Raw genomic sequence first — 123879 nt, forward strand, 5'->3', positions numbered from 1 at the left:
TTGTAATCCTTCACCCACGGTATGGGTGTTTCATACAGTTTAATAACGTCGGTCGGTTGTTTTTTAGCGCGGATGCTATTCGCGTTACCGAAGAGTACCGCTGCACTCTTGGTGGGGTTCACTTCAATCCGCCATTTTCTGAACCAGTTGCCTAGTTCATCGACGGCGGCTTGAAGCACTTTAATGTTCTTGCTCAAGGTTGAGCGGTTGGAGCCGAAGTAGAGTGCCGTGTCGTCAGCGTACTGAGCGAGCTGGACACTCGGAAACTTGGGAATGTCGCTCGTGAAGAGCGAGAAAAGAGTGGGAGAGAGGACCGAGCCCTGTGGCACGCCAGACCTGATGGGTCTGGGTGAGGATAGGGTGCCCTCTACTCGATATCGGAAGGAGCGATCGGTAAGGTAGGCTCGAATGATGCGCACGAGCCTGTCTGGCACTCCCAGTTGATACAGCTTGAATACTAAGCCGTTGTGCCATACCTTGTCGAAGGCCTTCGCGACATCGAAAAACACGGCTGCCGTGGTAGCGTGAAATTGACGCCGTATGAGAATGTACTCGGTGAGTCGGTGAGCCTGCTGGGGACACGAGTGAGCGGTTCTGAATCCGAACTGTATGTCGGGTATCAGGTTAAGCTCCGCGATGTAATGATTAAGACGCGCGAGAATTAATCTTTCGTAAAGTTTCGCGATCGAGTTAATTAAACTAATAGGCCTATAGCTACTCGGATTAGCTTTAGGTTTATTGGGTTTTGGGATACCGATAACAATGGAATCCTTCCATTGTTCGGGGAACGCGCTATTAGACAATAGAATATTAAAAATGGTAACCAATAAAGTAATAAGGGTCGAGGGTAGGATTTTAAGAACCCTATTGTTTATAGTGTCGGGCCCCGGGGCCTTCTTGGAGTGAAGCTCCTTAATGATTAGTTTCACCTCTTCGTAAGAGGTGGGTTTTATTACGTCGCCTGAAGGGCTCAGAGCGGAGCGACGTTCAACTTCTCAACTTCGTCAACGTGTGTCGGGTCGGCTGCTGCATTTGGAGAGCACTGACTCTCGAGACTGTCGGCGAGGCATTCAGCCTTCTCATCGTCATCGAGCGCCGGCTGCAGTCCCGGTCTGTCCAAAGGAGGCATGACAGTGGGCGGCTCCTGTTTGAACGCGCGAGGCAGCTTCCAGAAAGCCACATGTGATGGCTTAAGGTTGCCGAGCAAGCGGTCCCAACGTTCGCCGCGGAGTTCCGCGATACGTTCCCGTACCACCCGCTGTAGGTAGCGGAGGTGGCGCCTATTCTCGACCGACGGATACCTGTCGTAAAGTCTAGTGGCTCTGTGCTTCTGTGTGAGTAAGTTCCTGACCTCTGGAGGCAGGTTTAGGCGATGCGGTTGCATCGTCGGAACCTGCCTGGAGCAGGCCTTGATCCTACTCTGTATGTGTGACGTCACATGAGAGATAGCACTGTGAGCCGTGTCGACCGAGTCGATGACGTCCGGTATACGGTCAAGGTCGTCGGACTTGATAGACTCGAGATCCTTTTCCAGCCGTTGCCAGTCGATCACTGTTTTCGTCGGTGGTTGAAAGTTAACCGGTGGGCCTAGATTTAGGACGACGGGCCGGTGGTCTGACTCTAATTCGTGAAAAACCTCGATTGAATTTACATTGAGCGTTACGTTTTTAAGTAACGCAACGTCTAGAATGTCGAGTCGGTGCGCGACGTTATCCGGATAACGTGTTGGTTCGTCGGGTGCTATTACTGAAAAGTTCCGCGTGTCTGTGAGAGAGTCTAATAAAATTCCGTTTCTATTTGTGGCTCTACTGTTCCAGCTGGAGTGTTTGGCGTTAAGATCGCCGCCCACTATGACTGCGGCCCCGTGGCCGAGTAAAGCTTCTATATCTGTGTCTAATATTTGTTTGTTCGGCGAAAGATAAGCTGAAATAACAGTGATCGGCTGGTGATTCGCCATACTGACCCGGATGGCAGAGGCCTCGATGTTTGTGAGGACCGGAGGATCTATAGGTATACAGTGTAGAGACCTTTTAAAATAAATGAGGGTGCCGCCCATACGGGTGGTGCGATCATTCCTAACTAAGTTATAATTAGCGATACGCGGATCGCGTATACGTGGTTTTAAAAATGTCTCTTGCACTAAGAATAGGTCTAATTGATGTTCGTGAGCGAACTCCTTCACCATGTCTAGTTGAGGCTTAAGGCCTTGGGCGTTAAAATACGCTATACGGAGCGTATGTGGTTTAACCCGTCCGCTTACGTAATTAGGCATCGCGAATGTTGTTTTTATACTTTAGCCCTATATCGGTGAGGGCACGGAATATTTTGCCGTTGTCTGCCATAACTTGCAGGAGCGACGGCGGGTCTTCCCGGACAGCATCGAGCCTGCTGGCCAGGGCTGTTATTTCATCAATGTCGAACATCTCTGACAGTTCGAACATGAACGCAAAGGTGCTGCCGCCTTTGCTACCTGTTGCTATGATTTATTAAAAAGTTACACGATATATATACAAAATCCTTAAAACTAGTTACCCAATTACAATCGTTACTTAAAAAATATTTACAAGTTCAGAAAATACACACCAATACTAGAGCTTATATTTTAACCAATAGTAAAACGTTTCATTCAATAAGATTTGAAAATAATATTATGTGTTCTATCACGCTCTAAAACTAATGCTATCGCAGTTTGTGTAAACTCGCGTCGGACCTCGATCATACGATGTCAATGAGCATTCCGCACCTACGTTATTGCTCATTGATTAAAATCGCATGAATAGCGATCGACGCCCGAGTCCCGACGCGTCATTCGAGGACGCTCGGCCTTGCTGTGCGGTTGTGTAACGCGGAGCATATTACTGATCACGTGAGTATGTCTGCGATCGTCGAGAGAAAGTACGATGCTTGAAACTTCACTGCGATGACTACTGGTGATCTGTATGATTCTATGAGTTGTTGTACAGCATTATGAAATGGTTCTTATCAGAGCTAATATTACGTTATACAAAATAAAATGTTCTTGTCAGAGCTAATATTACGTTATATAAAATAAAACGTTCTTGTCAGAACGAATCTTTCGGCATACGCTTATTACAGTTATTATGCACATATTATATCTATTGTTTTGGAATAGTGTTTTGAAGTCGCCTGTTTTTTTGTTTAAAATTTGTTAAGGCCTAGTGAGCAATGATTAGCAATATTGTATTTTGTGTAATGTGAACAGCTTACAAGAACGTGAACAATTACATACTAGTGTTTTTTACACGTTATCGCGGCGGTATCGTTACCTAGTGATATTTTATACTTATTTACAAAATATGTAAAAGCTAAATATTCTTCAGCTTTCCTGTACACGAGATAAAGAAAGAGAATTGGCGCCAATTGGTAACAAGAGAGTAGCTCTTAGTGTAAGCATATACCAAAAAGATATTCAAGTCTAAAAGACAATTTTTATTTAATTCAACTTACAACAACCAGTTTAACTAATTATTATATATAAATAAAAATATTATATTTGAGTATTAGTTTCTCTCACTAAACGCTATCTTAGCTTATTAAATCCCTTTAGAACGTAAAGAAATAACAAATAAAAACACAAGCCAATAAATAAACATACAAACTTTCCCCTTTATAATATGAGTGTGATTTTAATTAAAAACGTAATAAACTCTCAACTGAACAGATCTTGATAGGAAAATAGGGACAGACTGACGAAAGTAAAACTTATAGCAACCCTCTTTTTCGTCTGGGTTTAAATAATGCATAATTCCTACTACACTGATGTCACTGTCCAAATCGGCTTTCTTAATTCAATATACGCACCTGAAACTGAAATTGTGTTTACATTGCTGCTTATTTACCAATAATATCTTAAAAACTGGAGTAAACGCAGAAATGTATAGACATAGCAGTCGAAGGTCATTACGGTGTCATTTGTGGCATGTGCCATATTTCGACTTTGATTTTGTATGAGGTGCATTGTCTATATGTATAGAACGTCATTGCTTCACACCAATATTAAACAATTTTGATTTAGGAACCTACTAACATTCGTTTTCAAGTAAAACTTTACTAGCAGAGATATAGATCTGATCCGAAATAAATGTTTTATTATTATTATTATTTGAGGTATAATTATTTAATTTACAGTCAAATCCGAAAATGAGGAATTGTGAATAGTCCCAATCTTGTTGATATCACAAATTGAATTTTTGAGATATTCTTATTCTCATTTAAATCGGGCCCGATACTTGTTTGAATAAATCTGGATATTACTTACGTCCGATTTGTATATATTTAAAGATATACATGATCTCCTCATAATTTATTTGTTACTGTGCTGCTAACCTAATTTACAGACCTTAAATAGCGAACATTAATAATTAAAGTTTTGAATATTGATACATCGACTCATGCTCACACCTATCGATAAGGCACATTACGGTGTACTATTGTTTTTTTTTGTTATGAATGACTGGATTCAACAAATGTCAGCTAGAAATAGATGACATTGACAATCGATTTCTTGCCAAGTTGCCACTTGTCCAATGCTCATTGCTCACTTGTCACAAAATATTGTAATCATTTCTTGTGTGTTTTGTAAATTAACTAGCATATAAGTTTATATTTTGTATTACGGACTGAAAGTAAAACATGATTGTGCCTACTTAATTTGTTAACTATACTGCTTAAAGAGTCGCAATAGTTAGCATATATGCTACGTGACTAAAAGAATAAGAAGGCATTATAAAGTAAATAATCTTTAATGGATAACTCACAACCCAAGGTAAAATTAATATTTTAGAAAATCTATCTATTATTTTAAGTTATAGTTTTTTTTACTATGATGTATCAAATATAAAGTAAACAATAAATTTTCAGAATGTACCAGAAGAGAAAAGAAGTCCTTTTGATGATCTAAGTAGAGAAGAACTTATATCAAAATGCAAGGGGCTCCTCATTTTAGCCCAAAAAGCCAAGCAAGCTAAGTCAGGTGTGCTATTATTACTACAGTGGACTCTCAGTAATATGACAGATGCTTTGCAAGGTGGTGTCAGACAAAAAAATTTAGCTACTAATCCCTTGTTATCTAGATGTTTTTGGAAAGGAATATCTTATTTTCTGACTAATTACATGCATACTAATAAAAATATTAAGATCTTGTATGTGTATATATGCTCTCTATGTACTATGTTTAAGATATTTCTTTTTGGAAGTGTACCTGCAATTAGGGTTACCAGATTTAAAAAAATTAAAAGCCCGGCAAAAAGGCCTGATTTCATTTGAAAAATCCTGAGATTTTTTATAATTAAAGAATATAAAAAAAAAAATATTAACATTTTTATACAATGCAACACTAACTGTGTCTTCAGTTCGAGCTATACTTTAAATTCATATATTTTGAATTTACACATGAGGAACATTATAAATCAATAATTTCATGAGATTTGCAATATCCAGCCACAATCCTGAGAAGAGACCAAAAATCATGAGTTCCCAGGAGAAATCTGGAGATATCCTGTAACCCTACCTGCAATCAGTCTTGAAATTTAATTAGATATGGTGTCAGTTCTCACATGCATATTGTTCTTCCTAACAGCTGAAGCAAAACCTGTCCTGTGTACTCTCTGGAGTCAAGTGGTCATCAAAGCACTTCAAGTGTTTATTGTAACTGATATCTAGAGGACTGACACTACAGCATTGGAGTTGCAATACAGCTCTGATGCTTGATCAAAATAACATAAGGTCTATTATGAAATTCAGTCAAAATCCTCAATGTTTTAATTTTGTTTATATAATACAGTAGAACCATTATAAGTCTAACATTAAGGGAGACTCCAAAACTTTCAGTAATAAAGTTTTCGACTTACAGAGAATTTTGACTTAGGCGGATTTTGATTCAACATAAGTTGAGACTCATTCTTATAAGTTTTTCAACAACAAATGACTTGCTTGGCTAAAGTTCAAATAAAAAGAAAAATAATAAAATGGTGTTTGATTTTACTATTTTTGATTTAACATGTGACACCACGCAAGCAAACATGTGTTAACATGAGTTGAAAATTCATGATAATTCTATTCATTGTATACTCCTTAATTGCTTTCTAAGAAACAAATTTTTTTAAAGTCTGTAACTTATTTTTCATTGAACTGAACTAAATAAGTGTCAAATAATGGAGTTGTAAAATATAACATTGCTATGTTCAAGATACAGAAGAAAAAATGGAATTTTTCCAGTTCTGGAGGGAAAATATTTACCAAAGTGGCTTGGAGAGACTCACTGTTTCTTTCAAATAATAGAGGGTTGTGATTTTGAGTAATGGAAGTTTTGGTATAAGAATGGAAAGGAACAAAACATTTTTTCGAGATTCGGAGATTTTTAAGTTCGACTTAACAAGGTTCTGCTGTACATAAGTCACAGCATGCTTAAGCACAAATTGTCCAAGATTTATATATTATTGTGAATTGGTAGGTTTGTCAGATTAAAAGGGATGACCAATTTACAAGGGCCAGATTTCCGTGGGTCTTGTATTATTTAATTGAGTTTCTTGCTACTTCTTCTCATTAGCTCAACCCTTTACGAAGTAGTGGTAGATTCAAAAAGATTTTTTTTTTTACATTCATAAGTGTCATTTCCGTGACCTACTTGTATAAACTTGATTTTGATTTGATTTGATTTAATTGGATTATGTTATAAACAATATTAAGTAATATTATTCAAACACATATGTTCTTTACTGACTCAGTGTTTCTGTGTAAATAACATGACTAACATTTCTTAATCTTATTTCCTAATATATAAAGAAAATATGGTGATAATAATGTTACATTTATTACAGATTATCAGAATGAGCTTGATAAACAGAAAAGTCAGTTAGAAATAGCTGAAAATGAAAAAGTTGCCTTTCAAAATAATATTAAAACATTGCAAGAGCTTGTGGATTCACTTACAGAACAAAAACTGACATACATAACTGAGTTGGACTCAGCTGAAAATAAAACAAAAGTGTTTAAAGAAAAAATCATTAAATTGGAAGAAGAAGTTTCAAATTTGAAAAAGGCTTCTGACAAACGGGAAGAAATATTTGTTTCCACTACACAAAAGGTCTCAGATCAGGATAATGAAATCATATCATTAAAAAGACAAAAAAACAGATTAATTGAAGAGAATGAACAACTCATAAACCAATTGACAGAGCTTGAACTGAGAGCAGCTGAGTTCAATGATATTGGACTGAAGCAACGCGAACAATTGGAATTGCTGGAACAGAAAATACCAAATGGTAATTCTTACTAAGGATTATATTAAAAAAGTGTTGGTGGCGCAAAAATTAGAAACATAGCCTGCAGATGTTTACTAAAAATTAATTTATCCTAAAGGTTTTCATTGTAATACATCTATTTATGACTTTCTTGCCATTTATTCAAACACAAAGTAAAATAAACTTGATTCAGATTAGGCTTAGACTATGCGCTTTTGAATAGTCGCTATAAATATTTCTTTTAAATTTCTGAATTTACCATATGTTTGGTAAAAGTTGAGCTCGTGAGTAGAGAGTATTTTACAATGACTGTAATATACAAAACAAATTAGTTTGTAATGTGCTGCATCCAATATATGAATTGTGTTTAAATAATATAAAATATTTCATAAAAAGTAATAAAGAATAAACTGTATAAATATAAAGTATTGAATATTGGATGCATTAACCTTAAGATATTGAATTAATTGTTTGTGTACGGATGCTACTTGAATGTGATGATCGTTATTACTGTCATAATTAGTAATTGCATCCAACAAATACGATGAATTAATAACTATAACGAGTCGATCTGGCATCCCAAGCTGCACCCATTCACAAGTTGACACATGGATTTTTAGTGTTCTGGTATTTCTTTTTAATAGAGGATAGTTCTACCAATGTTAGAATTATTATGAAATTTGAATTACTAATGTCTTTGAATGTCTAATGAATATAATAATATGTATAAATATAATTTAAACTTTTTATATAAAATTAAAGTCGAGCAGCTATTTTTACATAGTTAAAATTCCTAGTTAAATCTGGGATTATATAACTAATATGTATTATGTAGCATTAATACAGGCATGCGAATAATTAAATATTAATTATAAAGTGTTCGTAATATATATCTATTAAATTATTAAAACTTTCGTAAGTCATTATTAACTTTATTTAAAACAGCTTATATTTTGAAACTTGTCAGCACCCACAACAACAATTCTGATATCCCTTATCTTTTTAACCTTAATGTATAAACAACTGAGTTCTGTGGTAGGAAACATACAAATTGCAGCTCACTTAAACAATAACATCCTCTTTTTTGAAGTTAGTTTAAATTTAAGTTGACTTGATTTTTACATTATATTTTGAATTATGAATTGATTATTAATTTTATAAAGTTACTTGTTTTTTTTTTATTCAGGCTTCTAACTTCTTACATACTGGATTTTTTTTGGACTCTTTCAGAAAATATTTGCAAAGACAATATTGATAAGGCGTATAGTAAAGTCAAAGAACTTGAAAATAATTTAGAAGAAGCAACAAAAAAAATCATCAATTATGAGCAGAATTATAATGATAATATTACAAAAATTGATGAACTTAAACACCTTTATGAAAATGAAAAATCTAAAAAAGAGAAAACGAATGCAAAATTGCGAATTTATAAAGAAAAAATATTGAAATGTGCTGCATGTATAAACCAACTAAAAAATTCAAGGCTTATACTAACTAATACAATTAAGGATTATTCTGAAATTATACCTAAATGGCAGACTGAGATTATTAAAGCTTCTAAAATATTTGATAATCAAATGAAAGAATTAAATGAGGAAAATGTATCATTAAAAAGTAAAATTTCTACACTCGAGAATGAATTGCATCAAATTCAGTTAGAAAGCAAAGATATTCAAAGCAGTCGGTGTAACATATTGGAAAGAGATATTGCAAATTTACAAACAAAGCTTGCAGATTCAGAATCCCATGTATCAAAGTTGACAAGTGACATTTCTGAACTTAATGGTGCTTATGCAAATCTAAGAGATGTAACATTGATTGGAAAAACCCAAGAAATACATGCTTTGGAACAGGATTTAAATATTAAAATTGTAGAGATCAACCATTTATCAAAAGAAATTCTTGACTTAAAGACATCTATACAACAATTAAAAAATGAAAATGATAGATTAAACCAAGAAAAGGCAAATGATGCGAAATTGAAGTTACAAATTAACTGTTTAGAAAATGAAAAAGACATGTTATTGAAAGAAAAATTACTTTGTAAAGAAAATATTCTTGAATTAGAAAATAAAAATAGAATCATATCCGAGCAGAGTGAAGCCAAGATAGAGTCTTTAAAACTTGAGTTAGATAATTTAATCCAGGAAAATTCAGAACTTAAAAAGGAATCGAAAGAAAAAGATGATGTAAAAGAGCTTCAAAATGAAATTTCTTTATTACAAAAAGAAAATGAAAAGTTACTAATTGTAAATGGAATATTGAAGGAGGAAGTTGAAACACTTAAAATGTCTTTAGAACAACCAAAAGATGAATCTGAAAATACTTATTGCTTAAATGAATCTTTACAAGCTGATATTATACAATTAGAGACAAAGCTAACAGCATATAAACAAGAGAATGCTTCTCTGTTGGCTGAGTTAAAAGAATCACATACTAAATTAATGGAATATGATAACATAGTATCTGAATATGAAGACGCTAAGTCAAAATTGCAAGGTTACAGAACAGAAAACAATGAGCTTTTGAGTGAGATGAAAGAAATAAATCAAGTCATAAAAGAAAGGGGTGAAGCTATATCTAAGTTAGAAAAAGCGGTAAGTGAGATGGAAAATCTCATTGAAACTTTAGAGAAAGATAGAAGTATAGTGAAAGACGAAAATGAAAAATTATTGAAGAAGGTGACATTACTAGAAACAAATATCAAAACTGCTGAAATGAATCAAAATAAAAACAATGATGACAATGAAAAAGTTGTAAAAGAGAGAGACAATTTAGTGAAAACATTAAGAGAGAAAGAATTACTAATAGCCAGTCTCAGAGAAGATTTGGAAAAGTTAAGGCAAAGCACTTCTAATGGTAATTTTTTAAATTTTCCTTTATACAATTAATAACATACTTTTTATTTGATATTTATTTTTGTATTTACTTATTCATTTATTGATATTGGTTTACCAACACAGGCTTTACATGTTAATACTTAAAATTATATTTAAAATAATGTGTAATAAATCGTATTCCTGTAATTACATGCAAACACATCGCGCATAATAATACAAATACCTGCATAACAATAGGGAATTGAAGTCTTGAAAGAAAAACTACAATAATTGCCAATTCGTTTAATTAAAATAATATTACAAGTATATTTTACAGATCAGTGTCAGGTTTTTGTTAAATTCTGCTACTGTATCTACAAAAATATAGCTAGTTTGTTCGAAATAATTTGAGTTTTGTATTGTGACAACAGCCTATTTCAGTGGGGAATTATGTTCGATGTTTAAAATAGAATGTAGACTGTTATGTTTGACTAACATACCTGTATTTTTATAGTCGGATATTATATTTTGTTTTATTTCTTAATAACTTTCATCATTGTAGCCGGAACACATCCACTGCTGGACAAAAGTCTCCCCTAAAGATCGCCATGGCGATCAGTCCTGCGCAGCCCTTATCCAACCTTTATCGGCGATCTTAACCAGATCGTCGGTCCATCTTGTGGGGGGCCTACCAACACTACGTCTTCCGGTACGTGGTCGCCAGTCGCGCACTTTACTGCCCCAATGGCCATCTCTCCGTCGAGCTATGCGCCCTGCCCACTGCCACTTAAGTTTCGCAACCATTTGGGCTTTGTCGGTGACTTTGGTTCTCCGAAGGATCTGCTAATTTCTGATTCGATGTCGGAGGGAAACTCCGAGCATAGCCCTCTCTCCATTGCCCTATGAGCAACAATGAGCTTCTTCATAACGCCCATAGTTACCGACCAAATCTGCGTTCAGTATGTCAAATAAATAACTTTTATGTGTATTCAATTTTTACCATCTTAATGAGACAACTGCTGTTGCTGCTATTTTTGGTAATATCTATTAATACATATATTTTTTGTGTTTTGGTTGAAATATCTAATATATTTATGAGAAATGTTAACGAACACTGACAGGTCATTTCTGTTAACTCCATACACTATATTTTTAACCAGAGCCTTTAAGTTGAATTATAATAAACTAGTACATATTGCAAGTATTCTAGTTTCCTTGTCCATCAACACAATCAAATATAACTTTATTAATATTTGTTCGAACTCTTCCTTCACATCGAAATCATATCATCTTAACCTTTTACCACGGTAATAGTATTATCGTAAGTAAGAACTTCTCGGAAATCGTCTGTTTTAAAATATTTGTCTTTGATATGCATAATATTATATTGTGTCTCATTTTTTACCTTAATAAATTAATGATTTCTTGTTATGAATCTATTTTTAAATATAGTTACTTATTTTTTAACCAACATTAATATAAATTAGTAACTAAGAAGATTATATAAAATGTGCTATACTGTCATTTCATATTGTTTTTAACGATATCTTCCCATTTTAGTAATGGAACTCCCAAATGATGATATGTCTACGTCAACAATTTCTAGAGCGGAGGAACATTCTCGAATGAGAGATTTGGATGAAACGTTTGAGGACAAGTACATATTAAAATTTTATAGGTTTTTATTTGACAATAGTAACTATGTAACATTTATTTTATTTATTTGATGCAGGTACTCAAAACTACGATTATTTGCTGTGAAGTTAAAGAAAAAATTAACTGAAGCAACTACTCAGTTGCAAAATGTAGAGCAAGAAAATAATAAACTTAAAAAACTTCTTGATGACAGCTTAACAGAAAAATCAGCTAAAGATGAGGTGGACAGCTTTAATAAGAAAGAAAAAGAAAAAGATATAGATATAAAAAAACTTGAAAATGAACTTAGAAATGTAACGGATAATCTTGAAAAGCTTCAGGGTAATCAAATACATCATTTAAACATTATGCATTGAAATATTTTTCTTAAGCATGCTGTAGGTTATAATATAAATTTGGTAATTAATTAAGGCAATAATATTTTTTTATTTATAGCTGAACTTGCTGCCAAAAATCAGGAGCTGGCGACAGAAATAAATTCAAATAAATCTACAAAAGAGCAGCTGGAGAAAGCTTTGCGTGATGTTAAGAAGAAGAACGTGCTTAGCTTGGAAATGGAAGATTATGAAAGATCAATGAAGGAATTGACATCTAAAATGGAAGAAAATAAAAAGAAAATTATACAGGTTTTTAATTCGTTATTTTTTAATTGAGTAATTTATTTAAAAATTTTTACTTCACATAACATTAGAAGCCAAAAACTATTTTTCTTACTCTTGTGGAAAATGGGCTTAATTTAGGTTACAAGAACAGCATACTTAATTAAGTATATAAGTTTTATTTTGAAAAAAACCTTACTTAATCCTGCGGCGCAGCGACACAAAGTGGAGCTTGGCTTCCGACACAGGATCTCGTATCCTCCACTTAATTCGGTCCTGTGGGATATCGTGCCAATTTATGACTCATCTCGCACAGGTCAGCGTTCACCCGGCCTTTTCACCTGTACTTAGGGCGACCTACAGCTGGGCGTCGGGCTTCTATAAATCCCGAGCACGCTTTCTCATTCCAAAATCCTCACCCATTCGTTCTACGCGGCCTTGGGGTTGGAAAAAACCTTAACATATTAACTTAAAGTATTAAGATTATAATATTAGCATCATTTAGATTAATTTAAAATAATTCCCACTACAGTTGAAATATTGAATTTATATAGCAAATTGATGGTAACAATTTATTTAAATTATATATGTTTTATGATCTAGATGGAATCAACTATTGACACTCAAGAGAGCACAATTACAACAATGAAAACTCAAATCAAGCTACTAGAAGAGCAAATAAAAACAGAAGAGACACAGAATAGGTTGTTAAAGGAGGAACTGCATAATGCTATTCAAGATAGCAAAGAAAAAGACAGTGTAATTAATGCAAAAAAGGATATTATTTCAAAACTAATGTTAGATCTTGAAGATGAAAAGCGAAAGAACGAGGAAGCAGATGTAGAAATGACTACATTACTCGGTGAGAAAGAAAAGATTATTATGAAATTTGGTGAGGAAAAAATTGAATTGAATAATAAAATTAAGAAGGCAGAGTACAAATGTGCGGACCTTGAGGAAAAAATGAGGGTGATGAATATGGAATTAGCTGATTTACAGACTGAATATACAAGCTATAAGGTATTTTATTAACTTTTGTTTCATAAAACTCTTTTAGTAGCCGTAGTAGTAGTTAGTTACTTTTATTTCACTCACTTCTATAATTTTTTGCAAACATTCGCAAATTGAATTTTTTTTTAACATTTTTTGTACATTCAATGTGTGAGTTTATTATCGCCGGACCTCTCACATCTTTAGCGATTCAGCAAAGATTAGTTAGGATAACGTCAAAATAGAACTGTTAGAACTACCTCGCAATTCTTTGATGAATAAATAAATGAAAATTCTTTATTGTAGTAAAAAATTATGTAATAATTTGTAAAGTAAAGTTGTAAATATTTGGTTTATTGTACATAAGATATAGTTTATTTATGCACAATTAGGCGATACAGCATATATAAATATAAAATTTCTGCAGCACCATTTGGTGTCATATTTCCATTTTAATAAATGGCACTTAAATATAAGTAAAAAAGTAGGAAATAAAAATGTCTTGAATATTTTATAATATAAAATATGATAAAACTAATTTCCCCGGGAGACGGGAGCTAATTGAGAAGACCATGTTCCATTTGCTAACAACATATTCGTCCGTATGTATGTCACAGAACTATTCCTAAACGACTCCACGAATCTTTAAGTAATTTTGTGGGTGTGATTAAGGTAATCCGAAAAAGGGATGGCCCTGCGATCTATTTTGAATAACTTTTATTTTTATATCCTGACAAACATTCCTGAAATAGTTTAATATATTGCCAAAACCCTAATTCATCAAGAAGGCTGCGCACGAGGCACTACGGCTAAGTAGAGGAAACTTACGCATTCTAACCATGACGCTAACGGGACACTGAAGATTAAACAAAAACCTCTCAATCTTAGGTCTCAGAGATTGCAGAGCGTGTAGATTCTGTAGACGAATCCCCGTTACACATTCTCTCTGAATGTGGTCCTTTAATGCGTAAACGTGGCATCTCTTTGGGAAGTCCAATTCTTCAACCACTTGAGATACGTCAGCTCACTGCAAAAGATATAAGATTCATGAAAAAAATCAGTCTTCGCAGTGAGCTATAGTTAACAGTGGCTATAATATATATCACATTGGTCGCAATGAAACAGCTATATACTAAAGCCACATTACAAACCATAGTCATCTACAGATATTGCGTGAGGTGAATGCAGTCATAATACGTAGGTCACACTAAAAGTTTTGCGTAACTTAAAAAAACAACATATTATAACCAAAATATTATGTTTATTGCTTTTCAAAATACTCTCCTTTACATTTTAAACATTTTTTCATGCGATCGAACCTTTTTTAAAACAGGAGCACCACAGATCTGAAGGCATGTTTTCTACGTACTGATTGGAAGCAATCACTGCCTCTTCGGAATTGGTAAAAGTGAAAAATCTCATCAAATCTTTGATTTTTGAGGAAAATACAGAAATCACTGGTCGGGGCTATGTGCAGGATGGGTGACGAGTTGTACTTTTTCTTAAGCTAAAAATGACTTAGTTTTGTTGGCCGTGTGTGAAGAAGCGTTGTCATGATGTCTGCTACAACGCGGCTTTTTGGTCATCTTTCGTGAACTTTTTTTATCACCCTGGTAGAATACCACTCGGCATTAACACTCTTTTGATCATCAAGTGGAATTCTGCAGATGGGACCCGTAGCTGAGAAAAAAATTGCGATCATATTTTTACCAACGTTTCTCGCCTGTCTCACTTTTGTTGGCCTGTTCTCATTTTCAAACACCCATTCACAAGATTCCTGTTTTTTCTCAATGTCATAAACAGCATCTGTGGGCACCATTCTACGCGAGACCGCTTCTGCTTCGCTGTCAGTTCATGAAGGATCCAAAGACAACAAAGTTTCCGAACTTTCAATTCTTCGTGTAAAATTTTCTTAATTTGGCTCATACCAATCCCCAATAGTCCTCGAATTGTCTCATAGGTAATCCGCTGGTTTTCTTCAATTTGCCGCTTTCAAAAGTATTTTGAAGACGAGCGTCACATTCATCAGCACCACTCATCTCGCGCGCCTACAGTGTAGTCTTGTGTCAAAGTTGTCGATTACCGTGTCATCGCGTTAATACTAAAGTTGTGAACCCGTGTTATTTTTTTTTTTAATTTTAATAATGACTGATCCGAGTCTATCAGGTTCCGTTAAAAAAACGATTTTTTATACATCGCTAAGCACGAGAAATGACGAAAAATGTTTTAGACATGTGTGTTGAAGTAAAGTAGAACACAAGGTTGAAATGATGAAAAAATTAATACAATTTTTTTTCATCTTTAGTGTGAAATGGCAAAGTTAAAGAATTGTTTAATTAAGTTTATCGACACCATCATGATTAAAGTCATCACTTATAATTATGGTCACATCACTATCGTATTCCTGAACTCTGCATTCAACTTGCGCGTTATCTGTACTTTTTTCTTTTTTTTTCAAATAATTTAAACAGAGTTCGCGCAAGGCAGCGCAGTCGCAGCCGCTAGAACCCCTAGATTTATAATATTATGTGAAATATAATATTTCCTTAATAGGTGAGGGCCCAGGCTGTCTTGAGACAAAATCAAACATTCGACCACAGTCAAGAAGAACAATTGAAGGAAGAATCAGCTGCCCTCAAAGTGCAGATTGAAAGCCTGAGTCAAAAATTCAACTCTGTGCAGTAAGTATTTATTATGATATTATTTCTACAATATCTTTATATGTGTCATTAATCAAAGCGAAATGAAGTTACTCCAAATTTACCACTTTTTTCTTTATGTTACCTTTGTCCCTACAGAATTACATGGCAGGGGGAAGTTATTTTAAACTTGTAGTTACTTTACATCGCGTTTATCAATAATAAGACAGTAAATGTCCTACTTCCATATCAAATTTCAATAAATTACAGCTATTTGTTGTAAAGAAAATTCCTGCCGCTTAATTCCATCGTTATAATACACGTCACAAACTCTAATGTCATTTTCACCACCTTGATGTGTGGCGTTCCTCGACGGTGCGGTTTTAAGGCTGCGTTTCCACGAGGGACATGTAATATACTAGGGTATCGACAAACAAAGCTTGCGAGAAAGAACATGTAAGGACATAACAAGAACATCACCTATTACCAATCAAAAGCCCCATTTCAAATTGACAATTGCCTGTTTATGTAACGCAGACGTTAATTTGACAAGGCACCGTTCTGTTTATAATTAACTAGTCGTTCCCCCACGCTTCGCTGGGCGAATTGGACGTAATTCCAGAAAAAAAAATTCCAAACCACAATCATGTCGAAATTGAATTAAGAACACAAAACTGGTCACATGATTCATATTAACGGACTGACAAAAAATGGCAGCCTTACTGTCACTCTTTAAATGACATCATGACTTAGTAGCCCAACCCACCCAGTATGGAACACACTAATACTTATTAAACTTTAAAATTAATTCAATTTTATTCATCTTATTACAAAAACAATAAAAAAATTAAGAAGCCAAAAACCACCTAGGATAAATTTCGCATCGAATGGTGGTAGTTTCATGTCGATACGATCAGTGGTATAGGCGTGATTGAGCCTCAAACAAAGACCATTCTCATTATATATATAGATTTCACAGATTCAAAATATACATTTCGAATTTATAGAGAGAAATACACGGAGCAAACCGCAGAGTTGGAAGCGACCCGAAAACGTGCCGCCGAAGCGAGTGCCGAAGCGAGCCGAGCGCAACAACGAACGAACCGACTGCAAGCGGATCTAACTCGGCTGTCGCAACAACTGGAGTCGGAGAGAACACAGCATAAATTACAAGTACGCACACACATACATTGGCTTCTTAAACTCTGGAACCATCTTTTGCACGCCTTTATACGCCTACATGTTATGTGATACGCCTGCCTTAGCCGATCTGGGGGCCTACCATGAAGTCTTATTGCGATTCAATTGACAACCTAAAATAAACTGCTTCGCTATTTCGTACCACGACGTGATTAGAGCTATCTAATTTAGGTTGACGTCAAATCAACTGATTAAATCGCAATGATGTCAATTGAATGTCAAAAATTATGTCAATTGAATCGCAAACTGATTTAGTTCGCTCATTAATTATTCGTACCATGAGGTAATATTTCTACCCAAACTGGATAGCTTATGTGTCAAAGTGAGCGGTTCGAAAAAAGTTGCTACAACCTTAGAGGAAAGTGAATCGTATTGTTAATAACTTTTAAAAAATAGTGAAAACAAACAGAAAATGAAAATTTATTATGAAAGATAAGATGAGAATACTTTATTGGACTTTGTTGTAAAACCAAATACTGAAAATAAATACCGAAAATGAAAATAATAAAGACGAGGCAGTAAGGGCCCTTAAGGCCCCTAAGGGAACAGGCTATAGCCTGTTCGCAATAACGAATTAAAAAATAAATGTACTCTGTGCTCCTGTCAAATCAAACATCAATGGAGGTGCGTTCATAACTCGTTATTTTTACGAAAACTACTAAGCAAACATTTAATTTGTAATTAAAAGAACTATATTTATTAATATTACTACTAGCTGACCCGACAGACGTTGTTCTGTAGATAATAAAAAAGATACTGTTTTATAGGAATTTGCCAATAATATTTCAAAACATCAAGAATTATTTCGTAAAATATGCTCCCTGTTGTTATAATGAAATTGTTTCACAGCAGAACTGTCAAACTGTGCGTCACTAAATTATCTCTTAGAAAATATGTCTATACAAAACAAATATTGAAAATAAAAATAATTATGGCTCCCGAATCGAAATAAAAACCATCCTATCTCCCAAGTTGGACTAACCTGCAATCCATGAAGTAATCCCCATTAAAATCCGTTCACTAGTTAAAAGAACTATATTTATTAATATTACTACTAGCTGACCCGACAGACGTTGTTCTGTAGATAATAAAAAAGATACTGTTTTATAGGAATTTGCCAATAATATTTCAAAACATCAAGAATTATTTCGTAAAATATGCTCCCTGTTGTTATAATGAAATTGTTTCACAGCAGAACTGTCAAACTGTGCGTCACTAAATTATCTCTTAGAAAATATGTCTATACAAAACAAATATTGAAAATAAAAATAATTATGGCTCCCGAATCGAAATAAAAACCATCCTATCTCCCAAGTTGGACTAACCTGCAATCCATGAAGTAATCCCCATTAAAATCCGTTCACTAGTTTAGGAGACCATCGCAGATAAACAACGTGACACGTAGTTTATATATAATAGTGGCTGACCCTACAGACGTTGTTCTGTACATAGTAATAAACAAAATATTGTTTTCTATGAGTTTGTCAATAATTTTTCATAACATCAAGTTTATTCTTAACGTATGCTCCTTGTTGTTATAATGAAAGTGTTTCACAGCAGAACTGTCAAACCGTGCGTCAATAAATTCTCTCGCAGAAAATATGTCCATACCAAACAAATATTGGAAATAAAAATAATTATGGGTCCCAAATCGAAATAAAAAGTATCCTATCTCTCAAGTTGGACTTAACTGCACACCATGAAGTAATCCCCATTAAAATCCGTTCATTAGTTTAGGAGTCCATCGCGGACAAACAACGTGTCACATAATTTATATATATTAAGATTATTTAATAACAATGACGTTCTATACATAATATAGACAATGCACCTCATTTAAAATCAAAGTCGAAATATGGCACATGCCACAAATGAATGATTTTTTTTTTATTATATTGTTCAAAACAAAAGTATTACGTTATTCAAAAGAATTGTTAAAAAACGTTTGGTTGTTAAAGGTTACTATAACATAAATGACTTTCTTAAATCCCACAGGATGGAGCCCTCAGGCTATTAAATAATAAGTTTAACTGTGCAGTGTTACTTTGTAAATGTTACTTTAATTGTAAAACATATTTTTGATGAAAAAAAAAGCCCGCTGAGTTTGTTGCGCCCATTCTTCTCAGGCCTGAGGCTCTCATTTTGGAATGGGTGGTAATTTTTTTTGACTTTCAATAAGTGATGTCACATCCTATTTTGAATAAAAATATTTGAATTTGAATTTACAAAAAAGGGCTTAATGGTTTATAATTTGACGCAATAAAACACAATTTTAAAATGTATTTTTAATATTTTCTACGCAAAAATACCGCTAAAATCATATCATTGTAGGTTTCGAAACGCAACGCATGTGGTTCGAGTAAGAGAGACTAACTTATGCAACGACTGTAGAGCGTCATCTCTGTCCTGCACCGTGAACCACAGACAAATTTATTTCGTTCATTCTTTTTAAGCGATCCAAACGGCATTCAGTAAAAGGCACTTATGAACATGATAATATTTAATAAAATCCCTGATCGTCTCTATGTAAAGCGATACTCTACCTCACTCACCAGTGGGAGGCTCATTTGCACAGGAAGCCGGCTAGATTATGGGTACCACAACGGCGCCTATTTCTGCGATGTAGCAGTATTGTGTAAACATTACTGTGTTCCGGTCTGAAGGGCGTCTAGCTAGTGAAATTACTGGGCAAATGAGACTTAACATCTTATGTCTCAAGGTCACGAGGGCAGTTGTAGTGCGGCTCAGAATTAATGGGTTTTCAAGAATCTTGAGCGGCACTGCATTGTAATGGGCAGGGCGTATCAATTACCATTAGAACGTCCTGCTCGTCTCGTCTCTTATTGTCATAAAAAAATCCATCTTAATGAAAAGAGTTCTTCATATATGTTTTCAGGTTTCCACGCTAACACAATGCTACAAGTCACAAATTAACGATTTAGAGATGAAACTTCAGAAGGAAACAGAGGCACTTCACAAACGGATCGCTGTGTTACAAGAGAGTGCAGCGAACGTTTCCGTACAGGAGCTGATTCGAGACAAATACATGTTGCCCGTGATACCGAAAGATGACGCCAGTGACGGTGACTTGGAAATCAATGTGTCTATGATCCCGAGGGAGGATGCAGAGGTAAGGAATATTCAAATTTCATTTCGAAGTGAAATAAACTTTATTCAATTAGGCTAATCGCTTTTGAATCGTCACTATAAATATTTCTTTTAAAATACTGAATCTACCATTCGTTCGGAAAAAGGAGAGCTCGTGAGAGGAAAGAAATAAACTCAACGGCCACTCTTTTCAATCAAATAGAGTATTTTACAATGGCTGTAATAGTAAACTAGTTTGTAAGGTTCTGCATCCAATATATGAATCATGTTTAAATAGTAATAAAGAATAAACTGTATAAATATAAATTATCGTATATTGGATGCATCAACCTTTAGAGCCTGAATTCATTGTTTGTGTAAGGATGCTTCGAGAACATGATGGTCGTGATTACTGTCATAATTAGTTATTGCATCCATCAAATACAATGATTTATTAACACCACAAGCAACACCCTATCACAGGTTGACGTACTTTTCTCTTACCGTTCCGAAGACTACAGATAAGACGTCTGTACGTGAGCTGTATATCATAAACGAACTCCTTAAATTATAAAACGAGTGTACCGGTGACCGTGGAAGGCGGCAGCGAGAGAAAAAAAAAGCAGACTTATTTTCACACCACTTCAGGGTCAATCCGTTACCAGCACGTGCTACATGTATGCCTAATTTAACAAAGACCGATGTAACTGACAATGTAAATCTTACTGCTGATGACGTGGCTACAGTAGTACTTTAAATGAAAGGGGGGAAATCTCCAGGAATAGACGGCTTAAGTTAATATGCGGTTAAAAAGATTAGACAATGAACTGACATAGATACCGAGCTCAAAAACTGACGTTTGCGACATTCGTAAATATTTTTATTGGTTTCTTCGTCCATTATTAGGATAGGCAATGGGTTCAATACAGCCGTATTCGTTGTTTAATAATTAATTGTAAAAGCCATCGTTGCAAGATTTTTACAATATTGTTCTTTCTACAAACGTAGAATAGCACGATAATAAATAATTTTAAGAATTTTTGCTTTGTTAGGCCAAAGAAGTATAACTTCTTGCCTGCATACATAAATAAGTACACACACACTTTTTTTTATAATGAACAGACCAAAATCTGTCGGGTTAGCTGGTAATTGATAACAGACATAATTGAGGCAAGCGAATTGTAGTGTTTACTAATTCAATTTTGTAACTCAAGGGCTCGGAGTCAGCCCCGTCACCGCCGCTGTCTAAGTCCTTCTTATCCGGTGCCAGTCGCCGGTCGCCTGTTCCTCTGGAGAGGCTCCTGGAAGAGGGAGTACCCGAAGACGACTCGCTCGACACCTCCTCTCTCGCTCTCACTTCCGACCAGGAGATCGCGGAGTTAAAGCGGAAACTACTAGCACAGCAGCAACGGTAAGAATGACTTTTAAACGAATGAAAATAAGGGACGAGACGAGCAGGATGTTCAGCTGTTGGTAATTGATACGCCCTACCCATTACAATGCAGTGCCGCTCAGGATTCTGAAAAAAACCCAAAAATTCTGAGCGGCACTATAATTGTGCTCGTCACCTTGTGACATAAGATGTTAAGTCTCATTTGCCCAGTAATTTCACTAGCTACGGCGCCCTTCAGACCAAGACACAGTAATGTTTACACATTACTGCCTCACGGCAGAAATAGGCGCCATTGGTACCCATAATCTAGCCGGCATCCTGTGCAAAGGAGCATCCCACTGGTAAATATATGTATATTTGGCGCTTCTTTTAAGACTTACCCTGATGCTACTGTGGCGCCACCCTAAATTAATGCATTTTGACGGACACTCTTTATATCTACCCTCCATAACCTAAGTGAATAAATGATTTTTCTTTCTTTCTTTCAGTGTGAAGCACGTGACCGTCCTGCTGTCAGAGTCTGAGCGGGAGTGCGCACGGATGGCTCAGTTGAGCGAGCTACTCAAGGCAGAGTTGCGGAGGGTGCGGGGTTCATCGCAGACCGCACACAACACTGAGTACATGAAAAACGTAACTCTCAAGGTTTGTACTCTCAAACGGCCTTACAAAAAGACCTTAATATAGTCCTAAAGTATGTGTAGACTTCCTTAATTGTTTAGATTTACAAGAGCGACATCTCAAGTCAATTTCCTAATATGCAAATATTGGGGTTAAGCAGGTTATCAACTGTAAAGTAGATCCTGTAGATGAAGCTACAACCTGAGAGTTGAACGAAGCGTACAAGATTTTATGACGATACGTCACTCGAACGGTTAGCTCAGTTGGAAGAGCACTGGAACGGATCGCCAGAGGTCGTGGGTTCGAGCCCCGCATCGTCCATATAATTTTGTCTTCAAATTTTATTTGTGTATTAATCCTAGAAGTGAGTGTTATTACTTTAAAAACATAACATATTTTACAAGAGCGACATCTCAAGTAAATTTCCTAATATGCAAATATTGGGGTTGAGCAGGTTATCAACTGTAAAGTATATCCTGTAGATGAAGCTACAGCCTGAGAGTTGAACAAAGCATACAAGATTTTATGACGATACGTCACTCGAACGGTTAGCTCAGTTGGCTGAGCACTGGCACGGAACGTCAGAGGTCGTGGGTTCGAGTCCCGCATCGTTCATAAAATTTTATTTGTGTATGTAGACTTCTTCTTAATGTTTGTACCTAATGGTTGTGATGTATAATGTTATGTAGTAGGTATTATGAGTATGTAGTAACTTGTCCATGGTTTTTTGTGTAATACGTTTTCTTTTGAGACAAAATAAAATAATTGTATTTGAAATTCACCTGGTACAAAGTTATACCAGAGAATAAACCAAGAATATGAAACATTTTTACAAATAGACATTCTGCTTATGATTGGTTCGTTCAGACGTATAACGTTTCCCGCGTTTATTTCCAAGGCTGCTTGACATTCGGAAAGCTTCAGAATTGTCATTGTATTGACGTTGTTTTTAGCGATTATTTTTATGACAATAAGGAATGAGAAAAGCAGGTAGTTCAGCTGATGGTAATTGATACGCCCTGCCCATTACAATGGAGTGCCGCTCAGTATTCTTGGGAAACGCAATAAAAAAAAACTACGTTTAAAAAAACCGACTTCGAAAACTGAAAAGTATTAAATAACTAAAACTTTAATTTAATACACCTCTTATGCAAAACTTTACCTTTAATATTAATAAAATACTATTCTTTGTATGTGCTAGATACCTATTGATAGATTTTATTATGTCATCCAGATAGACAATTTTTTTCATAAAAACGCTCATAAAATGAAAACTACTGGGCCAAACTATATAAATTTATAGGGCTAATTGGCATCTATTACGAATTGAACAAAAGAAGAATTACGTAAATCGGATCATAAATCTCAGAGGAATCGGTGTACATACATAAAAAAAATACCGATCGAATTGATAACCTCCTCCTTTTTGAAGTCGGTTAAAAATTCGGAGCGACACCACAATTTCGCTCGCCACCTTGAGACAAGATGTTAAGTCTCATTTGCTCAGTAATTTCACTAGGTACGGCGCCCTTCACACCGAAACACAATAATGCTTACACATTACTGCTTCACGGCAGAAATAAGCGCCGTTGTGTTACCCATAATCTAGCCGGCATCCTGTGCAAAGGAGCCTCTCTCTTGAAATGTCGTTCTTGCAAATCTAAATTTTTTAGAGTTGACTAAGACACGATGAAATTTTGGTCGATGCGTCGTCCATGCAGGACTCGATCCCGAAGTGTGTGATATCACATACAAAAACAACAAACTATTTAAATAACTTGAACACGGTCCAATAGTTGTAGAACACGTACAGAAATGTATTATTATATTATACGGCGCCTATTTCTGCCGTGAAGCAGTAATGTGTAAGCATTACTGTGATTCGGTCTGAAGGGCGCCGTAGCTAGTGAAATTACTGGGCAAATGAGACTTAACATCTTATGTCTCAAGGTGACGAGCGCCGTTGTAGTGCCGTTCAGATTTTTTGGGGTTTCCTGAGCGGCACTGCATTGTAATGGGCAGGGCGTATCAATTACCATCAGCTGAACGTCCTGCTCGTCTCGTCCCTTATTTTCATATACAAAAAAATCGTACAGAAATGTATTATTATTCCGAACGAAATAAGGGTGATCGATATTATAATCCGTGATATAAAAAGTAATTCTTATTAAATGTTTCGCAGTTCTTGACGTTACCGCCGGGTGATGAGAGAAGTCGCCTAGTTCCAGTTTTGCAGAAAATTCTCTCTCTATCCTCTGAAGAGACGCAGAAAATTAACTCACTTGCAAAAGGTACGTACTGTTATTTAGCAGGTTACAGGTACTTATAAGTGAATAAAAATGTAGGTTAATAGCGCGATCTGAAGTACAAGTAATTGTATGGCCGCAAGAGTCCCTAATTCTCGCGATCAGGAATGATTTATGTACATTTAAGGCCGGCAACGCTCCTGTGATTCCTCTGGTGTTGCAAGAGAATGAGGGCGGCGGTGATCACTTAACACCAGGTGACCCGTACGCTCGTTTGTCCTCCTTTTTCATAGCAAAAATGTACATATCATTTCTATTTTCTACAGAGAAAAATGTAGATGGAGATATCCAACATTTATGCCTCCACCATGCATCGATTACATGACACGTTGTTTGTCCGCGATGGACTCCTAAACGAATGAACGGATTTAAATGGGGATTACTTTATGGAGTGCAGTTTGGTCCAACTTGAGAGATAGGATAGTTTTTATTTCGATTTGGGACCCATAACTATTTTTATTTTCAATATTTGTTTTGTACGGACATATTTTCTGTGAGAGAATTTATTGACGCACGGTTTGACAGTTCTGCTGTGAAACAATTTCATTACAACAACAAGGAGCATACGTTAAGAAAAAACTTGACGTTATGAAAAATTATTGACAAACTCATAGAAAACAATATTTTGTTTATTACTATGTACAGAACAACGTCTGTAGGGTCAGCTAGTTGTAATATATAGTATATCAAATAAGGACCTAACGCTATACTATGCTGCTTGGCATTCACATTACTCAACTCTTTATAGTATATGGCAAGCCCAGTTGACCGCGATCTTTGAAGAATGTGCACACAATCGACACAATACTGGATAGTCTTGAAAACTCATCGAGCGATGATGATAATGTGGAATTTGACGCTATCTTCTCATTCATGTTACAAAGCCATTCTAAAACCTATTTGGACATATGAAATTCAGCTCTGGGGATCGGCAAACACAAGTAACATTGAAATACTGGAGAGGTTCCAAAGCAAAACTATCAGAAACATGCTTAATATTCCTTGGCATGTTAACAACAAACTGATGTACGCAGACACAAAACTGGAAACCATTAAGCAAGAAATAGAAAAGAACAGTAAGAGCTACCAGTTTAGACTTAACAGTCATAGAAACAAACTTGCTTTTCAACTTCAGGGTCCTGGCAGCATTAAATTCACCAGGCTGAAGCGCCACTGTATTCAGGGACTAGCAGCAAGATTTGTGGACAAGAATTGAGAGACTTCTCACCGGAAAACCCTCTTCTAAACACAACGCCAAAATACAATCATTTTCAGACAGCTTAATGGATCATTGTTGAAAGACAGATTGCCAAGACGCAGAATACAAAAAGAAAACAAAAATGTTACGAAAGAAGAAAAAAGAACACACCATGAATTAAATGATATAAAGTTGAGAGGAGAACGTTGTGATTTGAAACTTTTTGAAGATGGAAGAAAGAGGAACAGGGCTGCGCGTGATATAGCACAGCATGAACTCAGTACACACTCAATTTTATTGCGTACTAGCCGATACCCGCGACTTCGTCAGTACTTGTGAAAATCTTTATTTCTTAACAAAACTTAAGATTTATCGTTCATAAAAATTTTGATTTCAAATTTTAATCGAGCTAAAATTAATTTTATATGTTACCTGCTGTGAAAGTTGGAAAGGTATACAAAATCTAATTAGTTATTCATTTTAAACTATTCTTACAATTTGATTTCTGAGAGACGGGGGACACATCAAATAAAAACAAGATTGTTGTTTATATTTAATTCCGAGCATCTTCATAATTCACCTTTTAAACCTTCCCTGGACTGCCACAAATAATTCAAGACCAAAATTAGCCAAATCGGTCCAGCCGTTCTCGAGTTATAGCGAGACTAACGAACAGCAATTCATTTATATATATATATATATATATATATATACTAGCTGACCCGACAGACGTTGTTCTGTAGGTATATAATAAATAAAATAATGTTTTTATATGAATTTGTCAATAATATATCATTACATCAAAAATTACTTCGTAAAAAATTCACCCTGCTGTCGTAATGAAATTGTTTCACAGCAGAACTGTCAAACCGTGCGTAAATAAATTCTCTCATAGAAATTATGTGTGGACACATCAAAGGAAAAACAAATTTATTGTTTTTATTTAATTTAGCAGCATTTTCCTATTTATTCAAATTTTCCTTTTAAACCTTCCCTGGACTGCCACAAATAATTCAAGACCAAAATTAGCGAAACCGTTCTCGAGTTATAGCGAGACTAACGAACAGCAATTCATTTATATATATATATAAATGAATTGTATATATATATACAAATATATATATATATCTATATATATATATATATATATATATAAAGATATAGATAGTAAGCCAATAATATATCGTACAGTGAGTACGTGTCCATAATAATGTATGGTGCGCGATATATTTGTGCTATATGCTGCTTTAAGATATTATTGAAAATTTTCACGCCCATCCAGAAGGAATATTTAAGAAAATTAATAGATGCAGTTTATGTAACAATTACTACAATTAGACAATGATTCTGAATATATTGGCAATGAAAATTTTCGAATTAAAAAAGCTTGATGCAGATTATTTTAAATTTTTTTTAAATAAAAATGCAATGCAGGCTGATTTTTAATAATAGCTACCTAATTATCTGTATTAATAGTCTCCATAATTATGTATATAAAAAGCAGAAATGTGTTTCGTCGCAACAGCTGACAGCATTAGAAACAAGTAACATTGAACCTTATTACGTAGGTACTGTACTTTAGATTAAAGTGCTGGCTAAAAAGTCTTAAAAAGAACTTTCTTTTTACTACAGAACTCGATAAAATACCAATACTTACGATTCAGTTATAGGGAGCTCTAAGGTACACTTACGTATTCGGAGATGGTCTGGTTACATCCTGTATACGTGGGTAACACTGAAAATGTTTAGAACTGGCCAGTTACAAACATTGCTAATGAAAACTTTTTTTTGAATTTCAATTTTAGAACTCTTTGGTAACCTAATGTAGTATATTGCATTCATTTGTTGTTGTGAATTGGCGGCAAATCTAAAACTCTTGTTACACGTGAAAATGAACCTAATGCGAGAAAATTTTCGGTCAATGATTTATTATGACTTGTGGGCTTACTCAACAACAAAGCTATGATAGGCTGCGATTAGCATCTTCTTAATGAAGCCCCATTTCGTGCCAATATTTACAATTGGTTTAACGAGTTTAAGCGTGGACGATGGCAATGGCAATCTCAATGATGATCCGCGTGAGGGACGTCCTTTAACAGCGACTACTGAAGATAACATCAGTGCTGTGCAACGCATGATAGAGGAAGATAAGAGAGTGACCTATCAGCAGATACGGGCAAGACTAGGCATTGGTATGAGTCAACTTCAAAAAATATTACACGAACATTTAGGCGTCAGGAAGCTTTGCACCAGATGGATTCCCCATACTTTAACCGACGACTAGAAACACCTTCGCATGGACTGGTGTCGCCAAATGTTAGATAAATTCAACGGCGGTGACTCAAATGCTGTATTTGACATCGTCACAGGTGAAAGCTCGATATATTGCTACGAACCCGAAACCAAAAGACAAACAGCTCAGTGGGTGTTTCCTTTGGAGGATCGGCCATTTAAGGTAAAGAAAGGAAGTAGTCAAAGAAAGAAGATGATTGCCTCATTCTTTGGACGGAAAAGTCATTTCACGACAGTTGTGCTAGAAGATGGAAGGACAGTTACTGCAGACTGGTATGTCAATCGCTGTTTGCCTGTTGTCTTGGAAAAAATTCGACAGCAGCGCCTTCGAAGAAGGATCCTCCTTCACCACGAAAATGCTTCAGCGCACTCCGCAAAACGGACTGTTGAATTTTGACTATGGCAGATGTCGAGATAATGAGTCATCCGCCATACAGTCCTTACTTGGCGCCCTGCGTCTTTTATTTATTCCCAAGAACTAGAGATAAAATTCGAGGTAATCGCTTTACGAGCCCTGAATATGAAAGCGCACGAAAATGCCATCGAAGAGACCCCTGAGGAAGAATGGGCCCACTGCTATTCTCAGTGATTCCATCGAATGCGACGATGTGTAGAGAGCAATGGAGATTACCTCGAAAAACAATAAAAGTATTGCCAACTTTCTACATTAAGCCGTTTTTCATTTTCTAAACATTTTCAGTGTTACCGAGGTATTATCTATACAGGGTGTAACCAGACAACCTCTGAGCTATTGACACTTTATCGAGAAAGTTCTGTAGTTGCAGATTTTTTTTTATCAAAGTTTATTGTAACGCAATGTACAGTAACTACGTAATAAGGGTCAATATCACTTGTACAACGTTTCTCATGCTGTCAGCTGTTGAGACGAATATAGATACCTAGACAGCTATGATTAAAAAACGGACAGCATTGCATTTTTATTGTAAATAAATTAAAAATCTGCAACATATACTTTTTTATTTTGGAAATTTTCAGTGACAATACATTCAGAATCAATTGCCCCCACTTTTATGAGTAGTTTTAGAAACACCCTGTGTATAATGTCGGAGTGTCAGTTGTGTCTCATAGTTGTAGCATCCCATGTTTTATGCCGTGTCTATTCATAAAATGTAATCGTAAATATCTTTATTATTGCGAAACTAAAGTGGCAGTGGGCAGGGAACATAGATCGAAGAACAGTTGAGACAGTAAAGTTCTGGAATGTAGACCACGTACCGAAAGATGTAGTTAGAGCAGTGGAAATCTTCCGGTTGATGATGATGAATCGTTCTTTATTTACAGGTTTGGATCCAAATCCCAGCAAAGGTTGGGGAAGCTACTTGCCGTGGCCAGGTGGAAAATAAATTTTTATTTAATAAGTTTTACTTCACAAAACCAGTTGTGGGGTCAAAGTCAACGGGCGCCTTCACAAACTTGCTTTCTTATGGTGCGTACAGATTGGTGAAATGTATTATGCAATGAACGAATTCGCCGTACACATCGCTGTAATGTATCATGAAAGTTAACATCTATCACATTGTAACAATTTCTCATAGTTTGGACGCGCACGCTACGAGCATTACAAACCGCGCGCGGAGCGACCCGTGAGTGGTCGGTTTTCCGAACGCACAATAGGGCGCGTACGCGGCTGTATGGCGGAAACATGTACGATGGACAGTGGCGGATTAACCCTTAATCAAATTAAGCAATTGCCTAGGGTATCACATCTAAGGGGGCACTGGAAGAAGCACAAAAAAAATCCGTCCTTAGGGCATCACGTCTGACTCTCACGTCACCAAAAACCACACCAAAAATAACAGAAATTCAACAGTTTCATTTATATTAATCAAATAAATTATGTTTTGGTTTTTATTGTTGTCGCACCTACTCCACTTCTAAAGTACGTTACATCTCATCTTACTTTACAAAAAGCCAATGTTTTTAGATGGTAAACGTTTAAACGATTCTAGTTGACATACGGATTGTGGGGCCCACAGGCATGGATTCCTTAGGGCATCAAGTAGTCTTAATCCGTCTCTAACGATGGAGGTTCGTAGTGATTGTGTTGTATGAGAGTGGTATGTTGTTGCAGCGAACATGCAATGAAAGATAGAATGATACATTTCATATTACGTTTCACCAGTGTGTACGCACCTTTAGTATGATTATTATGTAAACGTTTTAAATAGTAATGTATCTGTGATGTAATGCGGTTATTGGGTAGAAATTAATTATTAGCTATTGTTAAAATGTCATTCCGGCAATCTTGTAATTACTAATGATTGTTAATTGCATTTTATTCATTCATTGCATCCATTTGTTTATTGCGAAATTTTAATTATACTGAGAAACAATTTTACGATATAATTATTTTTTGATGAGTACTTAATGTCTATTGATTATGTAATAATATTTTTTTAAGAAGACAATAATAGAATAACCGGCATCGAAACTGGTTCATGTATTTTTTTTTAAATATAAATCTATACTCTCAGCCCTATTAACGAAAAAAGATATTTTGAAAAATATATGTTGTAAAATTACTTTAATTATTTTACTTTACAATTTATATTTAGATTAGGGATGCTAATGCAAGTCCCGGAAGCTTTATCCCAGCAAAAATAACAAATAAAATGGAAATTATAATATGTATATTACTGTTGTTTTTACTTAATGAATTAGGAAACACTTGGAGAGGCCAATACAACATTTAAATAAAAAATATGAAAATTGTCAAAAATTGAAGTGAAAAATTGAAATTGAAGTGAAGAAGGAGTGGTTATTTTTAATTGGGTAATTTAAAAATACAAGCCACCTCATATCAGTAGTCATATGACATACTTTTTTATGTGTAAGTAAATCATCCTTTTTGTTTATGAACTCGGTGACCCGACAGACGCTGTTCCGTCAAAAGAAAAAAAATATGATGTAAGTATTCGGAAATAATGTACTCTAGAACCATCGGAAATGTGTAATATTATTTAATTAGTAAAAAAGAAAAAATACCGTATTTCTGAATGATCATATCCTTCAACTACCGTTCCTTGTGAGTAGGCAAGACCTGTGGGGGGAGGGTCCTATCGCATCAAATAATTGTATGGTGTAAAAGAGTAAAATATCTGACTTATATAAAATGATATAGATTATTATCGTATTTGTCTAAACAGCGTTTAAATTACCGCCTTATGATTGCCAATTTTTTAAAGTATTAAGATGGATATAGTATGTTATCCTTAAGAGATAGACATATACCACAGCGGACCCATCTGTAGACCTATACATATAAGATTTTTGTTATACTTCAAAGGACTTAGACAGCGTTTTGGTTGAAAGCACCCAGACGGCTTATTTTCTTACGACACCTCCAAGAAATATCGTTAACCTTACAAAAATGAAAACAAAAACTTGACAAATTATAAACTAAAGACAGACTGACAAACGTAAAACTTAAAGCAACTCTCTTTTTCATCTGGGTTTAAAAAAATACCTAACGCTACTCCACTGATGTCACTGTCCAAATGGGGTTCTAAATTCAAAATACGCAACTTAAACTGAACAGGTGTTTACATTGCTGCCTATTGACCAATAATATTTTAAGTAACTGGAGTAAACCCAGAAATGTATAGACGGATTTAAAAGCTTATCATGGTGTCATTTATGTCATGTGCCATATTTCGGCTTTGATTTTGTATGACGTGTAACATGTTGTATGCAATAAATAAACTTTATTTCATTTCAAAATATAATGTATAATATTACACTAATGATCTGTGATGATTGAAATTCACCATTTTGCAGATCGCGCCAAGCGTTTGTCTGTGCAACTTACGGCCGTTGCCAATATACTATCTACAGATAGAGAAAAATTACTACCTTCTACTGTCAGTAATTAGCTGGTAATAATCTGAAGCTGTTCCAATATACCCGATAAGTCATTCTTATCGTCAGTTCACTGTTGCAATTTCCATACAAACTTCTATCCCTGGTAAGCTGTACGTCGTCCCATTGACAGACAGCATGTACGGATAAGGTGAGTTACCGTCGATAAGTTTATTAGGACAGAAAGTCAACGAGAGTTACGATTTTGTATCTCCAGTAGGCCACAATCGGAGATATACTGAATATTGGGAATTGCAGTTAAGGAGTCTGCCCACTACATCTCAGTATGTCAATTTTTATTTCCAAATCCATATAGCACAGAAAACGCATATCTGTCACATTCAGACAAACCTTTAGATTGCTTGATAAAAGTATTACTACAATATTCCATGCACTTGTAGAAATATTGCTTCTCGTTTAAAAGTTGTCTAGCATAAGAGCTGTATTGCCATATATGCTTTCACACGTTATTTCCTTGTTCGAAATATCAAATATTATATTTATTACATAGTTCACAGCGCAATTTATCTTTAACTATGTATAAATTGATATTGTCAATAATTAATGAAATAAGTAATTATTTAACAAATTGTGGGTAGAGTAGCTGTATGAATAAATATATCAAATTATCATAAAGTATTTCTTTTTAGTGGAATTATCTTTCCTGGCTTAAGACCTGTTACACTTTTAATCTAATACATGAAGCAGGGTCATTACCCACTTCATCAACAGGCTTCTCAAACAATATAAAACGAGTACGTCTCGGGACTCCCGACAGAAGTGATAACTTAAACTAATCTAAGTTAAACTATTTTTTTATGGAATAGGAGGACAAACGAGCGTACGGGTCACCTGGTGTTAAGTGATCACCGCCGCCCATATTCTCTTGCAACACCAGAGGAATCACAAGAGCGTTGCCGGCCTTTAAGGAAGATGTACGCGCTTTTTTTGAAGGTACACATGTCGTATCGTCCCGGAAACACCGCACAAGGAAGCTCATTCCACAGCTTTGTAGTACGTGGAAGAAAGCTCCTTGTAAACCGCACTGTGGAGGACCGCCACACATCCAGATGGTGGGGATAATATCCTAACTTGTGGCGTGTCGTGCGAAGGTAGAATAATATTTAATATTGAAATTGTTTAACTTGAGAAAAGCTTAGGTTATTACTTTAATTTTATTTATATTAATGTGATGATGTAAGGAAAAAATCTTTTATTGATTAAAAAATATATTTAATTCTCAGTTACAACTTGAATATGTACATTAAAATTTTGTGTATGTACATTATAAGTATCATTATTTCATCCAATAAAAGTAACAATTGGTTAGAGTGAGAGAGTAGGAGCCTGCCTACCGCTGCCGTATGCGTGATAGAAAGGGAAGACAGGCAGACTGGTGCCGTAACGCGTTACGTTACAAAGCGGTTACCCTCCCATAAGAAGTTGTTACATCAAAAACCCAATGTATCCCTACATCTTTATTTGATTTGATTGTTTTATAAGCTGGCGAAATAATAAATAAAAAACAATGATTTAGGGTTCAAAATTTTATATTGAATAGGAGCGATCCAAGCTGGCAGGTTGTGGACAAAAAATTAAATTTAATAAAACCTTTTTTATAATCCCACAAAAGTTAGGTTCATCTGTAATGTTTCCTTAAGTCGTTACCTCTTTCTTTACAGTGTACATCAAGTGTATTTTTATATCGTAAAGCATCTACTATATAAAATTCTCGTGTCCCGGTGTTTCTTACCAATCTCCTCCGAAACGGCTGAACTGATTTGTATAAAATTTTGTGTGTATTTCGGGTAGGTCTGAAAATCGGCCAACATCTATTTTTCATACCCCTAAAAGATAAGAATGGCCCGACCCCCAAAATATATTTTTTGTAAATTTTTTTATTTTAATTTTATTTTGATTCAGCATTGAAAAATACATACAACTTTAATTTTGCCCTTCTACGATCTACAACTATTTTTGTATCGCGATTTTTATATTATTCTGTTCCATTCACATATCCGCTATAGGGTTGAAAGATGGCAATCGAATACAATAATAATGTAGTACAATATATTTGGAAGTCTGAGAATCGGTTGCATCTATTTTTATACCCCAAAATTTTTATAATTGAATTTTTATTTAATTACTTTATATGGCAATACAACGATAATCTAAAGATTTTTTTCGTGTTTTTAAAAGGAAGACGAATCTATTGTTACTGAAACAGATTTTGGTTAATAAATCAGACAGACAGCCACAGTAGTATTTTTAATTTTAAAACGAGTAGCTAACGCACACATTTTAAATCAAAATTGATAACACGCTATCGGGCTGCCAGGTCCTATATACGCTAGTATATTCTTTGTCTATGGCTGTAACAGTGATTATAATGATTATCTCCGATCGCCTTTTAAGGATTGCGATTGAATATACGGACTGATTTTCATGAAGATGTCAACATCTCCTGAGGATGCCTGGTGTAGAGGCGAAACACGTGTCGAATTATTGTGTGAAGACAAATATTGGCGGAATTAACACTAAAGAAAACTCAAAACATTTGGATAATTATTATGGATTTCCGCAAAGTAACGCCTACTTCAATAAATTTTCTATAACGATTATATAAAAATCGGTCGTAAATTGTTTTATGTTTACGTTTTAAGAATCGATATTTCGATTTAGTGCCTAGTCCATACTAAGTACCTACTGTCTAATCCATTTGATTTAAAATAAAATAAAAATGTAATATTACACACACATATGTGGCAAATAATTATAATAAATCTTTATTTTAGGCATAAAATCCCATATCACAATATTAAGTAGGTAGTAAAAATAAATCTTAATATATATAAATCTCGTGTCACAATGTTTGTCCTCAATGGACTCCTAAACTAATGAACGGATTTCAATGGGGATTACTTCATGGAGTGCAGTTTAGTCCAACTTAAGAGATAGGATAGTTTTTATTTTGATTTGGGACCCATAATTATTTTTATTTTCAATATTTGTTTTGTTTGGACATATTTTCTGTGAGAGTATTTTTGACGCGCGGTTTGTCAGTTTTGCTGTGAAACAATTTCATTATAACAACAAGGAGCATATTATTATGTTACAATGAAAAATTATTGACAAATTCATCAAAAACGGTATTTTATTTATTATGTACAGAACAACGTCTGTCTGGTCAGCTAGTAAAATAGTATACAATAAAGTAAAATACATTCATAAGCTTATATGAGTCAAAAATCGACGTCATTAATTTGCGATTTTTGGCAAGATGCACGCGAATCCAAGGCTCGGAGATGGATAATGTATTATAAATAATAATATTTATAATAATATGTTAATATTGTATTGTAATGTATTGCAAATATAATAATATCATTTTTATTAACTCCAATAATTTATTACTAATTCATAATGTAGGTATCTGGAAAATCGCGCTATATCTTCAGAAATATATTATTATTGATGGAGGTAAAATATGTTAATATCTTTAAAATAATGTATATACTTTATGGAATTGTAGAACAGTCAAGCTACAGATTTTAGAAAAATAAACTTGACAAATTAAATTTGCAAGAAAATTTATGGGCGATGCGGGACTCGAAACCGCGACCTCTCTCTCTCGCGTTCCGTGCGAGCGCTCTTTCCACTGAGTCTGCCGAGTGACGTATCGTTGATACATCTTGTATATCATGTTCAACTCTCAAAATAAACTCCATTAATAAGAGATGTCTTAATAATTAAGGGTACACCGAGCTTCTAATGAATCTAGGTATTCCCTTCTGATAATTTAAAACATATACCTACATACAGCCTACCTCGTTACTAACCTAAATAAATATAGCACTAGTGTTAAAGTTAATTTACTACCTACGGTAGGAAGTCTACAGATTGCATATACGAAGCAAGCAGCGTTTCATTTTTTTTTTTTTTTTATGGAATAGGAGGACAGACGAGCGTACGGGTCACCTGGTGTTAAGTGATCACCGCCGCCCACACTCTCCTGCAACACCAGAGGAATCACAAGAGCGTTGCCGGCCTTTAAGGAAGGTGTACACGCTTTTCTTGAAGGTACCCATGTCGTATCGTCCCGGAAACACCGCACAAGGAAGCTCATTCCACAGCTTCGTGGTACGAGGAAGAAAGCTCCTTGAAAACCGCACTGTGGAGGACCGCCACACATCCAGATGGTGGGGATGATATCGTAACTTGTGGCGTGTCGTGCGAAGGTGAAATTCGTACAACTTAAGTCGTACTGTCGGACTAAAGCTGTAGAATGAACTTCCTTGTGCGATGTTTCCGGGACGATACGACATGGGTACCTTCAAAAAAAGCGCGTACACCTTCCTTAAAGGCCGGCAACGCTCCTGTGATTCCTCTGGTGTTGCAAGAGATTGTGGGCGGCGGTGATCACTTAACACCAGGTGACTCGTACGCTCGTTTGTCCTCCTATCCCAAAAAAAAGCGCAACTACGACTAGTTAGATCTACAGTGCCTACCTTGCTAGAAAACCAATGCATGCCCCTGCCTACATACCTACTTTTTTATGGAAGAAGAGGACAGACGAGCATACATAGGGGTCAACTGATGGTAACTGATCACCAAGGGCATACTCTTGTAACACCAGAGGAATCACAGGAGCGTTATCGACCTTATAAAGCGTCGACTAAACGTACTTATGAATTCGAAAGCCGGAAACACATTAGTAGGTACGTGGCGGGCGAGGATCGAACCGGGGGCTTTGTGGTTTTTTTTTATGACAATAAGGGACGAGACGAACAGGACGTTCAACTGATGGTAATTGATACACCCTGCCCATTACAATGCAGTGCAGTGGATTCTTGAAATACCAAGAAATTCTGAGCGGCAATACCAATGCGCTCGTCTCCTTGAGACATAAGATGTTAAGTCGCATTTGCCCAAGAAATTTCACTAGCTAAGGCGTCCTTCAGACTGAAACACAATAATGCTTACACATTACTACTTGACGGCAGAAATAGGCGTCGTTGTGGTACCCATAATCTAGCCGGCATCTGGTGCAAAGGAGCCTCCCACTAGTAAAGGAGGTGAGAGTCAACGGTTCTCTATGCTCCATCGACACTTTCAACATTTTTTAAAAGAGTAAGTGTACAGACACAACTGGACGTCTCTTTATTTTTGTTCTTTCAATAATTATATATGTATATTTAATTTACATGAGCTTAAAATTGGTATCCGCAAAGTATACTTATATGTTTGTTCGATAATAAATTAATCTATGCTTGGTTTCACAAGAAATTATTTATTGGAAAACTCGACTGAAAAAATTGTCTATTATTTTGGAAAATAAATTGGAAATTGGGCCAGAGGGCCTTAACTCCTTTGTTGCCCCGGCGCTACAAGACCTCTAAATCCGGCTTTGCTGCTGCGAGAGGCGCGGGTTTGAATACCGCACCACCCCCAGCAAATTTTGGTAAAAATTTGTATAAACAGTACCTACACGTTATCGGAAACTTGTAGTGTATTATTTGAAATTATTTGAAATCACTAAAGGTACCTAAATTTATTTTCTAGACATGACTTACAAATCAATCATCTGTCCAAATAGAATGATTTATAGAGTTGGTATCTTGTATTTACAATTACATAACAAATGTTTTAATAATAATAATTATACAGAAGGCAACTAACGAATGCATTTTATTTTATTTATTTGGATCATAAACAATACATTTATATAAACTTATGCTAAGTACAATTTTGATATATTTAACAATTAAAGATAAACACATCATTCGATGGAAATTGTGTGGTGTATAAAGTCAAAAAATCCTAAGTACTAATTTTATATATATTTATTGCCTCGTCGTGGGCATAAGGAAATACATTAACATATAGTTAAGCCAATTTTCCATATATAAACGTTCTGGGCCGTTTTTTCTTGGTTTTTACTGTAGAATATAGATAAATAACATTTTTAAATAAGATCAATATACCTGTGACTCTCTGTTTTGATTTTTTTGAAGTGAAAATTTCTTTAGCCGCGTTGGGCACTTTTTGGTAGGGGAAAATGTTATAGATTCGTGTCACCGACATGCTCATGACTCTCGCACGCGATAAATAATAAAATATAAATTTATATAGTTAGACACTTTTGGATGGGTGACATCTCGTGAGTTCACGTCACCGAAATTCTTATAGCAGTATATCTGTAGCTATACAGCTGACATATTGTGCAACATTAGTGCTGTGTATATCAAACAGCAAGTATTTAAAACGGCTTAACAGTATAGGCCGCAAACAGAAGCCGATAAATGTCCGAAAATAATACGCGGAAATTGTGAGACAGTCCAACACAGAGTACTTCCTTAGATTATTTATACGTCTAGATAGAGTCTCTTGCAGTATTAGCTTAGTGTGCGTCACAAGCTACGCTCAAGCTACAAGTTTTTCGCAGCGGCCATCTTGGATTTAAAAAAACTGCGTATACAACATTACTGCACACGACGCGACGTTATGCGACAGAATTGCCATCTAAAAATCTAATATTTAACATATAAACGAATACATCAACCAATTATCAAAAATACATATGTATTAAAACAAAAACAAAATTCACACTTGCTAAAGTATCAAATTCATTTGATTCCCGCTATTAACTTTAAGTACGTGTATGTGTTTGAGCGTTGTCAGTGTAGTGGTGCGATTCGATACCTCTCTGTTTTGAGAACGCGTCCTTAAACTAGCGATTTGTATGAAACTTTGTGTTAGTGTGCGTCAATTGCTCAATAGGTTAGTTCTAAACTCGGGTAAGGAAGTACTCCTATTAATGTTCTAAGAGTACTTCCTTAATGTTCATTACGGTTGATTAACTTTTGGAGATAGTTTTTGAATTTTTTACTCAGGATTCCTTATCACATCATCTGTGGGCCGCCAGCGTGAGAGTGATAGAAGTATTGTTTTAGAATTAAATCTGAGAAATACCTCAACTAATGCTACCTCAAAAATCCATCAGCTAGCAGTATAGACAATATATTTACAGTCCTGCTTTAAATGAGAATATGAGTGGACTTAGGTTAGATTTACCATAAGTCTAAACACTTCATCAATGCGTTCCGAGTTCCGGTTCCGAGAGAATCACCCCATACGACTCCAGCCGATTTTTTATGGAAGACGTGGACAAATGAACGTACGGGTCATCTGATGTGAAAGTGATCACCGCTGCCCACAATCCACATCCTCTTGCAACACCAGAGGCATCAGGAGCGTTGCCGGTCTGTTAGAAAAGTCCTGGAAATACCGCACAAGGAAGTTCATTCCCTAGTTTGGATATACGTGGAAGAAAGTTCCTAAAACCGCTCTGTGGAGGAACGCCACTTACCCCGAGGGTGGGGATGATATCCTAATTTGTGGCGTGTCGTGCGAAGGTGCGATTCGGTGGCAGGAATCAGCCCAAACACCTCTTCGGAACACTCTCAGTGATAAATGCGTGAATTTACCGGACGAGTCTCATAAAATTCCCACATAATACCAATTAAATTACTCATGTGACGCCTACAAAGGAGTTTTTACTTCAACAAAAACTTCATAAAAATATTAGCTATCCCTATATAGCAAAAAATCGTCTCATTACAGTTATTTAAAATTAAAAGCTCAATTATAATGTAGGTAAATAAATATTGTTTTATTAAGATTATTGTAATAAAACAAACACAGGAACTTCCCACAATACATAAGTACACTCAGAACCGCATTAATATTGGCTTAGCCGCTTCTGAAATACACACAAATAAAAAAATTAAAATGTTCTTTTTTGGCTCTTGTTACAGGTTTATATGTTGTTTATACGTATACAAAGATTAAACAAGAACCCTTTAGGTTTGGTTGGTAATATAATTATTATAAAGAAGTATTGGTGGCCATTTTCGAAATATTATGATACCTACTGTTTGTTTAGAAATTCTGGTATCTGTAAGTTAGCTTGGTAGATTAGATTATATTTTAATGAAAGTAATCTAAGTTGATCGTCGACTTTTGATAAGATGTTTAGTTTTTAAAACAGATATTAGAATGCTTGTTTTTTTATGGAATAGGAGGACAAACGAGCGTACGGGTCACCTGGTGTAAAGTGATCACCGCCGCCCACATTCTCTTGCAACACCAGAGGAATCACAATCTGTTAAACACAAATCATTTGATCATCAAACATTGTTAATAACAAATAATCTGTTAAAATTAATTTATTTCAATGAAATTATGTTGAAAGGACTGGTGCTCATGCGACATTTTTGAATATAAAAAATTATAATTTTAATTATATATTTTAGCAGTAGGTACCTACATTATTATTGAACTTCATAGAAACTGCGTAGTCTGCATTGTCTATGGTTGCATACTGAAAAAGAAAATAAAAACATTCACTTGCCTTGAATACTTTTATCGCAAAATTATATGAAATACTTAATGAAATGTGATCTGAAGACAGTAGTAAATTATAAAATTATTTATGAAACATTATCTAAACACGTATGAAAGAGTTAAGCAATTTTTTTTATAAAAAATAATCTAACTTGATACGTACTATTGATCGCAATTCCGGGAGCTTTCATGGCGCATGCTTGAAGTATCTCCCTGAAAATTTGCGATTGCGGCACTGCGTGGTCATCATTACCAGTTTGCCGGTATCATCTGCTTTAGTTTGAAAATACAGCTCATTTTTCTCTAACGGTAAGTTGTATTATATATTTTATTAATATAGTTTTGTATTTAATTGAGATAATGTGTAGTTTAAATATTATATATATTTACACCGGAACATATTCTTTTTCATTACGCAATATTTTATTTGTGTATATACTAAAATACAATACAAAGATAATGATTCTCCTGAGTTAAATACTCTCCTCATTCTGAATATAAAATGCAAAAAAAAATCATAACAAACATTTTAGTAATTATATTTAGTTTAATACTTATATATAGGCACGTGCAAAAAAATATCAATACTTTATAAAATAAAACCACACTGAAGGTTAATTAATCTCTCTTTTGAGCTTTAATGTCTTTTTGCCATAATACGAGAAACAATGTAGGTAAATAAATTTATCGAAACATGAAATAACTGAATAGATTGCATGAGCATTTGGATGGTTATACGTGATAGATTCATAAATTAAGATTTACATAGCTATTATTTTACAATATGGTAGTATAATATAAATGCCAGCAATTATTACGCGGAATTATAAATGCTCAGATGCCACGTATTTAAATGCGACATAACAGACATGCCACGACGAATGCAATAACATCTATTTATATCTATTAAGTGTATAATCTAATGCTATTCTAGATATTGCAAATACATAACAACAAACTAATACAACTGCATACATAGTTATAGATCGGAGTAAAGGTGAATTTAAAATGTATTAAGACATATTGTTTGTTTATTAAGCTATCAAGCGATCTCGTTCTGACATCTAAAGTACGTTTTATTATTAGACTACATGAAACACAATGAAAAATAATATGAAGTCGGTTAAAAATATTATAAATAAATAATTTAAAAAAACGCATCCACCAATGAAGTTTGCAATAATTTTACAAATGAATGTAAATGTTATTGTTTTAAATAAAATACAGTTAAATTACACAGGAGCTACATATATTGATATTGTCTACGTGATTGCTGGGCTGAGTCCTAGATAGGTAGTTAGGTATTATGTAATAGTAGGAGTCCCGAGTTCTATATTTGGATGAAAGGCTTGCTGTATCGACGTCCCAGGACGTCCTGCGCACGCTCTGTAGAGCTCTCCCGGAGATGCTCAGGTCAATCGAAGCCTCCACCTTCAAGTGCATTCTGGCTCGAGCCTTTGTTGCACACTGCACGGGATAACATTAATTATCATCAAACAAGAATTGAGACACACCCATAAATTGCGTATGTATTTAATGTATCCTTATTAGTGTTATTATACTTTCTATTATTTTCGGGTGAATGTAAATATCTAGTAACCTTGCATTTTACATCGAGGTCTCGCAACAATATGGTGGAGCAGGAACTTAGCGCAAGCGAAGATTAAATGAATTGTACTACTTGTATTTATTTCCTAGTTACTTAAGCGGTGATAAAATGTCAACTCCAGGAATAATTTACGATTGCCTTTTGTCAGCGGTATTCTTAATCGACCTTTCAAGAAGCTTAGTGAAAGTTCATCTTTTGCAACGGAACTTCTCGATAAATTATGATGTTTTTTTTTTATTTTTTACACAAGGTTGATATTGCGTATCAAGAATGGGTAAGGAAAAGACTCATATTAACATCGTCGTCATCGGCCACGTAGACTCTGGCAAGTCTACAACAACTGGCCACTTGATCTACAAATGCGGGGGCATCGACAAGAGAACCATCGAAAAGTTCGAGAAGGAAGCACAGGAGATGGGAAAAGGCTCATTCAAGTATGCTTGGGTGAGTTTAAGCTCTTCTCAAAGGTCCTTTTTTTTGATCATGTTTTAGAACTAGATTATTTAACTAAATTATGATTTAGCACGTACCTATCCGTTACGTTAGCTGCGCCATAAATTTCTTCCATCTTCAATTAAAAAAAAAAAATTTTTGAAGAGATTTTCTAATGATAGCCCAGAGGTAAAATTACCTAAGCAATATAGCTCTTCTTTTTCTGCGGGAAATATAGAGACATATCATTCCGCAGATTTATTTTATTTCATTTCCGGAACTAAGATCTTATTTTGTTTCAAATAGGTATTGGACAAGCTGAAGGCTGAGCGCGAGCGCGGTATCACCATCGATATTGCTCTGTGGAAGTTCGAGACGGCGAAGTACTACGTGACCATCATTGACGCGCCCGGCCACAGGGACTTCATCAAGAACATGATCACCGGCACTTCTCAGGTTTGTACTCTCTCCTTGTTTATTGAAATTTGCTGTGCCAATATTGGCGAACTCTTATAGGTACGTTATTTACATTGAAAGAAGAAATTTGTTTATTTTTCGGAGCTACAAGTGATTTATAAAATGTGAATTATGATGCTAAATAAACTTTTGATTGTGATTGGTAGTTTGTTTTTTTTTAGTTTATCTGGATCCGTTGTTCACAAAACTCGAAGTGCGGCTTCATAGCAGCTGTGAATACTTCCTTAGCTAGCTAAGTCAATAGCCTTATTTAACATAGAAAAACTTTTTACTTGTGCAGGCTGACTGTGCCGTGCTGATAGTAGCTGCAGGCACAGGGGAGTTTGAAGCTGGCATCAGCAAGAATGGCCAGACCAGGGAGCACGCTCTGCTGGCGTTCACTCTTGGCGTAAAGCAACTGATCGTGGGCGTCAACAAGATGGACTCCACCGAGCCGCCGTACCACGAGGCGCGCTATGAGGAGATCAAGAAGGAAGTATCTTCCTACATCAAGAAGATTGGTGAGTATTGCAAGGCGCTGCGATATGTCTGTCTACAAGTTTTGTATACTACTTATAATATATTCGTAATATAACATTAAATTGAATAACTGTTTAGTCAACTGATCGATGTTTTGCATACAAAATTGGACACTTTACTAGCAGGTTACAATTCAAAACTGGTTTTAGGGGACATAAATTTGAACAAAAATGAGCTCTGGGATTTTATTTAAATGTATTGATTGTTATGAATATATTTTATGATAAAATTATTAAGCGTTCCAATAAACTATTTAAAATATATGACTTAACAACTGCTAACTAAATTTTCTGTCTATCCAATTTGATGAAAAAATTTTAGCTATACAGCAAGCATATATTGTTCATTTAAAATTGATTGAGTTAATTTTGTTTCTATGCCGATGTAATGCGAACGAGGTCACGTGGCGAAAGCCATTCTATTCTTATGTTACATATATAATAATTTAAGTTTCAAAGTCCTTATCAGGTTTAGTTGTGTAACCAATTTATATTTGCAAGATTACTTTGATGTAGATAATTTGACATGCATACCTTCTAAAAGGCGTTTACCAGTGCTCTTCTTCCTTTGGTGTCGTTTCTTTCACATGCACACTTTCTGTCTTAAGATGTTAATTAGGTTGCACAATTAAAATACCTTGGTCATGTGGTCGCAGACTGTCTAACTGATGATTTGGATATTGGGAGCTTTGGTAGCCAGAATGCAATTTGCTAGCTCGCAGGTTTGATTGTTACATACACTAACTAGGTTGAATTGACTCATCTTAGAGTGTTTGGTCAATCTTTCAACACATGCAGCCTGTGGTTCAGATATGCGCAGAAGGCTTACAATGCTGTGCAATAACGCTTGGCGGAAGTCTCGTTTTTGTAATGCCTCGACAATGTGAATGTGAAAATGATGAAAATGTGACGGAAGCAAGGGTGAATGATTTCTATGCCATCTCGTTGAGTCGTAGATTATGGGACAGTCCCAATAGAATTTTAGCACCCGAACAGAAAAATATGATGGGCCAATTTTGCGACACTGGACGGGGGTGGACTTGTGCGTAGTGGTATTTATGCCCTACCATAAGAGCCTGTACTTTTAATTATTGTTTTATACCAAATACTAAGACCAAAATTCTAATGATAACGGTGGTTATTTACTTACGTGTCGTTTTACCTGATGGTAAGTAAACACCAGTGGAATCACAAGAACGTTTCCGACCTTTAATATGATGAACTGTCGTGATAGGTTACAATCCCGCGACCGTTGCCTTCGTGCCAATATCCGGGTGGCACGGAGACAATATGCTTGAGCCATCTGACAAGATGCCGTGGTTCAAGGGGTGGAGCATCGAACGCAAGGAGGGCAAGGTTGAGGGCAAATGCCTCATTGAGGTAAGATAATACTTTATAATGATTTTATTTGTTACGAATGATTTGATTATTATGTAATTTGTTAAGGCCACCAACACTGGAGGCCCCTACATCACATATACACTGACAGGAAGAAAGAAGAAAAATGCAGCTATTTAAAATATGTAGTTGAATGTTTCAGTATTTTCAGGAGGAGGGAACATAAGAAAATAATAAAATAAAACAATGTGGTTGTCTTTTATTGTTAATATTCCAATTTTTCTTCAGTTTATTTAAATTTATGTATGGTAAAATGCGAGTGCTTTGAATTAGTCTCTCGACGCTTGCTATATGTATGGAGCGCGTATTCGATTCGCGACGAAAACTTGATGCTTTTGAATTTTTTTCCTTACTATAAGATAACGCTCAGTAATTTACATATGATACGCATATTTAAAATAATAAAGTATTAATTTGATAAAAAAATATGAAGCAGCAAAGTCGTATTGTGGCATGTTAACACCAAATACGTGCAACTGATTTCGCGTACGTGACATGCCCAAATGCGAGTACCGGTACGCAAGCTAGCGAACTGGTACTACCGCAGACGTTGCGGGTAGGAGAGAGACGCCACTCTCCTTCATACTGCACTCACCCCATCGTTGCTCCTAGTGCCCGAGTTTGCTCACTATTGTATTAAAATTACTCATGACATGGATTTACTTATAGTGAATACACACAGATACATTCAGAGGATTCTGCAGATATTAGAGATATCCGTTTGCCACGGTGCAGACATAGTTCTTCTCTGAATTCTATCGCTCGTATCAGTCTTTTAATGCAACTTCTTATTCGTGGGACTCTTGACGTAACGCTGTAAATAAAAGATAGATAATACCTACACCCCCATTCCGATTATAATATGTCTTTGGTCAGGCTTTTACAAAACTTCTATCAACATTCATGAAATTTCTCTATATACTTACTTCAAATCCTACCTCTATGTACCGAGACAAAAATATTTCAAGAAGTAAATTTACTTACTCAAATAGTTTTGCTAAAATCATACGGATGTGAATGTGCTTAGACAAACAAACAGTACGCGATAGATTGATTAGATATGAAACTACCCTCATATAGGCTCTAGACGCGATCCAACCCCCGTCTCGGCCAACGGAGAAGCCTCTGCGTCTGCCGTTGCAAGACGTCTACAAGATCGGCGGTATTGGCACGGTGCCAGTCGGACGAGTTGAGACTGGTATACTCAAACCAGGTGAGGACATTAAGATAACTTTTTTATTATTAGCGTATCGGATCCCTCGGCTGGGCAAAGGATCACCAGTGGGAGACTCCTTTGCACTATTTGCCTATTTCTGCCGTAAAGCAGTAATGTGTAAGCATCGTGTTTCGGTCTGAAGGGCGCCATAACTAGTGAAATTACTGGGCAAATGAGACTTAACATCTTATGTCTCATCTTATTTACATAAAAAAGCGTCCCCTGCTTTACTCCATTAATCGCGATCATGTACCAGCTCGGATCAGGTCTTATTATAGGCATCCAGATCGTCACGCCATCGTTTTCGGGGTCTGAGGCACCCAATGCGTGACGATCTGTGCCCATCGGTCTGTGTGCATCCGACATACATGCTCAGCCCAGTTCCACTTTAGCCTAGGCGCTTTCGAAAATTCTACATTAAATTAAAACAATTGTTTTTAAATTTCAATTCTTCTACCTTTTTGTCTTTTGCTCTGATAGTGAAGTTATGATGGCCTGTTATCGGATGACTTGTAAGCTCGCCTCCGTGTTCTCTGAGTTGTAAAATTTAGAATAATATTAACAAGCATGATTTCTAGCTGGTAGGTATAAGATAAGTTTTATCCTCAGAGTTCAGACCAATCTCTTCTGTTTTCAAACTGGCTTTCTTTTAATGCCCAAGAATACGTCTACACAAATTTTCATTTTCGAATGAATGAAAATATGTTCTAATTGTAAAATTTTACATCTTTAAATTCTGATTAAACTCAACGAGTCAAACATATTTGAGTCACAAAGTAGTTTTTCTGAAATATTAGTGGAAACAAACATGGTCTTTCGTATGCATCTACTGATATCTGATACCTGGTGCAGGTATGGTGGTGGTGTTCGCGCCAGCAGCCATCACTACTGAGGTGAAGTCTGTGGAGATGCACCACGAGGCACTGCAAGAAGCCATGCCCGGGGACAACGTGGGTTTCAATGTGAAGGTACGTCTGTCATCTGTTTATTCTGTATAATTATGCTGCAGTGCCGGATTAACCACATATTAAGAGTAGCAATTGCTACGGACCCCACACGAAAGAGGGCTACTCATCTCTGTGCAGTGGGATTGTCTATGGAAAATACTGCGAGAAATGGGCCTACCCCAACATCTCATAGCTTTGGTACCAAGAAAGCGAGTCCATTGTCAGAGTTAACGACGAAGAATGAAATTTAAAATTAATGAAGAATACAATAGGCAAGGTGGAGGGTAAAAGACCACGCGGTCGATCACCCAGCCGCCGCGCTGGTCGGCCCAGATCATGACACTAACTGGCCTACCACTAACGACCGCAATATGGAAAGCCAAGGACGAAATGGAGTGAAAGGCTTTAGTGACCAACTTACAAAAACGGAAGTACGGAAACGACCTTCAGAAATGAAGAATACGACCAAGAAGAAGAAACTGCCTGAGTGTAATCTCTTGCAAATAATTCTCTACGGGCCACGCACTTGCTTCATCCGGCACTGCTATGTTGATTGTTAAATACTTTTTTATCGATTTCCGTTGAATACAAGTGGATTCAATTCAATTCACTCATTCTTTTTTTTTCAAATAGTTCAATTTATTCATAATTATGTATATTAAACTTTCTTTTCTGTTCAAGCAGATCAATTAAGTCATGTATGCTTTTTTAAATGGCTTGTCATATTTTTCATGCGGATCAACACAGACACTTGATTCTCGAATGAATCATTTTTGTTTTTATTATATTTTTTTCAAGAAGATTCAAGAAGATCACGATTCAATCATACAGTTTAAAGTACATCTTTTCAAGTAAATCAATGGTGTCATACTTTTTCTTTTTAAATGGTTCAAACCAGTCGTAGACTGATTAATGTATTTTTATATTTTTAATGTTAAGTGTATAAATGTAGTCATACAAATTGTCCGTTGCAAGTGTGTCAATTTGGTCTTACATTTTCTTCATCCAGTCATTTTTTTTTCAAGTGGATCGAGTCAGTCATACATTTTGTCTTTTTAATTAGATTGATTCAGTCGAATATTTTATCTTTTTATTTGGATCGTGTGAGTAATTGGTATTTTCAAGTGTATCAATTCAATCAGACATTTTATTTTAAATAATAGAGGAGAATAAAGAATTCAGTCTCTCATATTGCCTTTTTAATTGACTTAATCAAGTCAAATGTGTCCTATTTTTAAGTTACTTAAATCATTTTTGTCGTATATTATGTCTTATGATGTGGATCATTTCAGTCATACAGTTTGTCTTTTTAAATGCATTAGTTCATTCTTACACTTTATCATTTTAAGTAGAGCAATGTATAACATATTGCACGTAACCTATAAGTAATTCATCATCAAGTCATAAATCTTTTCGAGTGAAAAATTATGACTCATCAAGTAGATCAATTCGGTCATACAGATGATTTCTTTAAGTGGATCAGTTCATTCATATTAAGTTGATCAATGCAGTCTTGCTTATCTTTATATATATATATAATTCTTCTGTACAGGGAACTCCTCCTAAACGGCTGGACCGATTTGAATGAAATTTTCTGTGTTTGTTCAAGTGGATTCGAGGATGGTTTAGATTTACAATTGTACTACCTTCTAAATGGCTGGACTGATTTTGATGTTATTTTTAGTGTTCCAGTGAATTTGAGATTAGTTTAGATTTTCAATACAGTCGACATATATTTCTCCTACGTATGCTTATGATCTCCTCCTAACGTCTGGACCGATTTTCAAATTTAACACGTGTGTTCAGGACAACGTCTGTCGGGTTCGCTAGTATTATTATATGTAACTGTAAAACTTAATTGTTTATCATAATATTTGTTTTGTCTATCAACTTTAGCAAGAGTACTAGTCTTCATATAATAATATCATACAATAAATTTGTTAGAACGTGTCAGTGAAGGAGTTGCGTCGTGGCTACGTCGCCGGGGACTCCAAGAACAGTCCACCGAAGGGCGCTGCCGACTTCACGGCTCAGGTATGAACAACTTGTCCAATTTATAGATCAATATTAGGACTGAGCTGCAAATAATTTTAATTTTGTAATATTATATGGACTATACTTCATTGATCAATTACGGCGAGATGAGGTGAAGTGCAAATACGTCACACTTTATAGCGATCATTTATACGTTTAGGTAGACTGAGGCAGGTGTGAAAATGTCGAAAAAAAAATTGAGGTTAACAGTTAACCTCTATTTTGAACAATGCACACACACTACACTAACACAAATTGACATACAAATCCCGAGTGTAAGACGTAGCTTGTCGCGCACACTAAAGTAATAAACCTGGCCCGTTTTCATCGGTTCTCTATCAGCATCGGGCTCTAGATCTAGACTTATAAATTATCTGAGGTATAAACTAAACTATTACAATACCTATTAGGATCGTAAGGTCCCGCGAGCAAATGACAAAAATCTATTTTTTCATGATATTATTTTCACTTGTCTGTTTTATTCACAGACACTAACACAAGCGCAATATATGTGTACCTTTACCATGCCAGCTTTGTTCGACTGCCTTACAAATGTGTAAATTTCGTGAAGTACATATTTTATTCGATGGAGTGATGTTTTTTATGCAAAATAAGGGACGAGCTGGGCGTTCAGCTGATGGTAATTGATAGGCCCTGCCCATTACAATGCAGTGCCGCTCAGGATTCTTGAAAAACTCCAATAATTCTAAGCGGCTTGCGGCGGTAATGCTTACAAATTTCTGCTTCACGGCAGAAATAGGCTCCGTTGTGGTAAGTAACGTAATAAACGGGGGTGTTGAGCTATCGTCTGTTGAGTCTTCAATACGGCTGCGTTTGATATCGGTTACCTGACTGAGCGTAGGGGTCTGTATTTCAAAAGTTGTCTTAAGTAATATGTCGGTAATCATGTGAGAGCAATTTGCTCACTAGACCAAAGACTAGACACTCAGTTGTGACACTAGCCTCGTGCATATTGAGCAACTGATACAAGTGATATCATAATCGTATTAAATCTTTTAGGACAAAGAATGCTTACTATAAAAGCAGATTATACAGAAGATTCCTGCCGCCAAATTCCATCTTCGCACGACAGGCCACAAGTTAGGATATCATCCCCACCATCTGGATGTGTGGCGGTCCTTCACAGTGCGGTTTAAAAGGAGCTTTCTTCCACGTACTACAAACCTGTGGAATGAACTTCCTTGTACGTTGTTTCTGGGACGATACGACATGGGTACTTTCAAAAAAAGTGCGTACACCTTCCTTAAAGGCTGGCAACACTCCTGTGATTCCTCTGGTGTTGCAAGAGATTGTGGGCGGCGGTGATCACTTAACAACAGGACCCGTACGCTCTTTGCTCTCCTATTCCATAAAAAAAAGATGCATGGTTCTCGTCTTTTATCAGTTCTTCTCCCCATGTCAATGCCCCTTTACGAACTGATGTACCTTCATGACGTTTACCAAGTGTTGTTGCAATATGTTATTGTCACTCCCTATGTTTAATAAATACATTTCTATTCTATTCTGTCCTCAGGACATTTACAAATCGTGATATGTTTGATCACTGTTATTAAAATATACATTATTTTTATTATTTTCTGCGTCAGTAACACCAATATTAGAATGCACGGAAGTAAATGGCATACGAAGGTTGTAATATTGCGCTTTTACGATTGCCCAAAGAATAAAAATCAATAAGTTAAAAGCTGGCAGCTTGATAAATGATATTCATATATTATAAATATTGACGATAAAACTTGAGTCAAAGGTTAAGGCTAAAGCGAGTTTGACTGGGCTATAAAATAAATGTCAATCTAAGTGGTTTATATTGGTGTGAATGAATAGAATTTAATAATAGGAATTAACTTAATAAAATATATTATTTATTCAAACAATACTTTCCCGCGACTGTTGTTGCGTAGTCTTTGCGGCCTCCACGGCCCACGTCCTACTTCGCTGTGGAAGCCAGGGCTAACAGCACAGAGGTTTTAGTCGGTATGGGGTCCGGTATGGGCTCCGGTGTCCGCTTACGCGGACACTCGAGTCCGACATATTACGCCCCGTTCCGGGGCGTAAATACGTAACCGTATTTCCTCCTCTCAAAAAAAAAAAAAAACAAACAAACAATACAATTCTTATTACGGGGAAGTGTAACAAAAATTCTGGCAGATAGCTAGGCTGATCCGTTGACCGAAATAGCTGCCAGCGCTTGGGTTACCAATAGCCGCCCTATTGAGGCGCGTAGATAGTATTTTCGACATTCTCCGCGCCTTTGGGCCCCACGGACCAAGTGTCTCGACACCAATTGACACAAAAATGTAAGACCCACTAAGACCGACGTATTTGCGATGTTATTTGCCGACTTCGGCAGTCGACGTAGCAGCCTCAATACCAACTGACGTAACTTGGACATGAGAAGGAGCCAGAGTGTCGACGCAAGTCGCGTCATACACCCGTGCCCAAGCTACCATGGTCATTCCATCAGGACGATTGCCATCACGGAGGGCAATAAGAGCGGCATATGCCCTACGTATGACTTCATTATTGCTGGCGTGACGACTGATACGAATTGCTGATTTTAGGCAGGATAGCCCGTGACGCCCAAGAACATCGAACTGAACACCACATGGACATGACAGCGCTTGTAACAAACCATAATAATCTATATATATATAAAAATGAATTGCTGTTCGTTAGTCTCGCTAAAACTCGAGAACGGCTGGAACGATTTGGCTAATTTTGGTCTTGAATTCTTTGTGGAAGTCCAGAGAAGGTTTAAAAGGTGAATAAATAGGAAAATGCTGCTAAATTAAATAAAAACAACAAATTTATTTTATCATAATTTCTATGAAAGAATTTATAAACGCACGTTTTGACAGTTCTGCTGTGAAACAATTTCATTACGACAGCAGGGTGCATATTTTACGAAGTAATTTTTGATGATATGATATATTATTGACAAATTCATATAAAAACATTATTTTATTTATTATATACAGAACGTCTGTCGGGTCAGCTAGTAATTACTAAATATTTAGTTGTATATTACAAGGATGTACGTACATGATGCGAAATGTTATTTTCGACAATAATGGCTTATTTATTGGATATCGGCCAAACACTTTTTTTCATGAGCTCCACCTGGATCTGGCAGCATTTTGTGATTTTATACTCAGTAAGTGACCCTAAGCCTTACAAAAAAAAATTGAAAATTTAGTGTGAGAATAGAATTTAATTCTATTTTTACTGGACTGCTTGATTTAAACCGCTTTTGTTGAGTTTTTCTTGACCGTACTTCCTAGAACTGTCAATTAAACCATGTCCCGAGTTAGGTTGACCGGGTTATACATAATAGAAACTCCATTTAGGAGATAATAATAGTATTGGTTGTTATTTTATTAAATTAACTATAATATTTAGCAGCTTGGCGGAAGTGTAGTAACTACTAGTAATACATGCAAGACCATAACAGCTCTAGAAGTTAACCTTAACGCTTACTTCAATGCATTATTTATGAATATGTTTCACTACCGATATTTAAGCATTTTTATATCAAGCTGGAAATGCCTATACTGGAATGCATATAGCCAAACAACGGGTGCTATCCGGGTATTTGAGTCACCTACCGTAACGTCGTTTTGGTCAAGTAATTGTCATAGTCGAATTGAGTTTCAATTAACGACTTACAGTAAGGGTGCGGTCTGTGGCAGAATTTCTAACTGTCTGTAATCAAATTGCAATGCGCTTACGTTCATTACCCACGTACAAAGTTGTAGGAAGTTTTCGCACGCGCAACGTGACAAGGCAAAAGGCGAGGGAAAAATAACAATAATCGTAACTAGAATTAGATTGTATAAAAAAACGCAATCGCAAGTCGGTTGTTTTGTTAAAAAAATTTTCAAAGGAGTTTCCTTAAAGAATGTAAAGAATTGTGAAAGTATTAGTGCCGCTGTCTTCATAACTGTGTATAAAAGAGACAACAACACACAAATTGACCACTGTTTAATTATGTTCTTTACACTGATTAATTATGTTCAGATTGATTCCAGCGGCCGAATTCACCCGCATCACGTTGACGGCATTCCACAACCACGCGATTTGCAAGAAATTTCTTGCCTCGAAAATCCAGTTTGTGGAATGAATTACCAGCTGCGGTTTTCCCGAACAGATACGAATTAGGGACCTTCAAGAAAAAAGCATACTAAAGGCCGGCAACGCATTTCTTGACACCTGATGTTACAGATGTCCATGGGCGGTTGCCTCACCTCTCCCCATCCTGTGAGCCTCTTGCCCGTTTGCCCCCTCTTATATAAAAAAATGGCTCCTATGAGGGAGCTCTGAAATAGTTAGAATGATTACAATTATTTTTCTGTGTATGCTTTCTGGTTTAGTATTCGTTGTTGGTGATTAGTATATTTTAGGTGGATAATGGTTCTCTACGATCTAGGTGCGAAGTCCACGTGTCCGCGCCCTCTGCCAGTTAGACATTATGTTGGACTTGGGAGTTCTGCCCAATCACGCCAATGATATTGCTAATTTCGGCTATAATTTTAGAGAACTTGGGAATATATAAAATCAAGTTTGCGCAAATGTCATATAGTATCACCATTAAATAAGAAATGATAAAACAGGTGATCGTGCTGAACCACCCGGGGCAGATCAGCAACGGTTACACCCCGGTACTGGATTGCCACACCGCGCACATTGCCTGCAAGTTTGCTGAGATCAAGGAGAAGTGCGACCGTCGTACCGGTAAATATATTTACCCTATTTGTGTCTCTGATCAAATTATTGTGCCGTTTCCATAAATCATTACAGTCAAATGCTCAGAAGAATGCTTATATATTTTATACCTAATAATACTAATTTTTCACTTCCCATGCCATAGTTTGAAGACGGTAATTCTACAATCATAAATATTTTATTGTTCAAAAGACACATCACAATTTAACAGAAAAAAAGCGCGTGCGCGTATGTGTGTGTTAGTTTGTGTACATATATAATAATAGATAATTATTGCATATAAGTGTATAATATTATTGAAGTGAAAATTTCTTTAGCGTCGTTGTGATTTGAAAGTCGATGAAACTTAAAAGCGACAGTAAAAAGAGACAGACTCATTAATTCATAAGAACCATAAAAACGTAACATGTAAAGAGCATGGTAAAAATGAGATAGGAAGCATTATACAGTGTTTTAGTTACAGGCGATCATAGTTGAAGAAGAGATTCTTATATATGACACGAGTATACTTTGATATATTCTGACGTCATGCACATGACGTATTACTACATAGACACCAGGAGAGCATAAATATGGTTAGCGGTGATAGTAATCTCTTTCATATCGGTTGAAATCATGTGTCTTGCTAGCAATATGTACCAGGACTTCATATGCAGCTGAAGAGGTTCATGCACAATGCAGATTTCACTTCTGACATGTGTACTTTGTACGCACGCAATTTTTATTGACATAGTACTATCCGTACCGTATCCATTTTAAGATAGAGTTATGGCTATTTTTCTAAAATTTTTGAAAAATGGTTCCTTCTTATAAGTACATACAATTTATTAGGTAAGACGACTGAAGTGGAGCCGAAGTCTATAAAGTCGGGAGACGCGGCCATTGTGACGCTGATGCCGACCAAGGCGTTGTGCGTGGAATCGTTCCAGGAGTTCCCGCCGCTCGGCCGCTTCGCTGTGCGCGACATGCGCCAAACTGTGGCCGTCGGCGTCATTAAGGTACCACTAACTACGACACGAAAGAAATACTAAAAACTGCATTCGACAAAAATTATTGGAGGCCAAAATCTTATCGATATGTTCATATTTTAGAAAACAGTCATAATTAACTAACAAGGCACATTCTGTAACAATTAGTCCTAACTCATAACAGTCTAAATAATTGTTATTTCTCAAAAAGAGCATTACTGTTTGCCAACGTAATTAAATTGGTCGCAATAAGTTAGATTATAATATCGTCATGACGGGTAAGATTAATATGTATGTTTCGTAATATGCTTTACTGAATTTCAGAGTGTGACCTTCAAGGAGGTGACTACTGGTAAAATCACCAAGGCCGCCGAGAAGGCCCAGAAGAAAAAATAACTATCGGGCACCCTGAAACATGGAGAGCAGTCGCTGAATCTCTGCAAGGCTGCTCCGTCATCCATTCCTCAATGTTCCCCCTCTGTAGTCCCTTGTAGCCCCCCTCATAGCTATCCAATATCGATGTATTGTCGTCGCCCCCCCTCGCTAGTCCCGCGTGTCCCCCCACGTAATCATCCAATATCGGTGTTGTATCGTAGTAGTAATGCTCGGAGCTTCTTTTCTCATGTCTCCCTAGTACCCAACTCTTGCATTTATCATAATAAGATACTCGTTCGTTTTAGTTCCACGTATGTGCTAAGTTTATTAATTTTTAATTATTTTAGTCGTAAGTTATTTTCCAAGTTTGAATTTCCTTATTTGAAAGCTCGTTATATCCTCATTTTTCACCGGAAAGAGTTCAGGAGGAAAGGCAATGTAGGATCTATTGAATTTTTAAACCGTTTCACCTCGGACTTCGGACGCGCTCTGGCCGTACAGTGTTAACTGTACTGACAGAGCGAAGCTAAATTATTGTGTCGTGTACGGCAACTTTAATGTTGATTACAAAACGCTTCTAGCGTTTAATTTTTCTAGATTGTTCTCATTATTTTATAAGTCCGATACCATTTCGGTGATGAAATTGTACTGATCATATTTAAGGCCGTTTATGGTATTATTTTCGTACGGTGCATGAAACCTTGACTAGGTTATTGTAAGGATTTACCATCAGAACGTAGTGAAGGGCGATTGGTTCTAAACTAACTCCCTGTAGTTGAATTTAAGGGTATGATATTGAGCGTTATGAACGTTTTTCTATAATTTTTACAAAATTGTGATTCTGTTCCTAGAGCGTGAATATTTTGAATATTTTCGATATTTTATAAATGAAATACTCTCAATTTTATAACTTTGGGTTATCTATCTTAGATAGGAACGTGTAAAGGTTTAAACATTCAATTTTGGCGAAGGAAAATGAAATTACTGATATTGATGATAACAAAACCATTTGAAACTCTTTTAAACTAAATGTATCTTAATATTTTCAATAATTTTGTATAGACCTTAACCCTGACAAAGCCAATAAAGAAGCTACTGTGGTACATTTGTCTTTTATTTAAATCAACCCATTTTGTCCCTTATAGCGAGCTATAAAATCAGTGAGCTATATTATGTAAAGTAGGTAGTAATAGTCTAATAACATTCAGGTTTCCACGTTTATAATAATTATAGCAATGTTTAATTCTTAGATAATTTATAAGTACTTATATAATATAGACTTTGATAGCTGTGAACACGTCGAAAAAAAGAGGGGCGTGCTGAGTTACGCAGGCCCAACACGGCTAAACCTGCATACGTTGCCACCCCGTACCTCGACGTAGTGCTGATCGAGCACCCATTGTCTTTTACATTTCTTTAGCTTAATTATAATATTGTTTATTCAGTCTTGTTCCAATTTTTCTGTGAGTAACATTAAATATTGTTAAATAAAGTGCTTTTTAAAAACTTAATTCCCGACGCCCGATACATAACTGGCGCAGTCGAGTAGTCTCGCGGTAGCTTCTTTTCGTCGGTATAAAATCTTCCGAGTGTAAAGTAGCTGTGGTTTTCGAGCCGCTAAACCGCAAGAATTAAAGAACCTCGTCGGTCGTTGGGACATCATCATCAACGCGCACGAAAACCCGGAACATTGGGAATTCACGCGCTGGGCAAGACTCGATAGCAGATGCAGATGCTGATTTGGTGAGTACTCTCGCTATTCAAGTATCCTGCTATATCTACTGTCCTAGTATTATATATATTTTATTATAAAAGTTAAAGAACGTTGCGTAAAGCTAATATCGCTAAATAACGGGTTATACTTACTTAGTGACAAGAAAGGTGTATCTAGGTGATAATTACCGAGTATTAGAACAAGAGTGTAATCCGAAACGCAATGTTTTTCAGTGAATGTGATAAGGATTTTAAATTCCTTGCCGATTTATTACCACGGTATGATGGGAACCCAAAGTTATTAAACTTTTATATTAGAGAAGTAGAAAATATTATACAACTTTTAAGTGAACCCTCCCGGGTTCACCCAGCATTTATATGTTTGTTGAAAAGTAAGTTAGGAGGTTTCGCTATTGATGCGATAGCCTACGAAGAGTCGTTAATAACGTGGGACTCCATTAAAAACGCTCTAATTAGACGTTTAGGAGAACCGCGCAACGAAATCCAGGTGATGCAAGAGCTCACGCGGACCCGTAGGAATAAATACGAAGATGCGGAGACATTTGGCAAACGACTCCGTGAGTTGTTAGATACTCTTTACTCGGTCGGTAAACACGGAGACCGTTCGTACTATGAGGAAATGGTTATAGAGCAATATACTAATCAATTAGATATCAATGTTTCGTTAGGAGTTAGAATAAGTAAACCGTTAACATTAGAGTCAGCAATTATGGCAGCAAGGCAGGAAGAGGCTAGGCTCGTACACAGTAAACCTTTTTATAACGGGTCACCTACTTCCCATTTTAAGCAAAAGGATGCCCCTAGAGTTTCGCAACAACGGAATATTCCATCAAGGAATTTTATAGGGACGCAACCTCAGCACCACCAGCCTTCAAATATCGTAAATCGTCAAAATATGTCTACACCTAATTTCAAGAGAAACTCAGGTAATTTTAGGAATAGTAACAGCGCGAATTTTAGGCAATTTAATGTACCGCAAAGACAGGTAACACCTAAAATAAGTTCCGATGTTACTATGCGGTCCGTGAATAAACCGGATACGCCCCAGTATGCTGCTCAGAACGTTTTCTATACTCAAGGTCAACCAGTATTATATGGCAATGAATGCCATAGCAACTACAATGAAGGTGAGTACCCATATCATGTAGTACAGGAACCTGAAGAGGAGTACCAGCAGGATTTTCCTCAAACCCAGGAGATGCCAGACCAGACCTAGTGAAAATAAACTTGTTGGTCAGGGATCACCTCCCTTACATAGAAATACCCGAATTAGGAGGTAAGTTTCTTATTGACACTGGAGCAAGCCGAAGTGTGATTGCTTCAGATGCTATTTTTAATACGTATTATGAACCTTATGTGGAATATGAACCTTTTGAAATATCAACGGCTCATAGCGTTTCTCGTCATAATTATGTAATAAACCTACCCTTACCACCAATTTTTAATATTAATCTTAGTCATAAATTTCTTATATTTGATTTCGATCCAAAATATAGAGGTCTTATAGGTTGTGACTTATTGAGGTCACTAAAAAGTACAATAGATTTAAATAAAAATATATTGCGCACATCGGCGGTAGATATCCCGATGTACCTAAATAAACCAATTACGAAAATTAAAATAGGTCCTAAATGTGAAAAATTGGTTCATGTGAAAACACATCACATCGACGGCCAATATTTACAAGAAAAACTTTATTGGTCGGAAGACTTAGAGTCACCCGCAGCCTTTGTGACGGTAAAAAATGGTTCCTTCAGAACCACGGTTATAAACTATAATAACGAAAATAAATTTATCCCAGTTGTAACCAATATTAAGTTAGAAAAATTATCCGAAAATCTTGAAGTAAGTAAAATAAATACGTTAAAAGTAAATCCAGATGTGGACAAAATATTAAAAGAAAATTTAAATCAAATACGTACAAATCACATGAATGAGGAAGAAAAAAGGGAAATAACAAAAATATGTTATCAATATCGTGAAATTTTCTATTCAGAACACATACCCTTAACTTTCACTCATGCTGTGAAACACGAACTAAGATTGACAAATAACAACCCTATCTTTGTTCGTAACTACAGACAAGCCCCTAAACAACGGGACGAAACAAAGAAACAAATTGATAACTTATTACGACAAGGTATCATAAGAGAGAGCATATCACCTTGGTCGTGTCCAACTCATATAGTACCGAAGAAACCAGATGCGTCCGGTAAAGTTAAGTGGCGTCTTGTTATAGATTATAGACGTCTTAATGATAGAATAGTAGAAGATAAGTATCCCTTGCCTAATATACATGACATACTTGATAGGTTAGGAAGAGCCCAATACTTTACAACATTAGATTTAGCTAGTGGGTACCATCAAGTGGAAAAGCACCCTAATGATATAGAAAAGACAGCATTCTCTACAGAGAGAGGGCATTATGAATTTTTAAGAATGCCCATTGGCTTAAAAAACGCACCAAGTACGTTTCAGAGGCTAATGGACCATATACTTAGAGGCCTTAGCAACGTTTATACGTACCTTGATGACGTAATTATAGCTTCTACATCCCTTCAGGAACACATTGACAAACTTAGACAGGTATTTGATAGATTTAAAACTCATAATTTAAAAATACAACTTGAAAAATCTGAATTTTTACAAAAACAAGTGAACTTTTTAGGGCACGAACTAACGGACGAAGGTCTTAAACCAAATAAAGACAAAATAAAAGCCGTATTAAACTTCCCATTGCCCCAAAGTCAAAAAGAAATAAAAGCTTTTCTTGGACTTGTAGGATACTACAGGAAGTTCATAAAAGATTTTGCTAAACTTACAGAACCAATGACACTTTGTCTAAAGAAACAAAGTAAAGTTACACACAACGCTGAATTTATTGATTCTTTTAATAAATGTAAACAAATCTTAACAAATGCCCCAATCTTACAATATCCAAACTTTGATGAACCTTTTATATTGACAACAGATGCATCAGACGTAGCTCTTGGCGCGGTTTTATCCCAAGGAAAAGTGGGATCGGATAAGCCGGTAGCCTACGCATCACGTACGCTTTCCGACACAGAATCGCGTTATTCGACTATTGAAAAAGAATTGTTAGCCATTATATGGGCAACAAAATATTTTAGACCTTATTTATATGGTAACAAATTTACCATTTACACAGACCACAGACAACTCACTTGGCTTATGTCATTAAAAGACCCTAATTCTAAGTTAACTCGCTGGCGTCTAAAGCTTGCTGAGTATGATTATAACGTAATATACAAGAAAGGACGTCAAAACACTAATGCAGATGCATTATCTAGGGTTAAAATTTTCCATAATAGCATAGATTCCTTAGCTGTAAATTTTGACGATAATTACGACGATAATATAATAGATAGAATTTTTGAAAATGCACGTAGAGAAAACGAGATGGAGCAATCAGCCCAAAATAATGTGGAAGAACCTGAACCATCCACAAGTAACATTAACTTACCAGTACCTGTACTCTCTCAGGCTGAATCAGACAGCATGAGTGCAGTCACAATTAGTGAGAACCAGTTAATAAGTACAAATCATACCCAACCTGATAATGAAAATGCAGGCATACCAATACTGACAGACGCTATAGACAGACAATTGAAGCAGTTTCACATACGATCAACCCCTGGTTTCGAATATAGAGTCGATAATCGCTCTACAAACTCTAAAACAGTCATCAAAGATGTTTTTATTCCAATTAATAATACGGAACAGGAAATTATACGTTTCTTAAAAGAACACACTATAGCAGGTAGAATATTCCATTGCTATTTCTATAATGAAGAGCTATACTTGGCCTTTTCTAGAGTTTATACTACAATCTTTAACGATAGAGGCCCTAAATTAATTAGATGCACAACTCGCGTCACTTTAGTTGAAAATAAAAATGAACAACAAGAATTAATAAAGAAATACCACGAAGGAAAAACAGCCCATCGAGGTATTCAAGAGACACATAAGCAGTTACACCGAAATTACCATTGGCCTAACATGTTACTTACGATTCAAAGATATATTAACCAATGTGACATATGTCTTAAAGCAAAATATGAACGAAATCCATTTAAACCAGCTTTATCATTAACTGATACACCCAGAAAACCAATGGAACACCTTTACATGGATCTGTACTCGACAGGAGGAGTTACATTTCTAACTATAATCGATAATTTTTCTAAATTTGCTCAAGCTATTCCCATCAGTGCATGTAGCAGTGTTCACGTAGCAGACGCACTGTTACAAGTCATATCGACATTGGGACTCCCACACCAAATCACAACAGACTCAGACACAAAGTTTGATAATGATGTAATCAAAGAAATTTGTGCATTACACAATATTCATATACACTTCACAACACCATATAACCCTAATTCTAATTCACCAATAGAACGGTTACACTCAACTCTTTCAGAAATAATTAGAATTCAAAAGATGACAAATAAGGATGACACAACTGAGACAATAATGAAATACGCACTCATTGCGTATAATAACACTATACACTCAGCTACAAATTACACTCCACATGAAGTACTATTCGGACACACAGCATCACGAAACCCTTTAGAAATTTACTATCCCAAAGAGTTTTACCAGGATTATGTAATAAAACACAAAATGAACACCGAAGCCGTACAAGAATGCATAGCAGCTCATATGTCAAAGAACAAGGAGGCTGTCATCGCCAAGCGCAACCAAAACGCCGAAGAAATTGCGCTCAAGGTAGGTGAAATAGTATATAAGCAAGTAGCTAAGACAGCAAGAAATGATAAAACTAAGCCCGTATTTAAAGGTCCGTATAAAATTATTCATCTTCACCCTAATAACGTAGCGGAGATTATAGGTAACCACCCTAACTCAAAATCAATCAGAGTACACTTCAAGCTTCTACGAAGACCTCATCTTGTTTCAGGATCCTCATCTCAGGAGCAATCGTGCTCACAACAACCGCCGACGTAACGCTTGTCCCTATAAATGATGATAACGGAATCCTTTTGCTTAAACAGGGTCAAGTACTACGACAAGTCGATTATTTTAATCTTGCATGTGTCTATAATGTCACGTATCTACATTTAACATCAATTAAACTTTTATCTTTATTCGAGAGTGTTAAAGCTACCGAAAAAGATACATCAATTGGAGACATACATAGATCGTACAAAGATCAAATAGCACATAGTTTATCTCTTATAAGTAAGAAAATTAGTTTTATTATTCCGCACATTAATAGAAGGAAGAGAGGCCTTGTAAATGGTTTAGGCTCTATAGTAAAATCAATCACAGGAAATTTGGATAACGATGATGCACTTAAATTCGAAGCAGAAATTTCTAATATTCATAATAAAGTAAATAATATCGCGAGCACCCATGGCAAATCCCTGATACTTGCCGAAAATACCATTAAAGAATTTAGCCATCAAATTGAGAAAATAAATTTAAATCAAAATAAATTGCTTCTAACCATCCAAAATCAATCACGGATTAGCGATAAGATTGCCAACCATTTACATTTCTTAGAGATTTACGTAGAAATAGATTTTAGCTTACAAATTATTTTAGATAGACTAGAAATTTTAGAAGACGCAATGACGTTTGCGCAATTAGGAGTAATGCACCCCAGTATTATAAGTCCATACAACCTTTTAAATGAAATTTCATTAATTCATAAAAAACATAAGTTTTTGCCAGTAGCGGATATAAGTTTAAATAAGATTCATGAGTTGGAAAAATCTATAAAAGTAAAATCATATAGTACGGAACATTCTTTGACTTTTATCTTAGAAATCCCTTCCATTGATTCTAATATATATGACCTCATCCACATGTACTCCATTCCTAACTCGTCAAACCTAACTATTATTCCAAAATCCAAATACCTAGCACTTGGTAGCGATGAGTACGAATACCTAATGGAAGGCAAATGCAGAACAATCAACGGAAACACGCAGCTCTGCGAGATGTCCAACACAGCATCCACGAGGGCATCAGAAGATTGTATTATATCGCGAATTCAACACCGCATGTCAAACTGTACATACGCGAAAATGCAAATTAATAAAAGTATAGTGCAGAGGATCAAGGACAATACTTGGATAATTGTCCTGAGAGAAGAAACAGTCATCCACATCAAGTGTTTAGCAAAATCTACATACAAAAAGGCTTCAGGTACATTCCTACTTACCCTTACAGAGGAATGCCAAGTTGAGATACTGAATAAAACATTAAACTCAAACCGCAAAGAGATTACATTTAATGAAGTTGTTCCACTACCTAGAAATATTGAAAAGAGTGTACCAGTACAGTATCATATAAAATTGGAAAATATAGAACTGGACAACCTGCAGCACCTTCTGGAGACAGCCCAAGACATATCTGTCATAGAAGAACCACACTGGACTACCATGATGGCAACACCAAGTTGGACTACCCTTATCCTATATGGCTTGCTGATTGCTGTTGGAGTCACAAGGATCATTAGCTGGAGGAAGTCGCATGCAGCCAAGGACACCGCTGTACAACACAGTGAGGACACTGTGGGAAGCTGCCGGGTCAGCTTCCAGCTTAAGGAGGGAGGAGTTACGCAGGCCCAACACGGCTAAACCTGCATACGTTGCCACCCCGTACCTCGACGTAGTGCTGATCGAGCACCCATTGTCTTTTACATTTCTTTAGCTTAATTATAATATTGTTTATTCAGTCTTGTTCCAATTTTTCTGTGAGTAACATTAAATATTGTTAAATAAAGTGCTTTTTAAAAACTTAATTCCCGACGCCCGATACATAACTTTTCTGACGCTTTAAAATAGGGCAACTAAAACTATCCAGTAGTGGGCTGGTCTTACAAACTGTCCCTGCACGCGGATCAGTTTGGTTAGTCGAGTGAGCGCAATTGAATCCCTGTGAGACGAGATTTATAGAACAAACTAAATAAGGATTATTCAATTATAAATGCGGATGTGTGTAGGAATAAATGTGGTGTAGGAATCATGTGGATCACGGTCAATTGCGTAGTGTGGTCGTTTTACTACAAGTTTATTTCGAACCTTATTTATTTTTCACATTTTTACTTATTCACATAGCGCACGATTCATAGACGATAACCTAGATGCCTCAATCAACCAAAAAGGAGGTGGTCCATTCGCATACTTTCTCGGAAAACCCACGGTAGCTTTGGCTTACTACAGGCCAATTAATATGACCTCCCGCAGCATAATGGCATAAAAGGCATCTATTTTCTCAAAACTGATTCCTTTAGAATTCTTTTGGATGTCATTTCTAATATACTAGATACTACTACCGCTTCGATAACAAATGGCGTTCTGAGAGAAAAGAAGCGGCGCATGAAGAGTATTCCAGTTTTATCGGTAATCATATATATATGCAACATTTTTATTATTTTATTTTAAATTCTGACGTTGCACAGTTCCGCAAATGTTCAACTCATAATACGCGCTCCATATATCAGTCCGGTTCTGACAGCCATTAAATAGAAAACCTCAAAATACATAAGTGAAGTACTGTGTAGTTTGTTGTGAGTGCAAGAACGATAACCAAACTACAAACGTATCAAATGGATGGCTCGCGTGGAATGGTGCTCACAGATGCTAATGAAGTACGACCACGGACATTCTAATTTCTAATGCTCTTTATGACATTGTCACAGGATACGCAACGTGGATTTATTGTTTTGAACCCGAAAAAAAACAGCAATCTTGTGAATGGGTGTTTGAAAATGAGAACAGGCCAACAAAAGTGAGGCAGGCGAGAAACGTTGGTAAAAAATGATCGCATTTATTTTCTCAGCTACGGGTCCCATCTGCAGAATTCCACTTGAAGATCAAAAGAGTGTTAATGCCGAGTGGTATTCTACCAGGGTGTTAAAAAAAGTTCGCGAAAGACGACCAAAAAGCCGCGTTCTCATACATCATGACAACGCTTCTTCGCACACGGCCAACAAATCTAAGTAATTTTTAGCTTCCGAAAAAGTACAACTCGTCACCCATCCTACACATTATCCCGACCTAGAACCCTGTAATTACTGTATTTTCCCTAAAATCAAAGATTTGATGGGAGGTTTCACTTCTACTAATTCCGAAGAGGCAGTGATAGCGTTCAATCAGCACGTAGAAGACATGCCTTAAGATCTGTGGTCCTCCATTTTAAAAAAATGGTTCGATCGCATGAAAAAATGTTTAAAATCTAAAGGAGAGTATTTTGAAAAGCAATAAAAATAATATGTAGGTATTACATGTTGTTTTTTTAAGTTACGCAAAACTTTAAGTGTGACCTAAGAACGTATATCGTGCATAAAAGTTATCGTACTACAATAAAAATTATATTTGATCGCCATCTTGTAACTCTATAGCGAATCTGTGGATGGAACAGAATAATATAAAAATCGTGACTTGATCGTGAAGAGGTGAAAATTTGAGGCGGTATGTATTTTTTAATGCTAAATCATAATAAAATAAAATAAAATGTCAAAAAAATAAAAAAAAATAATTTATAGGTCACTTTTCACTTAGGGTTATGAAAAATAGATGTTGGCCGATTCTCAGACCTACCCATTATGCACACAAAATTTCATACAAATCTTTCGGAGAAGTTTGGCAACAAACACCGCGACATGTTGATTGTCATGAATTTTATATATTATAAGATTGTCGGATTGTCCTATTTCTTTGCTTTTTTACCATTATTTGGTGGTCTCTATAATGGTTTATAGAACGATAACAGCGAGCTAAATTATAGCGCAACTGAAGGGTGGGGGGAAGGGTGTAGCCAATGTTACGTGGCCTAGAGACTAAATGTAAGTCGTTTGAGCCCGACGCCTTAAATTACTCCGCGAGCACATAGTTGCTAGACTTAAATTCGAAATTGTTCGACGTGGACTCAAGAGGAATGGGGTTGAGTATATTCTCTTATGAAACCAGAATCACTATATGGTGAGGGCTGACGTCGGCGAGAACTGTGAAGGCAAGGGGAACGTTGCGGAAAAGTTTGCTTTGAAGAAATAACCCCTTACGGTTCAGTTATATTTTGGGCAGCGATTAATGTATTCGACCGTACGGAATTATATGCTAAAGAGCCTCTACAGGCATGCGTTGATTCACGATTGTCCGTCGTAGTCTACGCGCTGATGTGATGGATAGGTCCTCTTCTTTGAGAATACTCAGGCGTCGAACACTGATACACACGGAGATATGCTCTCTCACCAGGTGAAAGTGGACGGCATTTAAATTTGAGTGAATCCCCCTGATGTTCCAGAAGTCCACAGCTAATGTGGAGGGTGGTTTGAGGCTCTTGCTTTGTTTGCCCCGAGTCAACACAGGTTGGCCCCCTCCAGAATAAGCAGGGCAGCCCGGGCATCCACTATTAGGTCCTAAATGTGGACGCCCAGGGATGGATTCTCCAGGGCTACATAGCCTGGCACCGTCCTGAAGTACTCTATTTTGAACGTCTAGTATGCAATGAATTAGCCTTAAGTTGCTTATAAAAAATTGGCTGCAATTACCTGTAATTTATTTAAGTATAGTTAATTTTCTGATGTAAATTGCAACTATAAGTTTTTGACTTCCTTAGAATCGTTGTGATTTGAAACTCGATTAAAGCAGAGCGAGACGATAGAGGCGCCGTTGCCAGCTATTATTTATAAAATTATTAATTTGGCTGCCGCGTAAAATTATGATTTCAACAATATGGATATCGTATCCGAGGTTCTCAAGGGTACAGAGAATTAATTTGGGATAACTTTTGAAATCTAAGATATGCGTGGTGGTTATAAAAATAGAATAAAATAAATAAAATCTGTTTATTTCAGACTGTTGGCCCGGCCCATAGGTGTTATTATTTCTTAGAAACTACTAACAGCGCAGGTCTGGCCACACATGGAGTATTGCTGTCATCTCTTGTCTGGCGCACCCCAGTATCAGCTCGAACCATTTGACCACGTGCAAAGTAGAGCAGCTCGAATTGTCGAAGACCCAGTGCTCTGTGAACGGCTGGATCACTTGGCGTTGCGTAGAGACGTCGCTTCATTGTGTGTCTGCTACCGCATTTATCACGGGGAGTGTTCCGAAGAGCTGTTTAATCTGATTCCTGCCGCCGAATTCCACCTTCTCCGAATTCACACGCCACAAGTTAGGATATCATCCCCACCATCTGGATGTGTGGTGGTCCTCCACAGTGCGGTTTTCAAGGAGCTTTCTTCCACGTACTACAAAGTTGTGGAATGAGCTTCCTTATGCGGTGTACCTTCAAAAAAAGTGCATACAAGGAGTATGCTGTTTCAGTAACAATAGATTCGTCTTCCTTTTAAAAACACGAAAAATGTATTGCCGTACGTTGTATTGCCATATAAAGTAATTAAATAAAAATTCAATTATAAAAATTTTGGGGTATAAAAATAGATGCAACCGATTCTCAGACTTCCAAATATATTGTACTACATTATTATTGTATTCGATTGCCATCTTTCAACCCTACAGCGGATATGTGAATGGAACAGAATAATATAAAAATCGCGATACAAAAAAAGTTGTAGATCGTAGAAGGGCAAAATTTAAAGTTGTATGTATTTTTCAATGCTGAATCAAAATAAAATTAAAATAAAAAAATTGACAAAAAATATATTTTGGGGGTCGGGCCATTCTTATCTTTTAGGGGTATGAAAAATAGATGTTGGCCGATTTTCAGACCTACCCGAAATACACACAAAATTTTATACAAATCAGTTCAGCCGTTTCGGAGGAGATTGGTAAGAAACACCGGGACACGAGAATTTTATATAGTAGATGCTTTACGATATAAAAATACACTTGATGTACACTGTAAAGAAAGAGGTAACGACTTAAGGAAACATTACAGATGAACCTAACTTTTGTGGGATTATAAAAAAGGTTTTAGTAAATTTAATTTTTTGTCCACAACCTGCCAGCTTGGATCGCTCCTATTCAAAATAAAATTTTGAACCCTAAATCATTGTTTTTTATTTATTATTTCGCCAGCTTATAAAACAATCAAATCAAATAAAGATGTTGGGATACATTGGGTTTTTGATGTAACAACTTCTTATGGGAGGGTAACCGCTTTGTAACGTAACGCGTTACGGCACCAGTCTGACTGTCTTCCCTTTCTCTCACGCATACGGCAGCGGTAGGCAGGCTCCTACTCTCTCACTCTAACCAATTGTTACTTTTATTGGATGAAATAATGATACTTATAATGTACATACACAAAATTTTAATGTACATATTCAAGTTGTAACTGAGAATTAAATATATTTTTTAATCAATAAAAGATTTTTTCCTTACATCATCACATTAATGTAAATAAAATCAAAGTAATTACCTAAGCTTTTCTCAAGTTAAACAATTTCAATATTAAATATTATTCTACCTTCGCACGACACGCCACAAGTTAGGATATCATCCCCACCATCTGGATGTGTGGCGGTCCTCCACAGTGCGGTTTACAAGGAGCTTTCTTCCACGTACTACAAAGCTGTGGAATGAGCTTCCTTGTGCGGTGATTCCAGGACGATATGACATGTGTACCTTCAAAAAAAGCGCGTACATCTTCCTTAAAGGCCGGCAACGCTCCTGTGATTCCCCTGGTGTTGCAAGAGATTGTGGGCGGCGGTGATCACTTAACACCAGGTGACCCGTACGCTCATTTGTCTTCCTATTACATAAAAAAACTATGGCGTTTATTATGCCTGAAATAAATGCCTTTTATTTATTTATTTATTTTGAAAACGATGAAATTTGAATTGTTTTCAATAATCCTAGTAGTAATCTTAAGTAGAAGACAGACATAATTGGTTGAGGCAATACGAGACTTATTGGTAAGGTTTTTACTCAAAGCAATATTAACTTTTGCTCGAGTTTGGTACAAGGTGCCTTTTTTATGGAAGGGGCCAAACTATTATATACTACCTTAAACGGTAGCTAGCTTTAAGGAAGTCATACTCTTTATATGAAGGTACACAATCATATCGAATCTTCCTGGATACACTGTGTAAAGAAGCTCCATAGTGTAGTGTTGTAGAAATATGTTTGAAAACCACATTGTCGAGGAACTTCAAATATTTCGATTGTCATATGATATTATGGTGCAGCGTCAGTCATGAAACTTCCATCTATTTATCAAAATTCGCAAAAAAAACATGTACTTACACACTATTCATGTCCTATGTATCTTCATTTCAGTATGGGCAATTTACACCACCGTTCCTCACTGGTAATTTGTGTAAGTAGTAATATACTAATAAATTGTAATAATATTATGTGAAATTAAAATCTAATGAGACACCCACAGCTATAATGCAGACTATTATTTTCTTTCATTCGTGCTAAATAATATAAATACTACTTCTGTGGTTGCACACAGTCAACGTCAGATGCTAGTCATCACTCATCAGTCATCGTCACTTGTCAAGTAAAGTTGTCAAATGTCCAATGTGAGGTTTGTTTTTTTCTATTTGGTTTGTTGATTTAATTATTTTATTTACCATACCGAATACCAATATGAGCCTATGATAACGAAATACGGTGACGTGTGTGCTTTGCCGTAAGTGAAAGTAAATGATTAGTGGTAGGAGTTGTAAGCGAAGGCCTTCGATATTGCTTGTGTATTTTGTCAATCACAGTCTCTCGTCGGTCGCGGTTTAGTACACTCGAGTAATCGGTAACGTTCTTCATCTACAATGTGTGGAATATTCGCATATATTAATCATCTTACGCCTAAGACCCGGCGAGAAATATTGGAATTATTAGTGAACGGTTTGAAGCGTTTAGAGTACCGTGGTTATGACTCGGCTGGTGTTGCGGTGGACGCTGCTGACTTAAAAGACATTGCTGTTGTGAAACGAAGTGGTAAAGTTGCCGCTCTAGAAGAGCTACTTCAAGAACGCAGTGAGGAGCTTGCTGTTGACGAGAGTGTGGAGTCGCATTGTGGTATCGCTCACACCAGGTGGGCGACCCATGGTGAGCCGAGTGCAGTTAACTCTCATCCACAACGTTCAGGCGAAGACAATTCATTTGTCGTCATTCACAATGGCATCATCACCAATTATAAGGAAGTTAAAACATTCCTTGAGAACAAGGGATACACATTTGAATCCCAAACTGACACAGAAGCTATTGCCAAGTTAATTCATCACATTTACAGCCAACATAAGGAATATAACTTTCAAGAACTTGCTGAACAGGTAATCCAACAATTGGAAGGTGCTTTTGCTCTTTGCTTTAAGTCTCGCTATTTTCCTAATGAATGTGTGGCAACAAGGAGAGGTAGTCCCTTGCTTGTGGGAATAAAAACAAAGAGACGTCTCTCTAGTGACCATGTACCTATCATGTACACAAACAATAAGAGTACTCGAGGTGTTGTGCCCCCAGTACCGAGAGTTAATAGCCATGCACATTTTCAACCAGAAGAAGAACGGGATGTAGAGTATTTCTTTGCATCTGATGCTTCTGCTGTCATTGAACATACAAATAGAGTCCTCTACTTTGAAGATGATGATGTTGCTCACATTAAAGATGGTGTACTTAGTATTCATCGCATGTCAGGAAGCAGTTCTGATCCTCATGAACGTGAAATTTTTACTCTCAAACTTGAATTACAACAGATCATGAAAGGAAATTATGACTATTTTATGCAAAAAGAAATTTTTGAGCAGTCGGAATCTATTGTTAACACAATGAGAGGACGACTCAACTTTGGAGATGGTACTGTCACACTTGGTGGCATTAAAGATTATATTCCAGAAATAAAACGGTGCAGAAGGTTAATGCTCATTGGTTGTGGAACAAGTTACCATAGTGCAGTAGCAACAAGACAGCTGTTGGAAGAGCTGACTGAATTACCCGTAATGGTTGAGTTGGCGTCTGATTTCTTGGACAGAAATACCCCAGTATTTCGTGATGATGTCTGTTTCTTCATCTCACAATCTGGGGAAACCGCAGATACATTAATGGCACTTCGGTATTGCAAACGTCATGGAGCACTTATTGTTGGTATTACCAACACAGTAGGAAGTTCTATCTGTCGTGAATCACATTGCGGTGTTCACATAAATGCAGGACCTGAAATTGGTGTTGCCTCCACAAAAGCATACACATCACAGTTTGTTTCACTTGTAATGTTTGCACTGGTCATCAGTGAAGACCGTATCTCACTGCAAAAACGCAGAGCTGATATTATTGAAGGGCTACATGATTTAGACAAGAAAATAAAGCAAGTGCTTGCCTTAGACGATCAAGTTAAAACATTGGCTCAAGATCTTTACCGTCAAAGGTCCCTATTAATCATGGGTCGTGGCTATAACTTTGCTACGTGCTTAGAAGGAGCGTTGAAAGTTAAAGAGCTGACATACATGCACAGTGAAGGTATAATGGCGGGAGAGCTAAAACACGGACCACTTGCTTTGATTGATGACTCAATGCCTGTCATGATGATTGTAATGCGTGATCCTGTTTATGTTAAATGTATGAATGCCCTTCAACAAGTCACTGCACGTCAGGGTAGGCCAATTGTTGTTTGTGAAGAAGGTGATACCGAAACAGAGGCCTTAGCTTCTCGGGTCCTACAAGTGCCGAAGACCGTAGATTGTTTACAAGGTGTCCTTACTGTTATTCCTATGCAATTGTTAGCCTACCATATAGCAGTGTTGCGTGAATGCAATGTGGACTGCCCCAGAAACTTAGCCAAATCTGTAACTGTTGAATAGATTTTGATTTTATTTAATGATTTATTTGATCTCTACTTTCAATATTATAATATTTTTACAACAAACGCAAAAGGTAGATGTAAACTTTTTATGAATCTGTGGCTCCATTTTGATATTGTTGACTCCATATCAATTAAAATAGGTAAAAATTTATTAGTAGCTTCTTTTCCTACATTCCAAAATGCATAAGGATTACACAAAATGATTTGTAAAGCATCTTAATTTACATTCCATATTGCCTAATAAATACCGGTTTTAAATTGCGACATTATTATCTGGTTTCGCCAAGGCCGCCTGTTGCGTTACTTCGTTGTATCCTTTCCAAATTCTCTTTGTCCCTCTCTGTTTCGAGTTTTTAAATTCATAGAGTTTTGTAATTGCTATGTTATATTGTTTAGAAATGCTAGATTATTGTTAGAAACAATATTTTTTTAGGATAATCATACTGTATTTTTAGAAATACTAATATATTTAAATAAATCTATTTTTAACAGCTTTTATCGGAAATAACTTTGTCTTTTATGTTTCAATCATACATATGAATCCATTTGATATAGTTTTATTTTAAAGTTTTATTTATATTCACTTTCTTACAAAACATGTATGTACTAATAAAATGTAAATGTATTTTTGTTCATTGGTTCACGTCAAGACGAAAATTCAATATTTTATTCTAATTTCCTAAAATAAAATTTTGTTCTTATTAAAAGTTATCTATGTATCATTAATTTAAAGTTAAATCCATTATACTAAATAATTATGAATATATGTAACAAAAAAGATCTTCCAAACGGAATAGCTTATCAGAAATCTGTTTGTACAGTTTATATCAGTAGGAAAAATATTATTACCTACGTATTTCCTATAGATAATATTATTATTATGTTGTTAAAATTTTTCTTAGATTAGGCGCAATATATTTCATTTGAATTAATATATCGATGTGTATATATATTTTATTTATCAATGTTGTTGTTATATCTTGTGTATGATTGTTAAATTACTTAATTGAAATTATTTTGCCGCTTTATACGGACGTAATATAAGTAAAAACAAAAAAAAAGAATATGTTCACGTGGAATTGCTAGTCAAAATTTTCTAACGATGATACTTTTATAATGTTCACGATTCAAAATACAATATGTTAGGAGTTAAGCGTAAATAAAAAAAAAACGGCATAAATATTTTGTAAAATGTATTTATGAATATGTATGTATAATTACTGTAGTGCTAGAAATAGTTTAACAAAACAAGTAGTCTGACCTCAACAGGCCTTATAACAATCCGATAAATATAAACTAACTCTCAGGAATTTCAAAGACTATGTATACCTACTATTAATAAACGTCGCATTTTTTCAATTGATTGCAGTAAGTACTGTAAGTCTTAATCCTCGAATCGAAAACATGCCGTCACTAATGCTAAAAGAAATGTATCAAAATTATTGCGATCAAGAAATATTGTTACATTAACAAGTTGCATATTAACAAAGATAAGTCTTAGCTCCGTTCTGCAGGAATCGTCTTAATACTTATTCTGTGATCGAGTGTATTTTATGTTGAACGCGACAAAATACACTTGATCATTGGTAATAATACAGATTGAGACGCCGTCTAGAATTAGATTGAGAGTTGGCTGTTAAATGGGGTGTTGTTATAACCAGTGCCGGATTAACCACATAGCAATTGCTTCGGGCCCCGCGCGAAAGGGGGCCCCGCATATTTAAAGCCACTGATCTATGCCTACCGTAATTTTTTGAGTGAAATCTATTAAGATGTAGTATATGGAAATAACTTGACGTAACAAAAACGTGAAACATTTTCTACTAAGACAACCACGTCAAACACTAAGTAGCCGACTATTTCCAATATAGGTTTTTCAAGAACAGGATTCTGCACTATAAGGGCAGGTCGTATAAATTACCATCAGCTGAACGTCCTGCTCGTCTTGTCCCTTATTTTCATAAAAAAAAAATTGATCATGGGCTCTGAAAGACTGCTACGGGCTACGCGCTTGCTTAATGCGGCACTGGTTATAAAATTATCCTCATAATTTCTTTTAAGCTATATTTTTTCTATTCATTACGCTGAAATATCACACTAAAAACACTGTCATATTAAATGTATATTTTTTTGTCTTAACCTTCAGCTTAGTTCTGTCTAAAATCGTAATCAGACTGTACTTGTTTCGAGATAACTTTATAAGAGTACTAGAGTAGGTGTAAATCATTGTGATAACATTGTTTATTTGATAAATCACGCACATACTTTCACTGTTCGGGTTTTATGTGAAAACATCCATTACATAAAACTCTACTTACCTATATAATATAAGTACTGGATATCACAAATGATATTGATAGCTAATTTAAGATTACGAATTATATTAATAAATATCTATAAATAATTATGTTTTCCTTTTTCATTTACTGACTTATAAATAAACGCAATGAAAAGTTACTCCCAAGTTTGAAATTACTTCTCCCCGTCATGTCATTCTGTTGTGACAAAAGTAGGATCAAGACAAAAAGTTTTAAGTTTGGAATAACTTTGATCATCATCATCAGCCGGAAGTCGTCCAGTGGTGGACCAAGGCCTCCCCCAAAGATTTCCACGACGATCGGTCGTGCGCTGCCCACATCCATCCGACTATCTTGACCAGATCGTCGGTCCATCTTGTGGGGGTCGTACCAACACTGCGTTTTCCGATACGTGGTCATTCGAGGAATAACTTTAGTTCGCGTTTATTAATAACACTATTAAAGTTTAATTCCTAAGAACATTCAAGTTAATTCGATTCCCAAGGTGTGCGCTCATACTGAATTTCTATATTATGTCAACGGAGCCTCCCTAGTCCCTAATGTAAAATAAATATTGGTATTTATTTTAGATCCGCAATACTAGGAAATGGGTATAAATACGATAAAAGCAATTAGTTTGTAGCTGTTGTACACTTGACTGCAATCTTTCTATCTTTTACGATTGCATTATCTTTGTAAGATCAAAGTGGTTGTGTTAATAGTCGACACTCAAATTAATGGTAGGTATATAATCGACATTAAGGAGCCGATAAGATTAGTCCGTGCTAATTAAAGTACAATTCTATTACCAGCCTAGGGATTTCCCGGCATAGTATCGAATGCGTTAATAATTTTTGTGTGATTTTGTATTTTAGTAGAAATCATTTTTTTTATTGAAAATAAGGAACGAGACGAGGAGGACGTTCAGCTGATGGTAATTAATACGTCCTGCCCATTACAATGCAGTGCCGCTCAGGATTCTTGAAAAACTAAGTGGCCTGGCACAGAACTATGCATTATTATTTTTTATATAATATATTGTAGGTACTTAGGTAAGCCTTCTATGTTATATTATGGTGAATGGTGTTGCTAATACCAAAAAGAAACAAAATATATGCTTGAGAAAAATGGGTGTGAGAAACACAGCGGGCCTCTTTTTATTGTATTTTAAATTTATTCATTTAATCCTACACTGGGCTCGATGGCTCCATTTCCAAGGTTATATCATTTAGAAAGTCATTTATGCTATATTTAGAGTGACCTTTCGTTACACAAAATATGTATTTTGTATAGTTTTGTAACAAAATACTCACTAGCCGAGTAGAGTAGCAGGAATAAAAAGTAAACATTAATTGTTCTTGGTGTTAACAGCATCACAATTCGTACAGAATTCTAGTTTATTTACCTGCATTCTGAGATATGCATTCATTTTCAGAGGCTATCACATACGCGTCATAAATTCTATATATTATGTTGATATAGAACTTATTAGAATAATTGCTAATTATTGTTTGATGCGGCGGTTATCCTTATCCCTTACGGCAGAAATGAAAACTCTGTCAATGCCAGGTTAATACATAGGCTGCACTAAAAGTATCGGGAATAGAATATTTCCAATGTTCCTGTCATATTTAAATCTTTTTAATTGAAAACTCCTTGGTTTTAAAAATCGAATACCATTTATTTATTTAAAAAAAGATTCTCGGTCTTGTCAAACTTGTTTAGTCGTTGAGAAAATGGGATTGACTCGAGAAAATTCTAGAGCGATGATTTATTATGAGTTTCGAAGTGGTTTAACACAAAAACAGTGTGTTGACCGGATGATTTCTGCATTTGGTGATGAAGCCCCATCCAAAACCACAATTTATCGCTGGTTTGCTGAATTTCAACGTGGACGTGTCAAGCTCAGTGATAATCCCCCGTCAAGGTCGTCCAAAAACTGCAGTCACCAAGAAAACGTTGATGCTGTGCGTAAGCTGATTGAGGAAGATCGACATGTAACATACCGCGAAATTCAGGCAACTTTAGACATTGGCATGCGTCAAATACAAATAATCTTGCATGAACAATAAGGTGTAAAAAAGTTGTTTTCCCGATGGATACCGCTTTTGCTCTGTGAAGAGCAATAAGCGGCTTGCGTTACTTGGTGCGACAGAACTCTCGAAAGATTCCACGCAGGATCCTCAAATGCTGTATGCAAAATCGTATTTGTTGACGAATCCTGGATATACGCGTACGAACCCGAAACAAAAAACCAGTCACGTAGTTTGGGTGTTCGAAAATGAATTAAAGCCAAAAAAATTGGTCGTTCACGGAGTGTTGCAAAAAAATGATGGCCACGTTTGTCTCCAAAACCGGCCATGTTGCGACTATTCCTCTTGAGGGACAAAGAACGGTTAAGCCCTTATGATTTCTATACTTTCTCTAAAATAAAGAATAAATTGCGTGCTCAGAGATTTTTATCACCTGAAGAAGCTGTGGACGCCTACAAAACGGCCATTTTGGAGACCCCAACTTCCGAATGGAATGGTTGCTTCAATGATTGGTTCCATCGTTTGGAAAAATGTGTCAAATTTCGCTGAGAATACTTCGAAAAGCAATAAATACATTTTTAAATAGTAATGTTGTGTCACTTCCTTGATTCCCGAAAATTTCAGTGCCGCCCTCGTAATGCGAAATACAACTTTTTCTTTAGATATTTTAGTTTCATAAAGTTATTCAACCTATAAATAACACATGTGTATAAATTACTCTGGTAAAACTTCATCGAAAAAGGGGGTGCTCACCCTTTCCCAACTTGAGCGAACTTTAGTCTTCACCCCTGAGTAAACACTACAAAAAGCCAGTATCAATCCGCTTCCGCCTTCCTGTTATGTAATGGTAAACTATTCGATAAATAACAAATATCAAAATGATTTGAGTTTTCTTTAGTGCCAATTCCGCCAATATTTGTCTTTAAACAATTCGACACGTGTTTCACCTCTACACGAGGCATCCTCAGGACGTGTTGACTCGCCAAAACCTGGCAGGTCAACTCAAATCATTTTGATAATAATGGATTTCAGCGAAGTAACGCCTACTTCAATAAATTTTAATAACAAATGGTTAAAAATTAAACTGATTTCGACACTAAAAATTCTACTCGGAATTACGCGGGTTATTAATGAACAATCCATTAATAATTACTTAGCTATTAGATCTAATTAGATTGGAACTAATTGTGTCGTGTTATTATTTTCTAATGCTAATATAGTAGTTATATGTAATCGATTGCTACAATCTGTTTTGCCTTCAAAAGACAGTTAACATATTTTATTTCACAATATAAGCCCGTTTTGAATCAAGATTTCGAAGTTGTCTGAATATACATATATTTCATAATGTTATGGACTATAGGTAAAATAATTATGCCGAGTTTATTGTATACAAGTAAGTAATTGTTTAAGTACTAGTATTTACTAGTCTGAATTTGTTCCGAAGTCTCTATTGTGCGGGCCTCTCTTCTGTGGAGGCCCCGGGGCTGTAGCCCTGCCTTAAATCCAGCCCTGCAGTTTTTATTTAGTCTTTATACTTGGATATTAAAAAAAACAATACACCCTTGGTTTCACCAACACAATAGTTAAAAAGAAGTGTGTGCGTTATTATGGATGCATGCAAGAGTTATACTTACTTCTTTAGAGTAACAAAACAAAAACCCTTAAAAAAATTTAGTCCTCGTGCTATTTTACGTGCGGTTGTAGAAAGAACAATATTGTTATACGAGTAAATAAGGTATAATTTAGTTAAATAACGTTTATTTAAATATTATTAATTTATTCTTTTAATTCAACAATTAGAATGATTTTTTTTTTATTTACTGCCTATATATATTAAATTTATTTTTATTCATTGGTCAATTACTTGTGGGTCAGGGGTGTGCAGTAGACAAATAGGTTTATGGTAGCTGAAGCACAGGAGTAAATAAACGGTGGATTATGATAGGTATAATAATTAATTATAGTCTAGTGGACCAACTATCAAGTTGATCATCCACAGACTCGTTCTACATGATGTTCCAAAAATTACTAAATATAATAAAAGTTGTGTATGTAATTGTGTTCGTGTTTATAATAAGTTACCGAGTAGCATTAAAAATTTAAATTCTAGATTATTTAAGAATAAGCTGGCTAAATGCTTATAATTTTTATAGTGTTAAGGAATTTATGGAAATGAAATTCTGATATTCATTGTTGTTAAATATTTGAATGCTAGGAATAGTTTAAATTCAAATTCAATTCAATACTGTCAATTGTATACTAACCCCCTTATTCATAATGGTCCGCTAACTTTTAACAGCCGCTAAGGAGTGTTTTTTCTCATTCTGACGTAGGTCAATAGAAGAAGACAGAGTGAGAGTTAGCAATGCTTTAAGTTAGCAGACTATTATGAATAAGGGGGTAAGTTTTTTACAAATAAATATATTATTATTATAATTTTTGTGTCGGTATGCTGGCCTATCGAAAAATTCACTCGGATAATTTTTCTCTAACGCTCCAAAAGAAGTAAAACTTAGAAAATATTTTATAACTAATGTCTTTAATATAGTACACGATATGGTTTCGTAAAATCGATTCAAATCTAATCAGATTCTGATTTCCGAGTATCAATGCAAAAAGAAATAAAAGATAAGATTTCATTGTTTATCATTTTCGTACGGAACCGTAAACAATGTCGCTCCACACGTTCACTAGAGGAATTATTAGCAAGAGCATTCTCGGCAATCAGCATGGCTGTATCAACAATGCATTGTAAATTGTTCAAGGTCAAATCTATCTGTATTCTGTAGGAATACATATTCTCTACAATAATCCTAATGTTACAGCACGCAAATTAAGCCAATTTTATGTTCGATAGTAGGTATAAGTAGGTAAATAGAAATACTGCTTAATAATAGATTTAATTTTAATTTTTATATACTTAATATAGGTATATTATAATTTTATTTTCATTTATTATTATGTTTATGGTAGCACTAGTCTTGGGGGATTATAAATATATGAATATTTAATTCTCGAAGTCTGTGTCTAGAGAATAGAAAGTCAGCGTTGAGAAGTAAAATTCCCAACATAATGCTGACTAGACACCATTTTGGTTCTGTAATGTCCATAATATTGTTATTAGTTATAAGATTTCTGTATTTTTGAACCAAATAAACCTTTTAATTATTATTACTGTTAATACCTACAATGTTCTTAAGATTTATTGAATCAGGCGTCATTGCGCGTAAATCTATGATATCTAAATGTTATGCGGTTGAAGACAAGTCTTAGCAAAATTGACACTTAAAATAACTAATAAGTATAGATAATTCTGGATTTTCACAAAATTACGACTAATTCAATAAACTAAAAAAAAATATAGGTACCTACCATCGAACATGAGAAATAGCCTAATTTGCTCATTCTTTGGAATTCTTGAATAAATATTGTTTTTGCCGCCATTTTACCGCTACAAGTGAAATATCTACCTAGGTCCTACAGTGTGATTTATACTGAAAAATTTGGATGGCTATTTGAGGCTTAAATGTTAACAAATAGTTGTTGATAATAAAAACAGATAGTTGGAATATGAATACCATAAATTCTAAACATCAATAATTATACATACACATTTTTGTAGTTTTTGTTTTTGTAGTTCCATACAGAAGGCCTAACCTTATAAAATTAATTTGAGTTAGCCGTAAAGTTTTGAGTTTGTTAAGGTTCTTCCAATAAAATACTCATGTTTTCTGCTACTGGCTTTTTATACCCTTATTTTTATTTTATAATCATAAAGAAAAATACCTACTAGTTATATTTATTTTTTTCAAATTGTCCATAAACACTAAAATACACATAGCGTGAGTGGTTGCGTATACGAATGTTAGTCATGTAGAAAAACACATGACTTTATAACCATCTTTTTTTTGAAGTCCCTTAAAATGCCAAAAGCAAAATTAACCATATAACAAATCATAACTAAAAAAGATAATCAATCCATAGTTATACATATTATATTTTATAATAATTGGGTCCAGTGAGAGGCTCCTTTACACAGGATGCCGGATAGATAATGGGTACCACAACGGCGCCTATGTCTGCCGTGAAGCAGTAATGTGTAAACATTATTGTGTTTCGGTCTGACTTAACATATTATGTCTCAAGGTGACGCATGCAGTTGTAGTGCCGCTCAGAATTTTTGGTGTTTTTCAAGAATACTGAGCGGCACTGCATTGTAGTGGGCTGGACGTATCAATTATCATCAGCTGAACGTCCAACTCGTCTCGTCCCTTATTTTCATAAAAAAAAATGACATTTCAGTTATGATATTACCTATTAAGCAACAGTCTAACAGATTCTGTAAAATCTATGCGAATGAAGAAACAAGACGTTAATAAGTTATTGCGTCGTCGACGTAATATCAAGTCTGCGGACTACAGCCCACGTCTATGAACGTCAAAAATGTATTGACACACCTCTCTCCATTACATAATTCGACCCACTTACCTGCATCACTTGGCATACAACATCTGCCTAACGACTACAGGTTTCAACGTGAACGTCACAATCTACACACCTACAATAACACTTCACACAAATACTCACACGCCTGTACACACATATACACACATCACCGCCCACGATGAGTGTGAAGTCTGCACACCTAGACTCCAACGGACTAACAGATATATAAGATCGTTAGTGATCTTCTCTCCATCCAGCCTAGCGAGCAGCCGGTTCGAGGTTCGACTCTCCATCCAAGACGCCCCACGCATGTGAGCTGCATTTTCGCTGACAAAGCTTCAAAGGCAGTCAGCACAAAAGAGGTTTCGGTAGGCTTGACTTTTACAGAGTTGTTTTTTCATATTGTTTTTTTTGAAATTATTAAACTTAATTCAAATAGGCTTTAACGAAGTGCTTTGAATTATCACTACAAATATTTCTTTTAAATCACTGAATTTACCATATTATATTCGTAAAAAGTTGAGCTCGTGAGAAGAACATACAAGAAACTAAATAGCCACTCTTTTCAATAAAAAAAATTGTAAATCCAATTTACGAGTCGTGTTACAGTATAAAAGCAATAATTGTTGTTTCATTTCCATGTGGGTTTCTCGTTGATATTAAATGTTCAAATAGATATTTTCCCGATGATGTTCAGTTAATTAAATCCTGCAAGTAAAATGTGCCTGGGGCACATAGCTCGACGGACAAACGGCCGTTGGGGCAGTAAAGTCCTCGAATGACGACCACGTACCGGAAGACGCAGAGTTGGTAGGCCACCCACAAGATGGACCGACGATCTGGTCAAGACCGCCGTAATACGTTGGATGAAGGCAGCTCAGGACCGATCGTCGTGGAGATCTTTGGAGGCCTTTGTCCTGCGTCTTCCTCACTTTGTAAATGTGTTCAGTTCATCCTAGAATGTGAAATATACTCAGTGTTCGCGATGATTTTTATATTCCTTGAAGATTATTGTATGAATTACATACTAAGTGACTTAACGGTACCTCCAACCCGTAAATATTGACTGCGCAAGTGACTCAATGCAATTAAAATTCCAAAAGCTGCGTGGTAGCCTAATGCAACAGCCCACAGACAGTTCTGTACGTTCAAAGCCTTATTTCAATACCTTATCAACCCACAAATCAGTGATGAAATAGCTGTTATTTCGAAGTCAATCAAAGGTCACACGCATTGCTCAAATTCACCTCTTGCCTTTCACCTACATACTTTTATGTACATAATCACGGTTCCGTACCCTAAGTTTAGCCAACGCGAAACCTGCTAAAGTCTCTACAGTCCGTCCGTCAATATGTCAGCGGGCTGCATCTTATAAACTGGAATGGTAAGCTAGCTGATATTTTGACAGAGTGTAGGTACCTATAGCCATTGCAATAACAGCAATTAAAAAAAACAGTGCTGCCTAGGTACGACCGAAAAAGATAAATTGGAGGAGATCTTAATTTTGATATATCGGTAGAATTATATTATTATAACGAATTAATTACACAGACGCGTTTGGACTCACTTGCCGTCTGCGGAGTGCCGACTGCCGATGAGGATAACTTTACACGTTAGAGCGAAAAGATGCGATTATAACAAAACTATTAATTATTTTTGAAAACTAAATTTTTTAATAATTATTTACATTCACAGGTACGTGAAGAAATATGAATAAAGGTATTAAATGCTATAGGTATTCAATAATACATAGTTTTTAAAATAAATAGTTTTCGAAACCGTTATCCTATACCGAACACTGGTCGTTTTGATTTTAGGGAGCGCGCGGCTGTTGCCACTATATAGGTTACAGGTTAGTTATATATGTATATAATTATAGACTAGCCGTTCCCGCCCGCTTCACTGGGCGAATTTTAAAAGAAGGAACGTTGGAACGTTCATGTCGATACGATCAGAGGTTTAGGCGTGGTTGAGCCTCAAACAAAGACAATTTTCATTATACATATATACTAGCTGACCCGACAGACGTTGTTCTGCAGATAATAAAAAGAAATACTGTTTTATAGGCATAAAAAATGCTCCCTGTTGTTATATTGAAATTGTTTCACAGTGAAACTGTCAAACCGTGCGTCACTAAATTCTCTCATAGAAAATATGTCCATACAAAACAAATATTGAAAATATAAATAATTATGGGTCCCAGGTCGAAATAAAAACTATCCTATCTCTCAAGTTGGACTAAACTGCACTCCATGAAGTAACCGCCATTAAAATCCGTTAATTAGTTTAGGAGTCCATCGCGGACAAACAACGTGTCACGTAATTTTTATATATTAAGATATATATAGATGTATAGGTATACAGAGTGGCAACTGCCTGACTGATAATAATAGGAAATTGCATGTCTTGTAATAATACTAATACCCTGCATTTACGTTTGAAGAGTAACTAGTGGACATACAACTTTGCTATTAAGACTTGACATCTCATGTTTGGCTTTTCAAGAGTCCATGGTATGACACGATCAGGTAACCGTTTTTCTATACTTGTCGCAATTTCTCAGAAAATAGATGCTATAAGTACCTATTTTGGGGCTAGATATTAAAAGTATGAAAGTGCGTTATTGTTATTATTTAAAACGAAGGTCTAGCAAGAGTAAATAGGTATGTATGTATGTGTATACCTGTTCCTATGGTATTTATATCAATACTAATATTATAAAGAGTTTGCATTCAATAGACTCCGAAACTACTGAACCGATTTTAAAAATTCTTTCAATGTTGGAAAACTACACAATCCCCGGGAGACATAGGCTATACTATACTTAAAAAAAACTCCAATAATGTAGCCCAAGATGTATAAAAACTACCTAAAATCGCGGGGTATCAGCTAGTGTTAAATATGGGTCTGAACGAAATGATTATCTTATGCTGGTAGGTACCTAAGTATTGGCAAAGTATACAAAACAAAAAGACCAACACCAGCGCTCGGTCAGCGGCGGTCAGTGGCCCGCGACCATACAGGTTACGAGTAGGTATATTATAAAGTTTGCATTTGCGCAAAAACGCACTTCGAAATAATTTGTAAAGTATAACAGGAAAATTGGGCGTAGTCTCATCACACAAGTACGTCATGCTTAAAAAGGCACTTTTAATAACATTTAGCAAAGTATTTTTAACACTTTAATTATAATATATATCTACAGGATGGTTTTTTGAGACGAGCGGTAATAGCCAAGTTGGAAACTACGAGTATTAGAGAAAAGTCGTGATAGGAGTTCCTCTATTTTTAAGAAAACAAATAACAGCATATTTAGTTTTTTAAAAAATTTTAAAACCCGAAAGATTATTCAAAAAAAATTAAACCGTGTATTATTGGACCACTGGACTTTGTTGCTGATAAGGTTTAATCTTTGCAAAGAAATATTATTTAAAATGAAAGGAAATACCAAATTTTTTGTTTTATTATTTTTACACGGAAGAAAACTCACCTTCTATTCAAACTGTTCTAACTTTTGTAAGAAATCTTACTTTTTTTTTGTTGATATTCTATCGAGGATAAGTCCTGTCATGGTATCAAGGTCATTAGAGAGACGTATACATTTTATGCATTTTACTCAACGGAACCCATTTTGAGCAATTTATTATTAGGTAAAAGTGAGATATGAAAAGCAATTTGTAAAATTTTTCTATTTCCTTTCATTTTTAGTAATACATATCTTTCCAAAGTTTGATCCTTATCAGCAACAGACTCCATTGGTTCAATAATACAGTATGTAATTTTTTTTGAAAAATGATTCGGGTCGATTTCAAAAGTTCAAGTAATTTTAAGAATCTAAATGTGCAGTTATTGTTTTTTTATAAATTGAGAGCATGTCTCCTTTCGCGACTTTTCTCTAAGACTCGTAGTTTCCAACTTGACCATCACCGCCCTTGTCAAAAAAACCCTGTATAGATATATTATGTAAGATTCTCGTGTTCACTTTAGGAGTTGCCATACTCCTTCAGGATGGTTTGATCGATTTTTATGACATTTTATATGTAGGTATATTTGGTAGATCTGAGAATCGCTCGTTATCAATTTTTTTATTATTCCAAAAATATTTTTATTGCAAACCTTTTTTATTTTAATTTATATGGCGATAAATGATAAAAAGTGAAAATAATAATAGTAGGATGAAGCCTATTGGAAACGGAAGAGAATATAAAAAAAATGAAAGGAAAAGTAAATTACGGGCGATCTGAGGTCGGAAAGTGGGAAAGGGGGCATGTTTTAGGGTAAAAAACTCTGTTTATCTCGATTTCCGGCAAAACTACAAGTCCTATGGAAAATTAAGATTAAATTATGATTAAGATTAAATGGCAAAGTTGTAAACAGTAAAAAATCTACGACTTTTGTTTTCACACTTTTTTCACATAACCTCAAAATTTATATGAAAAATTAAAAACACCAAGTTTATAAGTTTTTTATTTTTATCTTTTACAAGAAAGAAATTCACGAAATTTAGTGAAAAATTCCCTTTTTATGTCCCAACTACACTGTAATTTATTTGAATTGAAATATTTGCTGTTGTAAAAAAGTTGGTCCTTTCTTTTCATTGATATCTCCGCTTTCCAATGGTGTAAAAAAATATACATTACAATGGTAAATACTCGGAAAATTTAAGCCTATCAAAAGGCATTTCATAGAGAATTCATACCTGTCATTTCGTAGCAGCAACAATATGGATTAGAATCAATGAAATCTATTTAAAAAATATGTACTTAAAAAGGATAATGATTCAGAGTTATATTATCCTTTTTTTTTCACGCGTCTGTTTGTGATAAACACAAAAACTAGTGCACCTATCTTCACGCTGTTTTCACCCATGGATGGCGTGGTTTAAAAAATAAGCCGCCTGGGAGCTTTGAACGAAAACCCTTTGAGATGTAATAAAATACCGTATGGTGGAATTGTGTATCTTATATAGGTCTAACGAAAAGTCCTCGATGACATATGTCTATATATCTTTTAAGGAAAAACATACTATATCCATTTTACCTATACTTTAAAAATCTGCAATTATAAAGCGGTAATGTAAAAGCCGTTTCCCCACAAATACGATATTAATCCTTATCATTTTCTATTGGCAGACCAGCGTCTGTCGGGTCAGCTGGTAAACATATAAATTACAAAGACGGCGTTGGAAATTCTATTAAAATTCAAATATTTTTATTCAAAATAGGATGTGAAATCACTTATTGAAAGTCAAAAACTACCACCCATTCCAAAAAGAATGCCTCAGATCTGAGAAGAATGTACGCCACAAACTCAGTGGGTTTTTTTCTATATAATCAAAATATATGTTTACGAAGTAATATTGTACAATTAAACTTAATATTTAATTTTAATAGCCAGAGGACGGTCGCTCCATTCCCAATCTGTGGTATCATTTAGAAAATAATTTATTTTATAGAAACCTTTATCACACAAACGTTTTTTAACAATTCTTTATTCCTCAGTAGGCAAGCATAATAGGTTAACCTAAGCCATAATATTATATCGTTGCAAAGGCCTTGATCAGAAAAGCTTAGGATGTTTGAGTTTCTAAGTGGTCGGGACTGGGGATCAAAAGCCTAAATAGGTTCATACATTTCCCATGGTTACATTGTAAATGAGATTTGTTCACAAGAGTGTTCTAAGAATGGTCGTTTGGAACAAATTTGTGCTATAAATGCTTTTTATAAAATCTAATATATAAAATTCTCATGTCGCGGTATTTGTAGTTAAACTCCTTCGAAACGGCTTGACCGATTCTCATGAAATTTTGAGTGCATATTGAGTAGGTCTGAGAATCCGACAACATCTATTTTTCATCCCCCTAAATGTTTAGGATGGTCCACACCAAAATTTTTTTTTAATTTCTTGACATTTTTTTTTAATTTGTTTGATTATGAGTCAACATTAAAAAATACATACAACTTCAAACTTTCACCCATCTACGATCAACAGTTACTTTTGTATCGCGATTTTAATATCGGCAATACAACGTTTGCTGGGTCAACTAGTATTACAATAAAAATGTTTACATTACACAACATATTGCATACACAGGCAGAAGACACGCGACGGACGACCAGGTCACAGTAGACATATTATGTACCAGGTCATCATAAAATAAGTTATGATCTTAACAAAATTAATTCTAGAAGTCGCGGGTTCGAGCCCCTCATCGATCATAAATTTTGGTTACAAATTTAATTTAATAAAATTAACGTTTGTGACAATTATTCTCCACTTCTCGTTTTTTTTTTATGGATGAGAACAAATGAGCACAGGTACTTACGTGTCACCTGATGGTATATGATCATCGCGGCCCATACTCTCCTCCAGCCTAGAGAAACTCTCTAACGACCGTTCCCAATATTCAGTCTATCGCTTATTTGCGATAAAAATCCTAACAGTCGATGACTTTTCTGTCCCAATAAACTTATCGACGGTAACTCACCTTATCCGTACACGCTGCAGCTGTCTGTCAATAGGTCGACGTATAGCTTACCAGCGATAGAAGTTTGTATTGAAATTGCAATTCACGCGTACCAATATAAGGCGATAAGAATGACTTATCGGGTATATTGGGACAGCTTCAGATTATTGACAGCTGGAGAAGAATGTAGTAATTTATCTCTATCTGTAGATAGTATATTGGGAACGGCTGTAAGAAAAAAGCCAATCACTCGATTGTATGAAACGTGCAGTCATTGATTTATTGAGAGATGACGGCTATAATCTTGCAAAAAAAGAGATCAGACAAAATGCACTACGTTTTAAGCAACTGTTCGCTTTCAAACTAAGCCGGATTATACTACGTCGCCAATCGCGATACTGTAATTATTACTATTTCAAACTTATGTCAAATGACTGCACGTTTCATATTAAACTAAATTTCAATTTTTATTAAGGCAGCCCCGCCTTTTATTACGTAGTATTTACATCCTGTTTGCTCTCCACTTCCGACATAGCATAATTAATATTTTTTTTATTATAATTTACCAAACCCTTTATTTTCTCCATGACTATATTAAACTATATATATTATACACAAGATAGATCTCGATGTGAGCTGATGATTGTATTATTTTACATTTACTATTTTGACTTACTCGTGTAAGACATTGAGTACTTATTTGACGTCGGAGTATTTTTGTTGCATGATTTGAAAAAGGATGAAGCTTTTTTTTTAAATAAAATGACGAGACGAGCAGGACGTTCAGCTCATGGTAATTGATACGCGCTGCCCATTACAATGCAGTGCCGCTCGGGGTTCTTGAAAAACCCCAAAACTTGAGCGGCACCACACCTGCACTTGTCACCTTGAGACATAAGATGTTAGGTCTCATTTGCCCAGTAATTTCACTAGCTATGGCGCCCTTCAGACCGAAACACAGTAATACTTACACATTATTGCTTTACGGCAGAAATAGGCGCTGTTGTGGTACCCATAATCTAGCCGGCATTCTGTGCAAAAGAGCCTGCCACTGATGAAGCTGTAAATGTTGATTTAAAAGAGTGGCAATGAGTTTATTGCCACTTCTTCTCATTAAGGCTCAACCTTTTTCCGAATTGGTGGTAAATATAATAAGAAAAGAATACTTTTGACATTCATAAGTGTCATTTCCTTGACAGGCTACATGAGTAAAGGTGTTATGATTTTATTTATAATACGCATACAAGTATCGCAGTAGACACAATGAAAACATATTGAAATGGAGATTTTTTTAATGGACAAACGAGCATACATACGAGGCACCTGGTTGTAAGTGATCACCGCAGGGTATACTCTCTTGTAGAGAAATCACAGGAACGTTGCCGACCTTTAAAAATGACGAAAATCGGTATATGGCGTTGCGTAGAGACGTCGCTTCGTTGTGTGTTTTCTACCGCATTTATCACGGGAAGTGTTACGAAGAGCTGTTCCACCTGATTCCTGCCGCCGAATCCCACCTTCGCACGTCACTGCGGTTTTCAAGGAACTTTCTTCGACGTACAACCAAGCTTTGGAATGAGATTCATTGTGCGGTGTTTCCGCGACGATACGACATGGGTACCTTCAAAAAATCGCGTACACCTTTCTAAAAGGCTCCTGTGATTCTTCTGGTGTTGCAGGAGGGTGGCGGTTATCAATTAACATTTCTACTAAGGGAGCATGAATTTATAGACAGTTACACAAATTAAATTTGAAAACATGTACGATGTGGGACTCCGAGCCGCGACCACTCGCGTTCCGTGTGGAATTAATCCCAGAGAGTTTGAGTGTTATCACTTTAAAAAATAATAAATTGTTTATAGACAATTATTTAAATATCATGTAAATGTTATCAATTTATTAATATAAATCTATCTATCTCAATCTTAATTTTATGCTTGGAAAATTGGAATGATAATGGGAAATAATAAAACCAAACAAAATAGCGTGGAGCAGTGGCACAAATGAGTAATAGTCTATACGCTACACGGTCAGCTGCTGCGAACTATAGGCGCCGCCCGACCGTCACGCGACATGCAACACACAGACGAAAAAGTTTGAGACGATGTAATAAAAGTTTCACTTTACAAATTGCTGTAAGTCGTACCTATTACTACCATCGTCTTGATATAGCTCACTTAATATGTCCTATGTTAATAAGCGCACACCATTATTTTGTACATAAGCATATTTTTTTTCATTTCTCTAACTCGGAAATTAATGTGGTCTTGATATGATTATTGGGTGGAAAATGCTGCTTCCTTCCATAGAGAGGGAAAAACTCACACAAATAACTTCCACCTAAGGGCCGGAATGAACTTCAAAAATAGAACTGATTTCAGCTGTGAAGAGTTCTATGTAAAAAACAACTAATTAAAAAAAAAATTGCAGCCATGTGACTTTCTAAACAGCCAGTGTGAACTTAGCACAAACTTCTTTGAGCGGAATAAGCCGCAACAATTACGCGGTGAGTTCCATATTTAAAATATAAAAAGTCGACATAAATTGTCCTAATTTGACAATTAATTTTATATAGGTACTACTAGGTAATATTATGATATATAATCAATAAATAGTTTAGATAAACAACTAGTTTTATTTTCCTCATATTCGAAATGAAAAGTAGTGTTTAAAATAATCAATGCCTACTCGGACTATAGCCGCCCTTGCTGCGCTCGGGCGTCTAAATACCTCGGGAATTGATTCTTTCGACCCTTGGTTAACAATCTACTACTCGTATACAGAAACTGGTGTCAATGGCCTTTCAAACAGTGCTGAATACAAAGACGATAACTGAACGAAATGACACGTACCTACTTCAAATTCCACAGACGTACACCAACGGAATAATAAACAGAAGACGGCGTCTCTCCAATCTTATTGTTGCCGAGTTTCGCTTCCTTTTAGCTAGTGTAAGGCTTTGTCCACATATTCCGAACGATGGAAATGCTAAGGAAACGAAAGAGACAGATTGTGTGGGGCGAGACGAGTCAAAGGAATGGGAGATCTTTCGCAGGCGCTCGCTCTTTGTGTGTGTTTTTATGACAATGAGGGAAGAGACGAACCGGAAGTTCAGCTGATGGTAATTGATTGTAATTCTTGAAAATCCTCAAAATTCTCATCTCCTTGAGACGTAAGATGTTAAGTTTAATTTGCCCAGTAATTTCACTAGCTACCCTTGCGCCCTTGATACCGTAACACAATAATGCAATTGCAAATCACTGCTTCACGGCAGACAAAGGACGTCGTTGTGGTACCCATAATCAAGCCGGCATTTTGTGTAAAGGACACTCCCAATGTGGACAAAGCTTAACAGCACCGGTGATAGTGAAATCTAGATCACATCTTTGGATACGGAACCCAATAGTCCGCACTCGTGAGCAACCGAAAAATGTATTACTCGCTGCATAGACATTTTCTATTCATCTTACACTCAGATAATTTATCTGCGTCTAGGATAGACTGTGACAGCTGTGAGCTCGTTGAAAAAAAATAGCGTTGAACTGTTGCTTCTATTTTTAGTAAACGCACGCACACTAAATCAAACTGAGCGTGCGTATCTGTCATGCACACTAAAGTAATAACGTGCCTAGCAATAAGAGGCTCTATCTAGAGTCTAGACGTATAAATTTTCAAGATATTTAATACGGTGCGGATAGAACTTGCACTATAATATTTTTTGTTACTGTAGAATTCAATTGTTGTTTAAATAGCTTACGGTCTGTCTGTTTGTTTGTTTCGATCATGTTGATTTAGGAGTATGCTCAAATCTAGTATTCCCATTGCTACAAAATGTGATCAGATGAAAAGTATGCTAGTTTTAAGCATATGAGCATGTCTTTAATCGTACTTACTACTCTCACCTTTACGTAGTAGATCATGCCACTAATAAGCAATTGATACTTTGGCATGTGTCTCGAATCATTATTTCATCATCAGCCGTAAGACGTCCACTGCTGGACAATGGCCTCCTCTAAAGACCTCCACAACTAGCGGTCATTCGCTGCCCTCACTCAACGTATTCCGGCGATCTTGACGATCGTCAGTCGATCTTGTGCGGGCCTAACAACACTGCGTCTTTTCCCGGTACTGCCCCAACTGTCCTTCGAGCATTGTGCCCTGCCCACTGCCACTCCAGTTAGCTTATGGATCCTTAGCCTATGGATCTCGTCATTTCTGATTCGATCTCACAGGGAAACTCCGAGCAAAGCCCTCTTGCCCTTTGAGCGACCATGAGCCTCCTCATCAGGCCCATAGTAGATCTTGTCAAAATCACCGGATTAGGTTGGATGAGGGCAGCGCAGGACCGATCATCATGGCGATCTTTGGGGGAGGCCTTTGTCCAGCAGTGGACGTCTTCCGGCTGAAATGATGACAATGATTACATAACATGGAATTATTAAATTATAAAAAAAAATGCAGTTTGAGAGCTTTTCCAACCGAAATAACAAAAATATTAGCAGGTACCCACATACCTACATAGGCAATATAAATATTGTCAGCTTATGAAATATTTATAGTAGGAACCGTTGAAGGTTTCGCCATGAATGTACGACAGAAGGTTACCGACTAGTTTTGCAACATTTCTCCAAACAAAAGATTGGTGCAAAACTGCAAGTCTATAATGATATTGTCCCTTCACCGATCTTATAGCACACAGACACGTATTCAACTACAAGACGACAACACGAGAGTACACACAACGAGAACGGGTTCATATAGTGTGCCCAATGACCTTGTACGAGAAGCAAGCGATGCAAAATGATATAGAGTTTCATTTACAGCTGTGAGGAAATTTTATTAAAAAATAATATAATACACCCTTATTGTGTATTTAACGGGTTGAATTCAAATTCAAACATTTTTATTCAAAATAGCATATCACTTATCGAAAGTCAGAAACTACCACCCATTCGAAAAAGTATGCCTCAGACCTAAGAATCTAAGCGGGCATTTTTTTCATAAAAATATAATTACAATGAAGTATCGTGCAATAAAATTTATTATTTAAAAGCCTGAGGGCGGTCTCTCCATTCCCAAGGTTATTTATGTTATAGTAATCTTTACCACACAAACGCTTTTTATTAATTCTTTAGAATTTCGCAATTCATTTGTTTTGAACATTTTCTGGGACCTTTTTATAAAATCATATACTTACATCCCCCCAAAATACAAAAAAGAAAAGTCTTTAAAAAATGCCGAGTAGTAGGCATTATAAGTTTATCTTAATAATTTAGTAAACGTTGTTATAAAATTTTGCTTTTAAAATTTCTTAATTACTTTTTTTCTAATATTAATACTATATATTGTTTGGCATGCTGCATTTCGTTATAGGTAGTTAGTTTAATGAAAATAGGGTTAAAATTAAAAATATTATCTTTATTAGGATCACGTAAACAACGGAAACCAATCTGTCTGTTTATCCGTCTGTCAACAACCTGAATCTCATAAACTGCAATACTAAGCCAGGTGAAAAAGGTTTTAACGCGGTATTTTACTATTGCCTCTACAAATAATAAAAACTTGTATGGGGAATTATCTTACATTTGCTTACACATTATCTTACGTTTTATGCTAAAAGGCCACTATATCGAAAAATAAAATTAGATTGATTAAAAGTTACTGGCAACACATAAATTCTGACCTTTTATTGTATGTGCCGAGCTAAAGTTCACATGTTGACATTTATGTCAAATAAACTAGCAACATTATTTAACCTATAACGAACTGCAGTGCATGCAAAATATTATTATTAAAAAAATCTAATTTACGAAATTCGTCGTTATTATTTTATTAAACGTTTACCATTTAAACACATAGGTATACTAATAATAACCAGATGTGGAGATATTTCATAATAAAAGGCATAAAAGGTATTTATTTTCTCACAATTGATTCCTTTAGAATTCTTTTTGATGTCACTTCTAACACTATCACCGCTTTGGAAACAAATGGCGCTCTGAGAGAGAAGACGCGGAATAATCCATCAAGTGAGTCACTTGCGGCCCGTTTGTCTTCTCTTATATTAAAAATGGGGCATAAGCCCGCAATTCTCACTCTTTGTTCTTACACATATATAAGTAAGAATATGTGCCACACTTATTGCCATCCGTTGAACCCCGTAATCTTGTTATATCAATGATCTTCCTTATCCAGTAGATAAAGTATCACTTAGATCATTAATATGTCTAGATAGACTATGACAGTTATGAAAACGTCGAAAAAATAGATTTAGAGTTAACCTACACTAACACAAAGTGTCATATAAATCGCGAGTGTAAAACGTAGCTTATCACGTACTCTAAAGTATTAAACATGGCCTGTTTTTATCAAACTAACAGCAACAGACTCTATCGAGTATTAATTATCAAAGACAAATATTTAAACTAAATAATGTAACCCTAGACTTAGTTTCTGATACAGTCTTCATAAAATATATTGAAGCCTAACATTTTTCAAAAATATCTCATTATGCATTTTTTTTTTTTTAATATTAATTCGTTCTTTCGAACAGGCTATAGCCAGGGGCCTTACTGCCTTGTCGTTAGTATTTTCATTTCTTTGGTATTTATTATTTTCACTATTTTGTTTTACAAAAAGTCCAATCCAGTTTTCTCATTTCATCTTACATTATTTCCATTTTCCTTTTCCAATTATGTATATTCGATAGCGAATATTTATAGTAGTTTCTTTCATCAAATCCAATCCAGTCTTAAAGTCATCAGTTATTTTACCATTTCCGTTAATGTATAAATCTCTAAAGAATATTTTCCATATTTTCCTTTTAGTAAGTCCAAATCCAGTAATATAGTCTCTAATAATTTTCCCCTTTTCTTAAAGTCAAATCCAGTGTAATTTGCATAACTTTTTAGAATAATACCTACCTATTTACATTATCTGTTCAGTTCGCGAATTGCGCTATGCTATTACTAGTTGTATATGTACGAGTTATAACGTATTTACATAATTATAAACAAATTTACAACGTATGTATCTACAAATTACAATGTATTTACAGTACTACATACAAATTTATACAAGGACATATAAGTTGATGTGTCCTTTAATAGATCTATTACTGAGAGCGGGATTATATTGGGTGCACCATATATTTCCAGTAGCTCATCCATCAGCACAAGGCGCTGTATGCCAAAGGACGAACAATCAAAAAAGATGTGATCCAGAGACTGATCTTGTTGCTTATTACAATGGTCACAAAAAGGAGAGGAGACAATTTTTTTGCGATGAAGATGAAAATTCAATCGATAGTGACCAATACGCATTCGTGTTATTGTAGTATAGAACTTTCTGTGAGCGTTATTTTTAAACTTACAAAACCAGGGTGTGCTATTAACGGGATTATCTAACAAAGTATACAAATGAGCCTTATTTTCAACTTCTGTACAATTGTACCAATATCTTCCCCAAAGAAGAGTCATACGCTGTTTTAGATTACTTATTATATCTGTATATGGTATGTTAATGTCTAGATCTTTGCAATCAGGATATAGGGATAGCTCATTATGCATTTAATTTGATTTCATTTTTTTTTTTTTTTTTAGTGGCCAGCTCCGTTAAAAAAGCGATATTCGAAAAAGGTTGTTACAGTTTCCCACTGACTTGATTTTGTTGATTGGTGTACTAATATTTAATTAACTGTTAGAAATTATACAAATGATTTTAGTTTTCCTTAGTGACTGAATCAAATGAGTGTCGTGCCAGATTTTGGCGAGACAACACGTCCTGAGGATGCCTCGTGTAGAGGCGAAACACGTGTCGAATTGTTTTAAAAACAAATATTGGCGGAATTAACACTAAAGAAAACTTAAATCATTTGTGTAATTATGGATTTCCGCAAAGTAACGCCTAATTCAATAAACTGTTAGAAATTATAAACTTACTATTGTCAAAATGTAGTGAGACCGCACTGTGGTTCCCATGGTCAGAAAATAAATATATAAAACTTTGAAAAACCTGTCTTTAAAATTATGTATGTTTGCAATATTTTTAAGTATTTCTACATTAATTATTTACGTATACCGGTAGTCAGAGCAACTTCACCCGGGGCCCGTCACTCGATCACCTTGAAATGTGACTTTTACCATATTTGCTCGCGAGTTCCTTGATAACTTGAATTAATATGCAAACATCCTTTGCTTGACTGCTGACATTTGACTTTTTATTAAATTCTTGTTTGAAGATGAATAGTTTTTAATTTTTGTTTGCTTACTAATGACCTCTTGATCCAGGATCCTACTACGAAAGTGGTGCTGTAGGTACCTATTAGAGACCCACAGGTCAACTGTCTGTGTTTTGAATCAATTGTCTGGTGTATGTGAACCTTTATTCCTGACTCTTATATTCCGGATGTATTTTCTTATGTTTTAGTATTACTCGTAGGTACAGTCTATTCAATCTATCGCTCTCCGTATCACATATACTACCAACTGGCTGTGCCTACCTTGTGGTACCTAGATAATCTGTGTTTTTTTTATGAAAATAAGGGACGAGACGAGCAGGACGTTCAGCTTATGGTAATTGATACGCCCAGCCCATTACAATGCAGTGCCGCTCAAGATTATTGAAAAACCCAAAAATTCTGAGCGGCACTAAAACTGGGCTCATCACCTTGAGACAAGATGTCACGTCTCATTTGCCCAGTTCTAAACAATTGATTGCATTTTAACAATAAAGCGTTGTATATTACCTTTTTTTTTATTACTTATTCCAAACTTTCAGGACATCATTTGCATGCATAATATGGCCTTAGTTTCTGTGAAAATATCGGCATTAAAAAAATACTAAATAAATCTCAGTTTTTACTTAGGCAGTTTTCCCGCCTCTTACTACGTAGTATTTACATTCTCTTTGTCCATTTCTATCGCTGATTAGGTCCACGCCAAAGAGAATTTAAACATTACGTTCAAGAGACGGGAGGGAAGGGCGGGAAACTTAAGATCGGTCGCACGTAATTTTGATAATTTTTCATTTTATTTTTAAATTTCATGTAAGTATTTAGATATTTTGATCAGATAAGTTGTAGTTTGTATATATTTTAGTAGTTAGTTTTTATTAAAGTGTTAATTTGTTTATTTGTGTAAATTTCATCCTATTGGTAAGTCTTCTTTTCTTCACTTTTCTATGATATGATGGATCCCCCGGATGATTTTGGGGGGACAGACCCTGATATAGGTCATGTAGCGACAATTTCTAATAATGACGATGGTAGCACGATGGATACAGATGGTTCTGTGTCTCAGACATCTAGTGGCCGTAAAAGAGTGTCAGCTCGACCCAGAATATGCAGACACTGTAATAAAAGACGACGAAAACACCGTGGTGATAAGAAGGATATTAAGGAAAGTGATTGCAAATGTGTAGACATTAATGACAAACAAATTCTTTCCAAAGTCGATTCCTGCAATAATTCTTCTATAGTAGTAGAGACCATACAAAAAAATAACACAGACACTCCACAACAGCCATAGCCCCCTGTTGCAAGGCTGTTATATAACTCATTAGATGCTGCTCCTTTTGTTGTACACATTCAGAAACAGTATTCATCTCCCGATGATAATGTTACTTTACATCCAGTTACATTTGGTCGTTTTCTCGAAAGCAATTCTATTAATTATTGTGAATGGAAGTTTAAAAAGGATAGGCCGGAATAGGTTATCTATTTCTTTTTCTAAGTACCAAGATGCAAATGACTTTGTTGAAAACAAAAATTTAGAAAATGAAAAATATAAGGCTTTTATTCCATAATTTTCTGTGAGTAGAAATTGATTTAATTATTTCTCTTATAAAATCTCTTAGTCAATCGAATGAATTTTCACCGTCCAACGCTGCCTTATTAGTTTCTGCAATTACTCAAATTTATAAACCAAATAATGGACAAAGTTCTTCAATGGAATTGTCAAAGCATCACTCCTAAAAAAAGTGACCTTATTTATTAAATAAATATAAACCTTATATCTGTACTCTTCAAGAGACTTGGTTGAAACCAGGATCTTTATTTAAGATTCGTGGTTATTCATGTCTCAGAGAAGATCGTGTGGATGGGCATGGCGGAGTAGCCATGCTTGTGAAACACCCTCTTTCCTTTTCTCTCTTCTCTATTCCTTCTCACAGTAATGATTTTTCTTGCTTTCTTTCTTTTATTGCTGCTTTAGTTGAAAATATCTGTTATGTATCTTTATATACCTCATTCTTCTTCTGCAATCTTAAATGAAATTAAAGATATTATTTCCATTCTTCCGAAGCCTTTTATGATCCTTGGTGATTTTGACTGTCGCCATGAATCCTGGGGTTACTTATCTTCTAATAGTTATGGTAACACATTAATAGATATATTTGATTCAGTGAATTTGTGTATATTAAATGATGGTCGTCCTACACGACGTTCTCATCCTGACGAGGGCCCAAGTGCCCCAGATTTAACAGTCACCTAATCTCGCTTCTTCTTTGTCCTGGGATCCATTACGATCTACTTTTGGTAATGATCACTTCCCACTATTATTATCATTTCCAACCTGCAATAATAACAATAAAGTATTACATAAAACTTATTCTCCTCGTTTAAAATATAAGCTTAATGATGTTGATGGGGATTTATATAAAGATCTAATAAAAAACAAAATTATTACACTTCCAAAAATTAATCCAGGTACAGAATCTCAGTGTGCAAATTCTTTAGCAAGAATCTTTATTGAGGTTGCCAATGAGATATTTCCAAGTAAAAATAGCTCTTTGGGTTTTATTCCTTCTCCTCCTTGGTGGGATAACGAATGTACTGAGGCAGTAAAGAGAAGAAAATATGTTGAAATTACATACTGTCAATATTCCACTGATGAGAATTTTGAAATTTTTACAAAGAGTATGTCAGAAACTTCAAAATATCTAAAGAAAAAGAAATTTGATGGCTGGAAAAAATTCTGCTGTTCAATATCACCTGATGTCAAACCATCTCTTGTATGGCAAAATATAATAAGGTTTAGATCTGCATACAAAGATTCATCTCCAAAATCAATCCCTTTTCATTTAGTTAATAGCTTTTTAGATAAATTGGCTCCACCTTTCGTTCCTGAAGACTTAATAATTGGTTACCCTGTAATAAATATAAATAATGATAACTGTTTTGGTTTAAACAGTATATTTTCTCTCACTGAACTAAAAGGTGTATTGTCTCATGTTAAGGATTCTGCTCCTGGACTGGACGGTATTCCGTATTCCTTTATCTCTCATTTAGATGATGATGCTTTACTTTATTTATTATCTATCCCCTCCACGTGGAAACGTCAAGAAATAATTCCCATACTGAAACCTAATAGGTGTTCTTCAGACCATTCTGCCTATCGCCCAATCGCACTTTCTTCTGTTTTGTTTTCATCAAACAGTTTACAGAACATCTTATAAAAAATCGTTTAGAATGGTTTGTTGAGCATAACGGTCTATTATGTGAATCCCAATTCAGTTTCAGACGTGGGAAAAGTACTATTGATAGCTTAAGTATATTCATTTCTGATATTCAATTATCATTTTCAAATAATAAATCAGTAATAGCTGCGTTCTTAGATATAAATTGTGCCTATGATAATGTCGTAATAAGTATTTTAAAGAGTAAGCTTTTACAACTTAACATACCTCTGCTATTAACAAATTTTATCATAAACATGCTTTCCGAAAGATACATAATCCTGAAACTGGATGACAGGAAGTCAATTACTCGACTTGTTTCAAAGGGCCTCCCCCAGGGATCAGTACTTAGCCCAATATTGTATAATATTTATACACACGATTTAAAATCATCACTAAATAATGTAAATGTTCTTCAGTACGCTGATGATCTATTAATTTACTGTCGTGATATTTCTATTGAAAAAGCTAGTTCTTCTATAACACAACCGCTGATAAATTTAAAAACTTGGTTGGACTTAAATGGCCTTGATCTATCACCTGAAAAAAGTACAATAGTTTTATTCACGAGACCAAGAACTCCTCCTCCTATTTCTATATTTTATGAGGGTTATCAGATTCCAGTTAAAGATAATGTTAAGTTTTTGGGAATTGTCTTAGATTCGAAACTAACTGGTATCCCACATTGTGATTACCTAAATGCTAAATGTGAGCGTACTCTTAATATTTTAAGAAGTCTGTCAGGTGTTTGGTGGGGTGCGCACCCTTTTTGCATGAAATTGTTATATAATGCTCTTATAAGAAGTATATTAGATTATGGTACATTCTTGCTGGAGCCTGGTAGTATTAAGGCATTTAAAAAACTAGATCTCATACAGTCCAAAGCTTTACGAGTAGTTTCTGGTGCTATGCGGTCAAGTCCTATCAATGCTCTTCAAGTAGAATGTGGTGATCCTCCACTACATCTACGTCGTCAATATTTAGCAGACAAATTTATATTCCGATCTTTTCAGTTTCTTAACCACTCTCTTTATAACAAACTTCAGAAACTTTCTCATTATATAGATTCATCTGCATATTGATCGAATAAAAAACCACCTTGTCTAATCAATAGTTTTAAGAAATTTATCAACATAAAAGATCCATTAATTATCCTCTTTTCAGTACTAGCTTTGAAGCATTAATGTTGCTTCCAGAAATAATTTTAACTAAGATTTAAATAAGCACGATATTAGTACAAATTTTTCGTTTAATCTTCTTAAAAATACTGTTTGGGTTGATTACCATCATATTTACACAGACGCGTCTAAACATTCCTCCTCGGATCCCGTTGGTGTAGGTGTCTATCACGCTCAATTTAAAATATCACAGAAAATTAAACTACCTCCGGAAACATCGGTGTTTACTGGGGAATATTATGGTATTTTTAAGGCTATTGAATATATTATTCTATTTAAACTTCCAAAAACAATAATTTTCACTGATTCAAAAAGTGCCTTACAGTCTCTCAATAGGTTCCCATTTAAATCAAAAAATATTTCTTCTGTTGTCATAGAAATAAGAAATACATTAAATAAATGCAATCACTTTGGTCTTTCTGTGTTGTTTGTATGGATCCCCAGCCATAGGGACATTCCTGGTAATATAAAAGCAGACCAACTAGCTAATGAAGCCGTGGTCGATGGTGACATTTTCACTTATAAAGTTTTTTGCCAGGATCTAGGTGCTCTTCCTATAGTTCACCTTCAGGATTGTTGGAATAGACTTTGGAGTGAAACTGGTCAATCAAAAGGCAGGAAATATTTTAACCTTCAGCCACTTATTTCATTTAAACCATGGTTTTTCCGTGCCAAATGCAATAAGTTAGTATGTTCTTCTATCATAAGAATGCGTTTGGATCATGTTTGCACTCCTGTTCATCTTAATAGATTAGGCATTGTATCTACTGACATGTGTGAATGTGAATCCGATAAATGTGATCTAGATCACATTTTCTTTTCATGTTCTCTATACGACCGCTCCTCATTCCTGAATGATCTAATATCTCTTAATGTTCTGTATATCCTGTCTAATTATGTATCCATGTAAATTTTATAAAATATTGTCATCTTTCATTCTTCAGAATCATATTAAAGTTTAAATATTTGTAATGTTGTGTATATATGTATATTTATGAATTTTTTAATATCCGTTTCAACCCTCTTTCTACTTATCTGATCCTTTCCCGTGTTCCGTATCCTTTTTTAACTTAGTTTACCAATCTTTTAATTTACGTTATTGGCAAAAAGTAAACGCTATTGCCAAAAGAAGAAAAAAAAAGAGACGGGAGTGCCATACAAAATAATGAGAAATGTCGTTTGTATTGTATAATATAAGAGTTATATGTTTGTATGTATAATATAAGAGCTGCCAATATAAATATATAGGGTTGGAATCAATACATAATTTTTATCGATAATTAACTAATAATATATATATACATATATATATAATAATATAAATAATGTCTAATTTTAAGGTATAATTAATTATTATAATTTTTATTCTAGATGAATTAAATCAATACTTTATCACTTTTAATCGCTTTTTAGGCATTCTTTATTAGCTTATTATTTGTTCATAAGTGCTTACCGTTCTTTATCCAAAAATAATGTAGCAATGAAAATTTTCTTACTCCCATCCGACCAGCCAGATTTTACACATTTTTTATTACATTGTATAGCTTAGAAAGTCTTACGCATTTATTATATAAATAATTAAGCACATTACCCTGAATAATACACGAATAAAGGAAAAGTAAACGAAAATTCGTAACAAAAATTGTTAACAGTCACTTATATTTTGATAGAATGACATGTCACGTATGACACTCAAACCAAAACAAGCAAAAGAGTCGAATATATGTTAGAGCGAGACAGCGTTTGCCGCCATTATTTGTTATTTTATTGTTAGTTTATTATGAAGTATCAATTTGAATTTCAATACGCGTAAGCCTGATAAACAATCCTATAACCCGGACAAATTAAAAAGTCGTAGAACCTGGTGGTCAAGCTTGGTATTTGTTTCGAGAAAGAAAATTTGAACTTTCAAGTTCCAGTTGAATTATATAATAATTCAATATATGTAAACATTTTTAAATATTATTTCTAATATTGCGGAATTTATGTTTAAAATATTTAAATATATTTATTATTTAAAATAATATGCTAATGCTCTTACACAATCAATTTATAGTAGTATCTAAGGTTTAAAATAAAAGCATTACCCTATAGCTTGGGTATAACTATGTTATGGCAACATTCTGGTTGTCACTGTTTTAAGTTATGTTTATTTTGATTACGACAATCATTGTGATCACAGATCACAGACTATGGATCAAAAATCAATAGTTTTAAACAACGTTTCATGTAAAATGTATTTGATACGAGCTTATTACAAATTATATTGAAAACGTTAGGTGAAAAGTAATACTTACGTGTGAACGCTAACTCCTGAATCGTTACATTCTCCACGGCTTTGGCTCTACACTCAACACCCAACCATTAAGTTAACTTTCATAAGTTGAAAGGAATCCGTATCTCACGCCAAATATGTTTGAAAATAATAAAATCACAAAAATACTATTCACAAGCTCTAGTACATGACAGACCTTGTTTGTTTGCCATAAAGTTGACATGGGGCAAATAATAAAATGGGTTACGCGATAGAGATGCAAGATGCGCGATAGAATGGCTTTGTCTGGTGGTGAATCTAATATTATACCTCGCTGTAGCCACAAGACCAAATATAAATTTTGTTATTTGAGCCAATACAATACATGTTTTGATAATACACATTGGCAAGCTGCAAAAAGGGAGATTCGTTATTTAAAAGGAACGAAGAATGTAACTATCAGATATAAAAAATCAGGAATGCCACTAACAGGCACGTCTGACGCTGACTGGGCGGCATGTACCGTTGACTGTCGTTCATATACTGGTTATATTTTTAAGTATGATGGTGGCCTTGTCAGTTAAGCAACAAAGAAACAAAGGACAGTGGCTTTGTCAACAGCAGAAGCCGAATATATGACGATGACAGTAGCAATGAAGGAAACTTTACACTTTAAATATCTGTTGGAAGATATTGGATTTGTCAACAAACTGTTACGATATATAATGATAATGATGTTAGCAAACAATCTAATGACTGGTAAGAGATCGAAACATATGCAATAAGTATAAAGGAACATTTTATACGGGATTGTGTCCAGAAGAAATTAGTGACCACCCGTTACAAGAACACAGATAATATGGAGGCAGATCTTTTTACAAAGGCATTACCACAACCAAGACTGTTATAGCTTCTAAAGATGATAGGAGTCACTCAGACCTCAAGGTCATCGTGTGGGGGAGTGTCATACAGATCATAGACTTAGAATAGTGGTTTAGAAACTTATGGTTACTATGACTACAAAAGTAGTTATTATTAAGTTGTCATGAAAATAAACAGTTGTAATTAATTTATAAAATTGGTTTCTTATATTTAATAATGAGGAATGCACTGATTTACTCATAATCTACTGCTACTATGCTCTATCTCATATAACACCCGGTCTATCCCAGCCTAAGTTGTATATTCCTTGTCTTTTCTATTTGTAATGAAGTTACCGAGTACCGACGCTACTTCTGTAGAGTTAATTTTCTAAGATTCATAGTATTCACAGAATACCTACTTTTAGTTATCCTTGATCTATTGACTATTCTCTATTATTTAAATTGAAGCATTGGTTCAAAGAGAAATAATTAATGCATTGGTTGTTTCTACTTTCTCATTACCAGGCCATAAAATCTTATTTAAAAAAAACATTGGTTGCTGGCCAGCCATTTTGTTCTTGTAAAAATTGAATTTTGTTTGAGCAAATAACTAATTTATTTTATCATAATAAACTAATCTAAAAAGATATTTAGTTCTCAAATTAGTTTCATTTTATAAAAAAGAATTATGAGTAATAAGAATACATATAACGAAGATCTTTTTGATTACATTAAAGTTAGTGAAGATGAAGACGAGACCAATGCTGTAGAAATACCGTGTGAACTAGATGGCACCTTACTGTTGTCTACTCTAATTGCACAATTCCCTGGGGCATGCGGTCTTAAATACCGTCATCCCGAAAGCCGAGGAATTCGAGGTATACGCTTAAGTGATGGAAAATTACATCCTCCTACTGAGGCAGGATGGGGTAAACATTTATATCTCTGTGTATTTCCAAAAGAAAACAAACGAAAAATGGAAGATGTATCTTCGGAAAATTCAGCTGCTAAAACAAAGCGTTTAGAGAAAAAGTTAATATGTTCAGATCTTATATGCCTTGGATTACCATGGAAGTCAACTGAAGAATCAGTTAAAGAATATTTTGAACAGTTTGGTGAAGTAGTTATGGTTCAACTTAAAAAAGATAAGAATGGGGCTTTCAAAGGTTTTGGTTTCATTCGCTTTGCTACATATGCTTCTCAAATGAGAGCACTTGCCCAGAGACATAACATTGATGGTCGCTGGGTTGATGTACGTATTCCCAATTCTAAAGAGGGAGTTGTTCCTCAAATGCCATGTAAAGTATTTGTTGGCCGGTGTACTGAAGAAATGACAGCAAATGATCTCCGAGATTATTTCTCCAAATTTGGTGAAGTTACAGATGTTTTTGTTCCTCGTCCCTTCAGAGCATTTGGATTTGTCACTTTCTTGGATCCTGAGGTAGCACAAAGTTTATGTGGAGAAGATCATGTCATCAAAGGTGCCTCTGTATCAGTATCAAGTGCAGCACCAAAGATTAAAAGCAAAAATAATGATTCATATGGCTCCAACAATTGGGATGGAAATCGATCTGGTCCACCAGGAGGAGGGAACAATGGAGGCAACAGCAATATAGATTCTCTTAACATGCAAAACTTAGGCATTAACCCAAATTCAGGTGGTAACCCTAACTTTAATTTACCAATAAGCCTAGTTGCTGCAGCTCTGAACCAGGCTGGATGGGGTGGATTTTTAGGCGGACCTGGAAATTCTGGACCAAATAACTGGCAAAATGGTCCACCTCAAGGTGGAAGTTCAGGAAAGAAATGGAACAATAGTTCAAATTATAACCAAAATGGTCCACCAGCACCATGGAACCATGGAAATAATCAGGGTTGGAATGGGAAAAATAGCAATTGGAACCAAGGCTGGTCAGGAGGACAAGGGCAAGGCTGGAATGGTAATGGCTCTGGTCCTTCTGGTTCAAATAGTGGATGGAATAATAAGCCCCAGACATGAGGTGAGCTAGAGTGACCAAACCTTCTCATATATTGAGATATTTAATAACCATTTAAGTTTAGATTAAGTTTGCCGTTAAGCAATATTTTAAGTAAATAAATGTGACACAATGTCACAATATTATCGGTTGATTAACAATTTGCTGTAAGCCTGCTTCATAATCTACACTTAGTTTTCTAGAAGATGTGGTCCTTCCAAGATTATGACTGGATACTTGAATATGTCAAATATAATTTACTGAAGTGGGTTATTACTAATTATTGTAAGGTTGACAATGTTTTGAGATGTGAAATGGCATGTTTTGAGATGTGAAAAATAAAAGAGGTGTATTATGAGATGGATGTTTTACTTACATGAGTTGTTTCATATTAATTGAACAGAGAGGTATGTTTGTTTATTTTGTTTAATAAATAATTTAGAAATACTTAGCTCTCACAACTTTTTAAATATGTATGAAAGTAGATTTATATTCTGCGAGAGAAGGGTAATGCAGTCAGTGGCTGGATTGTGTGTAAGATGTGCAGACCTCTTGAAGATCAGATGGAAACAATATGATACGCAACATATGAAGTCAAGTGGTGAGTGTTTTGGTATGTTAATGATATTGTTTGTGGTGTTTATTATAATATGTTGTATGCTTTACGACCCACTGGTGGGCCTAGTGTACTACTCCATTCAAGCAAAGCCAAAGTCATACAGAAAATAAATTTGAGTGACTTCCAATGTACAGTTTTAGAGTTACAGAAAAAGGCTCCCAGGTGGTTCCTGTGGCCTCTTATAGAGGATTACGGAATTTCCCTTGGGCTGCAGGGTCATGTTACGGCTCACTTTGTTTGCTCTGTTTTAATATGGTTCATCTGTGATTAATATTATTTATATGATTCTTTTAATTGTTTTATTGTTGATTAATTAATACCAGATAGATAGATACTAAAAACATGTGCCAAAGTAAAATTGACTTCATAAAGTGCCTTAAGTTAAAAGTAAACACACAAACTTTTTTTGGATTTGAAAACCACACCATCCGGTTAGGGTAACAGAGCTGTACGACTCACTTACATGTGTGTTATGTTTGTTTGCTGCAATATGTGGCTTGTGGGAATGTTTTTCGACAAACCTCACCGACAGCTCAAGAGTGACCCCCATTACTTGAATGGTTCAGTAAAAGAAGGCTCACCAGTGAGTGCCCTGGACTGTATGGAAATAATCAATTTTTCATGCAGTGTTCAACATGTTAATGTGTGATTTGTGACCAAATAATTCACACAAGGATTATTTTGGTTGTTAACTTGTATTGTAGTCCGGATATTAATGTGATGCTTGCACTCTTTTGGGTTGATCAAGGCTCAGGGCTGTAAGGTTCTGGAGTGACACAAGATGAGGCAGTGTGAATTATTCATAATTAGAATGGCATCTTGTATACAGGGCATTTTCATGGTGACATTAAATGAACATACGGGTAGCATCTAACCTTAATTGTAAAAAAAAATCTATAATTTTAAGTACATAATTGATATTTTTAAACAAACAAATTATATATTTACGAAACAAAATTTTATCCTAACCTGGTTGCATAAGACGACACGAAGTAGGTGTCAGTGCCTACTTTAGCGCGCGGCTACTACATTTCTTAGAGGTTGTTCCAAAATTATATTATAGAAAATTGATTTATTTACCTGAGAAAAATATGTATTTTATTTTTGAATATTTTTTATGATTATGGTTAAAGTAGTTTGACCCGTGTGTTTATTTTATGTCACCATTGTAGCGTCATGTTGTATAACATTTTGCAAATTATTATTCTGTAACATTATTCTTATTATTACAGACTGAATTATACAAAATCTCAATGGGACTTCTATAATTGATATTGTCACAAAAAGACATTGGTAACATTTTCTTCGTAAGTCAATTATGCAGCAATAACAAGGTACATATTATTATGCCTGCTATTGGAGTGGTAAGTGAATCTGCCTCTTTAGGACTTGTTTTGGGTTCTATCCCAGCTAGGAACATTGCATATTTTTGTGTCTAGGTGGTTATTGTTATAAAAGTATTTTTGTTGGTAAAAATGATTTATTAGTAATTTCATGTTTGTTTCAAGACAATATATACTCTCTCAAGCATCTGACATTGGTATTTTGATCATGGGCCATCAAATTCATTGTACAAACAATAAGTGAGTAATTAATAAATAAACTACATTGTAAATTAAATTGTTAATTCATGGTTCACTTTAAGTCATTTGTTTCCAAAGCACTAGTATATTAGAATTGATATCAAAAAGAAAAACTATAGGAATCAATTGAGAAAATAAATGCCATTTTAAACCAGTTTGAACTGTAGCTGCAGTTCTGTAAAGAGGTTATGTTTTGTTAACCCTACAATCCTTAACAGGTTGTGTCTTGCATAGAGTTAATTTTGTCAATTCTACTAAGTGTCATTTGATTATGCAGATTTGAGAAATCTTGTATTGGGACTCACTTATGACCTTAGCTATTCTCATCTATTCTTGAAAAATTGTTTTCAAAATAAACTGGGATTAAATATAAATGGATCTTACATTAACAACTATAATTGCAGATGACACATTTTTTAAGAGGACTGAAATAAGAATATGCTGAACGATCTGTTTGGGATAAACAGGGAGGCAGTCTCAAAACTGATTTCAAAGAGTAATATATTTATAACTATACTACAGTAACAATAATATCTTAAACTATACAAAGAAATATGAGCAGACCGCTTGATGGCCATTTTTTTTACAGACAATAACATGAGCGATTTTCACCTGAAAGGAAAACCTGAGAGAAGAACTGATAAGAAGAAATTATGTACTAATGAATTATCAGTAGATGGTCATACCAAATATTAATATCAAAAGTTAATGAATATGGGTACCTCAGCGTAATAATCTCCCTTTATGATTAAATGGAAAGAGAAATTAAGGATAGTTTGTGGCAGGAAAAAACCCTTAGTATTAAAAAATGTAATGACAAAAATTACTATACAATATGTATAAATGAAAATGAAAAATATACAAGAGTACATGCCATTTTATGGCTGTGTAACATGGTCTCTGACCAAGAGAGACCATTGGCAAGACACCAAAGCAATGGAATTCTTAATTGGGCCATTGGGGCGTAAATCTTCAGCGGCGTTACTTCTGCATCCCCTTCATAAAGGACTGTCCATCACACCCCTGAGAAATAGATGTTAGTTTAGGGGACAGTAGCCGGTTATAAGACCTATAATTTTGCGTATTATCCCTGGTCAAGTAGCGAGCAAACTTCTTTGATGCCACTAGAACTGCGTTCTTTGTTTACTCAAATACAATTACGAACTAAACTTCAGCTAACTGTCAACTACCTGGTTGTGCCACACTGTATGGGTTGTTAATTTCAGAGGTCTGAACTTTCTCGAGCAACATGGTGGCCGCTATGTCTATACATACAAGTCGTGTTTGTGTGACGTTTAGTTTTTCTATATTTAATGCATGAATGTGCCCCGCGTACCTAGGGTCCCTCTATCTTCTACTGGATCAGTGGCGTAAAAGAGAGTAGGTATAGGTAGGAGATTCACCTCCAACCTTGTAGAAAGCCTATTCCTCTGTAATTATAAACTGTTTTTGTTAACTTCAAAACAATTTTGAATAAAATGCTATTTAAATATTTATTAATCTTTTATTAAGACACTACTGACTTTAATCAATTGTCTAACCTTTCAAAACCGTTCAAGTAGATGCTGGTTGTTTTTGTCTTGACTTGTCATTTAAAATATTAGGGTATGTATACCCTAATATTTACTAATACTTTAGTGTATGAAATTGTCCAATAATTAAATACTATATTTATTATATCGAAGTAGGTGTATCCTCATTATATATTACCTATCTCTTATATCTCACGGAAATCCAAGATAATGAAAATTGATAAAAAAAAAACAACTAATTATTAACTATTATTTCTTTGAAAGGTTTTATTTTAATCCAAAATATTCAGAAAGCCCTATTCATAAACTAGTCTATATAATCTCTCAATATAAAATAATCCATCATCAATTAGTGTATTATCATGCTTTTCATAGCCCTTATGGATTCGTCATATCTGTCTGTCTGAGTAAGAAAAAAGTGGCTGTGACATTGAAACTTGGTAAGTAGATGTATTATGTGAATCGTATTAAGATTTTCACACAAAAATAGAAAAAAGTAAGTTTTAGGGGTTCCCCATACTTAGAACGGAAACTCAAATTATTTTTTGTCATCAAACGTATTTGTCTTCAAAAATGATATTGAGGTTTCAAATATAATTTTTTTCTAAACTGAATAGTTTTTTTTATGAGATTAAGGGACGAGACGAGCAGGACGTTTAGTTGATGGTATTTGATACGCCCTGCCCATTGCAATGCAGTGCCGCTCAGGATTCGTGAAAAACCTGGAGACATAAGATGTTAAGTCTCATTTGCCCAGTAATTTCACTAGCTTCGGTGCCCTTCAGACCGAAATACAATAATACTTATACATTACTGCTTCACGGCAGAAATAGGTGTGGTGCCGTTGTGGTACTCATAACCTAGCAGGCAACCTGTGCAAATGATTCTCCCACTGGTAAAAGACAACAGTATACGCGAAAGACACTTCCAAAGTGGTGAAATGTGTGTGTGTGTCCCCTGTAACTTCTAAAATAAGAGAATGATAAAACTATAAAAATATATGATGTACATATAACCATGCAAACTCCCACCGAAAATTGGTTTGAACGAGATCAAGTAAGTATTTTTTTAATACGTCATAAATCGTAAACCGCAATTTACCTTTTATTCAATCAACTCATACATATAAAAAAGCATCAAAATGATTTGAGTTTTCTTTAGTGTTAATTCCGCCAATATTTGTCTTTATACAATTCGACACGTGTTTCGCCTCTACACGAGGCATCCTCAGGACGTGTTGACTCGCCAAAATCTGGCACGAGACTCAAATGTCTCGATGAGGATCAAATCATTTTGATAAATATGGATTTCCGGAAAGTAACGCACTTCAACATTTTTGGAACGAAGTTCCTTACGGCAGGCTTGAAGGAGATATGGATTTTGCTGCGGGACCGAACTGAAAAAAATGTGATAGTAAAACCGTAAGAAAAAGTCCGTGGAATAAAACCGTTAAATGAGACGTGCGCAGGCGCGACAGTCGTATACACAAGCGAGTAGTGTATAATACCTTTCTCTTTCCCCTTTTTTTTCAGCAATAGAATTTAATGGCGAGACTGATTAATAAGAATTACTTATAATAATAATAAACTTTTTTTGTAATTATTTCTATTTCTATGTACTTTTATGTTGTCAAACAAAAATAAAGAGATATTTTGTTATTTTAATTGATAATTTGGATTACGATTTTTTTTTTATTTTACGTGATTTATTTCCTAAAATACTGAATTTCCTAAATACTTTCCTGTACTTAAATGAAAACTAATCTGCAAAATTTAAGAGAAAAACCAACATGAAATTGAACACGATTTTTTTTTTACAACTTGTGTTGATTCTACATTAGCCGAAGGAACTTCGTTCCCACCTGGTGTCCCACGACACCACATCTTTTATGTATTTTTTTATAAAAAAGGATTTAATTTCATAATTTATTTGCAGCTACGGAACCCTTCATGGGCGAGCCTGACTCGCACTTGGCCGCTTTTTCAAACATGTAATTAAAAGAGGATATTGACATCCCAAAGTACGTCAAAATCCTGTTTTCATCATTTAGTAGGTCTGGAAATAAGGTGTAGAATCCCCAGTGCCCTTTCATGTTAATCGGATGAACCCAATAATTTCTTGACTTACTTTTCCGGCGATAGTATCTTGGGTACAAAATTCACAATGCAATTAATTGACGACGCGACTGTACTAGCGTCGACGGTAAGAACGTACAAAATCCGACCGACTTCCAATAAAAGGAAGAGGTTCTCAATCTATCGACCGGGTGAACCAATTTTGATGATTCTTTTTTTATTTGAAAGCTGGTGCCGCCCGTGTGGTCCCATTTCGATTCAAGGCCGCTTATGTCCCTACATCTGACAGACAAATGATTATTAATGTTTGGAATGTCTTACCAGCAACTATGATTTGGTGCTGACTAATATTATTAGGTACTTATGCTTTATCATTATAGGAAGCTCAGCCTTCCTATTTTAAGATTCCGGTATTTTTAAAAATAAAATTATTGTAATAATTTCAATGGTTTTACTATACACAAATTACATAATATACAGATACAGTAATAGGTTATTTTATAATAATGTTACATATGGTAAATCACAACAATTTAATTTGCCACAAACTTCAAGTTTTAACTCTAGAATTATATAGGGACTAATTTATATCACCATTATGTGGCATATCACAGCAAGCATATAAAGAAAAGTTACAACTATCAAAACATCCATTATCCGATTCTCATTAAGCATGGCATAATCCCAAATGGCGCCGTTTGTTGACAGGAAGTGCACGCACGTAATCAGTTACTTTACTTCCCTTCATTATTAGTACACAGGCAAAGGGTACAAGCTCATACAGCCATACTTTTCTATACATCAAGCATAGATATTGGGACAATAACCAAGAGCATTGATATACTTTCCATAACTAAGGCCATTCGTAGGAATATAATCTAAACTGGGTTTTCTTTTAAATGTGATTCGCACGCTGTGATCCCCCCCTATTCTTACTGTAATAATACCAAAATAAAAACATTTTTTGAGGTACTGTTTCCTAGTTGTCTATGGTGGGTTGTAGTTTGTAGGCACGAGGCAAAGAAGAAAGTCTCAATACACTCCGTTGTTAATCGTACTCGTTCTTTCGAGAAATTATATAGATTATTAAATTAACCATAAGATATAGATAATTTTAAAAATAGAATACAGAGAGCTACTTGCAATCTTCCTTTATATATTATAACCGGACAGTATCGATTTCCGAAAATAATAAATGGTCAAACAAAAATAATAATGATACACAATCGAAATATTTTCGAAGGTGTTATATAAAGTTAATTATTTATGTGTTATCTGAATTTACCTAATGACATGACTGAGAAGTAATGCTGACATCTACGCCCCCAAAACAACGAAATTCAATAACTGTGTTAAGCGCGTGTGAACGCATAATATTAAATTCACTGTGAGACCGGTAATGGGATGAGTGCGGTGTAAGCATCAGGTAGCACAAATTGTGAGACCTCGTCCACATACACACAAAGCTAAACGAAAAAATCACTTTTATACTCGACTTCTATGTACTCTCTTTTTTTTGTTTCAAAGCTTTTTCTTTTGGCGAATTCGTTATAAGTTTCCCGGCGCGGTATAAACATTAAATATAACCCCAAAAGCATGCATAGACAACTGCCAAAATTAATCTCAAATTCGTATATCAATGATCTTGACGAGAACAGTTAAGATTTAGGATTCTATCATACAATTCAGTTCTAAGATAAGTTAATTGACCAGATTAATTATTACAGAGATCATTTCAATGCTGACAGTTATACCTACAGCCTATCTGCCACTGACCTGTATAAATACCACTGGACAGGCTGTTTCATATGTTAGACGGCAAATTTTTTGTGCCTATTTGAAGCGCCACTTGCGAGCGTCCAGAGAACTAATTTTGACGTATAAAACAAATGGCTAGTGAAGCGTTCAAAATACTCTGAAATATTTTTGCATTTTGAATTCATTTCGGCCGTTTTTTGTGTTATTTATACTTCAGGCATGAACGTAATAAAGTACACATTTTTTTTGCAAATAGTTTTCCTATCGATGATTCTTTAGCTGAGGTTGTCATCACTAGTTTTAGTACCGCAGACTCTCGCTACATGGCCAACAGCGCCAAAATGGCGAATTTCAAACAGGCACAAAAGCACTTTGACAGCCGCCAGTTCAGTGGTATGTAGAGGTCAGTGCTATCTGCACTATACACTTAGAATACACTAGCGTATACCTAACCGATTTATACGTAACAAATTTTGATTTGTCAATGTGTGATACTTCCAAGGAGCTAATTCCAAGCGCGGCTGACTGTTTACGACTTATCAATCAAAATCAGTCACAATAACTATAGACTCGCTTTTCTTTTCTCTTTCTGTATCTCCGTTAGAGATGTTCTCACTCAACGCTATGTTCGTCTTTCATCTTTACGCTAGTATATTTAATAAGTCTGTGTGCACAATGCAAATCTAATTTATAACAAACACCTATTATATAAACAACTTTATCTACACCCATACTTTAAATTCTCTATTAAAGATTCTGAAACAGTTAGCTTATTACCAACATTAAAACACCCTATGTCGTAATAACCATTACATCATCCAAACGAGTGTTGTAATGTTGTACTGAATTTCATAACAACACTCCTTGGTTTTTTTTTTCGATCCCTTCATGCGCAAAGAGTTTCAACATACAGCCACATTCTTATTGCTCGATGCGTGGTATCTGTATGAATTTCAAAAAAGAACATTTTCGTTTACGCGCGTTCCACACTACCAGAACGTGGCGCACCGTAAAAAAAAGTAGGTTATTCGAAACCCCGCCATTTTTATTGAAAAAATGAGCGATTCAAGTTTTGACAGCACGCCGCCGGATATTTAAAACGCTGCAAAAGAACTTAATATTCAAGTGAATTTTAATAATTATTGCACTATACAAAATCTAAATTACTACTAAAATAAATAATTCTTGAGTTTATTTGTATATAATCAGTAATGGATGAGATTAGGTTACTACTAGGACGGCTGGCTGTTTTAATGTTAGCAGTAAGCAACCTGTTTCAGAATCTTTTAAAGGATTCATATTCTGGGTGTAGATAAAGTCTTGTATGCAACTGTTGATAATTAGGTATTAAAACACTCATTCGTGTTTTAATACCCCATACACAACAGTTGCATAAATAACTAAAAACCTCTGCTATTTAAAAAAAAATACATTACGATACATTTATATAGTTATACAATAGTTTTTCAAAGCAGATCAATTTACAAAATTTCAAGAGATATATATATGACACTATTACTTGTACAGCAGTGTCGGTCCATTAATATTTTAGGATACAGTACAAAATTTAATTGACACTGAGTGCCACACTAAAACTAATCGAAACTTAATATTAATTACAGTCATTTATAAATATTCTATTGATTACCACAGTACTTTTTGCAGTTGAATTAATATGAAGGGTATTTAAATATTGTTATGTAAAATTGATTCATATAAATAGTTATGCTATAAATTATGTACCTACTTTTTGACATATTTTATAGTTTCAATCGGTGAGACACAGTAAAGAACAACAAGCTGTGCTTGTTTACCCTGGTAGATGAGTGTTTAACATAAAAATGTAATATAAACAGGGGTTAAATTAAACATTTTTGTATGGGTGCCAACGATGTTTTCTTTAAACTGTGCTGCACAGGGTCACCTCCTATTTTTATGGAAAGGAGGGCAAACGACACTTACACGGGTCACGTGATGTTATGTGATCACCGCCGCCCACATTATCTTGTAACACCAGAGGAATCACAGGAGCGTTGCCGGCCATCTACTAGGCTCCGTAAAATTGCTAAATATTTTAAAGTGGATTGTGTTGTATTTTATAATAAACTCCCAAATGAAATTAAAATGTTACCTATTAAAAAATTTAAATGTATCGTAAAAAATAAATTAACATCTAAGGCCTATTATAGCGTGAAAGATTATTTGAATGATAAAGATAGTTGGAATTCTAAATTTTTTAATGAATATTGTTATACTCATTTGAATGCTATTGTAACTTTTGTACTTCATCCTGACTTGCACTAAATAACTTATAAAGTTTTACAGTGAATAAAGATTTTTTGACTTTGACTTTATGAAACGTATACGCGCTTTTTTTCTAATAATTATAATCTCCTTGTTCCCCGAATATTTTTGAATGTAATTTAATTATTATTTTTAAAAACAATATATCTTATACACCCCTTATTGTTATTAAAAATGTAATAGTATTTGATTTTAATTTAAATATTGAATTTAAAAGTGACATCAAAAAGAATTCTAAAGGAAATGCCTTTTATGCCTTGTTCCAAACAATATGAATAGGTAGTACTTAAAAAAAATCAGCGCGGAATTGCTTAGAAGGAAACCGTCTATATAGCTAATGCTTTTGTACTAAACAAGAGGTTATAGTCTGCGCACAATTTACAATCGTAAATAGAGAGCTCGCTGACCAAAAAAATAATGAAGAGCTGATGCAGAAAGCAACCTAAGTGGCTTAGCGGCACTGCATTGTATAGGGCAGGGCGTATTACTTACCATCAGAAGAACATGATTGTTCGTAACAACTTCGCTTCAACAAAAATTTAGATACACGATGTATTTTTAGCTCAGTGTTTGTGATTTTATCGCAAACCAAACCAATAACTGCCACTTTTTTTTCACAAAATGCCACATAACTTTGTAAATCTTGGGGACAGCTATAAATAAATCTCAAATATATTATAATAACTTTCTTCCATCGCGTTAAGCGGCGTCGAATGTTCTCAATGCAAATGTCTTTTTTTTTAAGTAATTTTATTTAATTATACGATCGTGTAGACGTATTATTGACATGCTTCCTAAGCTCATTATAAAAATTACTGTAATAGCTCCCAGTTATTGTGTATTATATTTAATAATATTATGTGCACTTTAATCCAAAAATGTTTAATCCCCCTATTTTTTGATGGTCTTAACAATAGTGTTTCTATAAATAAACATAGTTTTATCTCTTATTTCTATTGTTCTGCTGAATATAAAAATTATTTGAGACCTTTTTTTTTACCACATATTTTAAATTCAAAAAAGACTGCAGGCGATATTATTTACTGTTTCATTTAATGTTAAAAAAGTATTGTTATAGCCATTATTCAATAAATATACAAATTTAATTTGTAACCAAATATTATGTACGATGCGAGACTCGACTCTCGGGTTCGACCCGAGTGCTCTTTCCCGAGTCCTGGAGTCTTGCATCGGTCATAAATTTTGGTTATAAATTAAATTTGAATAATTAATCCCAGAAATGAGGAGTACCACTTTAAAAATAACAAATTGTCTATAGAAATATTTGTATGATTGGAACTTTAGTCATTAAACCTACTAGTCACACATTTGGATAAAAAAGAAATAATTCGGAATGCTATTCATAAGAGTTACTATACATTATTGTATATATTTTAAAATAAATTAAAGTTTCACTTTTTTTGCTGATCTAATAGAGTCTGTTAATGTGATCTGTCGCTTGGCAGCATTCCGTCGCAGTTGTCTTTTCCCATTCCATTCCGCTTCCATCTTACACGCTAACTCATAATCTTTCTTCTCTTGTTCGATAAGTGCTTCAATTCTCAACTGCTCTTGCAAAATATTATTAACATCATAATTACCTAAGGGGTTAGGAATATTGTTGATATCAAGGCTTACCTTATTATTGTTCATAGCATTTGAAAGAAATGCCGGGGAAGCTGTATTTGTTTGGGAATTACCTCGTTTATTATTGCTCCTCAAATTAACCTTTCGTTCTGATGCTGACTTTTTACCTTCAATTGATCTCTTTTTTGGAGTTGTTTCATTATCTTTTTTTGAAATACAACCCATTGATCTTGTTCGCCTGAGTGACCCGTTCGCTTCATCTGTTAAATTTCTATTAGTACTATGTGTGTCAATATTAGACGGCTCCATATGTATTTCACTCGGATCATCTGTAGTTTGTATAAATTTTGTTTGCTTGCTAGTCTTTCCTGTGTTTTCCTGTTAAATATTTGTTGAAATTATAAACTAGTATAACATAAAACCATAAAAAAAATAAAATGTTCTTTAGTAAAGCAAGTATACTAACATTAGTAAAAAAAACTGAATATCTACTTTATATTCAAAACATTCAGTTAATAAAAACAACTGAGATAAACTTAAGTCATAAATACCTCTTTAGACCATAGTTTGCTAAGAGCTATAACAAAAGCCGATGGCAATCTTTGTGCTAATGATGTACTTCTTAAGTGGCATAAGCTGTCAATATACTGGGATCTGCTCGGTGGATTATCATTGTGTTTCAGTGTTTTAGTTCCATTCTCTAAACGCAGGCCTGGCACACGAAGCGGTAAGCAATTATTTGGTTTATAACTAAAATCATTAGGATGGCATGTTAAAATTTATAACTTATTCATAATCTTTATATATAAAAATTTCATGTCACATTGTTTGACCGCATAGAGAGATAGGGAAGTTTTTTTATTTCGATCCATAAACTTAAATATTTTTGAAGTGAAAACTTCCTTAGCAGCGTTTGCACTTTTCTTGGGATGGGTATAAAATGTTATACTCGCGTGACCTGATCGAAAATTCGTAAGACAGTCATTGAAATTATGAATGAAAGTTGATTTTTCTGAGAGATAGACTTATTAATGTTAAATAATTGTAATAGTTCTGAAGTGTTAAATTTTTTATGTAATATAAATTGTCATTTTTGTGTATGATAGCGCAATAAATGAATATTGTATTTACCACATAAATACTAGTACATTTATACCATTCCAAAATATTCAAAAATTAACAACATTAATGTTCATCCCTTCTACGGGCACTCCCTTAGTGAAATCCATATTTTATTCTATTCTTTCTACTGTGGCGTCTGGGGTAGGTACACCACAAGTTAGCCAATGTCACATACTATCACACAGATTGTTCATAAAAATGTAAATTAACTGTCACCTCATAATTATGTATCGACACCATTGACTGAGACAGAAGAGGTTATAAAAATTTAGTATAAAAAATATTATTAGTATTTACTTATGTAATACAAATAGTGTAGGGGTCACCAGACATTAAGTGATCACTTCCAACCACACTCTCTCGCAACTACAAGAGAATGATTCCTGTGTTGCCAAACTTTTAGAAAGGTTGCACATTTTTTAAAGTACCCATGTTTAAATTATGGACACACCATGCAAGAAAGCTCATTCCACAGTTTCATTTAACAATGAATTTACGTAGGTCTGAGATTTTACTAAATTCGGTTGTTGAAAACTTTTGTGGTGTCTATCCAGTATATTAGTATAATTCTCCGTACCTTGTAGTTATTGTTTCTTCTATAGGTTTGAAGTAACATAGTTCTTGCTGCATTGAATCTACACTACCAGTCTCAATTGTTCTTTTTTCAACAACCTTACTCTTGTGAGGAATCAACTTAAGTGACGGTAGAGGTAGAGAAACGAGTAGAGATTGAATACCATTTTTCGTTTTAGTTGTCTTGTCATTTATTTCCTTACTATTTTGAATGGCACTTTCCTAAAAGCATACATAAGTTTTTATATATGATTTTCAAAGAAACTCTACAATTAATGATAATTGTTTAATATTCAAAGCAATTATTTTCAATAACGACATCATAGTGAAGTATGACCATCATCTCAGGAAAGACTACAAGAAATTTATATAAGAAAAACTAAAGTAACTATAACATAATAAAACCATTCTGCATGTGTATGTCAGTAAATTATGTCATTCCACAAAATAATTCAGCCACTTTTCTTCTAATTTTTAGAACATTATTTTAGAAATTAAAACAATAATCGTAAGCTATTTTTCTAATAGAATAAAAAAAATATCATACAAAATAAAAATATAATATATAATAATATTGACACACTATTACACAAATTGTCTTGGCTATTAGGCATAGCCTGTACTACAGGTACAAGACAACGATATATTTAATACAATATACTTACTTAAACATACATATAAACATCCATGACTGGGAAACAAGCATCCATATTCATCATATAAATGATTGCACCTACCAGGATTCAACCCGTGACCTCTATAGCTTAATAGTCAGGGTCATCAAAAAATGTTTTAATATAGAAAATTAATTTGAAAAAGTACTATAAAAGCATGTATGCAAAATCGATCGCCTCAGTTCCAGTTCAAGTAGTGCAGCTTGAGGTTGTATCACTCACACATTATGCTCTCCATAACAAGCACAGTTGTGATAATGTTATAAAACATAGTTTAAGAACAGCTGAACAAAATTGACTGAAATCAGTCTTTTTATCAGCCTCTTGGCAAAATTTATGTGATGTTAGCAAAGCTATGAACAAAAAAGATTGAGACACATTGTGAGCATAACCTGTGTGAATTAACGCCAGTAAAGTGATCAATGTGTTCCATTTTGTAATGAGCTACATTTTTTCTACTACAATTCAGTTCAATTTAATTAGCTACAATTCAAGTCTACCCATTGTGTATGACGGGTAGGCGATGTACATGCAAATGTATTGTTGATTAAGCCTGCATAAATTAGAACAGCATATTTTTACTACCTTGATCTTTAGATTCTTCCCATTTTCTTTATTCCATGCATCTTTTACTCTTACATCCAGAAAGTTTAAAATTTTACTACTACTGTTTTGAGGTTCCGGTTTTGTGTTATTTTCTAAATTAGATGGCATTCTTGAATTTAATTCATTTGTATCTTTATCCTCAGCGCTCACAGAGGTTCTGTAAAAGGAATTTAAACATAAAAAATTAAATAGTGAGTAAGTAAAAATAAATGTAAAAAAATTATATGTTAGGTTAGCAATATTACCAAGATATTTAAATATAAGCAATTTGTTATTTTTAAAGTGATATTTCTAAGTCCCTAAATTCTGGGATAAATTAAATTTGCAACTAAAATTGCCAAATTTAAACTTCACGCCCGTATTCTGTGCGTTTGGTAATTAACCCGGACAAGTACGGCCTGATTTTGCTGACGTCATAAGACAGCAGCGTGACTCTCCCACATGTAAAAAGCTCTTAGTTTACTTTTGGACTCCCCTATTCTTTTTACGCCCCGGTAATTGTTAGCAGGCTATTCAATAAACCTACAATTGTGATTGCAAATTAGATTGTTGATTCAGAAATTTCTCATGATGATACTACTAACAGTATGCACACTGCAAGCCACTAGCTATTCAGTTTTAATTAATTATTTGTAACGCAGCAAACAACCACATACTTTTGTGATTACTAGTAAATATGGTCCTAATAGGTCCACTGTGTAAACAAGTCACTGAGTAAATCTGATGTTGATTCAAAAATCAACTTACATTTGTTTTCCAACTAAACTGAACCATTTATTCATCAATTTTAGTAATAATTGCCATTACCAGTACTGTATCTGTACGGTAAAGAGTTATATTACCAAATTGAAAATGCATCTATAAATATTTGAATCAACTTTGCCAAATTGATTCTGCAAAAATATGGTTTGATGTTCAATGACAAAGACAAAATGTTCCATATTTACCATAAACTTAATAATGCTACTTTCTGCTATAGTTAGTCAATAGCAAACTGACAAACTATATCATAAAATTACTAACTGCCCCTTAAGCAAAAAAATATTGTAAGAAAAATAACATGGGAAAACAAAATTAAACATTCAGATTTTTTTAAATAAAAACACATGTATAAATGAAATGAATACATAAATTTTACACCTACTTTATGAACAACACAATATATTTATGATGTATTAGTTACCAACGCAAAACCTATTACAATATTATAATTGTTTTTATATTTAATTTCTATTTATAGACATAATGATTACCAGCATAAAGTTTAAGATTGATTTAATGGATAATTATTGAAACTAAAAGCTCCATTTATTTGATTGTATAAAATAAGCATTTCAAGTATAGAAGATATTGCAATTTAAATGAAATACTAGCTGACCAGACAGACATTGTTCTGTAGATAATAATAAAAAATACTCTTTTATAGGAATTTGCCAATAAAATTTCAAAACACCAAGAATTATTTTGTAAATAATGCTCCCTGTTGTTATAATGAAACTGTTTCACAGCGGAACTGTCAAACCGTGTGTCACTAAATTCTCTCATAGAAAATATGTCCATACAAAACAAATATTAAAAATAAAAATGATTATGGGTCCCAAGTCGAAATAAAAAATATCCTATCTCTCAAGTTGGACCAAACTGCACTCCATGAAGAAATCTCCATTAAAATCCGTTCATTAGTTTAGGAGTCCATCGCGGACAAACAACGTGTCACATAATTTATATATATTAAGATATTAATTTAAATTTAATTATATAAGATACTTGCCCATTAACTTGGCTTCTTAAATTAGGCATATAACTATCGATAGTTACAGATTTCAGTCTTGGCTTTAGTATTTTTTTATTTACTTTCTTTTTCTTTGATAATTCAAAATTGTTTTTATCCATTCCATGTTGTAACTTCTTTGCTAATATTTCATCGCTTTTGAGGCTTTCTAAATATTTTTTATGTGCTTCTTCTTCTTCTTGCTTAAGCCTCCTGTTAAAAAAAAATAAAAAGTTGTTTAAACCTGAAACTATTTATTTAAGCAAATATAACTCAATTCAAGACTCACTGAACTAGAATCTGTGTTTCATGAATATGTTTTTGTTCAAGCTTTAATCTTTCTGCCCTTAGCCTCTGCAGTTCAGCTTCATATTCAGATCTGATTTCTCCAGGTTCACTCAGCCGAGGTATTGGTGTCTCTGAGTAAAATTATAATGTGAATCACATATCAAGAATTTTACATAATCATACCGAACACTCTTATTATTGTATTTGTTACATTATAGTTTTAAGTAAACAATTTAGGCCAGAAATACACAAACCTGGTGATATGCACTTATCGTCTCCCCTTAGTTTCTGAGATACCTCTTCACTAAACTTATTTTGAATGAAGTCCCACAAGCGAAAGTTTAACAAAGCTCTCTTTTTAGTTGATGTTCTAAGCCAAGAACCGATTCGTAATCGACATAGTGGACAACACAAAGCATTATTTTCTATAGTTCCTCTAAAACAATGGTGACAAAAGTCATGGTAACAGGGTAAAGTTACGGGCTCAATCAAAATTGACTGGCAAATGGAACATATAACATCTCTATACTCTAATTTATCCAATTTAATTAATTTATTCTCATTTTTGAACAACCGCTTGCTCGACTTGGCCGCCATTTTTATTTCCAATGTTTTGAATTTTTGATTCCACCGCTGATTGTGAATTTGTGACATTATTATTTATGGCACGGGATGCAAGTCCGTAGGCACGTTTGTGACAATTGTGAGTTGTGGTTGTGAATAAATGCTTGCGAGTGATAGGAAGTGACATTCAGTGAATTCATATATTGAATAACGGAATCATTTTAATTCAAGAAACGCTTCAAATTCACACTTTTAAGTAAATATATTCTCAAAATATGTTATTGTTGATGTAATTGTACCCAATGATATTATAGTATTAATAAAGATAGATATGTCACTAGCGCGCCGAAAATCAATCGCCTAAATGGAGTCAATTGGTTCCTTTGGTCGTAGTCGCTCTCTCGATACGAAAACGGTACGCACGCGTTTGTTGTTGACAGAATTACTTATTTTTTGATATAGGTACACCATTAAAATTCCGTCTTGTGTTATGGGAAGATGCAGTAATTACGAAAGTAAAAAGAGATCATAGATTTACACACCACAGTTAAGAAATCATGAATTATAACATTTTGATTTCATTACATCTCCGATCGCCGCCAAGCCGAATCAAGCCGAATGCCGCAACGTGACTCGAGTCTCGAGTGCGGACCTAGATTAACGTACAGAAATGGCGAAATATTGATGCTGTCTGTTTCGGGATTATCGAGGTAGTATATTTTAGGTAATGATGTAAAAAAAGCGTTGTTCCAGTGAATGTATTACGAAATGTGAACTATCAAACTACAAGAACAAGTTTTAGAGTAGGTAGCGGAAGTAGACAGTGAGTGCTATTTGCTTACGTAGGAGTTTTTTTCAATAACACTGTCCCTTTCAGCATATCCCTTGCTTACTGTAAAAGAATCAATGGATCATTTTCTTCTTCTCCCATTACCTTATTGTAATAAACCCTCAACAAAAGGCATTCATCAATAATATAAGATACAAAAAATAATAAGTGTAAGCTTAAAACTTTTTGGGAGCCGGCGTTAGTAAAATTGTAAAAATGGGACCTTTACTGTAAATAAATTTCGGTTTAGTTTTGTTATGTCTGTATGTTTTTCATTATTTTATGTACAAATAATCGATATCATCAATGTGGCTATATACTATAATTAATATTATTTTTTTTTTCTATAAAATCAATGACATTTTAATTTTAATTTTATTTACCTAATTTCAATGCAGTCTTACTAATTTAAAACTTTTACTACGTGAACTCATGAACGTATCGTATTGCTTAAGCTTGCTTCATTCCCGAGCACTGACGAGTGAACGTAGTGTTTAAATTCTCTTTGCCGACGATTGCCGACCGCACAAAAACATTGCCGTGGCCCGTGGCACAAAGTGCCTACTCCCGCGACCTTATACAGCTATTACAATAATTATATTATTCATTGTCGCAACGGACGGCTTGTAATTTCGTAGAGTAACCATACGTTTCAAATTTACTGCATGATTGTGATCACTATCCAAAATATTTCTGTTGTAATGTTTATAATAGACTGTTTATTGAAAACTTCTCTGTATGTTTAGATAAGTAAATATAAACATAATAATTGCGCGATTCCATGACTCGGAGTACAGTATTATGAAATACTTTTCAACGCACTTTTAACAGCAAATCAATAATTTGAATAAAGCTATTATGGCTAACATGCATGACTCTACGAAAGTATTACGTAATTCCTCAAAATTTTGTACTTTTACACACACATCATCGTTTATTGTTATTCGATATGCTTCTTAACTGTTTTTATCACAAGTGTTTCTTGTATATTATTGGCTTATCTCTTTCCATTTTTCATTTCCGTCCCTTAATTTCATGTCGAACAATTGGGGGAGCATGCAATCTGTATAAAATTTTATTAACTTGTTTTTCATTATAGTATTTCAAAGTTCGTCATCTTTATAAATTATTTCCTTAGCAGGTGGTTCACGCATTCAATATTTTCGATCGTTATGTTTTATAAATGGCCTTGCCTATAAAAAATTTACATAGGTATTTGCGTCACCATTTGATATTAATCGTGCATAAATCAAATTGTACACATGGATGCTATTTTTTTAAATCCTTCTAGTAAAATTGTAGAGTCCATACCAGTCGAAGTATCTTAAAAAAATGTTATTATTACATTCCCGAAATATTTATTGTTCCCCACAAAAAAATATGTATTTACGATATTTACCAGAGTAAGTTTTGTAGCGTTCGTGCTCCTTAGGTGTGACATTTTTCGTGCAGCTTGGGTGTAT

At 35.0% G+C, this 123879-nt stretch overlaps 5 protein-coding genes across 12 annotated transcripts; 4 read left to right on the plus strand and 1 right to left on the minus strand.

Moving 5' to 3' along the window:
* The first annotated feature begins 4566 nt into the window (after window positions 1–4566).
* LOC126971194 (GRIP and coiled-coil domain-containing protein 2-like) lies at window positions 4567–30713 on the plus strand. Of its 2 annotated transcripts, none has more exons than XM_050817357.1 (15): window positions 4567–4786; window positions 4882–5047; window positions 6840–7283; window positions 8493–10121; window positions 11642–11738; window positions 11814–12058; window positions 12173–12363; window positions 12940–13356; window positions 15880–16007; window positions 16973–17138; window positions 20062–20295; window positions 21467–21663; window positions 22134–22287; window positions 24446–24554; window positions 29362–30713. In XM_050817357.1, exons 1-15 carry the CDS (start codon window positions 4766–4768, stop codon window positions 29421–29423), a joined length of 4260 nt encoding a protein of 1419 aa, XP_050673314.1. In that variant the 5' UTR covers window positions 4567–4765; the 3' UTR covers window positions 29424–30713. The 2 variants fall into 2 exon arrangements, with proteins under 2 accessions (XP_050673314.1, XP_050673315.1); XM_050817358.1 differs by having other exon boundaries at window positions 4882–4993.
* A 9776-nt stretch (window positions 30714–40489) lies between these two features.
* Window positions 40490–56164, plus strand: LOC126971208 (elongation factor 1-alpha 2). Of its 2 annotated transcripts, none has more exons than XM_050817384.1 (11): window positions 40490–40653; window positions 42204–42397; window positions 42692–42841; window positions 43143–43362; window positions 44615–44760; window positions 45859–45991; window positions 46847–46962; window positions 48886–48975; window positions 53607–53727; window positions 54550–54716; window positions 55011–56164. In XM_050817384.1, exons 2-11 carry the CDS (start codon window positions 42224–42226, stop codon window positions 55080–55082), a joined length of 1389 nt encoding a protein of 462 aa, XP_050673341.1. In that variant the 5' UTR covers window positions 40490–40653; window positions 42204–42223; the 3' UTR covers window positions 55083–56164. The 2 variants fall into 2 exon arrangements, with proteins under 2 accessions (XP_050673341.1, XP_050673342.1); XM_050817385.1 differs by lacking the exon at window positions 40490–40653 and adding an exon at window positions 41727–41869.
* A 13123-nt stretch (window positions 56165–69287) lies between these two features.
* On the plus strand, window positions 69288–73968 carry LOC126971201 (glutamine--fructose-6-phosphate aminotransferase [isomerizing] 1-like). Its single transcript, XM_050817370.1, has one exon. It carries the CDS (start codon window positions 69535–69537, stop codon window positions 71557–71559), a length of 2025 nt encoding a protein of 674 aa, XP_050673327.1. The 5' UTR covers window positions 69288–69534; the 3' UTR covers window positions 71560–73968.
* A 29146-nt stretch (window positions 73969–103114) lies between these two features.
* LOC126971212 (TAR DNA-binding protein 43-like) lies at window positions 103115–108229 on the plus strand. Of its 6 annotated transcripts, XM_050817390.1 has the most exons (5): window positions 103115–105132; window positions 106383–106514; window positions 106659–106733; window positions 107138–107229; window positions 107323–108229. In XM_050817390.1, the coding sequence occupies exon 1, from the start codon at window positions 103244–103246 to the stop codon at window positions 104552–104554; it is 1311 nt and encodes a 436-aa protein (XP_050673347.1). In that variant the 5' UTR covers window positions 103115–103243; the 3' UTR covers window positions 104555–105132; window positions 106383–106514; window positions 106659–106733; window positions 107138–107229; window positions 107323–108229. The 6 variants fall into 6 exon arrangements, with proteins under 6 accessions (XP_050673347.1, XP_050673346.1, XP_050673348.1 ...); XM_050817389.1 differs by lacking the exon at window positions 106659–106733; XM_050817391.1 differs by lacking the exon at window positions 106659–106733 and having other exon boundaries at window positions 106383–106484.
* Window positions 108230–116525: 8296 nt separating this feature from the next.
* LOC126971296 (E3 ubiquitin-protein ligase rnf168-like) lies at window positions 116526–121648 on the minus strand. The gene is made up of 6 exons (XM_050817519.1): window positions 121278–121648; window positions 121025–121154; window positions 120736–120948; window positions 118944–119121; window positions 117689–117906; window positions 116526–116739 (listed from the first exon to the last, which is right to left on the minus strand). The coding sequence occupies exons 1-6, from the start codon at window positions 121618–121620 to the stop codon at window positions 116526–116528; spliced, it is 1296 nt and encodes a 431-aa protein (XP_050673476.1). The 5' UTR covers window positions 121621–121648.
* Between the last annotated feature and the right edge of the window lie 2231 nt (window positions 121649–123879).

The sequence above is a fragment of the Leptidea sinapis genome, chromosome 23 (genome assembly GCF_905404315.1).
Source record: "Leptidea sinapis chromosome 23, ilLepSina1.1, whole genome shotgun sequence".
Classification (NCBI taxonomy): Eukaryota; Metazoa; Arthropoda; class Insecta; order Lepidoptera; family Pieridae; genus Leptidea; species Leptidea sinapis.

What these genes read in the sequence shown, in the direction of transcription:
- LOC126971194 (XM_050817357.1), top strand. Translation starts at nt 4,766, where the DNA reads ATGGATAACTCACAACCCAAG. An exon ending in TATGACAGATGCTTTGCAAG is followed by an intron (nt 5,048 to 6,839) that starts GTGGTGTCAGAC and finishes CATTTATTACAG; the next exon opens with ATTATCAGAATGAGCTTGAT. An exon ending in GAACACAGCATAAATTACAA is followed by an intron (nt 17,139 to 20,061) that starts GTACGCACACAC and finishes ATATGTTTTCAG; the next exon opens with GTTTCCACGCTAACACAATG.
- LOC126971208 (XM_050817384.1), top strand. Translation starts at nt 42,224, where the DNA reads ATGGGTAAGGAAAAGACTCATATTAACATCGTCGTCATCGGCCACGTA. An exon ending in TGATCACCGGCACTTCTCAG is followed by an intron (nt 42,842 to 43,142) that starts GTTTGTACTCTC and finishes TTACTTGTGCAG; the next exon opens with GCTGACTGTGCCGTGCTGAT. An exon ending in TGGCCGTCGGCGTCATTAAG is followed by an intron (nt 54,717 to 55,010) that starts GTACCACTAACT and finishes ACTGAATTTCAG; the next exon opens with AGTGTGACCTTCAAGGAGGT.
- LOC126971201 (XM_050817370.1), top strand. Translation starts at nt 69,535, where the DNA reads ATGTGTGGAATATTCGCATATATTAATCATCTTACGCCTAAGACCCGG.
- LOC126971212 (XM_050817390.1), top strand. Translation starts at nt 103,244, where the DNA reads ATGAGTAATAAGAATACATATAACGAAGATCTTTTTGATTACATTAAA.
- LOC126971296 (XM_050817519.1), bottom strand. Translation starts at nt 121,620, where the DNA reads ATGGCGGCCAAGTCGAGCAAGCGGTTGTTCAAAAATGAGAATAAATTA. An exon ending in GAAACACAGATTCTAGTTCA is followed by an intron (nt 120,949 to 121,024) that starts GTGAGTCTTGAA and finishes TTTTTTTAACAG; the next exon opens with GAGGCTTAAGCAAGAAGAAG. An exon ending in TTAAGAAGCCAAGTTAATGG is followed by an intron (nt 119,122 to 120,735) that starts GCAAGTATCTTA and finishes TTCCTTTTACAG; the next exon opens with AACCTCTGTGAGCGCTGAGG.